This window comes from Prionailurus viverrinus, chromosome D1 (genome assembly GCF_022837055.1).
Source record: "Prionailurus viverrinus isolate Anna chromosome D1, UM_Priviv_1.0, whole genome shotgun sequence".
Taxonomy (NCBI): domain Eukaryota; kingdom Metazoa; phylum Chordata; class Mammalia; order Carnivora; family Felidae; genus Prionailurus; species Prionailurus viverrinus.
Genome location: NC_062570.1, coordinates 88,144,286 through 88,281,020, shown reverse-complemented (window position 1 = coordinate 88,281,020; position 136,735 = coordinate 88,144,286). Strand labels below are relative to the sequence as shown.

The window sequence follows — 136,735 nt, the reverse complement described above, 5'->3', positions numbered from 1 at the left end:
CTCTTGAGCCCCAGTCACTGGAGTGCAATCTCCCGCAGGAAGAGAGAAGGGATTCTTTGAGGATGGGCGGCGCAGCCCCAGGACAACACTCCCTAAGGAGACTCAGAGCCAGATCATCCTCGATTCTCATTGTGTTCCCCCATGGAGCTGCATCCACAAGAAGCCAGGCTACTCAGGGATAGTGAGGATGGGACTCAGCTTCTCAAGAACCTCGTGAGACGGTAGCAGCAGAACCGACACACTCTCCAATCCTTGCTTGAGATGCTGCAGAGGCGGGGCCTCAGCTCACCAACCCTGGTCCCCCCTGGCAGTTTTTCAAGGGAATGGGAGGCGTCTGGGTTACGTTCAGTTGAGACACCCTTGTTTTTCCCAATACAGCTGTACCTCCAGGGTTATCGTTCTTAAAATATACCAGCCTTGAGGGACAGGCAGAACCCATCATAGCACACACACTTAACAGACCTAGAATCCCCATCTATTACTCTCCTTTAGAGGTTTATTGCCAAGGCAGGTCATAAGTCCCACATCTCTTGACTCAGTTGGACCCATTGCCTTTCTGGATCCTTTTCTGAGTTGCCTGCATTCACCTTCATATACCACCTCCAGCTTGAGCTCTCAGAGGGAAGGTTTGGGGATATGGAAAGGAATCAGTCTGTTCTCTCCCAGAAGATCCCTGGGCTCACTCTTCAAACTGGTCCCTAACACTCCCCAGAATCTTGCATACAAGGAGGGGGCCTTCACTCAGTTACACAGGAGGCCCATTCAGAGTTTCCTTAGGTAGGGAAGGCTCTAAAGACTTCTTTTAAGGTAACCAGTGCCAAACTGCCGGCAATTTCTTTTGCTAAATAAGAAAGAAAAGATCTGCTTTTCATCTTTACAATAACCCTATAAGGCAGGCATTATTGGGATCCTCATTTTATAGGAAAGAACGCTAAGACCCAGCCACATGAAGTAACTTGCCCAGGTTTTCGGTGGTCAGTAACACAGCAGAGATTCAGAGCCAGCTCTGTTGGGCTTGAAAGCCCCCCATGCATGCTGCCCCCGCCTCCTGGCCAGGGAGGGGGTCCTCATCCTCAGTGCATAATATTCGCTGAAGAATGAAGGATACTTTGCAGTGAATGCTGAAATCAGGAATGGGTTGCATATGGACCCACTGACACATGTTACTTCTGCTTGGTTTTTCCTCTGTATCTGTTGTGGCCCAAAGTCTGTATACCAACCCTAACCTCCAGGACCTCAGAATGTGACCATAGTCGAGGGTAGAGACATGAAAGAGGTGATTAAGGTAAAATCAGGCCCTATGGGTGAGTCCTAATTCAATATGGCTGATGTCCTTATACGAAAAGGAAGTTGGGACACGGACATTCACAGAAGGAAAGACCATGTGAAGACTGTGAAGACAAAGGAAGATGGAGACCATCTATAAGCCAAGGGGAGAGGCCCAGAAGAAACCAACCCTGTGCACACCTTGATCTTGGACCTTTGGCTGCCAGAACTGTGAGAAAATAAATGTCTATTATTTAAGCCACCCAGTCCGTGGTACTTTATTATGGCAGTTCTAGCAAACTGATAGAGTATTTACAGTCTTGTGACCGATAGCATTTCCCAAGACCGATAGCAAGGTAGGTTTCCATAAAGAATAAGCAATGTTTATATAATATTTCCTTAACAAAATTGCTTCCCCCAAGAGTATTTGCCTGGATGCAAGGAAGAGAGACTGGAAAGTGGGAGGCGTCATTAATATGGAGAAAGAGACATCCTACAAGTTTTCTTTTCCATCGTGGTCTTACGCGTAGTTACTATTTACAGCATTCGGGCAGTTATCGCTATTGAACTCTGAATGTGAGATGTCTCATACACTTAATCTCCACAACTATCCTCTGAGGTGATTGCTCATCCTGCTGATGGGAAAACTAAAGCATAATGAGGATAAAGTAATTTGTGGAATCATACAGAGTAGGTGGCAGGAAAGACCCATGCTTTTAATGACTATGAATTTGACTTCTAGGATTTCACTGTCCCCCTTCTCCATGGCTTCTCGGACTTTCCCAGTTACGTATCACAAACTGTGGGATATAGTGAAAGGCTGGGTCTTGCCACTCAAAGTGTGGTCCTCGGACCAGCAGCAGGCATTACCTGGGAGTCTGTGAGAACTGCAGAACCTCAGCCCTACCCCAGACATGCCAAATAAAGATCTGCGTTTTAGCAAGATCCTCAGACAGTACCAGCTAGATAATTGGTAGGGCCCAATGCAAAACGAAAATGCGAAGCCCTCAGTTTAAAAATCAGTAAGCATTTCAAGATGGTGGCAGTAGAGCATTAAACCGAATGTGGGTGGGACTACCCAGGTCTCACACCCATGGAGCCAACCCTGCCCACGGGTGAGACACGGGGACCGTAAAGCGTGAGAAGCATAAACCTAGAAGATTCAGTGTTGCAGCCCTTCACTAGAGGGATGCTTTTAGTTGTATTTGATCTTTTTTTGCATTTTATCTTTAAAAAACTCCAAAATTTTGCATTATACTCCTTAATATACCCGTTGGCCTTACCATAAAATAACATTTCCCCCCAAAGAAACCTGGAAGGAAAACATAGCATCAACAACTTCTGGCACCCTGGCCATCTAGGAAGCAAGCACAAGCATCCCGGTGCAAAAATCCTGAGGTGAGCCTATCCTAGGTGCAGACGGAAGAGCCCTCGATTAAATATTTCCAACAGAGTCACACCATATACATTTCATGTGCCTTTCTTGCCAGACGCTGAGCATTCGTTAGTATTGCTCTGGACCAGTTATTTAAGCTCTGGGCCCGTCAGTCTTCTCGTCTATAACATGGGGAGAAGAATAGTACTACTTCAGGGGTTGTTGTGAGGATTCAACGAGATAATAAATAAAAATAAGACACAGAGAACGTTTCCTGGCTTATGTTAAACGTTCAATAAATGTTGACGTGTCGTTACATCGTGGAGATTAGGTTCTTGTTTCACTTTGAAGAAAGCAGAAAACGAGGCAGACAGGGTGTCACAAGGGGAACTGGCTCAGCCTCTAGACAGAGCTCCTTGGGATGGCACTTATTCTAATGAGTTCATCTTGACCTGGGACCTGGTCTTCATTCTACTGATGCAGAAACCTAACTTTGTCAGCACCCAGAGAGTGCAGCTGTAATTGGGGGGTGAACTTACAATACCGGACGCCGGTGGTGTGTGTGTGGGTGTGTGTGCATGAGCTCAGAGAAAAACAGGGAAAGGGGGTGGGGGAGGAGAAGAGAGAGAGGGAGAGGGATTGAGAGAGACAGCGCAAGTAGAAATTTTGAGTCTGGTGAGGATGACCTTTACATTTTTCAGCGAGAGAAACTCTTACTACGGAGGGCTTGAAGGTTGCTGGGAAGAACAACGTCAGCAGTGACAAGACAGTCTCAAGGGACTGTCTTGGTCTTAGCTGTGACACCAACTCCCTTTGTTGGGTGGCGTCTTCTGAAACAACCACAGCTGGGTCGCACTGGGTAGCACTGTGTAGTCTTCAAGCCTCAAGGGGGCGCTCTAAACTTCAGCTCCAAGAACTAGGCAAGGGCCATCTAGCCAGGTCTTGCCTTTTGGGTATAAACAAACACAGGAGATTTTTGGAGAGAACACGGAAGGTAGGTGGGTGGGCTGTGCTTAGGAGAGAGTGAGTGAGGCTGGGCACGTGGAGCTCCAGAGGTGCATTTGGGGCCATTGCTAGAGAAATGTTTTTCTCTCTCAGCTTCTACAATTGAATAGAATGATTAGTGTGTGTGTGTCCATATTTCCGCTTACAGAAGTTAAACATGCATGTTGTAAAATTTTTTAATATGAGGGAAGGTATGGCTTTGAAAGTGAAATGCATTCGTACCCCCAACCCGGCCCCCCAAAGCGTTGCGTTTCATATGTTTGCTATGACTGTATCCACTAACTAGCTAGCAAATAACTATACATATACAGGAACACATGTGTAGTTATGTCTACGTAAATAGGAATGCCGACAATTAAGTTCACAATGATAACCTGTAAAGCTGCCTGAAAAGCTTGTGTTTCATGGCCCACTGTGTTCCTTTCCCACGAGCAAGTAGCACAGAAAGGCAAATTATCAGAAATTTATGAGCTGAGCATAGAAAGAAAACAAGGGAAGTGAGTTAATCTTCTGAAATGTCTTTCAGCTAAAAGACACGTCCCCTCCCCATCAATGCATCGGGGAACTAGTATCTCACAGACCACATTTGGAAAATGGTGATCTCTGCTTATGTCATTTTGAAGTCTCCTTAAGGCAGAAATTATTACTGGGTTATATTGTTCCTTTTAGAATTCCCTGCATTGGGGTAAAAATTAACAACTTTCTTTAACCTACCTATGGGTTCTGTGAAAAGATATTTAATGACCTATTTAAGATGATTAAAACCATCCTATTAATTTTTTGCTCATGTTTCAAAGGAGACTGGGCAAAGTAACAGTTATTTAAGATAAAATAAACCAGCAGACCAAAAACTATTAATGCTAATAAATCTAAAAGTAAAGTCTGCCATTAGGAATGGCTTAAATATATGAAGTATTTCTTTTAAAATAATCACTATTCCTATACCCTTCACATAGGTCTAGAAGTGCACGTTATGATTACTTTTAGGCATATAACACACAAACGGTAACAAATGGTGCCTTTGGCCCCAAGCCATTCTTCGTCTCATCCACTAGAGGGTACCTGAGGGTTGTTCAACAAAAGCACTCAGGAAACCAGATTAAAAATGTGAACCAGAAACCACAGACCAAAAGTGCTGTATATATATTTTAATACTTCTGGCACATGACTAACCAAATTCAGTGTGCTAAAAGATAGCCACATATTTTTTCCCTTATAGAATTTTGACACTTCTGTTTTGTACACCAGTATTCAGTTTTGAAAACATTTTGAATCTTGCCTAACGAGGATAGTATTGGGTATTTTACAATATAATAAACACATCTGCTTTGCTTTTTTTTTTTTAATTTTTTTTTTCAACGTTTATTTATTTTTGGGACAGAGAGACACAGAGCATGAACGGGGGAGGGGCAGAGAGAGAGGGAGACACAGAATCGGAAACAGGCTCCAGGCTCTGAGCCATCAGCCCAGAGCCTGACGCGGGGCTCGAACCCACGGACCGCGAGATCGTGACCTGGCTGAAGTCGGACGCTTAACCGACTGCGCCACCCAGGCGCCCCTACACATCTGCTTTTCTAATGAAACTTGTGGTATTGAAGATTACTAGAAAAGCCTGGCAATTTTATTATCATAATCCCAGAATTATTTCTCTATTTTGTGTAATTAGTCTGTTACTTAATTGGATTCCCTCTGAATGGTCCCATGAAAGATGCAGGGTTATTTTTCCTTTATTATGTTCATCTTCTACTCCTCACTCCCTCCCACGCCATGTTCTAGTAAGAGCAAGTTACTGTATTGGACAGTAAAACTGAAAATTAGAAGTAGTCCAAATGACCAGTGGCAGGGAATAGGAAAGCCAACAGTGGAATGTTATGGCCATGCATGTTTATATGAATCTATTAATTATAGTATATATAAATTATAACACTAATGGAATAGTATCAGGATCGCATTTGCAAAATATGCTGACCATTCGCTAAGGGTCAGTCCCTGTGTTATGTGAATGATGAACAGGAAATAAATTCCAGCTCTTGAGGAGTATATAATTTTGTGTGTGTGTGTGTGTGTGTGTGTGTGTGAGAGAGAGAGAGAGAGAGAGAGAGAGAAGAGATCCATGATTGAATACGTAGAGGGTTGGGATTGTGAGCATGAACTTTGGAATCAGAAACTCAGGTTCTCCCACTCATTTGTTACATGACCTTGAGCAAATGACTTTACCTGTCTCCGAGCCTTGATTTTCTTATCTGTTAAATGGGGATAATCATCTACCTTAATTTTATTGTGAAAATTAAGTGGAAGCATGACCATAAAATATCTGACACCTAGTATGGATCATGGAGTTTAGATCATGGAGTTCGGTTGTGGCTTTCTGCGTGTAGCAGGGAATCATTGTGCGATATCATGTGTGATAGACTGTCTCATGATGGCCACCCCCAGAATGAGATGGAAGCATTGTTCCAGGGCCAGACAATTGGTCTGGGCAGACAAGCTTCAGTCACATCCTGACAGTCCTATTTTCTGGATAGCCCAGTGGTTTGGGCTGCCTGATACGAAGAAAGTCACTGAGAAGGGATCTTGCCTCCTTTGGAATAGCGTGTGTTTCTGTTTTTACTTTAACTGCTTCAAGGTCCAGTGGTCAAAGTGGGCCTCTTCGGGTGAAGACTTCTATAGTCCTGAGAGCCAGTGTAGATGGCTGCTCCCACATGAGCTAGCAGACGGAGCTCTTTCACTGAGAAATGGGCTTGGGGCCAGGCTAGGATGGCAGAAGTGTTTCTCAAGCAACATTCTGAATGATTCTGAAATCCAAGGAATCTGAAGGACCGGGAGTCAAATGGAGTCAAAAGAGTCAACTGGGCTGAGGTCAGAAAAAAAGACAATGAAATCCAAATGGGTTACCAAGCCAAGATGGGCAGAGCTGTGCTGAAATCCAGGGTATAGAGCAGGGATTGGAAACTGGCGGGGGAGGGAGGGGAATGGGTGCAGAGAACAGTGAGAACCTACTATTTACCAGCTACCATTCCCGATACTAGAGCTTATATTCCAATAAGCTAATTTCCCGTGCTGGTAAGTACTATGAAGACAGATGGCCTAGGACAGTGTAATAAGAGTTTCTGGGAAGGCTGTTTTAGCTAAGGTGGTGTTCTAGGAAGCAGGAACACCAAGGGCAAATGCCCTGAGGCAGGAATGATAGAAGAAGGCCATTGTAGCTGGAGTGTCACGAATGAAGTGACAGGTGGAAAGAAATGAGTTTAAAGAGGTAGTCAGGGGCAACTCTTGTAAGGATCTTGTAAGCCACGATAAAGGGTTTGGATTTTAACCATGCAGTGGGTAGCTGTTGGAAGTTTTAAATAGGGCAGGGCAGTTGGCAGGATCTGATTTACATTTTAGAAAGACCCTTCCGGCTGCTGTGTGAAGGTTAAATTATAGCAAGACAAGAGTCTTATACAGGAAAAGTCTTGGAAGAAGGAAGAAGTAGGGACTGCTGTGTCAAATCGGACAGAAATTCCCGTGAGCTGGGTCAGTGGACAATCTGTGTGGCACAGATCCATTTCCTCTCCGACCCTGAGGTTGTCCTTGTGCTCAAACCAGGCCAGGAGGTGGGCCTTACCTCTTGACTTCCTTTCCAGGAGCATCTTGGTCCTGGGGGGTTATTTATTCAGATTTATAAATATGTACAAGTCAATCTAAAATTTTGAGGGACGTAGCTTGAGGCTGAGATCGTGCTTCTGCTATACATCTCACTCTGTTTCAGTACAAACGAGGAGAAACGACTGAGAGTCTTTTAAAACGTGGAGGATGGGGTAGAGAAGGAGCTTGATTTAAGTAACATTTCAATCAGATAAATTGAGTTAGTTATTTAAAGATGTAACTTGAAAGTATATTTAAAAACAAGAATTCGAATAGCTACATACTTATTGCATGTGTACCATGGGCTAGAGGCTTTGTAAGTGAAACAAAACACAACAGCAGTTATTGTTGTAAGAGCTTTGTGTTCCTGCTGTGCAAAGGGATTCCGGTTCTGAGACTGAACCAGGTCTTTGGATGCAGTATGGTTACAAAAGTACTTCTTTACTCACAACCCTGAAAGCTAAGCATTAAGGTTCCTACCTTTTGCAGATGAAGAGACCAACGTTTAGAAAGGTTGGTTACGCGGTCCAACTGAGTAATAAAGCGAGAATGTGACTCTGGGGCTACCTAGCTCCCAAACTCCAAATTCATGCTGGAGCCACTCCACATGAGTTGTACAAGTAAGGTGCGGTGATTACGGGTGTGAACCATGGTGTCAGGGGGGCTTGGATTTGAATTCTGCTCCATCATTTACTAGCTGTATCTTCTTGGCTGGTTACTTAATATCTAAGAGCCTGTGTTTCCTCATCTGTAAAACAGGGGTAACAATAGCCCCTCCTTCAAAGGTTGCTCTGAAGATGATGTGAGATGTATGGCACAGACCTGGAAAATGGAAGGGGACCCAATAAATATTAGTGCATATATACATATATACACATATGTATACGTATATACATATATACATATATGCACTATCCTATGAGGGGTACTTTGACATCTGTCTGAACCAGTTTCACTTCCAGCATCAGAAACATATATCCTGCCTCGGAAATGTCTCACATAATAGATTGTGTCTGCTCAACTTGCTGTGCACAGTGCTTCGAACACCAGGCATCTAGGAAGTACTCTGGATGATGATATTACCCAACTGCATGAGTGGGTTTGATAGCTTTTCCAAAGGGCTGGTATTTCGGTTGTGCAACTGTAACTGCTTCATGGCAGTAGAAAAGATTTATTTTTGGGGACCCCAATCAACCCTTAGCCCCATTCCTCAAACTCCAGCTATATCACAAGATGTCAAAGCCGTGCGGTATTAATGTTTGGTCAAAGGTGCTAGTGGCATTTTGCAGACGTAATGAAGAACGCACGTTGTCCAAGATCGCTTCGTGATGCCTTCTGCCCTGAGCCTTGTTTGCCCTTTAAGGCCCAGCTGGCGGGGAAATTCAGTTGCTAGCTCACCTGGAAGTCAACGCGAAGACAAAAGAACTGGTTTATTCAACTTTGCAGGAGCCGGGGACCTCAGGCTGGGCTAAAAGATGCCACCCAGTGAGGGAAAGGATCTAGTAATCATCTCTGTCCAGAGCCAAGTCTCACAGAGGAAAAGATCTCCCATAATTAAAGAAAAAACAGAGTGATTTTCCAATGTGGATGGTGGCCTGAGAAGAAGGCAACAGGAGTGGGGATGGGGAACAGAGAAAAAGGAGGGGTTTTCTATCAGAGGGCTACTGTTGTCCTTGAGGTAAGCAGTTAAATCACATAAAACTGGTTTGCAGGACCAGATTTCTTACCTGAAGGTGAAGAATTGTGCACTTGCTTCAACCCGGTCTGTTCTAACCAGCTCGTTTTCACTTGCGCTAGAGAAACTGAGTCAACCTGACATATTTTCCATAGAGCAAGAGCCATATCTTCAGGGAAGTTTCTGTGTCTGGCAGCTCAAAGTGGGCCAGTTTTCCTCTGAATCTTGGTGACACGGGGAGCTGGACGGCCCTGGTTCAAATAGTGGTCAAATAGCGGTCCAGCATGTACTTGCACCGGTACCTTGGGCAAATTACCTGCCCTCAATTTCCTCTTCTGTAAAATGGAATTAATGAAAGAAACGACTTTGCCAATGCACCTGTGATGGACAAAAAAAAGAGAGTATTTTAACCCCCAATTGATGATAGACATTTCTGCCTTTTAAGGAAGGTAGGCATACTTCATACCAGTGAGGAAATAGAATTTTACTTTGGGCCTCTTCCCAGAGAGGGAAAAGAGAGAGAGAAGAGAGACAGAGACAGAGAGAGAGAAAGAGTACAGCATGCAGCTGGGTTGAAAGCCTGTTTAAAGGAGCATGTTAACTGCAGTAGAATTGGAGCCGAACATGGCTCTAGTGGCTGGAGAGGGCTGAATGGCCTCACCCAGTAGTTGTCAGGGCTTCTAGTGGCCAGTGAAAGAGAAAGAAGAGAGAGGTGGCCCAAGCAATGCTGCAGAAGGCAGATCTTAAAAGTCTGGAGAGCCCAGCTGCTATTCAGTTTACATGTTTATATATATCAAAGGACTCAGAATAATTCTTGGCACCAGTGAGCATTTAATAAATGGCAGCTAGTAGCCGTGTGGCACAGTGACAGCACACAGCATCATTGCCTTCAAAGAGTCCCTCTCCCCGGAGGAAAAGCATCATCTCTCTTTTTCATGGCGCGCGCGCGCGCGCGCGCGCGTGTGTGTGTGTGTGTGTGTGTGTGTCTTGGGGGAGCAGGATAGACAGAAAAGAGGAAAGTAATGGGTTCAAATTCTGGTTCCACAGGGCTTGTTTCTTTCTTTAATTTTCCGTTTTTAAATTGGGACAAAAAATAGCACCTCATCTCATACGATTCATGTGAAGTTTAAACAAGATAATCTAGATAATTCATATGCCAGGCACTTAGCCTTCAGAAAATGTTAGCTCTTGCTAGGATTCTATAATAATAGTCTTACAAATATGGTATACTATCCTAGAACATGTGCTTTGTTGTTTTTCTTTTAAAATTTATAAGTGGGGTGCCTGGGTGGCTCAGTCAGTTAAGCGTCCGACTCTTGATTTCTGCTCAGGTCATGATCTCATGGTTTGTGGATTCAAGCCCCACTGTCAGCAACAGAGCCTGCTTGGGATTCTCTCTCTTCCTCTCCCTCTCTCTGCCCTTCCCTCACGTGCTCTCTCTCTCTCTCTCTCTCTCAAAAATAAATAAACTTAAAAAAATAAAATACACATGCATATTCAATACAAAAAAAACCTTGAAAAACATGTAAAGAACACAGAAAAACAATGGGCACTCCAGCATAAAGATCACCGGGGTTAACATTTTGGTTTATGTCTTTTCAGTTTTTTTCCTCTCAAGTGTATGGACATCTTTGTTCTGTCTTTTCAAAATGGGATACTGTTCTTTAGTCTGCTTTTTTTTTTTAAACCTAGCAATAGACTGTGAACTTTTCCCCGTGGATGAGTTGCTTCTTAAAATAGATGTTCCAGTGGAAGCAGCCATACCCAGGGCCAGCAGACTCATTACTATTCTTTTTCTTTTCTTTTCTTTTCTTTTCTTTTCTTTTCTTTTTTACAGACTGGGGGGCTGGGGGTAAGTCTTATGGCCATCCAAATCTGGGAAACACTGCACACACATTTCCTTATTGGAAAATTAACAGTGCCTATTAGCATGTTAAAGGCTCTAGGAAACCCTTCCATGAGAGAACCTGCCTGACTTGGATTAGATCAGTGTTTCCAAAACTGATTGAGCCTCTATTCTCATAACTCCCGCTGATATCTCGGGAATCATTTGGGGGAACACTCCTGCAGGTGAAGATTCCTTAAAAGTAGAGAGCAGATCTTGTTTGTCTTGTCTCCACACGGCCTTACAGATGGATTTTTTTTTTTTTTTTAAGAAATTATGGAAAATGGGATTGGCCTGATGAATCCACTTTCTAACCAACACGCGTGTGAACCAGGGGCCAGGGTTAGAGACTGGGGCTGTGCTCTGAAGTGTCTCTCCGTGTAAAGCTAATTGGCCCCTTTGGGGATGAACCTGTGAACTTGGCCTCGTTAGCACCAGCACGGAACAGCGGAGTTAGGTTATCTGGCGCCATGAAATGGTATTCTTCCCCAGATTCTCATGCTGTCCTCCAGGTGGCGATGTGGGTTTGTCATCCTGAGAGCCTGACGCCTGGGCCAAGCAAAGCTTAAAATTGAGAGGGGTGCAGGTGTGGATGAGGAAGGAAGCTGGGAGGGAGTGATTATGGAAAACCAGAAGATACACTGTCACGCGTGCGGCTGGCATGACGCTGAGGCACAGCCTCATACTCTGGGAATAGGACTAAGGTTTTAAAGAATACTGATGAACCAGTGAGCCAATAAATATCACTAGTGTTTACTGAGCACCAACTGGGAGGGGTAATATGCCAGATAATTTCCCTCTTTTGATTTCTTCTGATCGTCCTCCCAACACACCTATGGGGTAGGTCCTTCAGCTGGCAATAGAAGACCTGGAAGTCCAACCCGGGTCCTGTATCTGAGGGCTCCGCTAGACCGAAACAACAAGATGTTGACCAAAGATGAATAAATGTGAAATGTTTGTCTATCTATCCTTCTATCCGGCTATCTATCTATTTATCGATCTGCCTTTCATTTCATTTGTACAGGGGGGGCCTAATAACACTGTGTGGTTGGAAAGAATATTCTGATAAGTCCTTCTGAGAAGGTTCTGGGAGAGAGGATTTTTCTGGTTTCGTTACATTTCCTATGATCTTTATTCTCTCTTGCAGACTGCTTCTCCATCTGGTGGCTCAGCTGGCCACCGCTTAATTCCACTGTGCCCACGGGGGCTGTGCAGAGGGCCACGAGAAATGTCCAAAGGGCACCTAGCCCTGATGTGGAGGGCAACGGAAGACCAAAGGATGTGTAGGAGTTAGCTATGCAACTGTCACAGATGGCTATTCCAGCCAGAACGACACGTGCTGAGGCTTGAGGTCAGCAAGAGCATGGTACATTAGGGGACTGAAAATAGTTCAGTGTGGCTGGCCCTGGGGTAAGGGTGTGTGATGCCAGGCGTGGGTAAGGGCGGAGAGTGAGGAAAGGCTGAAGAGGTACACGGAGTCAAGATAGTGAAGGGCCTTGTACGTTGGGTTGAGGTGCTTGAACTTGATCCTGAGCACCACCAGGATTCCCTGAAGGGTTTTAAGGCATGTGATGAAATGGACAGGTTTGCATTTTAGAAAGAGCCCCCCAGCAATGGAGAAGGGATGAGGAGGGAGGGGTGTGTGCGTGTGTCTGCACACACTCCAGCACCCATTTCTGGGGCAGGGGGACCACAGGACAAAGGTTGGGAGGGTGTTGCAATACCTCCTGCAAGAGGTGAGGGGGCACTGGCCCAAGAAAGCCGCAGCACTGTCCGTGGAGACGGCTGTCAGCAAATTTGAGAAGAATTAACAGCTTCCGACTACTGACTGGGAGCTGAGGGTGACATTTTGAGGTTCTCTGGTTATTAGTGACAGCATATACTAATATTTTCTATAAATATTAGTATAAACAGAAATATTTTTGTCAAAACCGGGTGGCAAAATGCTCCATACAGGGTGCCTGACCCATCTCTCTTCACCTCCTTCTAGCAGTGCCCCCCAATTTCTTTCTCTCCCTTTTTTTTTATCTTTTAAAAATCTCTCCTCATATAATGTGCAATAAAGATCATGGGCGTCTGAAAAACAAGTAAACCAGTGAAGAAATGGGCAGAAGACACGAAAAGACATTTTTCCAAAGAAGACATCCAGATGGCCAACCGACACATGAAAAGATGCTCAACATCGCTCATCATCAGGGAAATACAAATCAAAACCACATTGAGATATGACCTCACATCAGTCAGAGTGGCTAAAATTAACAACTCAGGAAACAACAGATGTTGGTGGGGATGGAGAGAAAGGGGAACCCTCTTGCACTGTTGGTGGAAATGCAAACTGCTGCAGCCACTCTGGAAAACAGCGTGGAGGCTCCTCAAAAAATTAAAAATAGAATTACCCTACAACCCAGCAATTATACTACTAGGAATTTATCCCAAGATACAGGAGAGCTGATTCAAAGGGGTACATGCACCCCAATGTTTATAGAAGTGCTATCAATAATGGCCAAATTATGGAAAGAGCCCAAATGTCCAACAACTGATGAATGGATAAAGATGTGGTATGTATACACACAATGGAATACTACTCAGTGATGAAAAAGAGTGAAATCTTGCCATTTGCAACAACGTGGATGGAACTGGAGGGTATTATGCTAAGTGAACTAGAGAAACCTAACATATGAGCATAGGGGAAGGGAAGGAAAAATGAGACACAAACAGAGAGGGAGGCCAACCATAAGAGACTCAAACTGGGTCTCAGAACAGAGGGTTGATGGGGGTGGGGGTTAGGGGGGTGGGAAAAATGGGTGATGGGCATTGAGGAGGACGCATGTTGGGATGAGCACTGGGTGTTGTATGTAAGTGATGAATCATGGGGATCTACTCCTGACGCCAAGACTACACTGTATGTTAGCTAACTTGACAATAATAAATAAATAAATAAATAAATACTGCCATGGAAAAACAAAAAACAAACAAAAAAAGAGCATGGGTGTCAGAGTCAGGCTGATGTGAGTCACAGCGCTAATGATTATTAAGGTATTTATTTGAACTTCATTGAGCCTCATTTATTCAATTATAAATGGGGATAACTGTACCTACTTCATAGGACTGGGATTATGATTTAGTGCAGGTTTTCCTTTTCGGACCCAAACCCAAATCTCTCTCGGATGGGTGGTAAATGGCCCCACCCTACGACCCATTCACCCAAACCAAAACTCGTGCTTCCTCCTTTCCTTTACTCCCCACCCAGGTGACTCACTGTCACCTCTTGCCTTGACGTCTCTAGTAGCTTTTTAACTGGTCACCTGGTTCCACATCACTTCTTGAAGGACCCTTCCTGTTTTCTCCATCAAGCAGCCAGGTTGATCTTTTTGGTCGATGTTGTTTGTTTGTTTTTTACAGCAACTTTATTGAGATATGTCACATGCCATAAAATTCACCCATCTAAAGTGTACAATTCAGTGGGTTTCCGTATATTCAAAACTTTGTGCAACCATCACCGCCATCCAGGTTGAGAGCATTTTAATCATCCTGAAAAGAAACTCTGTCTCCATCAGCAGTCTCTCTCTATTCCCTGACAACCACTAATCTACTTTTTGTCTCTATGGATTTGCCTATTCCGGACCTTTGGTATAAATGGGATCCAACAATATACAATCTTCTGTTTCTGGCCTCTTAGCATATTTTCAAGGTTCATCCGTGTTGTAGCACGCATCAGTGTTTTATTCCTTCTCATGGCAGAATACCATTATACTGAATGGGTCTATCACATTTTGCTTATCCATTCATCAGCGGATGGATATTTGAGTTGTTTCTACTCTTTGGCTATCATGCAAAGTGCTCCTGGGAACATTTGTGTACATTTTGTGTTTACTTGTGTTTCTAATTTTCTTGGGTGTGTACCTAGGGCTGGAATCACTCAGTCACATGGTAACTCTGTTTAACATTTTTTGAGAGGCTGCCAAACTGTTTTCCAAAGCGGTTGCAGCATTTTATAATCCGACCAGCGACATTCGGGGGTGCCAATTTCTCCACATTTTTGTCAACATTTGTCACTGTCTGCTTTTTTGAATGTCGTCAGCCCTGGTGGGTGTAAAACTGGTACCTCACTGTGGTTTTGATTTGCATTTCCCTACGGACCAGTGATGTTGAGCGTCTTTTCACGTATCTATGGGCCATGTGTATATCTTCTTTGGAAAAATGTGTATTCAAATCCTTTGCCCTTCCCTTTTAACTTTTCTTTATTGTGGTAAAACATGCATAACATACATCAAAGTTACTATTTTAACTCTTACAGTTCTGTCAGAATTAAGTACAATTCACGCTGTTGTGCAACCAGCACTGTGACCCATCCCTAGAACTTTTTCATTTTCCCCGAACTGAAACTCTACCCCGTTACTTTCTCCTTTCAGTCCCTGGCAACAACTATTCTCCTTTCTCTTTTGTTATTGCCATTCTTGTTCTTGTTTTTAGTTTTGTTTTTAAAATAGCCATCCTCCGGGGTGTGAAGTGATATGTCACTGTGATTTTGATTTGCATTTCCCTCGTGCTTAGTGATGTAGAGCATCTTTTCATGTGCTTATTGGCCACCTGTATATCTTCTTCAGAGAAATGTCTTTTGCCGTTTTTTTTTTTTATTGGATTTTTGGTCCTTTCAATATTGAGTTGTAAGAGGTTTTTTTTTTTTAACTTACACGATCTGCAAACAGTATCTTCCATTCTGTGAGCTGCATTTTCACTTTCATGATGGTGTGCTCTGAAATCGAAGTTTTTATATCTGAGAACTCCAATTTATCTGTTTACTTTGCTTCCTTATGCTTGGGTGTCATAGCTAAGAAACCATTGCCTAATCCAACGTCAGAAAGATTTACTCTCAGGTTTTCTTCTAAATGTTTTATAATTTTAGCTCTTACATTTAGGTCCATGACCCATTTTGAGTTAATTATTGTATATGGTGTGAGGCAGAGCCAGGGTGATGTTTCAAAAACAAACCAGACTCAGTGACTCCGCTTCTTAAAATTCTCTACCGGCTTCCGGCTGCTCTTAGAACACAATCCTAGTTCCTCGCCCCAAGGTTTTCAGCCTCATCTCAGCGCCCACGCACCCCCTCCCAACCCCCCCAGGCCTAGTTTGCTGGAGCCATGGCTGCCTTCTCACAGTTCCTAATCCGTAAACTCATTCTGACTGGTGTTTTTGCAATGCTGTTCCCTACGCCGGAAACAGAATTTCTAGTGGCTACTGCCCTTCTTTCGATCTCAGTGTAAAAGTGCCTTCTTCAGTTAGGACCTTGGCTGACCACTCTACATGAGGTAAGTTCTTCCCCCGACTCCCTATTCCTATTTTTGTTTCGTTCGCAGTAATTAACAAGGGCTTTGTTCGTTCGCAGTAATTAACAAGGGCTATATTCGCTTTAGTTGCTTACTTGCCATTGCCCCTCCCCATCACTGAAATCCCAGGGGGGCCACCACCACGTCAGTCTTATTCACCTCTGTCCCCAGCACCCAGTACAGTGCCTGACACATAACAGGTGCTCCGTAAATGTTTGCTTTAAGACATAAAGAAAAAGTAGGCGTTAGAAATGTGTCTTCCATTCCCAGCTTCCCTTCCACTTTCGCCAATTCTATTACTTCCCTCTTGTATCAGCTTTTGCCTGGATTTTCTTCTATTTCCTGTTTTCATGGAAGATGACTTTATGGAACAGAGCATCCGTTTTTTTTGCTTTTTTTTTCTTCTCTTACTGCTCTTCCTCTTCTTACTGTTTTTAGCATATAAGAACCAGTGCTGAGATACAGCTTTCTAGCTCACAACTTGTTGTTCTTCTTTTCTGAAACTGTCTCAACAGCAACTCAATATTGAGCTCTCCTGGCCTTATGTTTTCATATGAATCAGGCTTTCCCCCTCAGTGAAGATGTGGGATCTGTAAGAACAGGATTTCTTTTCTAGCTCAGAGAGTGGTTTGTTGAATCTGGGCAAGTAAATCTCAGTGAACACTAAGGAGTGGATCAGTGGCACTTTTAAAACCCAATAACACTCATGTATGCTGTGATTAAAATATCAAAAAACTCCAGGGGCGCCTGGGTGGCTCAGTCGGTTAAGCGTCCGACTTTGGCTCAGGTCATGATCTCATGGTTTGTGAGTTTGAGCCCTGCATCGGGCTCTGTGCTAACAGCTCAGAGCGTGGAGCCTGCTTCGGATTCTGTGTCTCCCTCTCTCTCTGCCCCTCCCCTGCTCATGCTCTGTCTCTGTCTCAAAAATAAATAAAAAACATTAAAAAAACTAAAATATAAAAAAACTCCAAATCATGGATGGAGCTAGAGCGTATTCTGCAAGGCGAAATAAATCAATCGGAGAAAGACCAATAGCATATGATTTCACTCCTATGTGGAATTAAAAAAAAAAAAAGCCAGATGAACATAGAAGAAGGGGAAAAGAGAGAGAGAGGAAAGCAAACCATAAGAGACTTAACTATAGAGAACAAACTGAGGGTTGATGGAGGGAGGTGGGTGGGGGATGGGCTCCATGGCTGATGGGCGTTAAGGAGGGCACTTGGGCAGAGCCCTGGGTGTTGATGAAAGTGGTGAATCACTAAATTCTACACCTGAAACCAACTTTGCCATGCATGTTAACTGGAATTCAAACAAAAACCTGAATTTTTTAAAAATGTCCAAATCAGTGGATTCTGAAACTGTTACAATCCTACCACATACAGAATTTAATTAACCAAACACCTTTTGTGTAGAAATTCTATGAGAAGTAATAACATCATATATGTTGTCAAAAATCCTGCAGAATAATTTCTTATAGATGACTCCCCGTTTAAATAGAGGAACTGAGATCCTTTGTTTGGTGACATATCTCTGCACACATTTCTGCTTCATATCAATTCAGCAGGATTATAATCATAAAAAAGGAACATACCTTCGTCTTAATGTTAAGCTCTGCTCCCCCTGCTGATAGAAATTCTTTTGATGAAGGCTGTAGCCAGAAACATGGTTAAAGACCATTTCACCTGAAAGCCTCACATTCTGGATTTTTTTTTTTTATTTGTTTGCCATCTTGTTTATCATTTACAGATATCCAAACACCTAAGAAGTGAGCCCAAGAGATGATTGAAACTTTTGATCCGGGAAATAACTCACACATTTGTTTTGCTTTGCTCTAATCTTCAGAGGTGTGTATCATGTTGCCAAGTCCCAGGTTTTTAAAAAAACAGATTTTCCTTTGGGCTTCCCCCCTCCCACCTTTCATCACGGTAATGTTTTCTCCTATCTCTCATCTTCTAAAAAAAAGTAGGTGTAACAGTCTAATCAGCCTTTACCAACTTTTCTGCAAGAACAAGGCAGAAAATACGAAGATATACATCAAGAATTGTTATTATTGTTTATGTAGTAGTGATATATGACTCCCCTGGGCTTTGTGTTTTACATGGCCACTTTGAAAACACAGGATGCTGTTCAGGCACAAGCGATTTGTTTCTGAGTCCTGTGCTTGGATATTTCTAATAAATATATTCTGCCTCTGATTTTATGATATCAACAAGATACCCATGCAATAAAATATTTTCAGATTCCTGGTATTGTCTATGTTGTCAAACAAAGATAGCGTCCCTAAACTTCAAGAACAATAGGTAGAGAAAACATTGCGAATAAAGTAAATAAATACGTGTAAATCATCATCATGACAATGATAGTTTTTTCCACAGGACACTGTCTGGAAGTGTGTGAATCAGCGCTTTCAGCCATGTTACTTCTGGATAGAGAAATCAGAGGTGATTTTCATTTTCTTTTCCTCTATTTGCCTTTATCTATATTACTTTTTTTCTAACGGCCATTGTAGATTATTTCTGAAATAAAAAGATCCCTTTCAAAGAACAGTATGTAAGAAGAATTGGTAAAACTAAGTATAAAAATAGAGCGAGTAACATTTTTGAATGGAAAATGGCTCAGAAACATGGCTTCTGAGAAGTGAAAATCTGATTTATCATCTATTAATTTTCGAGTTCAGATTGTGCACTTTTCCTTTAGCTTTGATGAAAACACTGGCTACCTTTTGTCTCCCCGCATCCCTGGATCAAGCAGGCCAGGAGAAGCAAACAGCAGACCCTTCTATTTCCCAGTGGGAAAATAGGCTTCTCACTTGATTCCCAACTGGCTCCCACTCCAGTCCTATTCCTACCTGACTCCTGATTCCTGCCTTTTTCTTCTATCTAAAGCCATGTGATAGGACACATGTGATAGGACACAGGACACCCTAAAGACTTGGCCTGAACTCAAACCTGCAGTTCTGAAGCCCACAAACCCATTTATTAGCCACGCCCTTCCCCCACCTATTTCCCCCACTCCCTTGGCTCAAGATGGTCAAGGAAGAGAAGATCGAAAGCTTTCTCTTTATTTTTTATTTGTTTGCTTTCTCTTTATTTTAATAACCCCACCATCTCATCTCTAAATGCCTCATCTTTCCATCTTATTTGGGGACAGAACTTAAGGTGAAATGGCAGAGAAGGCTGGACCAAAAGATACAACGGTGTGGTATTTAGAGCAGTGGCTGGAATGTCTCCAAGATCCATCCATTGTGTATGACGAGTCTCTGTCCTGACTAGTCAGTACTCAAGCATTATCAATTGTTAACTATTTTAGTACCATTCTCAGACTGAAGTTATAGTGTTGTAAATGAGTAGTAGTTACAAGAGACCTGAACTTGAGTATGCCTTAGGGCCAGCGATTTACCTTCTCCAAGCCTTGGTCTACACATTGGGAAAACGGGGATGCTGATAATTGCCTTGTCTGCTTCAGAGAGTTACTGTACGATCACAATATCATAGAGGATGCAGAAATTCTCTGTACATTGTGAGAGACTGTGCATGGGCGAGGAATGGTGATAAAAATGATCAGTTATAGTGTTAACAATGTTGGTGGTGAAGGTCAAGGTGACGGTGATAATAAAGAAGAAAAAGAAGAAAAACTTAGACACGCCAAGGACTATCCCTTTCTGGTTCAGTAGTCTACCAACATCGCTCCCTGGCTCACAATTCGTAGGAACTGTTAGACAGAAGCAGATAAACTGGCGACATCAACCTCCTCTGGTTTATGCCATTGTAGCTCCCAGATTGTTTCCTGGCCTGGTGCTGATATGCGCTTCCCTTTGTCTGTGGGCATTTGTTCCACAATTTCACATCCTGGCTGAGAAACTCTTCTGTCTTGTAATTCCCAACACCAGGGATAGCTCTTGATGTCCATTTAATGATCTGCTTAGGATCTGGAGCCAGAAAAATGGAAATGTGGGATTATCCCGGTGGGTTCCTATACTCCTACACGGCATAGCGCTTGCTGGATTCTCCCCATGCCCTCTTCTGATACATGCCCCACGATCCCACTCTGCAAGGGTCTTGGGTGAGCTGTTGGTTGTGGCCAGGTGGAATTAGTAATTCTGCCTCCTCTCTCTCTCCCCCGTTCTTTCTTGTTCTTGCCCACCACCCTGACCCACCTTTATGAAGACTCTGGGTCTGTGCTGAGTCATATAAGGTGCTCTTGGCCAACCTTGACAAGAACCCCCCAGCCCACCCCCTGCCACCCTCGGAGAAAGGCACCAAAGAGCTCTATGGAGTCTGTTCCAGCAAGGGCAGTGTGTGCTCACAGACTAAATGGCTCCTATCATTCATTCGGAGCAATGCCTGGGTGGCAGGGAGGTTTCAGTCCTGTGGCTTTGAGGGAAAAACATACTCTGGAAAGGTTTCTCCTTGCCTTTGTTAATTATGAAATAAAAATACTTCCTGCAGCGGAAACTTTGGGGGAGGGCGTGGCTGTCCCTTCACATTGTAAATTGGCCTCAGGGATCTTCTCTTCCTCTTTTCCCTTTGGGATCAGGTACTTAAAAGTTACACAGCGTAAGGCAATAGGGGGACGATATGAAGATCCCAGCTTTAAACACTACCACAACCCTTTCATATACAGAGAGAGAACAGGGCCTTGGGTGTAGGGTCATTTTGCAGTAGGAGGGGGTCATTTTGCCGTGGCCTTGCAGCCACAAAAGGCCTCAAAGTCCACTTTATACATCACCTCTAAATGAGATTTGGCATAAAGTCACAAAAACGTACTGGCAGAAGTCAACCATTAAAACATCACAATTTCCATTTGCCCCAGTTCTGGCATTTCTTAATATACGAGGAGCCTCTCTTGACCTCAGAGAGATCCTGGATACAACCACGAAGGAAGCAGACTGATTTTCAGGAGCCGCTAGTTTGGGCTTTCACTTACTGGAGGAATTATTCTACCGATTGTTTTGTTTGTCTCGACAGTTCTGTGAAGCTGGTACTGTCATCAGCCCCATTTCACAGATGGGGAAGCTGAGGCCTTGTTCAAGTCCACAGCCAGAAACTATTAGATCTGGGGTACAAATCCAAGCTGGTCTAACGTCCGAGCTATTATCAATGGTAACGCAGCCCATGATTTCATCGCTAACCCCGCACTTTTTCATCCGCCGTGTATGCCTGGGAGCATCTGCCTGGTGCTGCCTGCTTCACCCCGGACCCCTCCCAGGCATGGTCCTGCAGGATCTGTCAGGAGGGGCTTAGGTTTAGGCCTGGGTTAAAATCCTCTCAAGTTCCCTTCTGAGAGAGGGTTAGACAGCAGCAGATGCCTTGATTGCCCCAGGTGACATCATGTTTAAGTTAGTCTCACCTCCCTGAGCTCATTTCTTTGTCCTGGTCACCTCTGCTTCCATCAGAAATAACAGGTTGCTGATAAACTAGCTCTCAGCCCTCTGCTCAGACAGTGGACTCTGAATCTCTGCTCAGAGCAGGCCTCTCAAGTTCAAAAGAGCCCTCGTGCTCTGTATTTTGACAGGTTGAGAAATCCAATCCATTTATTTTGAAAACCCATTAAGCCCAGCCAATATGGGATATTTAGAAAGGCCAGAATTTTGCTTCTGGTCAGAAGGTCAGTGCTGTCATAAAGTAACAGCTAAAGGAAGTGAAACAAAACATATTTTATTGTGGAGCTCTAATTCCCAAACATTCTTTTAAAATGTACTTTCAGTTAAAATAAGACAAAACAAAAACACAGCACATTGAATTGCCGGAAATTGCCACCACTATAAACTCTCTTTGTCAGAGTACATATTCAATTAAAAAAAAACCACTTTAACATTTATTTATTTTTGAGAGACAGAAAGATAGAGTGTGAGTGGGGGAGGAGCAGAGAGAGAGGGAGACACAGAATCTGAAGCAAGCTCCAGGTTCTAAGCTGTCAGCACAGAGCCCAACGTGGGGCTCAACCTCACAGACCATGAGATCATGACTTGAGCTGAAGTTGGACGCTTAACTGAGCCACCCAGAGGCTCCCCGAGTACATATTCAATTTTGCACACCGAGTTCTCAGACCAGTGACAGGCATATAGTAAATGCTTATTAAGTTTTCAATGAATGAGCCCCAAAATGGTTTACTTGGCTATTTAACATTTTTTTCTAGGTATTAGTTTCTCTTGGTCACAATGGCTGTTAAATCACACTCAGGAAAAGAGTATCTGATGTTAGTTCTCTGGGGTTTTGGAAAGTGAGTTTCAGAATAGATAAGTTTGACTCTTCTTGGCATCTTGAATTATATTGTTTATGATACAGATAACAAAGTCTTATGTTCAGATTCTCCAGAGATGACCCATTTGATCCTTTCAAGCTTATGAAAGAGGAATGGGAGATATTATTTCCATGTTACCCCCTTGGAAGGGTGCATAAGCACAGACCGTTACCTGGAAGCAAATAACCTTACTATTAAGTGATCCTGAACACAAACGATGATTGGAAGATGGTGTAAAACATTCTTGTGGTTTCCTGCCGAGTCACCTTATAGTCTACATACTGTTCTCCCCTGCCGCGTATCTGGGGGGCCCTCTTTCTGGATCTCCCCTCCCTTTTCTGTTACTTCACACAATCTGTTCCATCCATCTTCTCTGCCCCATTTCTCCCAGTGCCATCCTGGAGGATCACCAGAAGACTCTCAACTTTCTAAGCCATCGATCCTGCCCTGGCCGCCGTGGGGTATGGCAGGCCCTAATCCTGCATCCAGAAATTTGGTTGGTAGTTAGAGAGAGCAAACCTATAACCTGGGACCAGAGCTGACTCTTAGAGTTGACCCAATAAATAGGGTTTCTCTTCTCTGCCTAAGCTGGTGAACCAACTGAGAAGTTAAGACCGAAGAGAGGCTGGTGGAGGTAATGTACCACCTTACTGAGAAAGTGGATGTTGGAGAAGACGGTTTACAGCAGTAGGAGGCCCGGAGTTGAAGACTCAGCCATGCTAGACCCAGGCAGGCTGCCCTTCATCAGGGAGGAACGCTGTGAGTTAGTAGTTCCCAAAAGAACGGGAGAGGAAGGTGCTGGGTTATGGACACCCAGCATCTTCCTCTAAACCCATCAGGTGACTTACTTTTTCCCTCCGGGGTGGGGGGTGGGAGGGAGGGAGTGGGGGGTAGGGAATGAGTGAAGAGTGGGAGAAGCCAGGTATTATTCCCAAAGACGTCTCTTCTCGTGAAGAATCATCAAGAGGGGAAGTATTTCCCCTCAACAAGGCATGTTTTATTGACCCACTCCGTTTTTAAAAAGTTGATGTAGTAGGCAATGCTTAAAAATAAGATTTGGCATAAAAAGCAGAAAGTGGAATGATTTCTCAGCACAGAGCCTGTGTTCCCGCATGGCAACAACAGCTCCGAGCTGGGTCACGTCTGCCCCTTTAGGCAGGTCCGTGTGCTGTATTCAGCTCCCTAAGCACCCCCCCAGGCCTTGCTGTGTACATATTGCTCTTCTCTGATTTTGCTCATTTGTATGACCAGGTCGGTCCTTCTGGGTATTTTCGTTTGTGGTTCTGTTTTGCCTGTGTAAGTTTAGGGTGGGGCATCCACAGGACTAACAATCCTGTCTCTTACTAAGGTTGCCGGCCGCTGTGATCATTGTCTCATTTTGATAAGTTATTAGCTCAAAGTCTCAACCTTTTTGTCTCACTAAAGACCTCTTCCATACTAGAGGCTTCGCACTGGAGAAGAGAAAGGAGGTGTATTGCAGAATGAAAACCCCCGTGTGGTCCTTTGATGTCCACACCACTGCACTGCACTTGTGGTTTCTGCTTTACTGGGCATGCCTGGTCCAGAGGAGCAACAGAAGGCAAGGTTCTGAAATATGCTTTGCCTCCTGAGGGCAGAAGCCCAGCCCGAACAGGTTCACAGCTGCTTTTCAGCACCAGCGATGGGTGAAGAGGTGCACTGATGACCCTGTTGTTAATAGCCTACCAGAAACTCTTCTGTCTCACCCAGAGGTGCAAAGGAGTTAATTCAGGGAACAGCAGGGCAGAGTTAAGCAAGCCAGACCTCATGCACACATTCTTCCTCCCACCCCACCTACCTGTCTGTAGGATGTACCCATCCTTTCCTTAAACACTTGGCATAAACCAGAGGGAAGGGTGGTTGCTATGACCAATGGATGGATGGATGGATGGATGGACCAATGAACTGATGATTTCATCTCAGGGAGTTTTGCAAGCCTCTTCCATGCGTTTGCAGCAGAAGACATTTTGAATTGTTTTTAGACTCCTACTTTTAACACCCGAGGGTCAAATATCAAGGCTGGAAAAGCAGAGATACTCTATCTCCAGTCAGAAGGAAGTATGGTAGAGATTAAAGAGCATAGGTGTTGGAGTCATTTATTTTGCTCCTTATAGACATCTCTGAGCCTCAATTTCTTCATGTATAACATGATAATAACAGTACCTTTCTCAAAGATGGTTGCTATTAGAATTAAGTGATTTTTGGAAAACACCAATAACTCAGTGCCTGGCAGATAGGAAGCACTTGGGATATAATAACTCTAATTTGAGAAAATTCTGGTGTTTTTTTTTTTTTTAATGTTTATTCACTTTTGAAAAAGAGAGGGAGACAGAGTGCAAGTGGGGGAGGGGCAGAGAGAGAAGGAAACACAGAATCTGAAGCAGGCTTCAGGCTCCGAGCTGTCGACACGGGGCTCGAACTCATAGACCATGAAATCACGACCTGAGCCAAAGTTGGACGCTTAGCCAACTGGGCCACCCAGGTGCCCCGAGAGAATTCTGTTTTATGTTGAGCGCTTACTCCAGGCTTAGCTCTACCTATCACAGGAATTAGGTGGGTACTAACAGAATTTGGGGGTGACAGGTGTCTGCAGAGTATGGTGGTGAGATAAAGTGCAAGGACATACTGATGTACCTGTAAGTGAGCACTCTCCCACTCTCCTCTACATTCTGGTGGGCGGTCAGAAGGGGAGAATATGCTCCTCTGGCTGGAACTGTTGAGAAGGAGTTGAGTGTAGGTGGAAGGAAAAAGAAGTTGGGTGGAATCCCAGGTGAGGGAAGCCACTCCCTAAGGGAACAAAGCGAGTGTAATTGTGCTGTTTGCTGGCCCCAGGAAGGAAGCACAGGGATAGAACTGGAGTTCTGGTCAATTTCCTTTCAACCCAGATTCAGGGAGTGTCTCTTAAGAAGCAGGAGTTGCCTTCAATTGAGTCTTGTTGCCTGCTGGTTATTTTACCTGGCCTTAGTCACTGACGCAAAACTGAGCCTCGGTTTTTCATCCATGAAACAAGATGCGTTCTGTTAGTCTCATTCGGTTTTGTGACGGTAACGAGATTGCCAACCAGGAAGGCCTTTGTAAATGGGAAACTATTGCACAAACATAAGGGCCGAGTGTTGATGGCCCTTTCACTTGACAGCCGCAGTTTAACACACTAAGCAAATCATTCCCTTCCTTAAAACTCCCCAGCGCTTCCCCTTTGCACTGAAAATCCAAGCCTCTCACCAAGGCCCAGTGGACTTTATATAGCCTAGCCCAAGGCATCCACTCTCCTTTGTTCCACCAAAGGCTAAGCCATTCCTACCTCAGTGCCTTTGCACTTTGGGTTATGTCTGCCTGGAACTCATGGGCGGCTCCCTGTTTTCATTCGGGTCTCATCTCACAGCCATCTTCTCAGAGGCCACCCTAGGTCACCCAGTCCAAGGTGCGTCCACCCCACCCTACCCCCAATCTCCAGCCACTCTCTCTCATCTGTTTGGTTGCCCTTGTGTCGTTTATCACTATCTAAACGTACCTTGATCATTTATCATTTACTTGTTTGTTGGCTGTTTGTTGGCTCCGAACCCTCTCTCCCTCCCCCATAAAATTCCTTCCAAAAGGATTTGGTGTGTGTTGTTTACAGCTCCCCCAGTGCCTTCAATAGTGCCTGACTTCAAGAGAGGCTCAAGAGAAATTTATTGGCAAAGTTTAACCACAGTGCCCCAAACACCCACCACTTTTCAGCAAAAGCCAAACAAGTTCCATTCGTGGGAGAAATATTTATAATTCACCACAGACTTCTAAACGAGGAGGATTCTGAAACGTAGTACATTCGGTTAACTCCTGCCACCTCCGTGATTTAAAAATCACAAATGCTGAGCATATTACCAAGAAGGCAGACAACAAGTTTGGTCTTCCACTGCGCTACAAGTCCAGGTAAAATACATCAAGCTCACAGTTGTGAGGTCTGACCAGGATGGAGCAAGGGACATTCCCGAGGAAACTGGTAGGTGGCAAGTGGGAGTCCTAAGGCAGCAAAGCCAAGGGGGGCCAGGGAGGCCTTTGCTGGAATCGGCAGGCAGTGGCTGGTTGTGGGGCAATTGGTGTCTGTCTGTCCCTGCCCACAGAGCTGTCTGTCCAAGGGAGGTGTTGGCAGCTCTGTGATGCCCCCTGGTGTTCTGCAAACTGCTGCTGCTGCTCAATGAACCAGTCAGCCATTGAGTGCCTCCTACACAAGGCAGCGTTTGCAAATTAAGCATCTGAAGGAAGGAACTCAAGGAGTTGTCTTGACCCAGGCTTTCACATCCTGCCCACTCAGCCCATCTCTTTAACCTTAACTCTCCCCTTGTTCACTTTGTTACAGCTGCACTGACCTTCTTGCCTTTCCTCCAACCCACCAAGCCAGTACCTACCTCAGGGCCTTTGTACTAGCTGTTCCTCTACCTGGAACACTCTCCTATCAGACCTTTGCCTGGCTGGCTACCCGACTTAATTCATTTTTCTGTTCTAATGTGGCCTCTTGAAAGGACTTCTCTAGCCACCCCATCTAAACAGAGCACCTGCCCTCAAGTGCTTTACCTTCACTTATCTTTCTTTAAATAGAGCTGATGGTTTATTGTATCTATTTGTTTATTTGCTTACTGGCTATCTCCAATCCACCAACCACTCCTTACCTCTGCTAGTCTAGTGTAAGTTTCTGGAGAGCAGCCTTGTTTGTTTTGCTTAATGCTGTATCCCCCTTAGAACCATGCTTAACTTAAAATATCAATGAGAGGGGTGCCTGGGTGGCTCAGTTAGTTGGGCGTCCAGCTCTTGGTTTTGGCTCAGGTCATGATCTCATAGTTCGTGGGTTTGAGCCCGAATCAGGCTGTGTGGTGACAGCACGGAGCCTGCTTGAGATTCTCCCTCTCCCTCTCTCTCTCCCTCTCCACTGCTCATGTACACTCATTCTCTCTCAACATAAATAAACTTAAAAAAATAGCAATGATAATAATCGATTCAATTGAATAAACATGGCTCAGTTGAATTTACTGAATAAACAAGTAGATGGATGAATGAATGAGTGAAAGAAATAAGGTTCGGGTTCAAGATGGACTGGGTTATAGAGAGCACTGAATACCAGAGGCGAGTACAAATGAGCAGGGGGCCCAGCATGGGGAGGGATAATGACTGTAGGAATCGAAGCAGGGAAGTCTTGAGATAAAGAGGAGCATTTTAAGAGCTTTGTAGGATCCAGGCATATCCATCCTACACTAAACATATATACTTTTGTGATAGAAGAAGCAGACGAGGTTTTGATAATTGTCACTTCTGAAGTTATTTGGTTACAAGTACAGTTGTTAAACTAAACAAGGAGGCTATTAGACCGACTTGTTCTAATGCTTTAGCCACTCATGTAAGCAAACCCAGAACCTAAGCCTGTAAATGCCTCAACATTACAAAGGTGAAATCCAAGGACAACCAATCAAAGCAGCCAACCAACTAGCCTTTCCCAATAAGGCACCCACTTAAGCTATGGTCAAATAATTTCCTTGCTTTCCCTCCCACCTGCCCTGTGAAAGTCTTATCCCAAGCTCCTATTGGAAGACCACTCCCAAGCACTTTGGGGGCTGCCTGCTGTGAATCAATTTTTGCTCAAACAAGCTAAAAATTTGTAATATGCCTCCGTTTCTCTTTCAACACCTTTCTTTTACAATTGGCTGTGATAATAATCACTATGCAAATTCAGAAATGTGTGCTAAGTTATAAAAAACTAACTTAAGAGTTATTTTCAATTGAGATGAAATTGTTACAGATACCAACATTTAACAAATTGACTTGATGAGCACTTATTAAGTGCAATTCTTTTTTTTCATATTTTGTTATACATTCTAACCTGGGACACTCTTCCCCCTCTTAAAAAGCTTACAGGCCCTGGGCCTCATGCCTAAAGCCACTGATGACTAAAAGGGCCTGGGCAGGGAGAAGAGCTGAGTTTTGGGGAAGATCTTGACTACATGCTGTCAGGAGAGTCGGCAGCCTTGGAAACCTCTCAGGCCCTATCACTCCTCCTCCCCCAGATGGAAGAAGTTGAGGATCTGGCAGCTGGGTATCAGCAGCAGGCGTGAGGAGAGGAGGGGGATCCAGAAAGAGTTCAAAGACAGGGACTCTTCAGATCCAGGAGATAAAGGAGATCTAGGAAAGACACAAGGATGTTTGGTTTCAGGTCCCAGGGGTGTGAGTTGGGGGGGGGCGGGATTTGATGGGCTGAGTTTGGGAAATAGTAAAGGGAAGGGTTAGGGTGTCATCTTCCTTATCCACAAGGGGATGTATTAGAGTTCTCCAGAGAAATAGAATCAATAGAATACATATATGTCCGTATGTATGTGTGTGTACGTATAAATGTATGTATGTTTGTATATGTGGCCTCCTGTATATAGATAGATAGATAGGTGATAGATACGTATAGATAAAGGAGATTTATTATAAGGAATTGGCTTGTGTGATCATGGAGGCTGACAAATCCCAAGACGTGCATTCAGCAAGCTGGAGACCCGAGAGAGCTTATGGCGTAGTTCCAGCCCAAAGGCTGGAAAAATATCAGTCTCCCAGCTTGAAGGAAATCAGGCACGAGGAGCTCTTAGCTGCTAGTGGCAAAGTCAATCTTTTTGTTCTAGTCAGGCCTTTGACTGATTAGGTGAGGCCCACCCACATTCAGGAGCACAATATGCTTTTACTCAGTCTACCAATTCAAATATTAATCTCATCCAAAACACCCTCACAGATAGACCCAGAATAATTTTTGACCAAATGTCTGGGCATCCTATGGCCCAATAAAGCTGACACATAAATTAACCATCACAGTGGGGATAAGGTAGTATTACTATCACACAAACTTGTGAGGATAATTACAAGTAAACTACTTACTGCATTGACTGGCACACACTCTAGAAGGTGGCTCCTCTTACTAAGATATGAGAGCATATTTATACCAGCGTAGTGCCTTTTTTTTTTTTTTTTTTAATGTTTACTTATTTTTGAGAGAGAGACAGAGCACAGTGAGGGGAGGGGCAGAGAGAGAGGAAGACACAGAATCTGAAGCAGGCTCCAGGCTCTGAGCTGTCAGCACAGAGCCCGATGCAGGCTCTGTGTCAAACCCACGAACCGTGAGATCATGACCTGAGCCGAAGATGGACGCTTAACTGACAGAGTCACCCAGGAGCCCCCCAGTGACTTTCATATCGACTTGTTGGATTGTTTAGAGACATTTTGCCAAAGGTGAAAACGTAACATCTTCTTGGGAAGCCGGCACTGATTCAGAATGTCTTCGTGTGGGCCACAAGCCCCTGTTCTCACAAGCCTCAAAGAAAGCCCCAAACAGTCATCGCTTTGGAGCCCTCCAGTGTGAACTTTAATTCAGGGGAGTGTCAGGCCTAGGGAAAAATATGGCAAAGGTGTTGTACCCTGTGTTTGCTCACAGTCCTCTCGCCACTGATAAGAGGTGGGGTTTATCCCAAGACAGCAGGACTCAAGAACACGTTTTTACCCACTGTACTTCCTCCCTGTGACATCAACTGAGTTTTGTCCATTCTTACCCGTCAAACACGAAGAATAATACCCATCTTTCCCACTACTCAAGGGTATTCGGAGACACAAAGTTATGCATGTGAAAGCATTACATAATCTCTAGTGAGCTACCCAGATATAAAACTCCATTCAGTCTATCACTTTAATCGAGAACAACATGGTTAGTTCATATATGCATCCCTGCATCCACAAACATTTATTAAGCACCTACTATAGGTTGAGGACTATGCTAGGCCCCTGGGAAGTATGGAGGGTGGAGAGTAAACCAGATATACAGTCTCTCCTTCGGGACTTTCTCAGGCCTTCTCTGATTCCTGCAGACCCAGATTAGATCCTTCATGAATAGCTTCTTCAGAACATTGCTTTTCATTATAATACTTCAAGTGGTTTGTTGTTCTGTGCACATGTTAATGATCATTTAATTAATCTCTCTCTCTGCCACTTGGATCTTAAGCTCTGTCAGGGAGGAATCTGTCTGGTCTTGCTCACCATTATAGTCCCATGTGCACCCCAGTGCCTTGGCACATGATTGGAACTCAGAAACAAGTTGTTGAATGGATGGATGGATGGATGGATGGATGGATGAACAAATGAATAAATGCTTTCTAAGTGCCTAGGATGCATGTGAAATAATAGAAAATATATGTATTGTTCTCTGACTCTGGTTCCTGATACCAAGCTCCTAAAACTGTTGTAGTTTCCTAAATGATAAGAGTATCAGAAGCTTCTTTTGTTCTAATATTTGTGTTTTTAAAATATTGAAAAAAAAATTTTTTAAGTTTATTTTGAGAGAGAGATAGTACAAGCAGGGGAGGGGCAGAGAGAGAGGGAGATAGAGAGAATCCCAAGCAGGGCCTATGCCACCAGCATGGAGCCTGATGCAGGGCTCAAATTCATGAACCATGAGATCATGACCTAAGCCAAAACCAAGAGTCAGACGCTTAACCCACTGAGCCACCCAGTGGCTAATATTTGCTTTTTGCTCCCTAATATTTGCTTTTTGATCCTAGTTCTTGACACAGAGCCCCAAAGTCCCTAGGAATTTCTGGGGTGATAGGAATGTCTTTTGTTCTAAAAGGTGACTCTTTTTTTTTTTTTTTAATTTATTTTGAGAGAGAGAGAGCATGAAAGGGGTAGGGGTAGAGAGAGAGGGAGAGAGAGAATCCTGAGCAGGATCCACTCTGTCAGTGCAGAGTGCAATGTGGGACCTGAACTCACAAACTGTGAGATCGTGACCTGAGCCGAAATAGTCAGATGCTTGACGACTGAGCCACCCAGGTGCCCTGCAATAAGGTGACTCTTGACGTGCTCCTGAACGGGGACTGGTCACCAGAAAGACCAAGCCATGATTAGAAGCTTAGAGCTTTCAGCCCCATCTCTCATTCTCCAGGGAGGGAGAGAGGCTGGAGATTGAGTTAATGATTGATCATGCCAATATGCTGAGGCCTCCATAAAAACCCCAAAAATACAGGGTTCAAAGAGCTTTTAGGAGGGTGAACACATCTATGTGCAGGAAGGGTGGCACCCCAACTCCACAATGACAAAAGCTCTGTGCTTGGGACCCTTCTGGACCTTGTCTTTCACTGGGCTATTCATCTGTATCCTTTATCATATTATTTATTAGATAATAAATGAATAAACATAAATATATATTTCCCTGAGCTCTGTGAGCTGGTCTTGCAAAGTATCAAACCCAAAGAGGGGGTCTGGGAACCCCATTTTATAAGTACCAGGGGCATAGGTACCAGGGGCAACCCAGGCAACTTGATGTCTGAAATGGGGACGGTCCTGCGGGACTGAGCCCTTAACCTGTGGCTTCGGATGCTAACTCCAGGGAGATAGCGTCAAGGTGAATTGGATTATAGGATACCTGGCTGGTGTGAACGAATTGGTTGGTGTGGGAATAAACCCACATACCAGGTGTCAGAAGTGTTGTGAGTGTGGTATTAGCGTAGAGTGAAGGACAGTGCCAAACGCTGGACAAAGTAACTTGAGGCTTAAATATGTGTGATAGTAATGATTGTTCAGTATGTCACTGGGCCAAGAGATTTGGATTAAAGTCCTCATTAGGTAGCAATTAAAAGTGAACATTAGCCATCCCCTTTGAACTCCATGTGACAGAGTCGAGACTGAATATTATCTTCTGAAGCAGCTAACTGCTGTATGCAGAAAAAGAAGTGGGAGGTTCAAAGACCGGAGCATCCCTTGCCCGGATTCCAGATGCTCACACAACATGGCGTGAGAGATTAGTGCTGGCCTTCCTGTGACTTCTTGATGCCATTATCTAGCTGTTATCTGGCCCAACCTGCTGCCTGGTCTTGGGGAGGCTGAGCCACAGCTCTACTTCTGAGGGGTCCTGTCATCTTTCCACTAAAGCTACCTCTGGTCCTTCTGGTGAAGGAAATGCTCTGCCAGCCACAGGACATTGCGGTGCACTTGGTGAGCTAGAGCCAGCTCCCATTAATCAGTCACCTCCAGCTGTTCTGGTGCCATAGACACGGGGATTCACCTCCATAACAAAAGATGTGAAACCTGCTGCGTGGTTCCAGCTAACTGAACTTGAGTCTTCTGGTTTCTTTGAACTCCCCTTCCACTAGAGAGAAAGTGATAAGTGGGAGACAGGTTCCAACGAGAGTCGCCAGCCTCATGAAAGACTCAAGCTTTCCAGGGGCGCCTGGTGGCTCAGTCAGTTGAGTGACCGACTCTGGCTCGGGTTGTGATCTCACGGTTTGTGAGTTCGAGCCCCGCGTTGGGCTCTGTGCTGACAGCTCAGAGCCTGGAGCCTGCTTCTGATTCTGTGTCTCCCTCTGTCTCTGTCCCTCCCCCACTCATGCTCTCTCTCTGTCTCAGAAATAAATAAACGTTAAAAAAATTAAAAAAAAAAAAAAAAAAAAAGAAAGACTCAAACTCAAGCTTTCCAGGTGGAGATGTCTCAGAAAGGGTGTGCCAACTCTGTTCAAATATTTGAAGCGTTTCCACATAGATCGGACTTAAATTTCCTACAGTTCTGGAGAGCACAGCAAGAACCAAATGATGTACCCAGAGAGACAAACTTTGACTCAACAAAAGGAAGAAATGTACCTCAACCAGAACTTTCTGAAAATGAAATGAGACACCTAGTCAGCCAGTGGGTCTTCTGTTTCTGGAGGTGTTTGAAACTGGCCTGGGTATGGTCATATAATCCATTCTAGCCTGTAATGAGGGATGTTTCATAGGCCTGCTGTTTGCGAGAAAGATCTGGATGCTGGGAGTAAGGGAGAGAGATGATCTAATATGACAAAACAATGAAAAGTCATTAATAGCTCAATGTGTGCGTGCTGAACACTTACATGCACCAAGGACTGAACTAACTACTTTGTAGGTGCGGTCATTTAATCCTCATGACAAATCTTGGGCATTGAGTCCTATAATTATCATCCTGTTAGAGATCAGGAGGTGGACACTGAGAGAAGTTAAATAATTTGCCCAAGGTTGCACAGCTAGGAAGTACAGAGCTGGGACTCAAATCCAAACTGCTAAAGGACTACCCATTCTGCTCTAGCACCCTGCTCACCTCTGCCTCCTCGCCGCCACCCCCCCTCCCCCAGTAGAGCGTAAAAACTATTAGACCACGAAAAGAAATTTCTCCCAAGAAAGTTCATCAGAATGGGCCTCCACACAGAACAGCAACTAACAACACAAAATGCCCAAATCGGGGGGAAATTACTACATTTGAGTACCAGTCACCTTGGGAGAGAGTCTTCCCGCAAAGTGAGAGCCAGTTTTAAAACACCCACATCCTCTGGCCTCACTCCCTCCTCCTCAAAGCTTTTTCTGGCCTTGCCCAGGCAAAAATCCCTCTGCCTTCATTTGCATTGTTCTCTGGAGGAGGAAAGTGACTGAGCTGTGCGGTCACTCCCCTGAGAAGAGAGTCTGAATCACACCTTCAAGTCGACCAGCCGAGACTTCTCAGGAATTTGGCTTAAGAGTTCCAAACAAGTCAAACTTATTAGTCAGCTGTTACCACCGAGAAGGAAAACCCTTGATCCTTTGCAAGAAAATGAGTGTGCCCTACCCACTGACAAGAAATGAGGGTACTGGTCACCAAAAGGAAAATAGGAAACTGGGAAGACCAGAAGAGTGCTGGTTTTTCTTTTAATCGAAACGTGATTGACAGTATACTAGTTAACATTCTATTGGTTAAGATCATATTATATTAGTTAGTATAATATTAGTTAACATTTGAAACTATAATAATGTTGTATTCGTTCCAGGCATACGACATAATAACTTGATATTTGTATATGTTGTGAAATGACCACAGTACCCTCACATATAATTACAGATTTTTTTCTCTTGTTATTATTTTCTATTTATTCATTTTTTAAATTAAGTAAGTTCTATGCCCAGCGCAGGGCTTGAACTCACTTCCCTAAGATCAAGAGTTGCATGTTCTACCAACTGAACCAGCCAAGTGTCCCACACATTTTTCTCTTGTGATGAGAACTTTTAAGATCTACTCTTAGCAGTTTTTAAATATACAATACGGTATCATTAGCTATAGTCGCCAGGCTATACATTTTACAGCTCCAAGACTTGTTTATTTTATAACTGAAAGTTTGTACCTTTTGACCACGTTCACCCTTTTAGCTTGCCCCCCACACGCTGCCTCTGGAAATCACCAATGTGTTTTCTGTATCTATGAGTTTTGTTTGTTTGTTTGAGTTTAGATTACACATAAGAGATCATACAGTATCTGTCTTTCTGTCCGACTTATTTAGCACAATGCATTCAAAGTCCACCCATGTTGTCACAAATGGCGATTTCCTTCTTTCTTATGGCCGAATAGTATTCCATTTTATATAGATATGTATATCTATCTAAATGATATCTATATAAATATCACACATATCACATCTTCTGTATCCACCCATGCATCGACGGGCACTTAGGTTGCCTTCGTATCTTGGCTATTGTAAATAACGCTGCAATGAACACGGGGGTGCGTATATATTTTCAACTTCCTGTTTTTGTTTCCTTTGGATAAATACCCAGAGTGGAATTGTATTTTTTAATTTTTGAACTCTGATACTGTTTTCCACAGTGGCTGCACCAGTTTACATTTTGGTGTTTTTTTTTTTTTTTTTAATTTTTTTTTCAACGTTTATTTATTTTTGGGACAGAGAGAGACAGAGCATGAACGGGGGAGGGGCAGAGAGAGAGGGAGACACAGAGTCGGAAACAGGCTCCAGGCTCTGAGCCATCAGCCCAGAGCCCGACGCGGGGCTCGAACTCACAGACCGCGAGATCATGACCTGGCTGAAGTCGGACGCTTAACCGACTGCGCCACCCAGGCGCCCCTACATTTTGGTGTTTTAACATGCTTCTGCCCTGTAGGACCTGGAGGTCTGGGCAGCAAAGTCAGGCCTGGAGCGTGGGCCACCGTTGTCTGTCAAAGCACTTTCACCCTGAGATTCAGGGAGGCCCTGGAACTATGAAGTGTTGCCTCCCAACTGTATCCCAAGAACTATGAAGAATTTGTGTGGGGCTCGGTCATTTTCTAAAGCCGTTCTCTATGCCCTGCGAAGCAGATTATTATAAAGACCCGAGGCTCTTAAAATCCTAGAGCCCTGGTATGATCTAGAGGTTACGCTGTATAAACTTTTTCTAATTCCTTCTTCTCTTGAGCCACCTCATGAAGTGCTTTCTTGTCTGTGGGTCCTTGCTCTAGCCAGCAGGGGTCCCGCTCAATCCTGAATCATCAGTCCCCCACTAGGGTCCTGGGGTGGCCTGAACAGTCATGACTTCTGTTTCGCAGGAGAATGAAAATCATTTTTTATCTCCATGAAGTGCCAAATCAAATAGCATGTGCGTGGCTCTCCTCGGCCTCGTGGGGGCCCCAGGCCGCTGTGGCCCCACGCTGCCAGGGAGGAGAGAGAATGACTTTGCAGCACGAGGGCTATTCGTCATTAGAACAACACGGCCGGCGGCAGCAACTGCTCTGGCCTTATCAGAGCGGGAGGCCTAGCTGGATTCTATTAATTGCCCGATGCTGTTGGGTTTGGCAGATACAGGAAGCAGTTTACATGGCTACACAGTGCCCCGGCTCACAGTCTCTCTGAAATGGTATTATTGTAGCGGGATAATTGTGATTAGGGACAGTTCCCCGAGGAAGACCAGGCCTTTGATGATTGAGTCACTTCCTCCCCACTCGGCAGTGCGATAGTGCAGCTCGCCCCACAGACGCACACCCTTTGCTGGCCAGAGCGGTCCCCCCTCCACAGCAGAGAGCCTCATCAGAGCCAGGATCACCTGAGAAACGGGAGCACCCAGAGACCACCCCTCCCCCATTTCCTTTGTAGGTAATGAGACCAGCAGCCTCCTCATGAGTGATCCCAGTTGGAAGTGGGTCCCTGACTTCTGTGATGGCCCGTGCTTTGGAACAAGGGAGAGCAGGCTCTACGTTTACTGGCTGTGTGACCTTGGGAAGTCCCCTTCTCGAGCCTCAGTTTCCCTATTTGTAAAGCGGTGATAATAAGAGACTCTACCCCAAGTGATTGTCAGGAGGGTTACAGGAGATTACTATAGTGTTTTTAAGCACTCAATAAATAGTAGCCGTTATACTTATTTTTGTGCTGTTGTTGCCGTCAGTGACACACACCCTCCCCCTCCCAAGCAACAGTCTGCCGAGGGCCAGCTCAAGTTGCCCTCACGTGGTGGAAACACGGCCACCTCAGAGGCCAAGGCCGGGGAGGGACGAGGCCGGCTAGACGTGGAGGCCTGGAGTGGGGTAGACCTGAGTGTCAGCTTCCTCAGGGGCCGTTTTTGGGCCCAGAGCTCCCTGAGAAACAGAACCCCTCGCTCACCCTGCACTTGGCACGCGGTCTCCGATGCCACACGGTGCGGCTCTGGTCCACTCACTCTGCCAAGGGTTTTTTTTTTTTTTTTATCCGCAACAGCCCCTCGTGAGCTGTCCTGAATCACTCTTATCTCAGCCTCCGCCAGGCCTCTGTCTGAAAAACACCCTTTTGTGCTCATGGGTAGGAACGGCGTTCGCCTCAACGGGGGACTCCACCCTCTTACTGGAACCTGTGAGTGGGCCCGGCAACTGCCTTCAGATGTGAACGAGGGTGGGGGCGGTGGAGGGCAGCCGGCCTCAAGGATGGAACAAAAGCTGGGGGGTCGACAGCAGAGATGGGTTTAGAGTCAGGTGTCTTACATTCACACCCGCTGCTTACTCGTTGCGTGCTCTTAGGAAAGTCACTTTTCCTCTCAGAGCCTCAGTTTCTTCGTCTGGTAAAGGGGGATAAAAATATCTCTCAGAGTGCTACGGTCAGGATGAAATTAGGTATATATGCAAAACACTTACTATAGTCCCAAACACTAGAAAATACTTAATATTTTCTATTAAAACCAAAGGAGGTAAGTTAAATAGGACAAGGAGAGCGCTGAGCACACCCGCAGGCCCCGGGCTCCAGCAGAGGCAGAGCTCCCACCGCCTAATGTGCTTTAGGAACTGCTGACCAAACCCGGGAGTCCGCAAACACTGGCAATATCCAGCAAGCTCTAAAGGGCAGAGACCATGTTTATTGTGTTTACGACTATATACTCAGTACTAGTGTGTTCATTTCCTGTGGCTCTGCTGTAACAAATGACCACAAACTTAATGGCTTAAAACACTACCAATTTATTATCTTCCCGTTCTGGAGCTCCGAAGCCTGAAATGGGTCTCAAGGGTCTAAAACCAACATGTTAGAGGGCTGCAATCCTTCTGGAGGCTCTGGGAGAGGACCCAGAGGCCCCCCTGAATCCCTTGGCTCCTGGGCCTCTCCTCCACCTTCAAGGCCAGCAGTTTGCCTCTTCAAACTTGACCCGGGCTCTCACTTGTGATCACATTGGGCCCAGCTGGATCATCCAGCATACTCTCCCCAATCTCAAGGTTGGTTGATTAGCAACCTTAATTTCATCTGTAAACTTAATCCCCACCCTGGCTATACCATAATATATCCACGGGTTCTGGGATTTGCCTGCTATGTCATTTAAAAAATGGGAATAATAATAGTAGCTGTTTCATAAGGTCCTTGGGAGACCTATGAACTGAACTTGGGAGACCTACACCAACTGAACACGAGTGTGCATAAGGCACTTAGGGCAGGGTCTGGTGCACTGCCTAGTGCTATGTGAGTGTTAACTCATGTTATAGCAATAGCAAGCAAGGGGTGAGGGATATTCCAGCCGATTCTGGAAAGACTGTCAGAACAACGAATGGTCTCTGGTAGGAGCGTTCATCGAGGGGTGGAGTCTTTGGTTTTCATATTCTCCTAAGATATGAAACAAGGCAGTTTTTACTGATGTCTGATGGGTAACAGTTTGTCTTCATGCAGATTTCCTCATGATCTGCTAATGGAAACGGACCAAGGGGCACCTCATTTGACCGGATCAACTTGGACTTGCCCTGAGTTGGCCAAATCTTAGCAGTGTTCTTCCTAGGCCCCCGGGCCCTTCTGGGGCATGGGGAGCAGGAAAGCCAGGAGCTCCAGGCCCAGGCTGGTGTTGGAGGGAGCAGATTCCCTGGGGGAAAGATTCCCCTTTCCTTTGGCTACTGGAATCTTTTACCAAACGGATCTAGAGACATTATTCTGGTCTCTGGGAGTCCTAAGTGCCCACTCTTCCTTAAACTCAGGGCTAATGGTGGATCAGTGAGCAAACATCTCCGTTATCATGGAGGGCTAAAACTGGATTTGTTTAAAGCGTTTTCTCTTTGGAGGTACAGTAATTGCTCTCCCATCAGACAGGAATTCCTATTGCTCGAAAGGAGCCAGTGTTATCAAGAGAAAACACATCAGCGCCTGTCCTCTCGGGAAGGGAATTGTGAGTAATCAACACAGTTCCTCTCCAGCTGGCCGCGGGGCCTTTGTTCAGATGGAGGACAGGTCAGGGAAAGTTTGAGCGGGCAGTGCTTTTAAGGGGCGTGTGCAATTCCAATCCTTTCTCTTCATATTTTCCTCTCCAGGGCATAGGTTTTTCCCCCAGGGAAGGGGGGCTAACCTGGGTAAATCGTTCTCAAGCCATCAGACAAATCTGATTACATGGCTCTCCTACTTGAAACCCATCAAGGGCACCGCCATCGCCCTCGGGATCAAGTCCAATTCCTTAATACAGTTTACAAGGCCCTTCATCACCTGGTCTTGCCAGCCCACCTCTTCCTCCTGCTTTGTCCGTCATCACCCCCAACCAGCACTCTTCTTTCCGGTTCTTTCAGTGACTGGTGTGTATACTCCACAGGCCAGGAGCACCATCTCTCCACATTATGGTGTGTTGGGTCTAAGACCTTGCCCGTAAACTCAGGAAACCAGATGCACAGACATGAGAGGGAAGTCCTGTAAAAGTCACGAAATGAAAGAGACGGCCCTGATTGTAACAAACTCCCTAAGCCAGCCCCACAGCCTAGCAGTTCATCTCCGTGTTGCTTTCAAACGAGTCCTTGCCCTTATCTGAATGCTTCTTGGGGAAAGGTCGTATTTCTGAGACCTTAGTGTCTCTCATCAGAGGATAATATTGAGGGCCATAATAATGATACTGACATTAGGTGTTTAGTAAGTGACGCCACTAGTAAGTGTCATTTATCGAGCAAGTACTATGTGCCACACTGTGCTAAAGACTTTATGTGCCTTGCCTTATTTAATTCTTTTCTTAAGGTTTTTATTTATTTATTTTGAGAGAGAGAGAGAGAGAGAGAGAGAGAGAGATCAGGAGAGGGGCAGAGAGAGAGGGAGAAGAGAATCCCAAGTAGGTTCTGCACTGCCGGCATGGAGCCCCATGTGGGGCTTGAACTCACAAACCGTGAGATCATGACCTGAGCTGAAATCAAGAGTCAGACGTTTACCCAACTAACTGAGCCACTCGGGCACCCCACTGCCTTATTTAACCATACCTAAGAGGTAGGTATGGTTTCCCTCCTTTTATAGATGAGAATGTTAGGGCTCACCAAGGTGGTCATTTGCCTAGGGTTATGCAGCCAGGATGAGGTAGGAACAGAAACTAAAATCTAGGTTTTTCTGAGCCGAGACCCATCCAGAACTCAAAGGCATACAGCTTCCCATGTATGGATGTGTGGACATATGCACGGAGGGCCCAAGCTTGGGGGGATCCAGGAAAGGCAGGACAGACGTAATCAGGGTAGAGCCTCCTTTGTTTGGCTTTACTTCAAACAAAGATGACAGCAGGGAAACTGGAGCCCCCACTTCCCTTCTCTGAAGACCAAAGCAAGGCCAAAAATAGGAGAGACAGGAAGCATTTGATCCCAATGTGTCATATGAACACAAACATCCTGCCAACTTTGCCATCAGGGAGTGCCCGAGAGCAGCTGCTATCCACAATGCCCAGCCAGACTCCCTCAGCATAACATGGGTCTGGGTCTGCTGGTATATCTCTAGGGTTCTTAGAACACTGCACAGCAGAACACACAGGGTGCTTTATTATGACCAAAAGAATGCACCCCACAGACCTCCAGCCACAGGAGGCCATAGCTGCTTGCTCTGAAATCCATCTCTGTGTTTCCTCCAAGGCCACATTTCTCACCAGCTGCTCCCAGAGAACAGCACAGATGCTGGGGCAGACCTGTCCCTGGGAGACACTGGACTCCTCTGACAGCCGTCTTTGGCTCGAGGACTCCCCGATGGCCTTGCCAAACTTTCTCTAGTCTGAGGTGCTTCCCCGTAAGTGTCCTTCTCTCTCTCCTTGACCCAGAATTGAACGAGCGTCCGAGTCTAAGGGCTCTCCCAGCCCTTCTCAACCCCTCTTGGCATCTGCTTATTGGAGCACCTGAACTAACTCAGAGGTCATCTAGTAATTGCCTCATTTTTATTTTTTTTTTTTAATTTTAGAGAGAAAGGTGCCTGGGTGGCTCAGTCGGTTCAGCATCCGACTTCGGCTCAGGTCATGATCTCACGGTTCGTGGGTTTGAGCCCTGCGTGGGGCTCTGTGCTGACAGCTCAGAGCCTGGAGCCTGCTTCAGATTCTGTGTCTCCTGTCCTCTGCTCCTCCCTGGCTCACACTCTTTCTCTGCCTCTCAAAAATAAAGAAACATAATAAAAAAAATTTAAAAATATTTTAGAGAGGGGGCACATAGGTGGCTCAGTTGATTAAGCATCCGACTCTTGGTTTCAGCTCGGGTCGTGATCTCAGAGTTTGTGGGTTCGAGCCCCGCATTGGGCTCTGTGCTGACAGGGTGGAGGCTGCTTGAGATTCTCTCTCTCTCCCTCTCTCTCTCTCTCTGCCCCTCCCACATCTCTCTCTCAAAATAAATAAACTTTAGAGAGAAAGAGAGTGTGAGTGGGGGATCAGGGCAGAGACAGAGGGAGACAGAGAATCTCAAGCAGGTTCCATGCTTAGCACAGAGCCCAACTTGGGGCTCAATCCCATGACGTTGGGATCATGCCCCATTCGTAGTTGAGAAAACTGAAGCTCAGAGAGGCAACATTCTGAGGCCACACACCAAACCCATGCAGAGCAGGAAATGGGTCTCCTTGCTTACAGGCCATATCTATTTCCCTTACTTCATGTGTTTTTGAGAGGGGAGAGCAGAAATGGTGACATGTGGGTGAGGATTTCTTCAAAAGAAGCCCCCTCACACACTCACTCCTGGCTCCCTCCAGCTCAAAAGCCCCAGAGCGAAAGATAGTGCCTGGCTTGTTCCTCCATTTGCCCCAGACACTCTGGTCTCCAAAGCTTGGGCCCTTGACTCTACCGCCTGCCTGGTATAATAAATGAGATAGCTCCATTCAAATGTGTGTGGCGGGGGGCGTTACTGCTTTTGTAATTGGGGCAGGTAGACTGGACAGACGTCTGCCAGCAAGAGTGTGTGCAGAGAGCAGATCAAAAGGCAACCAGGAGGGGCGGGGGTCTTCCCGGCCAGAGAAAAGGGAGCATCAGCATTTGCTCAGGGCCCTCTCCCTGCGGGAGCCTGAGCTGACCCGTCATTTAAGAGGCTTCCTTACTAATTTCTTCCGCACCTGGCCCAGAGCTGGGGCTGCCTCACGGCTTCCATCATGCTAATTGCCACCGTCTCCCCAGTGACACTGAGCTCAGTTCCTGATAAGGTGCGTCCTTAATAGTCTCCCATTTCCCTGCTGACACCGGAAAATAGGCCTGACTCGGCGGTGTATTACTGCACTGAGTGAGGTGCAGCCGTCACGCCCAGCCTCACAGCCTGAACCATTAGTGGGCCTACAATCAATAGTGTTCAGGCAACCCTTGTTTCTCTGAAAGCACTCATTTGGCACGTTTGCTGTTTGTCAGGCAGTTCCTTTCTCTAGCGTCCCACGGTCCATGGCCCTGGCGTCTGAGTCTATCCTCTTTCCACAGAGTGCTGAGCAGAATTCGTGAGTTCCGGACAGCACCAGCTTGTTGTCACTGGAACAAAGGAATGATAAGACTCTACCAGGCTGCAGTTAACGACAGCTTGGGTTATAGTTCTTTGGTTGCAAGCCACAGTAACCAACTGTGTGAATGTAATCAGAGTAGGGCCTACTGGGAAGTCACCTCACACCTCGGCACTGAGGCTCAACGAGCACCAGGGAAGCTTCTGAAGATTCAGGTTTAAGGGAGAGAATGTCTGTTGAGTCTGGTTTGAGGCACTAGGTTTTGGCCAAAGAAGGATGGGGCAACTGGATGGTCTGTACCTAAAAAAGGAGAGTGAGGACACCAGAAGAGGAGAGAAAGGATGTGGGGTAGGCAAAAATACTGGAAGTTCACCAGGTGAACAGACATCTGGGGGACATAGGCCCAAAGGAGGTACTAATGGCCTGGGGTATGGTAAAAAGCCCCCTTTGGCCTTCAGATCTTTCTACAAGGACTGTGAAAAGTGCCTGGGGCATTGGACACGTGGTCAATAAGTGATAGCTAGTACCATTAGTGCTTGAATTATTACTTTTGTAGCATCATTTTAAAACACTAGGCAAAGTTAAAGCACCTGCTAGAATGCTAGAAGCATGACCTAGTTATTATCTTGACATACATGAAGAATCCTGCTAAGTGTTGTGACCAGCTCTTTTTAAAGGATTGTAGCTAAGTTTAACAGGCAATGGGAAAAACCAGAGATTCTTGAAGACTTGGGTGTACCATAAAGGAATGACAGCTTCTGGAAAGGTCTGTAGAAGAGTACTACGGACCCTGCTCCTCAACAGATATTGTTCAACAGAACAGAATTTCTTCCATATGGGATCCTTAAACCTCTCCCATCATACAGGCTGTGTTCTGTCACTGCTTATCTACTCGCCTGGATCACCTTCCAGATCTCCAGCTCTTTGAAGAGGGAGAGCAGGGGCTGGGATCTGTTCGTTGCTTGGGATCCAGCACAGGGGATGGCATCCAGTATGCACTCAAGAAAATATTTATGGATTGAATGAATGAATAAATGAATGAGCGATAGGGGGCTGATGACCTTTCAAGGTCACTGGCTGGCTAACAGCAAAGGGTTGGCCACTGTACCACATGTGATCTCCAGGAGCTGCTCTCATCAAATGTTCTTATCTGACAGTCTTGTAATGCTTATTGAATGGAAGGGAGAGAGAGAATGGAAGGGCTAGCAGGGAAATTCAGAATTCAGAGGTGAGGCCTGGAGGAGAGGAAGTAGAAGGCAGAGGGCGGGGCTGTTGACAGGAAATTCCTGTGGGGATCCAGGGGCAGGTCCACTGCCAGGAACTTGGTTTAGTTCTGACCTGGAAACTGCTGACCAGAGGTCCTCTCCTGACTCCAATGCCCATAGGCTGGAGGGAGGGAGCCAACTCTAGGCTATACTTTCTATCCAAAGAGAAAACGTTCAGTAGAATACAGGACATGTGAAAGGCAATTTTTGGCCAGAGGCCATGTGCAGGCCAAGGGAATAAATGCCACAGGAGTTCAGATGCGTAGTAGACCATCGTGACCAGAAGTGGTCAGAGATGGCTTTACAGGCAAGAAGGGAGGTTCAAGTCAGCCTCATAGAATGGGAGAGATTTAAATACATGGAGAAAAAGGAGCACAGATGGGGACAGAGTCTGAATAAAGCATAGAAGTAGAAAAGTACAGCGTGTGGTTCAGAGGAAAGACGGTCTTGGCAAACTCAGGAAAATGACTAATCAGAGAAAGAGTGAGACAGGGAAGCTGGGACCAAGCCAAGGAGAGCTCTTAATATTAAGCTAAATTATTATTTTTTGTCCATGTAATTCTATAAATATGATCTACAAACAAATGAATGAATGTGAAGCGAACAGGAAGAGATAGCCCTTCTACTGTTTGAATACTTATGTCCAATCCAGTGATGGCAAAAGGCTTTACACAGTCAGCCTCCTAGGTGAATGGTGTTCACCTCGACGCCTCAGGGCTCAGAAGATTCAGAACTCTGGCAGAGGAGGTGGCCAGGCTAAGACTAACCAAGCTACAGCATCCAGAGCAATGCCTACAGCCAAGTGAAGGTCTCCAAAGACGTCTCTCTCGTCAGCCAATAGAGGCATTCAGCCAAGTGGGTTAACCTGGTAAGTTAAGTAAAATAGGCTGTTTCCCCTGGGTGAAATTTTAGGGAAGTCGAGAGGGCTCTCTGCCTCCAAATCCCTTAACTCTGCCCACCCCATCCCTTAATTCAATGCCTGAAATTCCATAATCAAAGTGTCATCTCTTAGCTACAAGCTGTGATGGCTTCTAAAGCTGTTATCAGTCCATTACACCTTATTGTAAGTGAAGGATCTGAAAGTAGGTTTTGACAAGGAGACTGGAGAGGGAAAGGAAGATGTAACCTGTGTACTTGAGGTGGAAGATCATCAGAGACACAGACAGAAAGTGCTGGAGAGAGAGAGAGAGAGAGAGCAGAGAGGAGGAGCTGGCATCGTGACAAACTTTGCCAAGGGCGATTTTGCCAAGTTCTAGCAACTAATCCTAACACCGGCCAGACTGTCCAGTTATTAACAAAAACGTTTCATACGCTCGGTCTGATTACGGCAACAGCCAGATGATTTAAATGACTGCATTAGGCAGCTAACTGGGTAGTCGCTGGCCTCTCTACCACATAGGGGAGCTTGGCTAATCTTAACATTAGCAGGTTGCAGAACTCATCAACAGCTGCCTGCTCCAGAGGGTGAGTGATGCCGTTCTCAAGATCCAAGGAGGCCCAGGGAGTTCAGGAGGATGGAAGTGTTCATTCTTATTATAAAATCCCCTGAGAATAGCAGGCTGTTTAAAGGATCAGTGTGTGGGCCATTTTTCTTCTGAGGAGCTTTGCCTTACAGTCTCATGCTGCATATTTCCCGGTCATAATAGTTTGGAGAAAAATATTGCTAAATGGCTGCATAAACAATTTTAATTGGCCTGGGCTCCCAAAATGTGCTATTTTTGTTCTGCTGCCAAGCTTGCTTTTTTACTAGCTAATTATGCCCAGCATTTAACTTTCGGCAAAAAAAAAAAAAAAAAAAAAAAAAAAAAAACCCAACAGGAAATAGGGCATTCATTACTCGAGTGACAACTTTTCAACAAGCCTACATTTCAACATCCATTGTGTAATTTCCTCTCTCCAGCTTACAGTTAGTAGTTCCATCAGCCTTTGGAAACAAACAGCTCCCGTCAGTGGGGCTTTGTTCTGTTTAAATGCTTGCCTATCTCCAAGGCAGGCAGAGGGAGGGGCTCCCATGAGCCACCCTGTGCCCTGTCCCTGCAGGGTGGGACTCCCAGCTTGTTTAGGCTCCTCAAAGAAATTCCTTGCCTGGGGTTGCTGTTAGGCTGAGCTTGTGGCCAGATTGGGCTCTCTCATCAGGAACTGGCCTGGGCCTGTCGTTTATGCATTACCCCCAAGGCTCCTGGGGGATTCAGGCCACTCTCAGAGGGACACTCTCTCGTCCCCCGAGGAATCATAAGGACAGACAATCTCAGTTTGTTAGACGATAACTCCTAGAAAGTTCTCTAAAGCCACGTCCTATTGTACGAGCCATTTTAAATTTATTTTATTTAAAAATGTTTATCGCAAAGTGTATCACATGCATAACAAGTACATAATTGATTAGCATACTGCTTAATGAGTTATCATAAAGCATAGAACATGCAACTACAATCCGGGTCAAGAATAGATCATTACCAGCACCCGAGGAACCCCTCTCACGCTCTTCCCCAACCACGACTCCCTCCATCCTTCCCAAAGTTGACCACTACCCTGACTTCTAAGACTACGGTTTTAGGCGCTTAAACTTTACGTAACTGGAGCTATTTCTATGTGTGTACATGTGCGGGACCATGTGATATATTCTTATCTCCGGCCTCGTCTGTTCCTACTTCACTTTATTGCATGTACCTCATCCATCTTCATTACTACAGAGGATTCTCCTGCGTGATGAGATCACAAGTTGTCAATTTGACTATAAACGGACATTTGGGTTGTTTCCAGTCTGGCTATTGTGAAAAGTGCTGCCATGAACACTCCCGTGTGTGTCTTTCAGTGCACAGGCACACACATTTCTGCTGAGCGTCAACTAGGAGTGAACTGCCGGGTCACGCACATAGCTGGTGTGCATATTTGGGTTTTATAACCGCAGCCAAACTTTGTTTTCCAAGTGGTGTTTGCGAGTTGCCACTGCACCACTTCCTCAGCAGCTTGGAATGGTCAGTCTTTTTTATTGTAGCCATGGCAAAATGTGTCGTGGTATCTCAGTATAGTTTTGGTTTGCTCGTTCTTGACTATTCACGCAGTTGAGCGCTTTTCCATGTATCTATTCTCGATTAGATTTAGAATAAGATGGAGGCTGAAGCACTAAATGATCGAAATCTGGAAAAGAAGATATTTTCATGGGAGAAGAGGCTGCCAAAATTTCCACCTCCTGAATCAGCAAGGAATCAAAAAGGAATGATCGAATCCCCAGTAATCTCAAAATGATGTACCTACAATTGCACTGGGAAAGGCAGGGGTGGGGGGGAGCCAAAAACAGCTCATCACCCTGTACACTCTGTTAGTGCCTTGCTTTTCTCTCTAAGCAATACATCGTCATCATCTTGTGTCATTAGCTATCTTACATGGCGATTTTTAATAGTTGCATTCTATTTCACTATTTAAAGGTATAATTTATTTTGTCAGCCTCCTGTGATTTCTGGTTTTCACTATTATCAGCAATAATGCACGAAAAATCCTTGGGACTAAATCTCTGGGCACATCTAAAACTATTTGCTAATGCCAGCACACTTTAAAATTATGGTATTTTAGGGATGCCTGGGTGGCTCCATCGGTTGAGTGTCCAACTCTTGATTTCAGCTCAGGTCACTATCTCATGATTCACGAGATCAGCCCCATGTCGGGCTCTATGCTGACAGCACAGAGCCTGCTTGGGATTTTCTCTCTCTGTGTCCCTCCCCTGCTTGAGCATTCTATCTCTCTCAAAATAAATAAATAAACTAAAAAAAAAAAACAAAACAAAACTGTGGTCTTTTAAAGGCAAACTGGAGATTACATAGGGACATGTAATGAATGAGTTAATATGAGCACTGCCTCCTTCATTTATTTTTTTTCTTTTTATGAGTCTGCCCTCAACCTTTAACAAAACTCTGTGGCTTTCCTGAGGGTGAGCTGAATGGAGTGATGGTGACAGCCATGTCAGAGTAAATCTATGCAATCCACCTCCTGCTTTGGCTCCTTATTAAGAAATTAATAATTATTATTTATTATTTATTGAACACTTATGGCAAGCATTTTATTAGGCAATTTTGTAATAGATGTTACCATTCAACCTTCATAAGTTTCTGATGTGGATGGTTATTATCGTGCCCATTTTTTAGGTGAGGAAACTGAGACTTAGAAAGGCTAAGAGCCATGCCCAAGCTTATTTAGTAAGTGGTAGAGTAGGAATTGGAATCCAGCTGTCTGACTCTATACTCCCAGTTCTCAACCATTATACCACTAATTCCCAACCTGTAAACTTTGGTGTTCTGGTATACTGCAAACCTATCCTAGACACATTGCTAAATTTTACATATAAAATTATTTTGCTGCTGAGTGGCAAACGTTATACGGTGAATTGATTTCAGAGATGGCTCTAATTCTTCCTAGTACATGCCCTTTGCAATTTGCCTTTCCAACACCCCCCGGCTAAGAAGTGAAGATATGTCTCCACCCCTTGGGCATGAGCTGATCTTATGACTTGCCTCAGCCAATACGATGTGGCAGATGTGCTGGTGTGCTTGTTTCAAGTTTAGGCCTCAAGGGACATTGTTTACTTTTGCTCTACCTCTTGCTCCTCTGTCACCATGGGAACAAGTCTGGGCTAGCTTGATGGGGAATGAGACCTGGGAAGCAAAGCCAGGTCGAAGCCCCAGATACGTGAGAGAGCCCAGCCCAGCCAAGATCAGCCAAGCCTCCTAAGCCAACCTACTGTTGAGTGTACATGGATGAATGATCCCTACTAAGCCCAGTGAAACCACCTAGCTGACCCAGAGATTTGTGAGCAGACTGTTGATCGCCACATGTCACTGAAGTGTTGTGGGTATTTGTTTTGTAGCAAGATTGCGGTGATAGATAATACATACTATGGTGTCTATATCTAATGGACAGAATACTAGCTAGTGGTAGGTCACGGTGGTGGACAAACTCAGGTATAACTTGGCCTCAGCACAGCGAACATCAAGCTGTCACCTAAGAAAGGTGTCTATTTACTGAATCATGTGAAAACAATGAGTATATATGAGAAGATGTTGAAACTTCATTTCAACAGCAGCCCTGCACTCCTGGACCACTAGGGATAGTGTGATGCCATCACCCTCTACTGAGTAAAATTTAAAGTTGCATTTTGAGGGGTGCCTGGGTGGCTCAGTGGGTTAAGCATCTGGCTCTTGACCTTGGCTCAGGTCATGATCTCACAGTTCGTGAGTTTGAGCCATGTGTCGGGACTAACAGTGCGGAGCTGGTGTGGGATTCTCTCTCCCCCTCTCTCTATGAAAATAAATAAACTTTAAAAGAAATAAAATTGCATTTTGATCGTAAGTTCCATGTTATATTCTTCGCATATTGGTTACACTGGTTGAATTGGATTTCTATCCCTTGCAACCTAAAGAGTTCAAGTTCCAGGGATGGGAGCATTTGAAAAATTACAATGCCTCCCCTCCCATCTGTGATGCTCATGGTCCTGAGCAGTGTGGCTGAGAAAGCAAGTTGGAATGTCTAAAGCCCATTCAAAGAGCAGGCTGGTTGTTCCCTGTGTCAGATTCCTCATCTTACAGAGAGAGCCTCCTCCCAGAGCTGGCCCAGGTGTAGACCAAAGGAGGCAATGTAACAAACTGCCTTGGCCACCCTCTGTCCCTGCCCCAGGGCTACCGGCCTCCTGTATCTTCAGATTAGTAACTGAAATTCCACGGTCCCCCTCTGTATACACCAGTTGAACCATTTTCCATACTCTTGGCCTTTTTCTTCTTCCTTTATGCACTTCTGTTTCAGTTACACATTGTTGTGTGTGTAACAAGCTATCCCAAACTTAATGGCATAGAACAACCACCATTTTTGTTCTTCTGTTCCTATGTGCCACAGGTCAGGAATTTAGAGAAGGCATGGTGGGATGGTTTGCCATCACTCCTGGATGTTTGAGCCTTCAACTGGGAGGACTTGAATGGCGGGGGCTGGTGTGTTCTAGAAGCTTCTTCCTCCACATATGCTAGTGCCTGGGCTGGGGACTGTTGACACCAACATGTAGCCTGTCCACAGGATGAGGGCTTCTTCATGGCAGTCAGGCTTTTTATGTGGTGGCTCAGTGCTCCCAGAATGAGGTGAAAGCTTCATGGCCTTTTATGGCTTATCTTCTGAACTTACATATACGTTCACGTCTCTCATATTCAATTGGTTAAGACTGTCACAAGTCTGCTCAGATTCAAGGGGAGGGTAGGTAGACTTCATTTCTTGATGGGACAATCGTCAAAAAATTTGCAGCCATGTTTCACAATTGCCATACCTTAAACGTATCTATCCATTGTGTCAACTATAAAGATCCTTTATTTTGTGTAAGAATCTTTTGGTTACAAGGAAAAAAAAATAACTCAGTCTAGGTTAGAAGAAAAAAAAGATATGAGTAATTTACTTTAAGGATGCAATGGTATCTCACAGAACACCCCAAGGATGTCACTGTAGTACTATCGTGTGCTCGGGGTCAGTAGGTGCTAAGGTGTTATGAGGCAAACTCATCCCTACTGATTTATCTCCATTCCCAGGCAGTGATACCCTAGCCATGAAAGAAGGGACCAGAGTCCTCAGGGAATGTCACTAAAGGGAAGGACTGAACACTGTGGCAAGTCTGTCACACACTCCAGAGAGGAGGCCAAAGTATGGGGCTGGGTGTGTCTCCTCAAGTGAGTGTTAGAACACTGAGCATCTGAGGAGGACTCCTTCCATCCCTAAACACATGAGTATTCATTCTAGAGGGTCATCTGAGATCTTTCTCCCCATCAGGCTGACTTGCTATCCCCAGCCTGAAAGATTCAGTCATTCATTCAACAAACGTTTATTGAGTCTCTTGGATGTTCGTGGCACTGTGGCAGGGAACAAGACATTCAGGAACCTAATGAGATGAAGACACCCTCTTACCTGGGACCCAGGAGCCCTGATTCTGCCAGTCACTCTCTAAGTAACTTTGAACATGTACTCTGCCTTCCATGGTTCTCAGTTTCCCTATCAGTAAAATCAGGGCCTTGACCTTGAAGATCACTGAAGTCCCTTCAGAACCCCTAGAAGAAAGATGATGTTGGCACTCCTAAAATTTCAGCCTTCAACCTCAAGTTTATTTTCTGTCTTTTGCCTTTACTGCTGGCTGGCTTACTCTTGCTGTAATTTATTTAACTGAGCCGTGCTGAGCAGTTTGGAACTGAGTTTGCATGAATCACTGTCCATAAAATCAAGTTAAGTGGATTTCATTCCACACAGTGCACCTGTGTATATACTCAGGGAGAAGAAGCTGGATTTTCTTGGCTCTTCCAGACCACTGTTAGAATTGCTTCTTTACAGATACAGCATTCACCCTGTATTTATAGTCCATTGTTATAACAGCCTCCTTCAGAGACCTGGAAGTAAAGTGTTGGATGCGATTTTTCCTTCAGATCATTTTATGTAGCTGTCCTGTTTCTCTATCTAGCTAGAAAACCTGACATTGATTTCCTTTATTTTATCGGAGTTGGCAAATATCAGATTCAACTACATTCAGTCATTCAACAAATATTTATTGAGTGTTACGTGAAGTTATACTGAGCTAGGTATGGGGGTGAGGGTTGAGGGGAAGTGTCCTGCTACTCAAAGACACTAAAAACTATGTGAAGTGTTAAGTAACATCAATGCAAGAGAATGTTGCCAGGCAGAAAATAGGAAATTTGATGTGTTGGTTGGAAGAAGAAACCGACAAAGCTGAGTGACCTAGGAAGGGTTATGGAGAGTTTGGGGAGGATATTGAGCTTGTGAGAGGGATTCCTGTTTGGACCACTCCCTCTGTTTCCCTCCTTCTGACCCCCTTGCCCCATGACATAACCAGCCTTAGACTCCTTTCAGTTCACCGTTTTGTAAAAGGATGTGATGGGCGGCGGGGAAGAGGTTTGAGCAGGGATGAGCATTTGTAGGAAGAAATGCCCAAAGGGTCTGCTCTGGTGCTTGTGAAAATACTTTTTTTGGAGCCAGTGTGAGGGATTATAAAGGGATTTATTTCATTTTGTAACACCGCCAAAAGCACAGGTCGACTGTGACTAAAATGGCGGTATGAGGGACTGCCTATTTGGATCTTTGTTCTTGTTTTCCATCTTGATAGAAAACGTGCCATTTTTACTCTGCCATTGAATAAACATTGCACAATTTTCCTGGCCAATTTAAAAAATGCTATTCCATTTGCCCTTTGGGACTCTGAGAGACATATTGAGATGTTGGGAAAGGGCATGGTGGGACCTCCCTTCTGCCCTGACACTATGCTTATGACCATTCTGTCCTTTTGAGAAAGTGGAGTTGCTTTAAAAGGACTTGAAGCTTTCACTGCACCTGTGTTTGTATCCAGGCCACAAGCAAAATTTGCTTTACTTAATGAGTTCTGTTTGTTATGCCGTCTTGGGATAAGACATGCCCACATTTCCCCAGCAGTTATTTGGGGAGCTTGAATGCCCAGATGGTGCTTTATGCTGGGCAGTCTCTGCCAAGAGACCCTGGACAGCGCCACTTCTGCCCTGGAGGAGTAGTACAATGGGCCACAGAGCAGTGCTGTCCACGCAAAATAGAGTGCCACGAAGATAATTTTTAAATTTCCATAGCCACATAAAAAAAGTTTTAAAAAGCAGGTGAGATTATAAAATTAATCTTATTTATAAAATAAAATTAATTATTAAAATATATTTATTTTATCCAATATACCTAAAATATGATCATTTTGCCATAGACTTAATATGAAAATTATTGACGAGATATTTACTTTTTTTTTTTTTTTTTAAAGAAATACGTCTTCCAAGCCTGGTGTGTATTTTATCCTACAGCACACCGCAATTCAGACTGGCCACATTTCAAGTGTTAATAGCTACATGTGACTAGTGACTACCTCACTGGACAGCATAGGTCTAGAATTCTCTACCGATCCTTCTGCAGACCCCTTAAATCCCTGGAGGGTCTTTTCTTTCAATCTTTATAAGCGATGAAGAGCCCAACCCTTTGGTTTTGAGTAGGAATAGCTTGCTACTTAACCCTCCAACTGCACAACTATTTCCATCACTCCCAGAGATAGGCTGACAAATTCAGGGACCTTCCATGACAGTACCCATCACCCCCCACCCTGCTTATGCTATATTCATACCTTGTTTGTGTTTCATACTCTGGCTCTTTCTGTACTTTATCCTTTTATTTATTTATTCTATTTATTTTTTAAGTAGGCTTCACACCCAGCACAGAGCCTAACATGAGACTTGAACTCATGACTCTGAGATCAAGACCTGAGCTGAGATCAAGAATTGGGTGCTTAACTGACTGAGGCATCCAGGTGCTCCCTATACTTTAACCTTTTAAAACTTACCTTTACTGGATGCTTTTTCCCCTCAGAGCCCACTTCAGGGCTTAGGGGATAATGGTGATAAGGGCTGCTGGGCAAAATAAACTGTGGTACTCTTTCTTGGGAACTAGCATGCACCAACCCACTTCAAGATTACAGATAACACGTGGCGATGGGGCAGGACAGCAAGAGCAGTGGAACTGGAAAGGATTTAGAGAACTTCTAGTCTGGTGTTTGTTTGTTTGCTTCTAAACTGAGGTATAATTTGCATAACATAAAATTAATCATTTTCAGTGTACAATTCAAAGACATTTAGTACATTCACAACATTTGCAACCATCACCTCCATCTAGGACTAGGACATTTTCATCACTCCAGAGGAAGCCCCATCCTCATGAAGCAGTCTCTCCCCATTACCCCCTTCCTGTAGCGCCTGGCGACCCCTGCTTTCTGCTTTCTGCTTTCTGGATTTGCCTGTTCTGGATATCCCATGTAAATGGATCGTACAATACACAACCTTTTGTGTCAGGCTGCTTTCACTTAGCATGATGTTTTTGAGGTTCACCATGCTGTTGCCTGTATCACTACTTTGTTCCTGTTTACTGATGAATAATATTCCGCTGCATGTATATACCACATTTTGTTTATCTATTCATCTGCTGATGGACATTCAGTTTGTTGCTGCCCTTTGACTATTGTGAATGGTGATGCTATGAACATTGGGATACAAGTTTTTGTTTGAATACTTGTTTTCAATCCTTTTATGCATATACGTAGGGGTACAATTGCTGGGCCACCTGGTAATTCTTTGTTTAGCTTTTTGAGGAATGGTTGATCTGTTTTCCAAAGTGGCTGAGCCATTTGACATTTCTACCAGCAAATCGGGGGGGGGGGGGTCCAGCCAATTTCCACATTCTTGCTAATCCTTGTTATTTTCCACCATTTGTTTCGTCTTTTTTTTTTTTTTAAATTATAGCCACCCAGTGGGTATGAAATGGTATCTCGCTGTGGTTTTTATTTTTTTACGAAAAACATTTTAAATTAATAAACTTAAATTTTGTAAATTTAATTTTTAATGTTTTAAAGCAGTTTCAGGTTCATAGCAAAATTGAGTGGAAAGTCCAGAGTGTTGCCATCTACCCCTGCCTCCACACACGCACAAGCTTCCCCACTACCGAAACCCTCCACCACAGTGGTGCATTCCAAAATTGATGACATCACACTGACACACCATCATCACTCAAAGTCCATAGCTTGCATCAGGGCTCACTCTTCATGTTGTATATCCTCTGGATTTTGACAACTGTGCAATGACACCTGTACCACCATTGTAGCATCATACAGAGTAGCTTTACTGCCCTAAAAATCCTCTGTGCTCTGTCTCACTGTGATTTTGATTTGCATTTCCCTAGTGTCTAATGATGTCCAGCCTCAGTCTAGTGGTTTTTAAAAACCATTTTTTAATATTTATTTATTTTTGAAGGAGAGAGGAACAGAGTGTGAGCAGGGGAGGGTCAGAAAAGAGGGAGACACAGAATCCGAAGCAGGCTCTATAGGCTCTGAGCTGTCAGCACAGAGCCCAATGCGGGGCTCAAACCCAGGAGCTGTGAGATCACGACCCGAGCCTAAGTCAGATGCTGAACTGACAGAGCCACCCAGGTGCCCCTCAGTCTAGTGGTTTTTAAGCAGCGCCTTGAGAAGCCTCCTGAGGGATCGCCACGGAAGAGAAGACTCAGCAAGTAGCAACAGTATTGAGCAATGTTCACCCCTACCACAATCACTCTGCTTGTGTCTATGGGGCATGTTTGACTTATTCAATATTCCATTTGAGCAGCAGGTTTTGAGGCTAACATAAATTTGACAGTCATCTACCTGGTCTTGTATACATTTTACATATGACACAACTGAAATCATAAGAAGCAAAGATACTTGGCTAGTGTCTTGAGATTGGCAACTTCCAAAAGCAGTAATGGAGCCCTACTTCTCTGACTCCTGGTCCCATTCTCTTTCAACACTATTGCCCTGTCATTAGCAATAACAATAATGACAACCACCACGTAGTAAATGCTTGCCATGGGGCAGGCAATGTGGTGATACCATCACATAACTCCCTTGGAATAATTCCAGAAGGTTCATGCCATCGTGAGGCACGTAGCACGCTTAGGATGGATATCTTCACCGTGGCCTGCCAGACTCCTCTCCAACCTCATAGGTATAGCTCCTTTTCTACTCCATAACTCTGCTCCAGCCACACCGTGTGTGAAGACCAGCATATGCCAGTCTCAAGGCTTCATGCTAAATGTAAACTTTTACAGTGGCTTAAATAAAAGAATTATTGGGGCACTCGGATGGCTCAGCTGGTTGAACGTCCGACTCTTGATTTCAGCTCATGTCCTGATCTCACGGTTTGTGAGATTAAGCCCTGCGGTGGGCTCTGGGCTGACAGTGCGGAGCCTGCTTGGGATTCTCTCTCTCCCCGTCGCTCTCTGCCCTTCCCGTCACCTCTCTCTCTCTCTCTCTCAAAAACAAATAAATAAAAATTAAAAAAAAAAATAAAGGAGTTTTTACTTTGTCACCTAAAGGAGGTCTGGAGGGAAACAGACCTCTGACTTGAGGGTCGTTAGAGATTCAAGCTGCTTTTTTTCCTGCTCTGTCACCTTAGAGTGTATCTTCCATTTTAATGGTTCAAGATGGTGTTGGACCACTAGGAACTCTACTTGTGTTCTAGGCAGCAGGAAGAAGGAGGGGGAGGAGGGCAAAAAAAAAAAAAGCACTTACCAGCCCAATCAATTTCCTCCCAGCAGCCTTCCCAGAGACCCCATGTAATGTCTATTTCTATCTCATTTGGCCTCAGCTAATTGCAAGAGGAGCTGGGAAATGAAAATTTTTTAGCTTATCTTTTGTCACACCAAGTAAATTTGGGGTTCTATCCTAAAGAATAAGGGGAATATGGATATTTTGAGACACCCAGGGTCTACCACAGATGTTAATCAGAGCCTTTTTTAATAGTGAAAATTTGGAAATAACATAAATATCTGAAATCATGATTGGCTCAATAAATTAACTGATTCATTAATATCATGCATGCTTAAATCATACATTTTATTTTGTTTTTTAAATTTATTTGTTTATTATGGGGGGGGGCAGGAAGAAGCAGGGAGAGAGGGAAAGAGAATCTCAAGCAGGGTCTGAACTGCCAGCACAGAGCCTGATGTGGGGCTTGAACTTATGAACTGTGAGTTCATGACCTGAGCCAAAATCAAGAGTCAGACGTTTAACCAACTGAGCCACCCAGGTGCCCCTAAATATTACATTTTAGAAGAATATTTTACAGCATGGTAAAATGCTTATGGTACTATGTTGAGGAAAAAAGAAATTACTACTTTCCTAAGAAAACTATTAAGATATTCTATAAGAACCATAAATGAGGAACAGCCACTTGATGATATAAAAGAATTATGGTACTCTGGTTACCTTTTAAAAAGAATCCTTACCATTTAGTAATGTATTTATGGATGAAATGATACGGTGTCTGGAATTTGCTTGATAGTGGAGGAGGGAAAATGGTGGGGAGGTAGGCTCAGAGAGGGTAAACCACTTACTTGAGGCCACAGAGCCAGTAAGTAGTAGAGCTGGGTTTTAAACTCAGGCAGGATGACTCCAGAGTTTAATACACAGGAAAAAGCAGCAGACTGCATGGCATTTACGTGCAGCTCTGTTAAGAAGGCAGCATCCATCATACAGTTGGCACACTAAATTTTCAAGTCACTGACAAAGCCATGGGTCTGTGAAAACTCAGGAAAGACGACCCCGGTACTTCTCCCAGGGAATGAGGAGCTGTTATGGGCATCTATTGTAGAGATCAGAAGGACAGGCTTTCAACATCCCACTTAGGTTAAGGAGACGCTGGACAGACGGTCGGTTGGCATGGATCAGTTTGGTCTTATGGGTTGTTTACTGCTCTTACAGTTTTGGTTAGCTCACTCCCATGGTATACTGGTTGTCGAGTATTTAATATCTCCCTGGAAGAGAGAACTGGTCTTGTTTGTAAGGATTTAAAAGTTAGACAATCTTCTCAGAGGAGTCTGGGAAGATTCTCAGAAAATGATAGACAGCTCTCTGGCTTGGGTAGATAACCAAGCCACGCGCTTGATGGCCCTTCAAAGTCCTGCGCAGGCCCCACAATCTCGTAAAACACTGTTAGATTGGCCACTCTTGTTTGGAGAAAACAATCAGTCAAACCACAAAGTCAAAAATAAAGTTCTATAGTAGAAATATGTATTTGCCGTCCCCTTCTGTAGTTACTCTACCTCTGTATTCCTTTGGAGAACTAGCTCTCCTCTCCATTTCCCTTCTCAGTGGAACCGTCCATCATGGTGCCCCATCCTTCCAGGTCAAGAGAGGGCCATGTGACCCAGTCAGGCTGCTCAGATGCTCTCTTGGAATATGAATCTTGGGTCAAAATACACAAAGACAGAAAATCACACAGGTGCATCCCTAAATAACACCTTCAAGAGAGAAAACCCCGGTTTCTAATATTTCTGAGAACCAGATATTTAGCCTTTTTTTTCATCAATTACACCTCATAGCCTGACAGTAATTTTTATTTCTGAAGTTACCCAGAGTCTGTTTCTGTTGTCTGTAACAATGAAAACCCCTTACTCACCTGGGGGTCAATATCAGATGTCAGTGCTTAAAAACAGACCCTTCCTTCCTGGTCCAAACACCCCCCCTAACCCCAGAACCTAAGTCCTTTCTCCTCCATTTTCTTCCAGAGCATCCTGGGCCAGAGTGGAAAAGGGCTCTTGTCAATGTGCTAAGCTTTACCTTGAGGGATAAGTGAGGACACCCTTTAAATTACCTATAAAACCCTTTGATTCACTCAGCAGAGGTTGCCATGGGCAATTTGCTAAGCTTATTGATTATTTTCTGTTTAAATTAAAGTTTGATGTCCTGGAACAGGCTGTGCAGTGCATGGAGTTAATGGAAAAGGTTGAGATCCAGGGGAGAGACACTCACTGGGGAAATGGAGGGTATTCAAGGGGAAAACAGGGAGTCTATGAAGAGGAGATTGTCAGCACCAAGTTGTAGTAAATATGATGGCGATAAAAAAGGTAGAGAATGGAATTCTTTTATGGAAAAGGGCAGCCTCCTGGACATTTAAAGCCTCAGGAAGACAGTGGAAAAAAATGTATTCATGCCACACATATTTGTCACGTATCTGTTATATGCCAGGCATTGTGCTGGGCGCTAGGGGAAAATAGCATGGAAGGCACAATCCCTGACTCTATGTGTTGCATCAGTGGTTCTCAAAGTATGATCCCTGGCACAGCAACATCCCCATTGCCTGGAAATGTTGGGCCATGCAGATTCTCAGGGCCCACCCCAGACCTACTAAATCAGAAACTCTGGAAGTGGAGGCCATCCTTTCCAGATAAATCCGATGCATGCGATCCATCTGATGACGCGGTCTCAGCAGTCTGAGAACCACTGCTCTAGGAGCAAGGCCTGGAGTTCTGCCAGCCTGGAGCTCAGTTTGTGTTGGTGTTATCACTGACAACATCTGGTGAGTATTTATCATTACCAGATGTTGTGCTCAGTGGGACACGTGAGTTGTGTCACTTCATCCTCAGAACCACCTTGTTATTAGAAGACGAAATGGAGGCACGCTGAAAGTAAGTGGGTAGGTAGAATTCAAATGCCAGAGACTAACCACACTGCTCTACAGTCTCCCAAACCCCAAACTCCCACAAGCTCTGTGACGCATCCTACCCTGGTCAAAGCTGACCTTCAGATAGAGACAGAACCATGGTTTCCCCCAGATGAGATACATTATACAGCTGGGTTTCAGATGCTTGAGGAAGAAGAGGAAGGAAATGAAGGGCAAGAAGCATGGAGTGGACTGGGAAGGAGGCAGGGGGCATGTTGGCCTTCAGGGGGAAGCCAGGCCCACAGACCCACAGGCATCGTTTGTCCTCATCTTACGGGAGGCGAGCATTCAAAATCACCGCATATTGATCACGTATGGGGAAATCTTGTCACTGCAGTCAGAAAGGGATTTCATGTCACGATGCCTAAATTCAAGCCCTTTAATTCTTCCACTTATGGTGTGTGTTCATTTCCTGTTGCTGCTGTAACAAAATCAGTAGTCGCTCCATATTTCTGCTGTAACAAATTACCACAAACTTCGTGACTTAACCCACCATGAGTTTATTATCTTACGGTTCTGGAGGTCAGATGTCTAGAGTCAGGGTGTTGGCAGGGTTGTGTTGCTTCCGGAGGCTTCATGGGAGAATCCACGTCCTTCCCTTTTCCAGCTTCTGGATGCTGCTTGCAATCTTTGGCTTGTGGCCCCCTCTTTGTCTTCAAAGTCAGCAGTGTAGCATTTTCTCTCCTGTCTGACCTCTGCTGTTCTCACATCTTCTGTCTCTGATTCATAGCCCCCTGTGTCCCTCTTACAAGAAACTTCGTGATTATACTCGGCCCAACTAGATAATCCAGGATAATCTCATCTCCAAATCCTAACTTGATCCATTAGCAAAGTCATTTTGCCCTGTAAGGAACATATTCACAGGTTCTGGGAATTAGGATATGCACGTCTTGGCAAGTGGTGTTGGGGGGGGGGGGATTATTCTGTCCACCATACTTGGTGATCTCTTAGGAAAGTTACTTTTCTTTCTCAAAGTTTCTAAACTCTACCCAAAATGGGGATTATAACAATTCTTGGTCCTAATCTTACAGGGCTATGATTGAAATGAGCATGTGTGCCATTTCAATCACATTTGTAAATACTATTACTGCCTCAGTTTCCTCATCTGACAAATGGGGACGAGTGATGTTTCTTCCTCATTTGGTGAAGAGTATGTATTGCTTACTTACCCTGAGCCGCGTCGTGTTCACGTTGCATTGGAAAGGACGTGCCACGGCATCTGCTGCACCCAAGACACTCAGGAAAGTGTAGTTGCAGTAATTGTGTGAGTTAGTTAGGTTTTAGAGTCTTAAATCTGTGTCAGCAACAGACAGCGATGAGGTCAATCCTCTTGAGGAACCAACCATCTGATGACTCATATCGCCGTGCAATGTTTGGAAGAGAGGCAATAGGCTCAGGTCCCAAGATGCACCAGTGATCGTGAACTTGGGAGGACGTCCACTGAGCCGACTGAGGGTCCGAATGACCCTCTGCCCCTACTCTGTGGTAGGGGACGGGGTCAAGGCTGCGTGTGCCCACCGGAGGCCGTTATTACCACTCCCCTGGATCTGCGTTTGTTGGTGATCAGGGGAACAAAAAGCGGCAGCCGGGTCCACCAGAAGAGAGACATTAAAGTTGATTAAGTGAGTGGGCCAATTAGCGTCTGGCTTCATGCAGTGTGGAGTTAATTAGCCTCTACAAAACAACAACAGCTGCTTTAATGGTTGGGCAAGAGGCCCAGCAGAGAGGAGCCATGGGAAGAGAAGTGATAGGGCTAGTGCTTAATAACTTGGCTGCAGTGGGCCCTGCCCCACTAAAAATGTAGAACAAAGCCCTGGGCAAACTTCTTTGCATGCTTCTAGACAGTACATGGGGCGGAGAACCAGACCCTTCTAGTGTCCTCCCCCTAGGGAGAGGCCAACCTCAGACCTCAGACTCGAGTTTCTTTTTAAGACTGTTTAGCACAACTTAGTTTGCAATCTCACTGAAATCACTACCCTACACATTTCGTCTTGATCCTGAACCTCATAACGCACATTGTTTCCTCATGTTGGTATTTTTTCCTCATTACAAAAGGAATCCATATTATGCGGGTAGCATTTGGAAAGCATATAGAAATACAGGGGGACAAAAATAGTCCCTCCACCTTGAAATAAAACCTTTCACTCCTTCACCGTTTATTTGTCTCTTGCTAAATGCTGTTCAAAGTGTTCAGACTAATTATACATCAGTTTTGGTTTTTCTCTATGCAAATACATATGTTTTACAAATTAGACTCACCGTGTATGACCTTTATTAACTTACTGTTTAGCAATATGCCATGAACATTTTCCTTATCTCATTATAATTTTTTTATTAATTTTATTTTTTTTAATTTATGTCCAAATTAGTTAGCGTATAGTGCAGCAATGACTTCAGGAGTAGATTCCTTAATGCCCCTTACCCGTTTAGCCCATCCCCCTTCCCGCAACCCCTCCAGTAACCTTCTGTTTGTTTCATTATACTATTTTTTAAACTACTCGGTCTCTGTGGTTCCACTCATTAAGCTATATTTTAGTTGTCCATTTATTTATGCCTTTTGCTTCCTCTTCCAACAAAGTTTTTGAGGGCAGAGACATTTTTTTAACCACTATATCCCCAGTGCTTGAAACCACGCCAAGCATGGGGTAGACACTCATTTCAAATGTGATGAATGAGTAAGCAAATGAGGGAACAAATGTAACCAATGCCTTCTTAAGGGCCACTGAGGTTGCTTCCACTTCTTTACCATTATAAAAAATGCTGTTATAGGAGTTAAGATTAGATTCTTACTACAAGTGACAGAAAATCTCCCGAAACAATGGCTTAAGCAAGATTTAAAAGTTTCTCTTTTGCAAGAGTCCAGGAAGAAGGTCAAAGGCTGGAATAGTGCTGTGCCACCCGTTGGCGTGGACTCCATTTCCAAAGTCACCTCATTGTTCAAAATGGCTGCTAAATCTCCAGCCACGTTCCAGCCGAAAGCAAGAAAAGGAAGGGAAAAGAAGGATGCATATGGCTCTTCATGGAAGCTTCGTACATCCCCTCTGCTTGCTTTCTAATTAGTTATAATTTGCTCACATGACCATATCTAACTGCAAGGGAGTCTGGGAAATGTAGTCTTAATTATGCAGCTAATATTCAGGGAAGAAAGGGAAGAAAATTGGGGGACCATTAGCTGGGACGGCTCCTGAACTTATGGATCGACCCCAGCCCCTCAAGCTGGCCCTTCCCTAACGTGACCCTTAGTTTTTCCATACAGGGATCTGGTCAAGTCAGCCTGACTTCTTCAACTGAGACCTGGGACCAGTGCCCTGGAGGGTTTCAGAGCCTTCACTTCCTTGCTGTATACTTCATCTCACCAGTTGACATAGTCATCGCCAAAGATTGACTCAATAAAGATGCCCCATTTCCCGGAGGATGTTTTTCCAATTAGTGCAAAGAGGAAGTTCCAGCTGTGAGGACAGGAATCTGGGTTTCTGAAATGCAATGATTATTAGTAACAATCAATCAAACAGCCTCATAGGACAAGGGAGAGAAAGCCAGCTCTCAAGGATGCTATGTGGGACAAGGATGACGGGTTGCCTGTAACAAGAGGCGGTATGGCTCAACCGCAATGTGGCCAAGCCCCTGAGACAGTGAGGGACTTTGTAACAAGGTTTTACTGCCTGCAGTAAAAATCCTGCCAAAACGCATTCAGGAACGTGTGGGGAGACGTGTATTCATTATTATGCCCCTAGCAGCTATCACAGGAAACCATCTGGGCTCAGTTGGCCTATAAATTTGCAACTTGCAGTTGGGTGGGCTACAGGGAATCGGCCAAGCGGGAAGTCAAGGTGTGAAGTGGGTCTGGCAGGTTCCATACACAGGGCTAGCTCAGAAAGTCACCATTCCTGGCAGGATTTTTCTTTTTAATTTTTTTTTTTATGGTGAAATGCATCACACATACAGAAAAGTGCATGAAACATAAATGCACACTTAAACAAATTATCAGAAAGTGAGCACGTGTGTGTAGCAATCACCCAGGTCAAGAAATTGGGCATTGCCAACCCCCAGAAGCCTCTCATGTGTCCTTTCCTAAACATACTGCCTTCTTTCCCCACAAAGATTACGACCCTGACTTTAATGAGTATAACTGCTTTGCCTCACTTTACTGTTTTGTCATTTGGGTATTCACCCCAAAATGGTATAATTTAGTTTGCCTATTTAAAAACAAATGTTTATTTATTTATTTTGAGAGAGAGAGAGAGACAGAGAGAGACAGAGAGAGACAGAGAGAGAGGGCAGAGAGGGAGAGAGAGAATCCCAAGCTTAGGCTCCACGCTGTCAGCACAGAGCCCAACACAGGACTCAAACTCACAAACCGTGAGATCACGATCTGAGCCGAAACCAAGAGTCTGGCACTTAACCAACTGAGCCAACCAGGTGCCCCTAGTTTGCTTATTTTTTAACTTTATATTGTTGTATAGAATCATAGAGTCCATATTCTTTTGTGTCTGGATCTGTTTCCGTGTGTGTTCCATGTCATCATTTTAGTATTTATCCATACGGCACAAGACTCTAGTTTGTCCGTTTTCATTCCTGAATATTATTCCACTTATCTCTTTTACTGCTTTTAGACATTTTTACAGTTCCTGGACGTTTGGGTTCTTTTCAGGTTGAAGTTATTACAGATAATGTGGCTATGAATATTCTTGTATGTAAATCCTTGCGCACATGTGTATGAGTTCATCCACAGCTGTGATTCTCAAACTCCAGTGTTTGTGAAAATAGCCAAGAGCTTGTTAAAATGCAGATTCCTGCTCCTTCTCCCTAAAGATTCAGATTCAGCAAGTCTAGGGTGGCGCCCATGCAGTTTCATTTTCAACAAAGTTTTAGGTGTTAATGAGGCTGCTGATCCCTGGACTGCCCTTGAGTAGCACTGGAGAGCTGGCATTGGCAAACCTTAGCCCATGAACTCAACCAGGGCCACCACCTGCTTTTGTATGGTCCAGGAGCTGAGAAAGCCTTTACATTTTTAAATGGTTGAAAAAAAATTTCAGAGAATAATGTGTCCTGACCCATGAAAGTCAGGTGAATTCTAATTTCAGTGTCCACGAATAAAGTTTTATTGGCACACAGCCATGCCAATCCCTTTATGTGCTATATGTGGCTGCTTCCGTGCTTAGTAGAGTTGAGTAAATGTGGCAGAGAGCACTTTACCTGTTGGTCTTTTACAGAAAAGTTGTGCTGATACATGATCTAGAATGCATGCTTTTGAGTGGAATTACTTGTAACACCTTTACTGGACAACATCAGTTCTCTAAGGTTTTTAGGTTATCGCCTCCTCATGACTAGAGGAGGAAAAGGAGACAGAGAGGTGAAGAAACTTCCCCAAGGTCACACAGTGAAAGGCGGGGCGGACATATGGATATGAATCTGCCACAGTCTGTGGTCTTTGCCACAGCACCAGCCTGCTTCCAGTTGCCACAGAACAGTGGGATCTTTCAGACAGAACCGGTTTTCCAGATGGTTAAAGTGTGGTTCTGCTTAGAAGAAAGTTAGGAGCCTCTAGACCCCTCCAGCCCAATGATTCTGATTCTCAGCCCCACGTCACCGTAACTAGCAGGGTGATCTTAGCTAGCAACCCAAACCTGCTGAGCCCCAGTTTATTCTTCTGACAAATGCAATACGCAGAATGCACCTCGTAGGCTGTTGCGTTGATTAATGAGATAATATATATCCCATGTCCTACAAAAGGGAGGCACTTGCTAATTTATTTCCCTCCACCCAAGGACACAGGAAACTTTAAAAAGACAGACCCCAGCCTTTTCCTGTCACTTGGCCTCTGGTTATTGTCCTGGGTGTAATGGAGTGGAAAACTCTATACATGGCTCCCTCTGACAGTGAATTTCTAATCTCAGAAAACTTAATGGTTTTTGTCAACCTGATTGTCCAGTGAGAGTGGATTAGGGGAATGACTTCCTTGTCACTGGAAAGTTGACTTGCTTCACAACGTTTTTCCTGGTGCCAGTGGGAGGCATGATCGATACTACACAGACCTAAATACTTACCTGTGGTTTCAGGGCTGAGGACAAAGGTTGGGCATTCCATTTAAGTGCCTTCAGCCATTTCCAAGTAGACCCAGGCATAATGTGCATTAAGCGGTTTAGGCTGGTGACCCGGAGCTCTGCAGTCTGAGGGGCAAATCCGAAATCAAGCAGTTGCTTTCTCCTGACCCGCGAAGCAGAGGGCCCTCTGGCTCATGCTGGATTTGTCTTCTCAGCTCCAGTTTTCCCATCTGGGAGAGGAAGGTCCATTAGTTACTGTCAGCCCTACGAGGGAAGGATGGCCTTGCTTTTTTCTGTATCAGGACTTCGTGGACACAATGTGCTGAAGCACAAATGGACAGTGACTACTAATCAAAATCTCATTTCAAATCCCTCCCCACTGGCATCTTGGGGGGGGGGGGAGGGTGTGAATTTCTTGCACCAGGCACCTCCACGGCAGACGAACCGAGAGTCAGACCTCAACACAGAGCACCTGCCAGAACTTAGTCACCTAAGGAAACTCCTGCCCTGTCTGGCAGAGCTCTCTCAGTCCAGGAGGGCAAAACAAAGCCCTATTTTATTGGAGACCCTTGAAACTATCTCACTTCCTCAGGGACGTCATCTCTGGTCTTTCCGATGAGGCAGGCCCTCTGTACTTTTCCTTCATGACACTCATGCTAATTAGAAATGAAGCAATATGTAAATCAATTAGAATATAAGCTCCAGGAAGTCAAGGACATTTGCCTGCTTCGTTCCCTGCCGATTCATAGTGCTTAGAAACATCTTGGCACATAGTAGATGTTCAATGACTACTTGTGAATACATTAATTAATAAATTTATGTAATTACCTGTTTCTGACGTGCCTCCCCTCTTTGACTAGAACTCCCATGAGAGTAAGAGCTGTATCTGTCTTATTCTCCCTGTTCTGGTTCTTGTTCTCCCCAGGACAAACCCTGGCACATAATAGGCACTCAATAAATAGTGAAAAGTAGAATACTTAAAACTTTTTATATTGAATTAATGATATTAATTTTATTTAGGTAATAAAAACCCTGGGGCGCCTGGGTGGCTGGGTTGGTTGAGCACCCAGATGACTTCGGCTCAGGTCATGATCTCTAGGTTTGCAAGTTGAGTTCGAGCCCTTCATGGGCTCGCTGCTGTCAGCATAGAGCCCTTTTCAGATCCTCTGTCTTCCTCTCTCTCTCTGCCCTTCCCCTACTCTCTCTTTCTCTCTCTCTGTCTGTCTCAAAAATAAATACAACATTAAAAAAAAAAAAGAAAGAAAAGAAAAGTAAGGTGAAAGGGCGCCTGGGTGGCTCAGTCAGTTAAGCATTCGACTTCAGCTCAGGCCATGATCTCGTGGTTCCTGAGTTTGAGCCCCTCATCAGGCTCTGTGCTGACATCTCAGAGCCTGGGGACTGCTTCGGATTCTGTGTCTCCCTCGCTCTCTGCCCCTTCCCTGCTCATGCTCTGTCTGTCTCTCTCTTTTTTTTTTTCTTTTGAAAATAATAAATAAATATTAAAAAAAAGAAGAGTAATAAAACTGCAATATAGTTATTTTAGAAAAAGAGAATAAAGTAAAAGACCCCTGTCCCATTAATATCACCATTCATATAGCTACTTTAAGTATTTGATATTTTTCTTCCAGAGTTTTCCACTGTGTATTTTACACATAATTGTAATCAGGTTATTTTAAGCCACACATATATGTGTGTGTGCGCACACACACACACACACACACACACATCAACTGTCCAGGTGGCAGGGAGTTTTATGAATTTAAGAGCAGGAAGGGAGGCCTGGATGAATAATGTCTTTCTTATTGTTATAATTAATTGTTGGTCCTACAATGGGATTGATAACATCATGGGAACTGCTAGTGAAAAGCATTTCTCTCTAAAGTTTCACCTCTGGGGTCAAGGCAAATCTGGCTATGGAAAAAATTTGCAGGTTAGAAATAACCCACAGGAAAATGCTTTATTTTTATGCTCGCAAATCAGGGAAACGCTGTGGCCGCTTCTGAACATAAACCTGTTTTGTACACTGCAGCGGGCTTAGTGGCTCAGGGCTCATTTCTCAGCCTTTTTTATTTGGATCATTATGTGGAAATCAACCCGGCTTCTTTCTTTAAGCCCCTAGTGATACATTGCCAACAAGTGACTTCAACTGTAATTACGGGAGTGAGGAAATTACTACATACCTTAAAAAACAAAACCAACCAAAACCCTGCTGTATTATATTCAAAATATGTTTCTAAGCGTTTAGAGGGGAAAGGTTCTACTCCTTGTAGAGACAGCCTATGCTAATGGAAAGCCTCTTAGTTTACCATGGGAAAAATTCATGCAAATTTCTTATTGACAAATAAGGTGGGCAGGAAGTTGAATGAACAAACAATGTACTCATCTATTGTTGGGGGACCGCTTTAGGGGTCGGATACAGACTCTGTTGACTGGAGGAAAAGAGATATATCTTAATCTTAATGTTGATCTTGACCTTCCCCCCCCCCCCCCCCCGTTTCTTATCTGGAATAGAAAACAGGAGGAAGGAGTGGGGAGGGGGGGTTTATGGGAAATGAATAAAACAGCACTTCTTCAGGAGATGGGTTAGTGGAAAAACAGAGGAACTGGGGTCTAGTCTAGCTCTGCTCCCACCTTAGGATGTGCATCAGTCACCTTATGGGGCTAGGGATGATGATGACCTTGTACCACCTTCACAGAGTTGTTGGAAGAATCTAGGAAAACCCTAGCTATTGGAAATACTTTAGAAAGCGTGTAGTCAGGGGTGCCTGGCTGGCTCAGTTGGTTAAGCGACCGGCTCTTGATTTCGGCTCAAGTTATGATCTCACAGTTCGTGAGTTCAAGCCCTGCATTGGGCTCTGTGCTGCTGGTGCACAGCCTGCTTGGGACTCTGTCTCCCTCTCTCTGCTCTTCTCATTCTCTCTCTCTCTCAAAACAAATAAATAAACGTTTTTTAAAAAGCATATAGTCAAATGTTTTTATTTTATTTTATTTTAAACAAGAAACTTATTATTTTTTTTTCAACGTTTTTTATTTATTTTTGAGACAGAGAGAGACAGAGCATGAACGGGGGAGGGGCAGAGAGAGAGGGAGACACAGAATCGGAAACAGGCTCCAGGCTCTGAGCCATCAGCCCAGAGCCTGACGCGGGGCTCGAACTCCCGGACCGCGAGATCGTGACCTGGCTGAAGTCGGACGCTTAACCAACTGCGCCACCCAGGCGCCCCAAAAACTTATTATTTTTTAATTTAATTTATTTATTAAAAATTTTTTAATGTTTATTTATTTTTGAGAGAGAAAGAGAGAGAGAGAGACAGAGTGTGAGTAGGGGAGGGGCAGAGAGAGAGAGAGGGAGACAGGCTCTGAGCTGTCAACACAGATCCCAACGTGGGACTTGAACTCACAAACCATGAGATCCTGACCTGAGCCGAAGTCAGACCCTTAACCGACTGAGCCATCCAGGCACCCCTTATTTATTTATTTTTTTAAAGTAATCTCTATACCCAGTGTGGGGCTTGAACTCACAACCCCGACTACTGACTACCGACTGAGCTAGCCAGGCACCCCTCAAATGGTTTCAAAAGGAGCGCTAAGTCTCAGTATTGCAGGGGGGAAGCTATACTATTGCAAAGCCTGGTGAGGAGTTTCAACATCCAAGCTCCAGCAGCTGTGAAGGAGACAAGCAGAGAATGAGCTGAGAACCCAGGACTTTTTGCATATTGGAGGCACTGAAAAAGAGAATGCAGTTTTCTTAAGCATGCAGAGGATTGCCAAAGTTAAGAGGTACTCGATAATAGTCGAGTTTAGTGGGAAAGAGCATCGCTATCTGTTTCTACTTCTTTAAATTTTTTCTTTCTATGATGTTGACATATTATTAAAACTAAGATGGTAAAATAAGACAACTTATGCAAAAATTCTAAGAAAATTAGATTTCTAGAGCTAAATAGCAAATTTCATCTCATTTCCCCCAGTTGTTAACAACTGAAACTTCTGGGTCTGATAAACAATATATTCCCCTTAACAGACTCCATTTCTTTTTATCTTCTTGAATTCACATATTCATTCAACAAATATGCATTGAATATCCAGCTGAATGTACAAAGAGGAAATAATTAGCTTCTCTAGGGCTGGTCTTCTAGTCCCAAATCTATTGTGCCTTGCAAAGATCCACAAAAAGAAACCAAAAAAGAAACCGCGAGATCAAAGCGCCATTCAGAATTCAGAAAAGAAACATCAAACGCACTAGCAGTGACTGATGGCTACATGTTTTCCTCTCTTTCCTGGGCACACAGACTCCATTTCAGTCTCCCTTGCATTTCGCTGTGGCCACAAAACGGAATTCTAGTCCACGGAATGAGATGTTACCTGCATCACTTTCAAGCCCGGCCCATAACAGCCTCCCACACAGCAGCTCCTTGGCTCATCCAGCCGGCTGAGATTGAGAGGAACTCAAGTGTTGAAGACGACAGAGCCTCCATCAGCCTGGACCCCTGAGTGACGACTGCCCAGAAGAAGCCCACCCTGTGAACTGTGCCCCAATCTGATGCTATTATGAGAACATGAAATAAATTTAAGTTACGGTGAGTCATTATACATTTGGAGGTGTCTTGTTTCAGCAGCTGCCCTACTTTGATACACATGGCAACTAAGTCCTCAAATTTGGGACCTGTGTGAAGGAACAGTAGAGAGAGATTTAACAGCAATGGATGCTTTTGCTATTTGTCATAAAAAGTTTCAAAGGGGGTTTGGGGTTCTCATTCCGATTAGCTCAGGGACGTGCCTTAGAGTAAGATCATCTTTATACTTTTCTCTACCTTGGTTCTTCCATGCAAGAAAGAGGTTTTTTTGTTTTGTGTTAAGTGCTTATTTTATTTATTTTTGAGAGAGAGCATGAGCATGGAGGGACGGAGAGAGAGGGGGAGACACGGAATTTGAAGCAGACTCCAGGCTCTGAGCTGTCAGCACAGAGTCCAACTGGGAGCTCAAACTCACTGTGAGATCATGACCTGAGCCAAAGTCGGATGCTTAACAGACTGAGCCACCCAGGTGTTCCAAGAAAGAGTTTTTATGTATGTATAGATAGATAGATAGATAGATAGATAGATAGATAGATAGATACAGATATACATATAGATTTTTTTTAAGGTGAAGTGCAACCATTATGGTCCAAAATTGTGGCAACCTGGGGCACCTGGGTGGCTCAGTCAGTTAAGCATCCGACTTCGGCTCAAGTCATGATCTCATGGTTCATGAGTTCTAGCCCCGAATCGGGCTCTGTGCTGACAGCTCGGAGCCTGAAACCTGCGTCAGATCCTGTGTCTCCCTCTCTTTCTCTCTTACCCTCCCCTGCTCACTCTCTGTCTCTCTCTGTCTCTCAAAAATGAATAAACGTTAAAAAAATTTTTTAAACTATAGTGGCAGCCTACTAAACTCCTTCAGTGGCAGATGGAGATATGAAACCAGAATATAAGACATCAGGAAGAACCTAGTTTTCTGTGTCTCTGCTCATTGGGTTGTTCTGCCAACCCAAGCCTGCTAGGGTGCTCATAGTAAGGTCAGTCACCTATAGCCTGAGCTTTACCCAGGTCCTGGGCCAATGGGAGCATGGCCTCATAATATACCAGGACCCGGCAATCTATCAATGGGCAAGGGGGGTCTGGAAAAAGGCTCTCTTCACTCTTTCAGCCTTTAGTTGGGATGCCTTGGTTGAAAGTGACAGAAAAGCCAAACCAAACTGACTTAGCCTAACAGGGAAGCTATTGATAAATGCAACTGAAAAACCCAGGGGCAGGGGCTAGCTCTGGGCATGACTGGATTCAAGGGCTCCAACAAAGCCATTAGGATCTGGTCTCCTTCTGCCCCTCCTCTTTGCTCTGCTCTTTCCCATCCTTCAGTCTCTGCTCCACGTGGTGACAAGATGGCTGCACAACACCAGCTACCTAAGGTGACTTCTCTGAACCAATCTCAGTGGCCAGGGAGGTACAGTGCTGTGACTGGCCAGATGTGGTCACATGGTGTACTCTGAAAGTTGGAAGTGGGGACTCTACACAAAGCATGGCGATTGAGAATAGAGACAAGATGGCCAGAGACTATCAAGGGCCATTATGAAAAATGAGGGGATGGGTGCCAGGAAGGCAAACCACACTGGGTACCAAGAGGTAAGAGGGCACTAAGCTCAGGTCAAAGCACTGTGCTGTATCTTTGTACTTCTATGCTCCCTGTGGCGCTAACCCACTTCCCTGACCTTCTAGAACCTGGGAGGGAAGACTAGAGCCCTAGCTCTGAACCCCAGCAGCAGGCTACAAATTCTGTCCCACTTGCCTAAGCCCTCACTTAGGGCTGGTTTCTAGGCTTTCCTGAAGTTGGCTCCATATCACACAGGAGTATGGGGCATGGGGTATCAGCTTTGAACTCTTTAGTAGAATTCCTGCCTGTGCATCTTGCTGTTAGCTTCTCGCACTACTCTGCTGTCTGATCTCTGTTGCCATCTATTTCCCATACACTGTCTGCCTGCTCTATGCTCTATCAAGTTGGGCTCCTTGGTTTTTAGCATCTGCCTAAATTCCACTTAGGTTTTGGCTCATACGCCTTTGAACTTCATTGTCAAGTTCTCAAGAGAGGAGTTTCCATCTGTTGTGGTGTTTCCGGTTCCTGCTTTCCCTCTTCTCCCAGCCTCAGTCCCTCTTGCTCACACAACCAGCCCTGCTCTGCAATTGAGTCATCTCTAGACGCTATTGGCCCTGTAGGCTCAAAGGATGTGAGGGTTGGGGATTAGCAGCCAAGAGAGAGAGACCTCTGGATCTCCCTGGGTCAGGGGGACAGTCTCCAGAATTGTGCTAGAGCTCTGACCTTATGACCCTTCCCTGGCCTTGTAAAGGGAGATAACTGGTGCTGTTTGTAGATCTGAAAATAAAATCACTCTTAATGCAGATGCGTCTGTACCGAATCAGTGTACAGGCATGAAGATAGCTCACGGACAGAAAACATGCTGAGTTCTGAGCTAGTTGAAAAAAAAAAAAAAAACAGAAGTATTGTGGATTTCCCAGAGGTCCATGATTAGAGCCATCCCATGTGGCTCCTATCGTGGACCTCTGGGAAATCCAGGATCCCTTCAATGGTTGGTCTTTCATGAAAAATTTCTTGAAGACATTTTCAGATCTTAGGAAAAAGGGAAGTTTTTTTCCTATTTGGAAATGAATGAAAATAAAAATAAGGATAATGGCTGATATTTATCGAGCCATGTCTATCTCCCAGACACTATTAGAAGTCCTTTCAATATCTCATTGCACTGAATCTTTACAACACCTGCGTGAGATGGGTATTACAATCCCTACCTCTTATAGAGAAGAGAATGGAAGCCTGGAAAGGCAAAATAATATGTCCACGGTTACACAACTAGGAAGTGACCAGAGGTAGGGTTCAAACACAGCTAGTCTGACAGTAGGGGCTGTGCTCTTGACCTCTACATTACCACGCTTAGTTTTAGAAGAAGTTCAGGTCATATAAAGGGCTTAAACAGAGCTGGGGACAGTCCCTGGTGGAAAATGCCAAACCAGGGCAGAAGCATCACCGAGAACAGGCAACAGGTTGTCAGGCTTGTTCTAAACTAAAGATGAAGTGTGATCAATGTCCCATACAGGGAGAAAGTTGGATCAGGAGCAACAACAGTAAAACCAAGTTGCCATGGTCAAAATAGCACAGGAGGCCTGAGGCTGAGTGGTCAGGGCGGGAGAGAAAGGTGATCTGTGAGTGAGCAATTGACCTGGCTCCTTTGGCACAGGTGTTTCCTCCTCCTAAGTGGATGTTGGCTCACACTTCAGACCCGTTGTACTCACAGACTCAGGAGCTCAAAGCATCAAGCAGAGAACTTACAGTGGGTTCAAGAGGGAGGCAGAGGTGGTCAGCTGGGGCTCAGACAGGACACATCAAAGTATTTTCTGCACTGAATGCACCCCCATGGGGCCACACAATACCTGGGGGACTCACTGGGAGACTGAAGGTGTGTGCAGAAGAGAGAAACGGGAAGCTTTCAAGAAAGTGAGAATGAAAAGAGGAAGGAGGGCAAGGGCAGAAAAACAGAAATGGAGGTGATTGTGGCCAGAACTCGCGCTTTGACAATGGCTTTTGTTGCCCCTCAGAGCTGCCCCCCAGAGGCCTGTACGGGGAGGGGCGATGTGGGGGGGGGGGGACAGACTGTGCCTGACAACCTTGGTTTCCTTCCCCTGTTTTGTCTACTCTTTTTAGTGACTTTTGCATATAAAATGTCTCTCCTTAGGCAGGAAGAGCCTCAGTGATAAGATGCCCAGTTAGTTATGACACTCAAGCTTCTTGCAGGAAAGAAATATTTTTTTTATGTCATCATGAAACTGCCCAGCTCACCTAGGTCTGCCGTGGAAATGGTGGCTCTGAGGACAGAAGGGAGATTAGAGCATCTGACCTGAAGCTCAGGCAAAAGGGAAGGCCTGGGATACCTTCCCTCTTCCAGCCTGAGTCAGACTGGCCTTTCTGCTGTGCCTGAGTTAGCCAGAAGCAACACATGGCAGTTAGGGAGGAAAAGGAGAGGTCAAGTGTGGGTTCCTGGCCTGACCCGGCACCATCCAGAGGAATGAAGCCTGAGAAAGTGTCTCAACAAGTCGTCACTCTGGGGAAGGAGGTGTGGGTGGGAAGGGGCATGCATCCGTGTGTGGCTGCCCTGAACCTCCTGCCTCATTGGAACAACTTGTCCTGGGTCCAGTCCTAGCTCCATTAAGCAAATGGAGATCTGCCAGGCTGCCTCCACAGACCACGCCCTCAAACAAGACGCAGGATGACCTCTGGCCAAATGTTGCTCTGCCATCTCTAGCTGAGTCTTCTTGGATGACGGCCCATCTCTGAGCCTCTGTTCCCCCATCTGAGAGTTGGGGGAAATAGTGCCCATCGACCTGTGCGTTGAGGCTCAGAGAAGGTGAATGCAATGTATCACCTGCAAAGCTCAAGGCATTTTATGTGCAAATATTATTACACAACTGTCCCACTCAGAGCCTTAATGATAGTGTTCGAGAAACTTTTCCTTCCAGAGATGTAGCCCTGGAGACACAGAGATGAATCAGGCAGGTGTCTGCCCTCAAGGGCACACAGTGAGCAGGGGAGACAAGACAGGCAAACATCCGATTAGAATCACTGTTTGTAGTCCTGTGAGATGAACGTGCAGCTTTGGAAGCTCTCAAGAGAAAACAGTGTCTACCTAGAAGACATAGGGAGTCAGCATATGACCTAGGCCTTGAAGAGAGAGCAGGATTTTATTGGAATAGGCAGTTATTGGTAGAGGATGGACATTTTAGGAAGAGGGGACCACATGAACAAAAAGTATGGTGATTGAACATGACCCAGAATATTGGGAACACAATGAACCGTCTGAAGGACTGGAGAATAAAGCCCATGATGGGGAGTGGCAAGAGGGAGGTGAGAAAGAAAAGCTGGTCCAGACTCAGAAGCTCCTGATAGAACTGAAAGGGATCTCACAGAACAACACGATGAGAACTTTCTGTGATGGAAATGTCCTATGTCTGTACTGCCCAATACGGTAGTCAGTGGCCACGTGCAGCTATTGAACACTTAACGTGTAGCTCGTATGATGGAGGGATAAAATTTTTTGTTTTATTTCATTTTAATTTAAGTTTAGACAGTTACATATGGCTGGTGGCTACCATATTGGAGAGCTTAGCCATCGAACTCTGACAATAACTTCAAGTGTCTAGAGAGAGCCCTTGACGCCCTTCCCTTGGACAGTTCTGTCCTCAGCCCATGCATCGGGAGCTCCCACACAGGTCATTCTTGTGGTGGTACGGTTGCGTGAACGAGCTGGGCTGAAATACGACTTGTTTCCTGCTTGCCAAGCTGAGCCTGGCAATATGGCCGCATCTGCTTAGGGGCAGGGGCAGCTTTTTCTAATTCTTACAAAGGCATTGCGTGGGCTGGCAGTTCTGCTTCCTCCGGAGTCGCTGTCCTCAGTGGTATGTTTGCAGGTAGAGTCAGGTTTCCTCACTGCTCCTGCTTCCCAGAGCTGCTGGGCCAGGTGAGCACACCTGGGGCATGGCTCAGGTGTTGTCTGTTACCGGTGGCCATTGGTCAAAGTTGGCCCGATTTTTTTTAAGGTATACGGTGTTGGCCCATATTTTTGAATTATTTGCCTATATTTAAAAACCAGCTGAATTCTCTTTGAAATCCAGATTATTTATCTTTTCTGGGGCTATAAATTCACAGGGCAGCAAGGACCTGAAGGAAAGTAACACCTGATCTGGCCTCAAAGAACGATACGGGGGACGGATGACAGATGCGGGACATTTCAGAAGGCATTCTGAATGTTATAGAAGTTGCTTTTAAAACACCTGGTTCATAATTTATTATTGCTTATTATAAGGACGCAGAGTTTCTAGTTGTAGAGGTTTAAACAAAATATAGATCTTTGAGATTATTCGGTTGAGCCAATTCATGTTACAGATGCACATGGTGGTCCTAAACCACACAAGCCTACAGACAAAAGCAGGGTAGCAGAGGTAGGAACCAAGCAGGATTTGACTGGCTTCTCTGGTCCCTGCTTTGTGAGGACCCCAGACCTGTCAAATCCCCTCACCCCAATAGTGTAAGGAACAAATCTCCAGGAATGTTTCTTATGGACTCACATGATGAGGCTACCAAACGCACGAATATCCAACTCAGTACATAGCAAGCAGTCCTTGAATGCGTTGAATGAATGAATGTGTGAGAGACTCAGTGAATGACCTTAAAATTGGGTCCACCTTCCTTCTACATGTTCTCATGTTCAGTGTATAATCTAATCAAATGTATATGACCGACTCTCGACAAAATACAATATGTCATTTATAATCTGTTCTCTTTTTACTGTTTATCTATTTACTTTGAGTGAGAGCAAGGGAGAGCAAGAGAGCACAAGGGGGGAGGGGCAGAGAGAGAGGAGAGAGAGAATCCCATGCAGACTCTGCTGTCAGTGCAGGGCCCAACGCAGGGCTCAAGATCATGACCTGAGCCAAAATCAAGTCAGACATCCAACCAGCTGAGCTACCCAGGCGCCCCTATAATCTGTTCTCTTAAAAAATAGATGCAAAATGGCTCTGACTTGGAGAAGCAGTGAATCAGAGCATCAGTGTTCTATTTTTCTGGATGTATTTTGTAGTCTCATAAAATACTAATATTTTTATTGCCCCCAAATAAAAATTAAGCACATTTTAACTATACCACATAGGAAATCTGGAAAAAAGCAATTGGGTGTTACTGCCCAACGTCAAGGCAACTGAAACTGGCCCTTCAGGCACCATTTTCTAAAGCCATCAGTGCCATCTTTGATCACAGCCAAGCAGCTGGCCCCAAGACCTTGTATCTTGCTAGCTCACAGATGTTTCAGTGAAAAGCCTTTGAGTCAATTTTCATTCCCTTTTACTACAGCTCTCTTGTTCTAGGACTCCATTGGGGGCACCGTAATTGTCCTCAGAAACACCTCTGCCCTCCCTCCATCCACTGTTATCCGTTGCCCTTGAATGAGATCAATGACTCTCAACTTTGCGTCTCCTTGGGACAAGGATCTTGGTCCTGCAAGTAATTGGGTCCTGGGGTGGAGAGGGAGCCCTTCTGGTCCTCCAGACTGGTTTGGACATGCCTGCACCAGCAGAAACTACTTTGTCTGTTACGGAAAGATGGTAACACATGGGGAAGAAAACTTGACAGGTGTTTTGCTCTTTACCGCTGTCTGGTAGAGTAGTGTGGGCTTCTTGCCTAGCATTTGCTGGGCTTCGCTTAACAGGAAGGACATCACTGGTCTTGATCACTGTCCCAAAATGGGCTCTGCCCCTTTGACAGCCTTTGCCAGTTGGAAGTTCTTCTCTCCATAAACATCAATAGGGCTGGAGAGAAAGCTCCACAGTGAAAACTTGTCTTTCAATATTTAAAAAATAAGTCTCAGGGTGCACTTTAGGACAGAGGGGCAATAAATTACAACTTACTATGTGCCAGAAGTTATGCCAATTGTATATCTTATTAAATCCTCCCAACAGCCTGAAGAGGGTCTTAAGCTCCCCATTTAAAGATGAAAAGGACAGGTAAAGAGAGTAATTGAATTACCCAAATAAGGGGCTGAGGCAGAATTCAAATCCAGGTTTTTCTAACTGCAAACCTAGTGTCCTTTTCTTAGTGTTGCCCTCCAGAAAGATCGTTTTTTTTTTCTTGAAAACACCCCAAGTCACACAATATAGTTGGCCTTCTCTGTGTGTTACCACGGGGATCTCATAAAGCACCGTATTCCCACCATAGTCAGCAGGTGCATAATGCACATGCAGTTAACCCAGAAAACATACTGTCTGAACTACCCTGGCAGAAAACCCTCAGAACCCCAAAGCAATTGTCACCCCGTGGCAAATGCCATCTGATCGCCAGCCCAAGGCTCAGCCTAAAACCTTCTGCAGGGTATCACTCTAAAGATAACCCAAAGGTCTCATAGCTTCCTGGTTGTGAAAACAGCAACTCCAGTAGCAGGAATTGAGACCTACAGATCGGTGGGGTAGAAATGAGGAAGGAAATGGCATGTTAAATGACTATTTCCTCCCCAGCTTGCCCTGTTCTTTCTAGATATAGCCCAGAACTTGCATAGCTACAGTGGGATAATTTGATCAAATGCTGAATGTTTTCTATCAATTTCAAGGCTGTTCAACTCTCTATCTACTTTCAAGTGTGGGTGCAGTAGAATTCCTGGGACATCTATGCTTCTAACTCTGCTGGGCTGATTGGACACAGATTCCCCCTCAGGAGGCCTTTCCCAAGCCACTGTGTGAACTGTCCTTGGCCAGCAGTGAAGCCAGGGTACCATTACCCTTCTCTGCTCCTCCGAAGATCTTACTGTACCTTCCACTTCTTATTGTCCCTTTCATCAAATGTGCTGCCACTTTGGTTCTTTCTCCCTCTCTCCCCGCATCTTTCTACTTCAGATCAAATGATTTGCCCACTTCCCCACTTTTGGATTTGCTCCATGAAGGGCAAAGCAAGGCTAAGTCCTTCCTCTGTCCTTTCCCTGTCACTTAGGCTCTCCTTAGCTTTGGGCAGGGGTGGGGTGGGGGGAGATCTCCACCCCGCTGTGAGCTCTCGAGATTTCAGGCACCTGAGCTGGGGCAGGAGAAAAGGTCTAGTTGGATGTGGTCCCGTCAGCCATCACTGTGTCCTCATACTGTCTGCCCCAAACCTCTCTCCTATCCACCACCGTCACCTTCCAGTTCTCTGGGTTAGAGCTTTCCTCTGTTTACCACTCCTGGGAGGCTAAAGCAGGGGCCAGAGGGGAGATGCATTTCCTTTCCTGGCTGAACTACTGACTGCTGTGGCTAAGCCATTCCTGGTCCTGCACATTACAGGGAACAAGAGAAAGAGAAAGCAAGAGTGAGCGGGGGCTCCAAAGACTGTTGTTGCATGGTTTCCCTTAAGCCCCAGAAATAGAAAGCCAGACTTCCGACATGCAGGGCCGCCGTGCAAACCACCAGACCACACTGCCAGATAAGAAAAATGTTAGATTGTGTCATACTTCCAGCTCCAGTTTCTGAAAATGGCCCTGAATGTCAGAGAGCTTCACCACGATTCTAAAATCAGAGAAGATGGAAGAGGGTGGGGAGTGGGGCAAAGGGATCAGGCACCTCTCTATCCTGGTATTAATTTCAGCCACAAAAAATAAAGGAAAAAATATTATGAAATATTAGTCGTGAGCTTTCCTTTTTATATAAAAATTGTTAATGTTTGTATTCATTTTTGAGAGATAGAGACAGGATGTGAGGGGGGGAGGGGCAGTGAGAGAGGGAGACACAGAATCTGAAGCAGGCTCCAGGCCCTGAGCTGTCAGCACAGAGCCCTACGTGGGGCCCGAACCCATGAACCGTGAGATCACGACCTGAACGGAAGTCAGCCGTTTGACTGACTGAGCCACCCAGGCACCCCATGAGCTAACTTTCTTAATCGCATGTACAAGAGGAGGAAATGAACTGGATATGAACAAGCATTGAGAGTGGGAATCCAACTAAAAAAATGTCTCCTTGGCCTTTTCAATTTGTGCGTGTTCATTTATTGAGTACCGACTGTATGCCAACCACTGTGCTTGGTGCTGTGGATTTGAAGAGGACCATACATTGCAGACTGAGGCCGGACTATATTCAGATTCACCCAGATTCCAACTTTTGTGCTCAGCACTACCTCGGCCATGGAAATCATTTTGCCTCGTTCTCCCAGAGCAGTCTCCGCGGGCGCCTGTGTTGTCAGCCGCTGTAGGAAGAGTGATGGCCGGGGTGTTGACAAGCTCCTAATTGGAAGGTAGGAGGTGCCGCCACAGATCAGCTGTAAAAGATATCTTTGGGCCAGGGTGGGCTGCTAATGCTGGAAGAGACTCGGGGTGAGGCCTGGTGAGCTGTCACCCTGGGAGGGGGCCCAGCCCGGCAGACAGACGATGCTGGCGGCAGGAGGCAGCTGACAGACAGGGCCCACGCGGGGAGGCAGGCATTTCAGGGCATGGCAACGATCACGTGCAAACCAGGACTTCAAGAGCCAGAGAGCTCACTGGGGGATGGAGTACCGGGAGAGGAGAGACTGGGGTGGCCCCGAAGCCCAGGATCAAAGAGGCAGGGCAGGAGATAAGAGCCTAGTGGTAAAAACAAGGGAGAGGAGCCACAGGAGTCTGCTTTATTCAGCACGCTCAACTACTTATGAGTAGCTTCTTATGTCTATAATTGCTCAGGGCCCTCAGGGGTTCGAAAGAAGAACTGACTTAGAATTTAATGTCTAATTAGGAGGTGGTCACATCCAGGCACTAAAAGTATTGCTAGGCGAACCAATACTGCTTGTGTTGCACAATATTGGCGGTTGTTCGAGCTCTTTCCCTGCATTATCTCATTTAATCGACCCAACAACCATGCAGAGTGGGTACAGTTGTCCCTGTTTTAGAGACGAGGGTGTTGAGGTTCAGAAAGACTGCACGCCTTCTCTAAGTTTGTCTGGCTGGTAAGTGGCTGAGCCAAGATTCAAATCCAGGTCTGCGTGAGGCTCCAAACTTTCTGGTTTGGACGGCCTGCAGCGTCCCTTTACTGAAATAATACGTCCGGGGCTGCACTGAGCAAGAAGGAAAAGCAAATACTGGTTGATGGTGCAGGGGAGGGAGAGAGAGCTATGCATGAGCAAGGTCAAAGATGGCTTCTTAGAATTGGAGGGTCTGTTGGAGTCATTCAAACCGCGGTCCGTGAATATTCTCTACTTTCTGAAGCAGAGGATGAGGGTCTGAGTCAAGATTTGGGCCATCCAGCACTTGCCGTTTGACATGGCAGAGAAGACCACCCCTGCAGACCTAGGGATTCCGCACAGAACACATCCGGCATGGGAACGCACTGCAAGAGCGAAAGCTCCCCTCTATCAGATAGATGAGGAGGCCACCGACAGGCCCAGTGCTCCGAACCATGGCTTTGCAACGTGCTCAAAGAACAGCGACTGGCCTTGAGCAGAAGTAAGAAGAAAATACCCCCTCAGCCCTAGGCCAAGAAGCAGGATTTGTTGTGCACGAGGGCCTGCAGGTGTCCCGGCAGAAAGATGAGGCGGCACAGGCATCGGGCACTAGGGTGACAGGGCCTCCTGAGAAGGAACAGGTGCGAAGCAGGGCAATTAGTTGAGGAGGGGTGTCGGGGCCGGCTGCCTAGATCTGATCCAGGAAGCCACCAGGATTGCATCATCTGCTGGTGAGTAGGCTTGATGAACTCTCTGATGAATGCAGTATGGCAAGGGAGCTTTTTCTCCTTCTTCAGAGAGGCAGAAGTGGTCATTAAATTTGTCTTTTAAAATAAAACTATTCTGAAAGGGGCATGAGGTTTCAAGCTTCCCCCGGGGTGTTCTGGGCAGTCTGGTTTCTGTCTGAGGGAGGAAGAGCGTCTATTCATAGGCCGTGATGTGGAGAGGTTCCCGCCGTGAGTCAGACACTTGCTGGGTGAGCGGGGTGGTTGCTAATGTCTTCGGGAACTACTAATTTACCATCTAATTTGTTCCTCTGCACCAGCCACAAAGGGAGACCACTCAGTTATTGCGATCCAAAAGAGAGGCTGCTGTTTACCATGAGTTCCCCAGCAACTGTGTGTGTGTGTGTGTGTGTGTGTGTGTGTGTGTGTGCACAACGACCTTACGCAACGAAGAGGTGGGGCCGCTGCCCTTGCTAGCATTTTCAAACACATTTGAATTCTGTAACGAGTGCCTCAGAGAGATCTTGGCCTCCCAGAAGGTTACAATTTGAAGCGTATCTTTAAAAAACCAAGGTGCACGGGGAAAGTGGCACACATTCCTACCACCATGGGGACCAGCAGAGGCGAGCAAACATTTGAGAGCATCTTGGTGCCAGTCATGGTGCTAGGGCTTCACATGTCTTCTCTTTTTTAAAATTTTATTTATTTATTTATTTATTTATTTATTTATTTATTTATTTATGAGAGACAGAGAGAGAGAGAGAGAGAGAGAGAGAGAGAGAGAGAATCCCAAGCAGGCTCTGCACTGTCAACATGGAGCCCCATACTGGGCTCGAACCTCACGATCATGACTTGAGCCGAAACCAAGAGTCAGGCGCTTAACTGACTGAGCCGTCCAGAAGCCCCTTCATGCGTCTTTTCTTGCTGACATCTCACAACTACCCTGTGAAGCATGTACTGGGCTTTCGTCGTTCCAGGCTCTTTGCCCCAGTGTCTCTGCTTAGTGAAAACCCGTATTTCTTTAGGTCCCACCTGAAAACTTCAATCTCCTGTAAGGCCTTTCCTGACCTTGTCAGTATAATTAGTTATGCCAATTGTGCTTTGTGCTCCCAGAAAATCATAGACTTTAGGAAGATGGCAGCCTCGGTTTCGTCATCCGTAATAGGGGTAACCATAGGGTCATTGTGAGGAATAAATGAAATAAATCCTGTAAGTGCTTTGTCAGTAGCTGACACTTAGCCTTTGTTAGTAACCCTTGTTGTTATTAATAACAGTAATAATAATACCACTTAATTACTTGCTGCTAGTTGTAAGCTCTTTGGGTGTGGGGTTAGTGCCTACTGTGTTCATTGTTGTGAACCCAGAGTCCAGGAATGTTTGGTATACAGTAGGCACTCGTTTCCTAGCTGGTGAATGAGTGAATAAGAAGGAGGTATTTGCCTTCTCGCCTCTGTGAACTCCTGAGGACAGGCCCTTATCTGACCTGTTTTTGGATTTTTCTTTCCTTCCCTTCCCTTCCCTTCCCTTCCCTTCCCTTCCCTTCCCTTCCCTTCCCTTCCCTTCCCTTCTCTTCTCTTCTCTTCTCTTCTCTCTCTTCTCTTCTCTTTTTGAGAGAGACCATGAGTTGGAGAGAGGAGCAGAGGGGGAGAGAGAGAGATAGAGAGAGAGAGAGGGAGAGAGAGAATCTCAGGCAGGCTCCACACTAAGTTTGGAGCCCAAAACAGGGCTTGATCCATGACCCTGGGATCATGACCTGAGCCGAAATCAAGAGTGACCACTCAACTGACTGAACCACCCAGGCATCCCCCCGTTTCTGTATTTCTAATGTCACCCCTTCCTCTGGCACAACCCAAGTGCTCAGTGACTCTGCTGAACAAATGAACAGGATCGTGAGATGCTGCCACTCGTCAGTGCCTGGTGCAGAGAGTCTGGCTGATGTCCGTGTCAGTGCTCTGGTTGGCTGCTGGTTAGTTCCTGCTCCGTGACTTCAGTGACCGGGCCCTTGACACTTCACCCCAGGGTGGTGAACTCAAGGTGAGGACTGTGTCTCATTTCTTTTTAAACCTTACGTGTCTAGCACAGCACCTGGAACCCAATAAATGCTCAAATGGCTACCCATGGACTCTGATGCCCAACTGGACTTGAAGGAAAGCAAAGTCCAGAATGAATGGGTCATTGTTTACCCAAAGTTCTTCCCCAGAAGTGCACCTTTCTCGTGACACCTGGCTGGCTCAGTGGGTAGAACACGTAGCTTTTGATCTTGGGGTTGTAAATTTGAGCCCCACATTGGGTGTAGATATTACTTAAAAATCAAATCTTAAAAAAAAAAAAAAAAGAAGAAGAAGACCTGGTTTCTTGGTTACAAAGATCTGAAATTCCTTGGGAGTGTTGTACCCTAATGGAGAAGAGCAGTGTTTGTGGTCAGACTTTTCTGGGCTTGAATCCTGGCTTTGGCAACTACCGGCTGTCCTGCCTGGACAAACTGCTTACCTCTTCTGGTCCTCAGTTTCCCCTTTCATCAAACCGGGATAATAATACACACTATCCATCCCTTCAGTAAGTATTTACTGGGCACCTAATACGTGGCAGGGACCATTCTAGGCCCTGGAAATACATACATGTAAACCAAACAAACATTGCTCATGCCTGAACAGCAAACTCAACCTAGAGAGGGAGAGAGCGATGCTAAACAAATAAGCCAGTAAACATATAGTGTGTCAGATAGTGATATGCTCCATGGAGAAAAGTAACAGGTGAGGGGAAAGGCAGTGGAGTGGTCAGGGCTGGCAGGTAGTGAAGAAAGGCCTTTCTAATAAGGAGACCCAATACCTGGGAAAGAATGTTCCAGGGAGACGGAAGGAGCAAAGGCCCTAAACTAGAGAAAGAAGAATGACAAAGGGGTCTGTGTGGCTGAAGCAGAGGGCTGGGGAGTGGGGAGAAGACATACAGATGGGTGGGACCGGGCAGGGAGGGCCTGATAGGACTTCAGCTCTCCCTCTGGGTAAGCAGGAAAGTTTTGAAGGGCCTCAGGCACAGGAATGAGGTGATGTGATGTAGGTTATAAAAGGATCCCTCCAGCAGCGTCACGGAAAATGGCTTGTATGGATGGGGCAAGAGCAGGAGACCAGTCATGTGTACCCCACAGGCTTACTGGAGAATAAATAAGATCATTTATTAGCACCTCCACAGGTCTGGCAGGGAGTAAGTGCTCAATCCAAGGGGGCTGCTATAGATGATTCTGGAGCTGCCTGGGCTCCTCCTCCCTTGTCTCCTGCAGACAAGTCTTGCCCAGTCACGCAGTGTCCCTCCAGCCCTTGCCTCCCTGGTCATTCCCTCTGCCCCATACCTCCTTCCTTCAACCCTTCTTGATGTTGAATGTCCTCAAATAGCAGCCCCACCCCTGCCTCTCCCACCCCAATCCAACCCAAATGCAACTCTAGTCACATCCTTCCTCTGCTCAAAAGTCTTCAAAGGACTACATTAAATCCACATTCTTAGAGGCTCACAATCCAGGCATCTCCCAATATGGGAGATCTTTCCCACCATACTCTACTTCTCTCCCAGAAAAATTGAATACTTGTGGAGAAAGAGTTGGGTGCAGTATGTCACTCCCAGCAGAATGACCAAGGAGACTAACAACACTCCCAGTGGCAAATTGATTATAACAGGCCCTCACCCCGGGTTCCCTGGGCCATCCAGGATGTTCTAGCCATGGCAGGCATGAACCCCTCCCAGCTCATCCCTCCCACCATGATACCATGGGCTCCACAATAATGGGTCTTCTCTTACATTTTTTTTAATGTTTGGTTTTGAGAGAGAGACAGCACAAGGAGGGGAAGGACAGAGAGAGACAGAGACACAGAATCGGAAGCAGGCCGATGAGCTGTCATCCCAGAGCCCGATGCAGGGCTGAAACGCACAAACCACGATATCATGACCTGAGCCCAAGTCGTACACTTAACCAACTAAGCCACCCAGCTGCCCTGGGGTCTTCTCCTAAAGCTACAAAATGGCATGTGGTTTCCCAAATCAGTTTCCTTTCACTGCTCTTATCCCCCTTTACTGATCTTACTGCCCCTAGGGACCCCTCACCCATAACAAAATGTTCTCATTTTGCCTTTACTGGTTCAGACGGGAGACCCAGGCCCCAGATCATGACTTCTCACCTTCACCTGCCTGCCACAGCTCCCGGGTCTTTCATTCCTGTATCTTTTTCTGTCTGAGCTCAATTCCACCACTGGGAATTGGTGTCCAGAGTGAGGGCTGAGAATAACCTGGGACCTACCGGCCGTAGACAGAATGGCAAAATCCCTGATACTATGTTTGTACCAGCCCAGAGAGCAGGTACCACCAGGCACCATTCCCTAAAACATCTTCCACAATGGGACTTACGAGAGCTTTAACGACTGGCTAATTTCAGGCCCTTCTCACAGGGAACTATTAGCAGCACCTGGACTGACATCTGTCACCACGTGGGTCTCCGAGAAAGGCAAAGCACCAACACCAATATTCTAAAATAGCATACCTGAGGTTATCTACCTCCATGATAGCGTGCTGGAGCGAGGCCACCACCCACAGCTGTGGGGCGCAGATGCCCTACCCCTCCCCCCCAGCCCCCTGCAGCATTATAAACGGAAGCCCTGAATGTGGAGGCTCCACACTGGAAAATGCTCTCGTGGAACATTTAGGTTATCACTAGCTGGCTGTGGCCTCGGTCTGGGATACGGTTTTCCGACTCCATGCCAGGACACCTGGGCAGTATGGCACCCACAGCATAATCTCTGTTTGTCTATAGTGCACGACTCTTCTTCCATAACACCATAGGCCAGGCATATTATATTACCCTGAGCAGCCAGCCACCAGGAGAAACAAAAAGGAGCGTGGTCCTGCACTCTTAGTGCCCCCCACCCCAGCTATCTTTACCGTGGCCACCATGCCCAGCACATGATAAATGTCCCCTCAAGCGCTCCTGCTTTGTGCATCTTTGTGACAGCCTTCCCAAGATCAACACATGCTTCCCTGACCCGGACATGGCTCAAAACTTGTTCTGGCCAGGGAATCAAAGGCCACATTGCAGGTGATGACCACAGCCCAGCCAACCCCTGCATCTCAGAGGATAACTACCCAACTACCCACATCATGTACCAATGTGCCTCCTGTCAGAGCATAGGCATCTTCCCCTCAGGGGGTCCCCCACTCAGCATGTACCACACACGGGAAAGAAGGGAAGACCAGACAGACCCCCAAAGTTATAACTCTCTTCTCCACCATCCTCCCCATAGGGCACAATGAACCCCATTTCCACTGTGGCTAAGACTTCCCCTGCCGGGCCTCCCAAAGCAAGCCTACTGCTTAAGGCTATCCCCAGGTTGATCTGTATGGTCATGTGGTCAAAGTCACATCCCAGTGGCTGGACCTCACACAAAGTCAGTTATGCTGTGACCCCGTAAGCAAGCCAGCTTCTTATTTCCACCATGCTGAATGACCTTTTAAGCTGATAGAAAAGGCTCACAAAGTCACCAGTAGTGAGGCTATTGGTCTAGGCCCCTACGTCTTACCCTGTGCCATCCGGGACCACATGGGCAGGACATTCATTGATTGATTTACGAAGTCTGGTCTCTGGCCCATGAGTCCAGATCATGCAATTATCCAAATGCATATGGGTGTGTTTGTGTCTTCCTAGGTTGCATAGCATGTCAGAACTCATGGCCCTATGCTGGCCCAGATACTAAAGAAACATGAGCGATTAGGAGCCCCAAAGGGAACCTGGTTCACCTGTGTCACTTCCCTAGATAACTTGTTCCTGGTGGCCAAACTCACCTGCACACTCTAACTCTGACAACCCCCTCAACGTTTACTGACTGCCCCATGATGGGACCCTGCTGGTCACAGTCCCCAGTCGGAGGTGATGCGCCATTTTCCTACCCACCATGCTACATACAATAGTGACATTTGGGACTAGAGAATTGGGACTCAGGGCTCACAACACGATTATACCAGGGAAACAGCAGATGCAGCAGAGGAAATGTCCAAGGTTCTATCAGCTCGTGTGACATAAACAGCGGCGGCACTTGAGGTTTTCACCGAAGGGCAAAAATCCCTAACTGCCAGGGTGGCGGGCAACAGACTAGCTCCAGGTGATTTGCCAGCTGCCCAGGGGCATGTGCCTTTAGGGGAACTGCCTGCTGTATATGGATAAATAATGCAAAGTAATCTAAATAGCCCAACAAATGCAACCCCAAACCACAACCAAATTTTACACAAGATACCCCGAACTCCCTAGGAACTGGATGTCCCCTGCAGACTGGGGTGACTTTGCTCCAGGGGGCTCTTCTGCCAGTAAGGGGACTTGACAGAGTGAACTGGCTATGTAAAATCGGTACAGCCCACAGCCCAGTAGATTAAGCAAAGACTGCCCAAAATTAACCTTCCCCTTCCACCACCTCCCGGTGTTTTCCAACAGACGAGTTCCTACCCTGTTTCTGTGTCCCCAGGATCAGGCTTTCTTTCCTCTGAAAGAGTCCTCTTGTCACTGGACCCCTTGTCCAGGGACTCCCCCCGATTTACCAATGCCAGAGTCAGTAACAAACGTCTGAATTGCTTGTGATCGTGGCTCAGGTGTGATACATTTGGCCAACAGGTTGCCACGTTGAATCGTAACACTATTCCATTGAAAGGAAACCTGAACCTGTCATTATTCCATCACTGCCTAGAACTGCCTCTCTATCCCCTGGCCCCACACTGAGCCCTTTACTCAGGCTGGTTTTCTGCCAGGCACACCTGCTCTCCTCACAGGGTTGGTGAGGGGAACCAGCCTTGACTGGCTGTTAATCCCTACTCAGGCCTTAGTAGCTCTGTGACCTGGAACAAATTTCTTAGCCTTTCCGTGACTCAGTTTTCTCATCCATAAAGTTGTGATCACACTACTTACTTCATTAGGGTGCTCTAAGGGGAAAACAAAACCCACCCCCGCCTACGTAAAACTCATAGTGTAAACCTGACACAAAAGTATTCACTCAAGGGGCGACTAAATTTCCACTTTCCCCGAAAGGCCTTCCATACCTGTTCCCACTCTAATTTCTCTTTAATCCAATCTGATTGCATTTCTGGTCAACCCCTTGCTGTTAATCATGTATTGGTTCTCCATCATATAGGTATTATTCATTTTGATTTCCCAAGTAAAAGATAAAGGTCCATGAAGGAAGGGGCTACATTACACCTTACTTTCCTACTGACTTGCTGGGTCATCTTGCACTTAATTATTTTGGGATTTTTTTTTTTAATTTTCTTTTTTTGTTTTTTAAAATTTACATCCAAATTAGTTAGCCTATAGTGCAACAATGATTTCAGGAGTAGATTCCTTAATGCCACTTACCCGTTTAGCCCATCCCCCCGCCCGCAACCCGTCCAACAACCCTCAGTTGTTCTCCATATTTATAAGTCTCTTCTGTTTTGTCCCCTCTCTGTTTTTATATTATTTTTGTTTCCCTTCCCTTGAGTTTCTTTCTCTGGGATGGCAAATACATGGCATGCATGTCAACCTTTCCATATCCCATAGCCTTGGGAGACACTAGGAGGCAATAATGATTCTCTTCCCCGGGAACCTGGCTCCAGACTTGGAATCCTTCTTAATATAATTCACTATTTAGGGGCGCCTGGGTGGCGCAGTCGGTTAAGCGTCCGACTTCAGCCAGGTCACGATCTCGCGGTCCGTGAGTTCGAGCCCCGCGTCAGGCTCTGGGCTGATGGCTCAGAGCCTGGAGCCTGTTTCCGATTCTGTGTCTCCCTCTCTCTCTGCCCCTCCCCCATTCATGCTCTGTCTCTCTCTGTCCCAAAAATAAATAAACGTTGAAAAAAAATTTTTAATATAATTCACTATTTATTATTATGTTATGTTAGTAGACATATTTATTTTGTCTACTAACTTATTCAATAAATATGGATTGGGTACTACCTCTCTTTAGTAGTTTGGAGATTAAACTTTAAGCACCTTGTCCCTGAACTTAAGGAACTTGTCACTCAGTGGAGAAAAAAGACAAGAAGCAAATACATACATAAGAAAATGTCAGGTAGTGATAAGGACAATGATGAAAGAAAAAAAAAATAGTGGTGTGTTAGTGCCTGGGGAGCAGTCTACTTTCGATTGGTGTCCAGAGAGTTACTCTCTGAGGACCCTGGAGATTTTGATCTGGTAGGTGTGGTGTGGGCCTAAGGACAGGTGTGGTTAACAAGCAAATGCAGGAAATTTGGGAAACACTGACATGACGAGTAAGAGCGAGGGTATGGAGTCAGAAGACGTAGGTTCAAATCCCATTTCCTACACTTATGTAGTTGTGTGACCCTGAGCGAGTTATCAAACTTCTCTGACCTTCTGTTTCCTTATCTATAAAATGGGATAATACTATTGACCTCAGAAGGTTGTTAATAGGGTTAAATAAGATAAAATGTATGAAGTGCCTGACGCACAATACGTGCTCAAGGAGAGGTAGCTATCGTTTGCAACAATAGACCCATCTATCCCTAACTGTAATCTTTTGTCTGAATTACTCAAAAGACAAATCCCAGAAAGGCCACTTACTATGTACTTAATATGGCCACTGAGTAGATTTTTTTGCCTAATGAAACACTTCCTCTTGAAAAATGAATTCTCAAAAGACCTTCTCATGAGCAAGAATGCCAGAGTTCAATGAATAAGTGTCCTAGGGCTCTCTAGTTTAAGCAGGATTAAGATTTGGAAAGGCTTGGCCTCATTTCCTCCCCTATCAAATGGGAGCCTGGCTACTTGCCCTTTCTAAGTCGGGGGTGGGGGGAGGATTTCTGTGACCGAAAGTGATGTGAGATTTTCAAAGTGTGAGACACAAGGGGAACAGTTGCCATGTCAGACTTGAAAGGCCATGACAGGACAGCCTCGGCAAGGACAGCTCCTGATGCACCAGCCTCCCCCCACCCCCACCTCACCCCACACATTGGGAGAAGCTGGCCACTCCTTCCCATTTATAGGCTGAGCTGGTACATAACGGAGAAAAACAAAGTTGGGCAGGAAGCAGCCTTTTCAACCAGTGAAGAAACCGTTAAAATCCATCCCTTTGCCCCGATGCCAAAGTTCCGCCTGCCCCACCCAGCCACACTATCAAGGACACACAGCCATCAGAGGGCCCTGGGGGCATTTGTCCCTACTTTATCAAGGACCCATGGAAACATTTCTCTAACTGAAGATAAAGACCTCTCCCCCCCTCCCTCCCTCCATTCTGTTTCTAGCTACCTACCAGAGGGTTCCTGTCATTTTCTCTCAGTAACAACAGTTCTGAAAAGGAGGTATTTTTTCAACCAGGACTTGAAGTAACTGGCAGAGAGGCAGGTAAGATGAGTTTCATTCATTCATTTGCTCATGCATTCATTTTTTCAATAAATATTTATTGGATACTTACTACCTTCTAGATTCTAAGCTAGGCTCTTGGATTCGATTCTGAGCAAAAGGCACTTGCAGTCTCTGGGGGAGCCAGACACGCTTTAACCATCACAAAACGTAGGACTACAAATTGTGATCCAGACTGGGAGTGACATTAGACAATGGTGGGTCCTGATCTAGTCACGGAGGGTGGGAGTGGGGATTCCTCGAAGAAGTAACACTTGAGCTGAGAGAGAGTGTGTATAATAATTTTCTAGATTTTGCTCTTGCCCTCCAAGTGGGTGTTTTCAGAGTTAAAAAGATACCTCTGGGCCCAAAAGACTTGCTGCCATTCTCTGCCAGTCCTGTTTCTGATACCAAGTCACGATTACTCGGCCCTTGTGAAGGTTAGGATGGAAATGACTTATTGGAATAATAGAGAAGCCAGCATAAACCTGCCAGGACCTCCTTCAAGATTCAGTTCACTTTGCAAAAGTTGCCAGATAAAAGATATTTCCAGATGGAGGGCCATGCAGGAAATACAAATGGAATATTTTTTAATAGCTCTTCCTTTGCAAGATATGACCCAAGGCGGCCTTCTGCAATATGATGGGAAGCACTGTAGCCTGAAAGTTTGAGAGGAGCTGAGCCGGCCCACAAGCAGCCCCCAGGGCCTTTGGAAAGGGGCTGTGGCCTGAAGGAACATTAAAGATGCTCTACTTACAGGAGACCCCCGTTCCTGCCACTGTCCCCCAAAGTGGAGCCTGTGACTGGTGCCTTCTAACTGACAGATTCTCAGAGGAGAGGGCAGATAGATATCTATGCAAGCGTTGAGTTCCTTTAAGGATGTGGCTTTACAAAATAACACACTGCACCCTTTTCTCCTTTCCTTGGAGCCGAGTGGCCTCTTGCAAAGAAAGTCATCTGGAAATCAGGGCCCACCACCACGGACAGAGACCTAAGTGGGTAGGGATTGCCACAGGGGCACCTGAAGAATGTCTCAGGACGTACAGGACTAGCTTCCCCATAACTTTGGGGTTAAATGGGTCCACAGATGAATCTGAGAAGGTTGTGAGCTTCCTGAAACAGTAGGCAAAACCTTGCATGTTGGCCCAGATGTGCACCTAGATGGCCTTTAACTTTGACCAATGTTTCTGGTGGTCAGATATGCATAACAAAATTTACCATTGTAACCATTCCCGAGAGCACACTTCAGTGGCATTAAGTACATCTACATTGCTGTACAGCCAGCACCACCATCCGTCTCCAGAACTATTTTTATCTCTCCAAACTGAAGCAATGTACCCATTGAAAAATAATTCTTTCTTCCCCTCAGTCCCTGGCAACCACTATTCTACCTTCTGTCTCTATGAATCTGACTACTCTAGGTACCTCATATGCGTGAGATCATGTAGTCTTTGACCTTTTGTGGCTGGCTTCCTTTATTTAGCATAGTGCCTTCAAGGTTCATCGATGTTGTGCATCGGTCAGAATTTTCTTTTTTGAGGTAGACTAATATTTCATTGCATGCACACACCGTTTTTTAAAAACCCATTCATCTGTTGATGGACACGTGGCTTTCTTCCATCTTTTGTCTATTGTGAAAAATGCTGCTATGAACACAGACATATAAATATCTGCTTGAGTTCCTGATTTCAATGGGGGGGGTGGTGTATATGCCCAAAAGTGGAATTGCTGAGTCATTTGGTAAGTCTATTTTTAATTTTTGAGGAACCTACATATTGTATCCTATGGGAGCTGCACCGGTACCTATAGGAGCCTTCCCGCCAGCAGTGCCCAAGGGTTCCAGTTTCTCCACATCCTTACCAACACTTGTTATTTTCTGGGTTTTGGTGAGAGCTATCCCAATGGATGTGAAGTGGTATCTCATTGCGGTTTCGATCTGTATTTCTCCAATGATTGGCGAGGTTGAACAGCTTTCCATGTGCTTACTGGCCATTTGTAGATCTTCTTTGAAGAAACGTCTATTCAAGTCCTTTGCCTATTTTTTAATTGGTTATTTGGGTAATTTTTTTTGTTGAACTATAGGAAATCTTTTTATATACTGAATATTAACCTCCCATCAGCTATATGGTTTGCAAATATTTTCTCCCATTCCATGGATTGCCTTTTTACTCTGTTGATAGTGTCTTTGAGGTACAAGTCTTTAGCTTTCACATAGCCCAATGTATCTGTTTTTAATTTAACAGTTAAATTAAATATAATTTAACAATTAAACTAAATATAAATAAAATATGACACCTGTGCTTTTGGTTAAAAACTCACTGGCATATTCAATGTCATGTGGATTTCCCCCTAGGTTTTCTTCTAAGTTTTACAACTTTAGTTCCCAGAGGGGTTAACCCCCCCCTTTTTTAAGCTTACTTTATTTATTTTGATAGAGATATAGAGCAAGCAAGGGAGGGGTGGAGAGAGAGGGAGACAGAATCCCAAGCAGGCTCCGCACTGTCAGCACAGGGCCCAATGCGGGGCTTGAACTCACCAATGTGAGATCATGACCTGAGTCAAAATCAAGTCAGACGCTTAACCGACTGATCCACCCAGGTGCCCCAGTCCCCAGGTTTTTAAGAGGTCTGTGACGGATAATGCATGGGCCATCCTCAATATTGATTCTAGGGACACCTTTGTTTCCAATGTAAAGACCCTCAGGCCTTCCTGAATGTCGATGTGAATCTAGGAATTTGGGATATTGATAACATGCATGTGGTATTTAAAGCCTTTAATTCAAAGGGAATTATTGAGTATCTCCAAATTTATATCAGTACCCTGGAAGCTGGTGAAAATGAAAATCATGGCCTCTCTTCTCCCAGAACATAAGGCACTTCTGAGGTGGCAAGATTGGGCACACACATGAAATCACTGTACTGCCGGGCAGAGTCTAATGAGCACTTCACCAGGCCCTAGAGCTAAGAGCCGTCAGAACTCAGGGAGGGATCAGCTACCTTGAGCTTCCAGGGACAGAGAAAACTCCAGGGTGAAGATGTGACTTGAGCTGGGTCCAGGCTGATGGACAAAACTGGAGGAGGCAGAGAGGACTGGGGACTTAGTAATGATGCACTAATGATTGCCCTTTACTGAACACTTACTCTGTGCCATGCACAGGGTTCTGTCTGCTGCACACATTATCTCAGTTACTTCTTCGAACCCTATATTTAGCATTGTCTCTGTTTTATCATTGCAAGCACTGAAGCTCAGAGATTTGCCTAAGATTAATTACCCAGATAGTAAGTTATGAAGCAGAGGCTGGAAACGAGGTTTATTTATCTCCAAAGCCTTTATTCTTAACCACTCTACTATTCAAGCACCAAAGTTTTGAAACACAGACAAAGCAGACATCCCAGACAGAGAGAACAGGATAAGACAGTACATAAAAATGGGCACAAACAGGGTGTTTGAGATCAAAGAGGAGAAGCCTGGCTGAGTAGGAAAGTTTAGGCACTAGGGTGTGGAATATAAAATTGAACCCATGGAGTGGGGAGGATCACAGAGCCTTAATGGAAGCATGGAAGGCTTGGTCCTGACCTGCTAGAGGGACAGAATTGCAGCTCAACCTTCTTCCTTCTATAAAAACAAGAGCACTGGGGTCCCCAAAGTTTAGGCCTTTTGCCAATGGTTACAGGCTATATAGGGAGCCATTGCAAATTCTTGAGCAGGGTGGTGGCAGTGAAGAAAACAGGATTCCAGATGGGTCAGCCTGAGCTTCCGGGGTTAGTCTGATGCATGCGGGACAGCTAAAGGGAGGCAGAGAAAACTGGCAGAAAAGAGCAAGCAGCTCTTTTCATACCTCCTTCAGCAATGGGTATTTCTAGAGAGCATTATCGACAAGACTCCTTTCAACTGAGGTCTGAAGCTTAGGAAAGCAAACATCATCAGGAAGTAGAATCGCCTCCCCCTGCCAGACTCAGTGTCCTCGGCTAGACTTGAGCACCAGAAAACACAGCTGCCCCAGAAGCAGCCTAGCTCCTCCATCCAATGGAAATCCTGTCTAGATGCAGTGCCTCAAACCAGAGACCTCCAACTCTGAAGAGCCAGTGGCCAAGGCAGGTTCCTCATGCCATCTCTGTATGCTGTTTTCCTGAACATGAGGTTGAGCCAGGCGTCTGTAAGTCCAGCCCATCTGTCCCACGGGGGTTACCAGAGCAGGTAAGGAGGTAAGGCAAGAGTTCCCCAGGCAAGGAGGCTGCCTCCACCCTCCTGGAGCTAAGCCCTTATTGTAGCAGGATCCCGCCTGTGTTCAGCCATGAAAACCCTGCCCTGGTTGACTATCCTCCTCTGAGGTTCTCTCTGCTTAATTAATTCTAAGACTAGCTCCCATCCATTGAGCGCTATGCTAAGCATTTGACATGTGTGATCTCATTTTATCCCTACAACCCCGTGATGAAGATATAATTATCCCCATTTTATACGTGACAGAACTGAGGCTCGGTGCTGTCAAATAATTTGCCTAAAACCATGTAGCTAAAAAAGCCAGGACTAAAAGGCAAGCCAGTCTATCTCCAAAGTCTGTATCTTTGATCGTATCATTGGCTGCATTCTACCCTGGTTTGCTGTAGCCACATCTCCTTGTGGGCAGCTGGGGGGGTGAGGGGGCTGCAGTAGAGAATCCAGCTTCAAAGCATTGGCCTTGCTTCTTGACACCACCCATATCTGAGTGTTCCCAGAAGCCAGGAGCCTGATCTCTTTCACAAACCAATTTTTGGGCCTGAATCTGAATGGCATCCGAGACCTTATCTTCTCCTAAAAGTGATGCTCAAGGAAGACAAGATTTTCAAGTTCCTTCTCAACATTTACCCAGAGACCACAGCGCACGCTTTGGCCAAGGGAAGCAGGGCTTCTATTTGTACTTTCATTCATTCGATGAATATTTATCGAGGGCCGCAGGAAAGAGTTTGGATTTCAAATGTGCTGAGTCCCAGGCACTGCGATGTGTCATTCAGGCGAGGCTGTCTCTTTGCAGTTAAAGAGAGGGGACAGCTTGTATGGACAAAGAACACAAGGATAGCTCAGTAAGTCAGCTCACCCAGCAATCTAACTCCCCACTTGAACTCGGAGCAGCAAACAAGTTCAGGGTCCAGCACCCAAGGTGGGGAAGAGTTTGTTGATGGCTGTGGTGAAAGAAAGAGCTGTCGATTCCATGTCTCATTTGCCTTGCCCTTCAAAGGGTCTGAATTATCAATGGGTGTTCAAAGATTTTTTTTTAAAAGAGAAATATTTCTGTATTTTTTTTTAATGTTTACTTATTTTTGAGACAGAGAGAGACAGAGCATGAACGGGGGAGGGGCAGAGAGAGGGAGACACAGAATTGGAAGCAGGCTCCAGGCTCTGAGCCATCAGCCCAGAGCCCGACGTGGGGCTTGAACCCATGGACGGTGAGATCGTGACCTGAGCCGAAGTCGGACGCTTAACCGACTGAGCCACCCAGGCGCCCTGTAAGATTTTAAAGCTGGAATGTCTGTGTAAGGAGAATCTTCCTCGGAAACTTACTAGGTCCTTTCCAAGCACCTTATGTGATTCATTTCACAGGGTTACTGTAATGGCCCCTTGAGACAGAAACTCTGACTATGCCCACTTCACAGATGCCAAAACCAAAGTCCAGAGAGGTCAGGCAGTATGTCAAAGGTCAACAAGTACAGCGCTGCTGCGGTTGGAACAGACTCAGGTGAAGCCCCCTAGGGAGGTGCCTCAGAACCCCTTCTGCTCCAAAGAACAAGCCAGGAAGTCACATTTTTGAGGTTCCTTCCACTAGGACATGCTAGGAGCTTAATTCTGCTAAGACCCTGCTGTGGAATTGTGATATCTGGGAGCAATGATTGACCACCCGATCCCGCCTCTTGTCTTAGTTGTAAAAGTGGGTCTGGAAGTTGTTGGAAAGGGGAAAATCAGACAGCTAAAGTCAAGGATGTAGCTGAAGCAGACAACATAGTAGAGAAGCAATGAAGTGTCAGCAGCTTGCCCAGAACGTAAATGGGTACAATCCTGCATTTCTGGCTGACAAATGTGGGCCCCCCAAGCCTGGGGCTGGTTGATGTCTTACATACACTTCAGCTCTTCCTGTAGCTTTGACTAGCTGGGAGACTAGCTAGTTGTTTCCTGATACAGTGGTGATAACTTCTGAAAGATGAGGTAATAACATCAACTATCATTTCTTTTATTTTTTATTTTTTTTAATGTTTATTTATTTTTGAGATAATGCGAGAGATAGAGTACAGGCAGCGGAGGGGCAGACAGAGGGAGACACAGAATCCAAAGCAGGCTCCAGGCTCTGAGCTGTCAGCCCAGAGCCTGACGCGGGGTTCAAACCCACGAACCTCGAAATCATGACCTGAGCCGAAGTCGAACGCTTAACCAACTGAGCCACTCAGGTGCCCCAACAACTCTCATTTCTATGTATTTACTATGCACCATTAGTGTGCAAAGCATTTTCACACACATCATGCTAAAACTCTTAGCACATCCTCTTAAAACTCCTGTGAGGTGATCGCAGTGGCCTCACCCTAGTCCCAACCCTGCTAAGCATTACAACTGCCTCCATTTACAGATATAGAAACTGAAGTTCAGAGAGGTGAAGTAACTTCCTTCAAATCACACAGCTAGTAACCAGCCGAGCTGTGTCTGTCTAACATCTATGCTCATTCTCCTGAGCCTCAGTTGAAATGGATTTTTAAAGACTTTTTGGGGGTCTATTCAACTGTACAGGAAACCTGATTTATTTATTACTAAGATTACTAATAGGTGTAACATTCTGTGAAAACATATCCACCAACTGAAATGTCCTGGGATGAGTTTGGGAGCCAGATGCCTATGACAATTGAGTAGTTTAAAGAATTTTGCACGGGAACTGGAGCCATATTAAGACAAATCTTTATTTTTGTTTCTATACGTGAATGTCACAGCTCACAGGCATGTGATACAACTTAGCTTCTAACGATTGGGAAAAAAAAATAAAAGAAGTAAATTTTCACTCTTGGCATTTTCCCAATGACATTTGCATTTTCATTTCTATTAGAAGTCCATTTTAGCAAAGAAATGCAGCCTTAGTCACTTGAAACCGCTCTTCCCTAGAAAACAATTGTAAATGTAATAAGCAAAAAGAATAGAAAATGCCAACAGGAAGAAAGCAATCTACCTGAGGTCAGATTCATCATGCCGACTGATTCGGTCTTCCTCTGACATTCACATTCAATTTTAATTTAGAAGTTAAAATTTCTAAATTTTAAGGTGTTCAAGATTAGCAAGGAGAAGGGGCTGGGGTGGGGAAGAAGAATTAAATTGCAATCCCACTGGGTAGGTATAAGTACAGATTTCCCCAACTCTCAAGAACTGTTTTGCATGTTTGAATTGCCTCATAGTTACTGAGTCCCTCTTCTGCATAAGGTATAAGGTTTGCTATAGAAAGATACAGTAAGGTCACAATTGCTTTAAAATTATTCATAATAAAAACACATTTTGAGAGTTGATTCTAAATGTTAAGCTTAAATTTGAGCAATTTAATTGCCCGTTGAATAGAAATGAAATCCCACTGGTAGGCAGTTATTTCTTACAACCACTGTGTGTGAAATTGAAATCTTAAGATACCATTTCAAATATTCACTTTCTCTAAGGAAGTTCTCCCCAAAGAGTTGTGAAAGATAAGAAACTGACCCAAAGTCATAGGCAGTAATCTCTCTTTCTTCACACACTGGGGTCAAAACAGAAGCCTATTATTAAGAGGGAACTTGATGCTCAAAAGTTGGTGGTTCAGAGGTTGCCTTGAGGATATATTTATTTTAACAGCTAACTCGAGCCCCCATACAAACCTGTAACAAGGAAGGTAGCAACTTAACTAATTTAATAGAAGCAAGCAGATGCAAACATATCATCTAGTCACCCAGACAGTGAACACTGAAATGGAAAATGCTCGTATGTTCAGGCAATAGGAAGCGAAGTGATGGGACTCTGCTCCGTTTGCTTTTTAAAACCAGGGAATCGTTTATAAATATGGTGAGAAATTCTTATTTTAAGCCCCCATTTCACCTTTAAATTTAATTCCAAGCTCTCCCTATTGATTTTTGAATTTTTAATTTATCTTTTATTGAGGTATAATTGACACACAACATTATATTAGTTTCAGGTGTGCAATATAATGATCCAGTATTTGCATATATTGCAAAAGATCACCACAATAAGTCTAGTTAACATCCATCACCACGGTTACATAGGTTTTTTTCTTGTGATGAGAACTTTTAAGACTTGCTCTCTCAGCAACTTTCAAACATGCCACACAGTATTATTATTAATTAGAGTCACCATGCTGTACATTATATCCCCAGGAGCTATTTATTTTATAGCTGAAAGTTTGTACTTTTTGACCACCTATACCCATTTCACCTGCCCCTTTCCCTCGCCTCTGGCAACCACCAATCTGTTCTGTATCTAAGAGCTTGTTTTCTTGTTTTTTAGATTCCGCCTATAAGTGAGTTCCTATGGAATTTGTCATTCTCTGATTTACTTCTCACTTGGTATAATGCCCTCAGGGCTCATCCATGTTGTTGCAAATGACAAGACTTCATTCTTTTTAATGGCTAGGTAATATTCCATTGTGTGTATATGTATACACACACACACACATTTTCTTTATCCATTCATCTGTACAAGGACAGGTTGCTTCCATATCTTGGCTATTGTAAGACATAAGACTGCAATGAACGTGCAGATGCATATATCTTTTCAAGTTAGTTTTTTCATTTTCTTTGGATAAATACCCAGAGGAATTGCTGAATTCAAGCTCTTTTTAAACTCTCCCAATGATGTGTTTTGCTATAACACAGCAGCTGCCTTTTATGTGCACTTAATGTACATTGAGTGCTTTCCATGCATTTAATCTCCTATCTGTCATCACCCCCACCCCATTATAAGCTCATGTGCCACATTTTGCATGCATTTACTCTTTTAATCGTCACAACAACTGATGCAATGGGTTCCAGCATCCCCATTTTACAGATGAGGGTATTGGGAGTTTAAATTCTTGCTTTTAGCCCAGGTTCACACAGGTGGGAAACTGGGTTAGAATGTTGACAGTCTGACTCCAGAGCCACTACCCAATTCTTTCTCTTCAGATGAAGTAACTTTCCTAGGCCATGCTAGCTGATAAGGGCCTAAGTGAAACCCAGGTAGCTCTGGCATTTAAACACCACACTGCCTGGCTATAAGTAGGTAAACTGCTAACCACGAACTATAGGTTTATTTTCATTTCTGATTGTAGAGTGGTAAGTTACATATTTATCACATAATTTGGACTTGCCTAAAATGTCTAGGGAGTTTCTTTTCTTTTCTTTCTTTTTTTTTTTTTTTTTTTTTTTTTGTTAAAAGCAAGGGTCTGATCAGGACAATATGTTTTTATATACTGAAGGCCTTGACTGGGACCCAAAGCTGCTCTTCGGGCTTCTTTCATCTCACACACACACACACACACACACACACACACACACACACACGCACACGCACACACACAGCACACAGTGTTAATTATACCCATTAGGGACCCCCACCTTGCACATGGAGACAAGAACATGACAAAACCATGCACACAATGGTAAATTCTGGTTTATACTCCTGCAAAGTCAGTGAGGATCGGCTCTGAACAGGGAAAATGAAGTAATCAGGAACTCAGTTCTGACTTCAACCACCAACCTTTCAAGGTAATCTCATCCAAGTCCTTCAACATCATCTTTAAAATGGGAATAAAATGGCTATGACCATGATCCAGACTGTTTATATAAAACTATGAGTTCTGAAAGTATTTGGTAATTTCCTCTTTACAAGACTGGTGACTGGGATCATGCACAAATAGACCTTTAATAATCATTTCTGAAAAATAATAATTTCTGAGTATAATAATTTGCAAAGAGCTCTGATAAGGCCCAAAGTTTTTCCGTACAGAAGGACAAACTATTAGCCTCCTCCTCTTCCTAGACTTTGTTTGCCTTTGTGGTTGGAAGGGAAACCAGAACTCCAAAAGTCTGGCTTCTTTCTCTTTCCCTGATCCACGGCAAAATAGTACTGCTCCCAAATACTGTTCCTGATCATTGGAAAGGCACTTGTCTCTGTGCAGAGTATTACTGGCACTTTCCATGGGGGCACTTTCACCGCAGGAGTCAGATTTTTGAAAGATGCTGAGGGATGGAATTCTGCCGCCAGCAGATGGAGAGGAGACTCAGACCAGCGTGGTCCCTCCCAACCACCCCCCCACCTCCGGGATTAGCTGCCCCTGGCACTGCTCAGGCGTACCCAGCCCGTTCGGTCCCTGCTCGCACAGCACCAGGCTCCTCTCTGGAGCGCGGACGCAGTCACAAACCCGCAGCCAGCAAGCAGAGCCGCGCTGTCCGGGGCAGCCCCGCGCACGGTGTCTGAGGACCTGGGACCTCGAACCCCGGACGGGCGCGAAAGCCACTCGGGACGCTGGCATTTCTGTATGTGCTTATCTCATGTTCTTGTCTTTTCTTTCTTCCTTGAGCGGCCTGCTGGTTACTTTCAGTCTTAGTTAACCAAAAGGGAAACGCCGAAGGGGGGCAGCCCTGAAGAACGATTTAGAGGCAACCCAGCCGCCTCTGTAAGGAGAGGTGTTCACTGAGCGACTCTGCCTGTCCCCGACGCTGGCCCCTTTAAGAAGCAAGTCAGTCCTGATGCTGCTGCTGTTTGTATTGCTAATCCCCAGGAGCCCCGTTAAAAAAAAGGGGGGGGGGGACCGGGCAGCTGTCTCTTTAAATGTGATTTCCTTCTATTGTATTTGAATCGTGATCAGGAAAAAGGAAATGAAACCAGAGACAGAGGGAAGCTGAGCGAAAATAGACCTTCCCGAGAGAGGAGGGAGCCTGGGGAGAGAGGCACGGTCCCCTCCCCGCCCCAGGCCGCCGCCCCCTCCCTGCCCTCGGCGGCGAGCCGCGCGCCGCGACCCGGACCATAGGTGCGAAGGACTCGGGGCGGCCGGGCGGGCGCGCACGATCCCCGCGGGCGGCGCGGAGCCGGCGACAGCGCGCAAGCCGAGCCGGACCTGGCGGTGGCGGTGGCGGCGGCGGCGGCGGCGGTGGCGGCGGCGGGACCGGGATGGAAGGTTAAGTCCTGAGCAGCAGCAGCAGCAGCAGCTGCAGCCGCTGGGGCCAGGCTGCGCGCCCCGGTCCCCGCCTCGGCCGCGGCGCGCCGGCAGCTCGGTGATTCGCTCTCTCTCTTTGGCGTTTGAAGGGAGCGCGGTGACTGTCCTTGAGCGCGGAGGGGCGAGCTCGCCGCCGGAGCGCCGGAGCAAGAGGAGGTGCAGGAGCGGCGGCGGCGGCGGCGCCCGAGCACCCGAGGGGGTCCGAGCCCCGGCAGCCGGCCAGCCCCGCGCCACAAAGGGAGCGCCCCCGCCGCTTGGCACGCCACCTCCCTCCCCAATGTCCTCAGCCATCGAGAGGAAGAGCCTGGACCCGTCTGAGTAAGTGTGGCTTCCCTGCCCCTGCCACCCACGGTGACCACGGCCTCGCGCCCCAGGGCTGCAGGGTGGCGCGGGCGGCGGGCGAGGTTTCAGGTGCGCGCCCGCAGCGTGCCCTTGGCTCCCTTCGCCTGGAGCAGGGCTCCCCCTTCCTCGCGGGTGGCTCGGGGGGCACTGGGAGAGGGGCTGGGCCACCAGCGGCAGGGAGAGGGGGTCGGCCTGGCACCTCTGCGGGCCCTTCTCGGCTACCCGGGACGCACCTCAAAGCCACCGCGGGCCAGAAAGTTTACACCGGAGCAGGCACAAGGGGAGATTGGAGGTGCGCAGGTGCAGTCCCGAGAGCGTGCCGGGCTTGGTTCTACTTCCTTCTCCCCCCTCGCTTTCTCGGTCCCCATTCTCTTTGTCCATTTGATCCTGGAAAGGGGGACATTCCAAGCGGAGGCCTCCCGAGTCCCCGACGGCCCCCTTTGCGGTGCGCAGGTGGGGCGGCTGCCAGTAGCGCCAGGGACCCGCGGGCGAGGAGGTCCGAGCGTCCACCTAGCAGCTCTCTCCGGCCACCAGAGACTTTCGAGCCCCTAAATCCGGAGTTAATTGGAGTACATGTATTTCCCTCTCCCTTGGGGTCCACTGATGGGGAGGCCTGTGAACCTCAAAAGTTAGTGCACCATTTTGTGTATAGGTGAACTCTGGGGAGCGGTGTCTCATAGCATTTTTCACGGGCTCCAAAGGGTTTGGGGTCAGGGAGCCAGAGCTCCAATGAGCATTTGCCACATTTGTTTTCAGAGCCTCGTCCTGGTTTGGAACGTTCCCCTATTCCCAGCCTATACCTCCAAACCATTCTTTAGCGTTAACAAGGGGAGAAAGGGTTGTTTGAGATATCATTTTCCCGTCAGCGCAAATGCCCTTTTAAGATTCATTAGCTGTCTGGTATTGAGAATTTTTATTCCTTTGAAGTCCCCATCTAATCCTTTGAAGGGATTTGTTACACAGACCAAAGGAGCTGGTTAATGACTTGTCCATTTGTGCTTTTAAGACGCATTTGTCTTCTCTTTTCTTTTCTTTTCCTGCTTTAAAGGAACTGTGCTTTCCTGATTGAAGTCTCCCCCTCCCCCAGTTTCAGCTGGCTATGGTGTTTATGTACGTGGGTTTTATCCTCGTTACCAGCATAAACACTCAGCATGCTCTTATAAAATACAGGAAGTACCATGATCCAGTGAGAATATAAACATCACTGTTGAGTCTTGAAGGCTCTCACACCAGTTCTACAAGGGGCTAGGTTGGTTCTAAGGAAAACACAGCTTCCATAAATAAGTTCTCCGGAGAAAAATAACATTCATTTTTAAAAGAACCTATCTATGCAGATGCAGGGTTTACAGGGTGGTCTGTACCACCCCCCCCCCTTTTTTTTTTAATCAATCTGGAATGACAACTTAGCCCTGAGTTTTCAGAGTCTGAGCAAGACCACAGTAATACAATAAGAGTGAATGGGATGAATTGGTGCCTAATACCTTTTCGATCAACAGAATTTAGCCACTAATCCTTTTATTGGAAGATAAATCTGGAAGTTTCAGTTCCCTGAAGGTTTGCCCTTTTCAAAGTTTGTGCTTTTTCACTGTGATTACTTACTCAAAGCCAACGTGGGCCTTGACTATCAGCATCTCCAATTTACAGATAGAAGCTTGCCTAGGCATTTGCAAATGAAACATTTAGACAGAAAGCCAGCCAGGATTCACCAATGGATAGATTTCCTCTACCAGGCATTGGGTGGCCCCTACCACTTACCTGTGAGTAACAAGAGCAGATCATTTTAATTCCAGGCAACTTTGCACCAGAAAGGTGAAAGTTCTCCTCTTTCACAGTTGGTTGGCAGCATCAGCATCAGGGCATCCAGCATGGTCGAGGTTCCACGAGTGTTTCTGGAAGCCCGAGTAAGACCATGGGCGGTGGGAAGAGAGGACATGTGCTTCTGAGCTGACACATGTGAAATGCTGGGGATATTATCTTTCAGAAGGGAGAATGGCAGTCCTTATGTATAACCTGTGGAAACAAAGAAAAGCAAGTCAAGCTTCAGTGAATTTTTACAACTCTTTAAAGTCTTCAGTTTAAGAAAAAAACTGACTTGGGTTTCACATTTTCTTATTCTAAGAAGGAATCATCTTATGAAGGACCCTTACACTTGGTCTATAAGGCATTGACTTGGTTTCAGTATTCCTAAATATTCACAGGGAGGTGACCACTTTAAAGAGGCACCTGGAGTTGTCAGCGTGCGTGCGTTACAACACTGATCACCTGAGTCTCATCGTCCCTAAGTATAACTGGTGCTGAGCTCTATGGGCACAGACCAATCAGGGCACAAGGTTACCTGGCAAATTAGTGTCAGCTAGAAATAGGAGAAAGATTTATACCCTCAAGGTATGGAGGAGGAAACTCCCTTTGGGAATTGCACAATCGGAAGCCAGTCCATTTTTTAAAGCATAATAGATTAAAAAAAAAAAAAAAGATTTGCATTTGAGTAAGGTTCAAAAGAGTGCTTGTTAATTGTTACAGATCAACAGGTATTAGGTTTTTCCTGTATCCCATTCGGTGCTGGAAATATTTCTTTCCACTCTTATTTTCTTTTGGCAAATACAATTATTTATTTTAAAATGTAAAACTAGAATATTCAGATTCCAGGGAAGCAAAGTGAACTGGAGGCACTGTCTCACCTTTTAAGGAGGGAACACGTATCACAGGCTCACTGTTAGCAAGCCTGGATGGAGATTTCAGAATCTGTTTAATTGCCGTATACTCTTGAAAATAATCACTGCCCCTTCCTCATTTTCTTTCCTAAATCAGCTTTATCCAAATCAGTTTTGCTGTTGTAAAAATTTTCACATGCAGAAAGGTCTATTTAATGGCCTTTATAAGTCTAACAATGGCCTTAATACCTGGGATTTTTCTCCAAGGGTTCATTCAGTAATAAAGATGAGATGTGGAATTTCTGTATAATATATATATACATATATGTATATATATATATTTTAATGATAATGAGAATTCCTATTATATCCTGATGGCATTTTTATTTGGGAAACAAAACAACCTAAGATAATTTTTTTATCACTTTCTTTTTTCTTCCTCACTTCTGCTCTTTGTGTGGTTGGGAAGGGCTTGGGTTAGGATGGCAGGTCCATTCAACAGGGAATTTGTAGAGCTTTAGCCCTCTGGGTAGTGGGCTGTCCCTGAAGCAAGTAACTCTTTTAGCCTGGAGTGCCTCCCCTGAGGTTTGGCAGTGCCCTTGAGTCTAGGCATGGGAGGAGGAAAAGAAGGAGAAATGCCAAGATACAGGGGAGAGTAGGAGGGGAGAGTGGAAAAAAGAAAAAGACAGCAGAGAGGCCCAGAAAGTGCTGGGCGGCAGGCAGGGGGCACAACCCCGCCCCCCCTTCCCCGTGGGGTGTACCTCTTGGTGCCTTGCATTTGCTTCTATAGCATGGAGGGGGAGAGACGTAGCTCCCTCCAGGCCTGACTCAGGCTAACGGGGCCTCTCGGCAGTTCAGCCTCAGGATGTGGAACCCCGTCCTTTCTCCTGATGTCACCAACAGGCACCTAACTGTCCAGTTCGGCCCAGAGCGGTTCCTGACCCCCGGTGCTTGTCATGTGGTTGTCCCTAATGCTTGGTCTTCTCTCCAGGGAGCCAGTGGATGAAGTGCTGCAGATCCCCCCGTCCCTGCTGACATGTGGCGGCTGCCAGCAGAACATTGGGGACCGCTACTTCCTGAAGGCCATCGACCAGTACTGGCACGAGGACTGTCTGAGCTGCGACCTCTGCGGGTGCCGGCTGGGCGAGGTGGGGCGGCGCCTCTACTACAAGCTGGGCCGGAAGCTCTGCCGGAGGGACTATCTCAGGTACGTTATGTCCACGCCTGGGGCCCTGAGCAGGGAGGGGACAGTCCACAGACCATCTGAGTGTAGGTCCACCTCTTTCGCTCAGGCTAGAGGCTGAGCCTAGCTGCCCTGTGCAGAGAAGTAGTTGGCATCTCCTCCTGCTGGAGGAGCATATTCTGAGGGACGCATTCCTCTGTGCTAAAATACTAGTTTTTGAAAGGTGAGAGAATGATAAACATGAAATGCTGAATAGAAGTCCCCTGGGGGGGGGGCATGGTGGGGCACAAGGACTGGGGAGGGGTATGCATGTTGGTCCGGAGGATCCAGGAGTGCTGGAGTTGACCAGTTTGAGGGTAGGTTCTTAGGAGCTCATTGAATGCTTCAAAACATATATCCAGGTTGTAAATAATTTTTTGTAGGACCCCAATATTATATGATGAGACATTTCAAAGCTCCAAGCTTTTTTTTTTTTTAAGTTTATTTATTTTGAGAGAAAGAGGGAGACAGAGAATCCCAAGCAGGCTCTACACTGTCAGCACAGAGTCCCACGCGGGGATCCAACCCACCAACCGTGAGATCATGACCTGAGCTGAAATTAAAGAGACGGACGCTTAACTGAGCTACCCAGGCACCCGGGAAAGCTCCAAGCTTTTGACTGTGACAGGGCAAAGGCTCTGAAGTCAGCTGTAGGTGTGAGTCCCAACAACACAGCATTCTAGCTGTGTGACCTCGGGCAAGCTACTTACCCTTCCCCAGCCTTGATCTCCTCATCTATAGAAATGGGGATAATAGCCGCACCTACTTCCAAGGACGCGGCGAGGATTAGATGGGGTCATACGCATAAAGTTCTTGGCCTGGTGCATGAACGTCAAACAGATGTTAGCTGCTCTTGCAACCAACCCTCATGACAGGATCATCGAGTCTTTTCCTACCTAATGAACAAAAGATGGGAGAACGGAAGGAAAAATAGGAACTCTAGGACACCCACTGAGACAGGAGCTAAGGACATCTCTGATGCTCCGGGTCATGCTGTTGGCCATGTGAGTTTCCCAGCACTCAAAGAGTGCCTTGGTTCGGAATGTTCTAGCATTTCCAGTTTCATATTAGCTGCCGTGCAGGTAACTCTGTGCCCTCTACTGTCAGATCTGTTCAACTGTATAGCTGTCAGTTTTTTGCCATCTTCCTGGGGCACAGGGTCTGTGGAGCATGCAGCCGTAATACATTAGGACCACCCAACCCAGGGAAGCTTGTTTAGACTCCAGTGCCCTTGGCGGCCAGGCTACCTCTGCCTCCCAAACCTGCCCTCAGAGCATTTTTACATTAAAAAAAAAAAATGCAGGCAATTCCACGGTGAAGGAAGCTTATCTGTTTACCCAGACTGATAGAATAAGTGCCTTTTATTCCCCCCTAAATTCTCCAATAAAGTCCTTGCAAACTTGGTGGTTCAGAGAAAATAAGTAGAGTTTTCAATGATCATGATTATAATTGTGGTCCATTTTTTATTAAGTTACAAGAAAATGGAACTGGGATAAACAGAGACCTGATTTTGCCGGCTACCAGTTTGCCAAAAGTCAGTGCAGAAAGTAGACGGGTAAATGATCCCCATTGGGCCCCCTGACTACATCCCTGTCAAATCATTTGAATCTTATTAAATAGTGCAGATAGAGTAAGGTCAAAAGAGCCCCAGCTTCTCCCTATCTCTGTGGTTTTATATAACATTCAAGAATAAACCCAGTGCTGCCTGGGCTTGTTAATCTTTTGCATTTTTAAAAAGAAGAGGGAAAAAAAAAATTGTCTGGGAGAACCCAATGTTAATTAACTTGTGTCTTGGTGACACGAAATAATTCTTCTCCCTGCTACATTCCTAGGCAACATGTTAATTAACTCTGTGTTAGTGCAGGCGGTTCCAGCCATCCTTTAATATTTATATTATTGTTATTAAAATGGGCAGGAGAAAGCTTAAGACATTGACACCTCTTGACAGAGGAGAAAAACCGTCTTTGGCTCCAGGAATGGTCCTTTAGCCATGGACTTGCTTACTTGCATTCTTCACCTATCTGGCAGTCTTTTAAAGAGGCAAGTTGGGGTGGGGTGACTCTCTGGGGGTTCTGTGATGGGGTTCAGTCTTCCTCCCGCCCCCCCACCCCGCCCCCGGAGAACTGCTCCTCTTGAGGATTTCCCACAGCTGACTCGCCTGTTACAGTCCTTTTCAGACATTTAGCTTCAAATATTTATGAGATCTCCAGTGCCGACCTAAACCCTGATGCTGCTGTGTTATGTTGCTGGGAGGGAACCTAATCGTAGCTGTTAATGTCAGTGCTGGGCCCAGATTCCCTCGGATCCCTTTCTACCAACTTTTGTGTGCAGTGCACCCCACTCCACAGTGGTTTCACTTGCAACAGCCAACGGTACCTCTGTTAGAGCCAGAAGTGTGCCCACTGCCCCCCAGACCCCCAGCGGACCTTGACGTTAACCAATGACTGGCACTGCAGGAGCACCAAAGCCTTGCAGCCTTGCCTGGAGCCGGCAGACCTGGAGACATACCCCAGAGTCCCCGTGCCATTGGCCCAGAGCCCCCCCCTCCCCCACCCCGGGGTCTTTGCTGGAGATTACAACTTTGCTTGTCTGCCTCCCCTTCTATCTGGCTTCCCTTGCTGCCTTACCAGTTTCCCTGAGAATACAGCCTTAATAATTCCCCTCCTCGGGGTCTGCTTCAGGGATATCCAGCCTAAGGCACCAGTTCTTGAGGTGAATGCTCAAATTAGATGTCAAGTCCTGGTTTATTTTTCCTATTAGTGGAATCTCAGAATACCGGAGCTGGAAGGGGCTGCAGAAACCTTTTCTCCCAGTTCCCTTGCTTTTACAGCTTGAGACACAGAAGCCAGAAGAGAGGATGTCATTTGCTCCAGGGCACCTGGCTAGTTAGACCTGAGCTTGCCTCCCAAATATTAGTCCTTTGTCCTTCCCCTCATTAACTGCCTGATGTGTATTGTAATTTACCCCCAACTTCCCTTTAATAAATGCTCTCCTTCCTTAAGGGTCACACACCCCAGGCGTTGGCTTCATTCCACGCACACTGTTTTGTGAGTCGTCTATCCCTGCTCAGTCCCAAACTCAACTTACTGAATAGTCAGAAAACCAGAACTGTCTTTCCACTCTGTGACCTCCAAGGTGGCAGTTTCCTACAGCTCCGCCATCTGCTACGTTGGGATAAAATGTTCTTCCCCCTATAATGAGTTTGCTCCCACGTGGTGCCTTGAAAACACTTAGAGAGCTTCAAATGCAAAGCAGGATTCAGGGGGAAACTAGCCGGGCCCTGGCTCTAACTCTCAGCCTTTTACCCACAGACCCGCGTCTTCTTGATTCCATTAATTCTGTCCAAATGTTTCAAAATTTGTCAATTGCTCCTGTCTCCCCCATAGCCTCTCAGAATGCACCAATTGATTCTCTGCTATTCTGAAGTTAATAAGAACTTCCAGTAAGAAGCATTTGCCTAAAACTGTCCAAAATGTTTTATGTGGAAAGGACCTGCTAACATGCCATGTTAGCAGGCACACGTGAAAATGACCTCCTGTAGCAGGACTGCGCCATTGGGAATACACCTGACGTGTTATAACCAATGTTGGCTTAGCCTTTGATCGTTGGTGCTTTGACAGTGCTCAGTTTGATCCTTCTCATAATGGGGTAGATGCTGTGGTCACTGCCATTTCAGAAGCTCAGGGAGTCTGAGGTCCCACTGAGGCCACTCAGTGCTCTGCGCTGTAGTCTTGGACTGAATCTGGGTCTTCTGATTCCAGTACTTGCGCTATTCCACTCTCACAGGCTGATTGCAAAACCTCAGCCTGCATCAGAATCACCTGGAAGCGCTCCGTAACCAGACTGCTAGGCCTCATCCCCAGAGTGTCTCAATCAGGAGGCTTGAGAATGTGCATTTGTAGCAAGTTCCCATTTCTAGCAAATGCTGCTGGCCCCAGGACCACAGACAGCTTAAGAACCACTGCACTGAGCTCCACCATGTTGCCTCTCCCACCTTGACATTGAATATTGCTCGAAATAAGTGACTGATTGAGACTTAGGGGAGTCTTGATTTCAGCGTCAGAAGAAAAGTTTCTCCAGAGATTCATACCAATGGAGCAGCAAGGACCTTGAAGTAAGCTCTGCCATTCAATGTGGAAAGATGCCGCTTATCTCCCAGATTGTTGAGGCACAGTTAACTGTGCTGAGTGTCTTCTATCCAGCTCTCACTGTCTCCCAGAAGCCGGGGCCCCAACGAACAGTCATGCAGAGGTGGCCATTTTAGCGTATGGAGGAGTTTGAGACCAGCCCTCCCCGTGGGTGGAATCAGTGGCTGTTGACATGAGAGAATCTGAGAGCCTCAGAAAGATGCCCATTTCATTGCATTCCTGGTCAGTTCCCTCTCAAAAGGTCCCCAGGGGTTTACTCCAGCTCTTCTTCTAAAATGAAAGTTCCCCTGGGAAGGGACACACAGTACTGCCTAACATCTTAACTTAAATCACTTCAGCTAGGCACTTCTCCACAGAAGAGGGGCCTGGGGCAGCCTGGACCGGTGGCCACAGAGAGGGAGAGCTCAGAAAAGGGGCAGGTTATGCCAAACACAAATGCCATGGGTTGCAGCCTCATGCCACAGTCCCTCCTTCCCTCTAGGAAAGGCTCTGTGAGCCTCCCTGGACCCACCTTGTCCTTTCTTCCTGACCTGTTGGAAATTGAGCCTCCTGTATGGAACCCATCCTCAAACCCTTTCTTCCAATATTGTCTCTGCCACCGTCTTCTTAGCTTTTCTTTCTGTTTTTTCCCCTAGGCTTTTTGGCCAAGATGGTCTCTGTGCATCCTGTGACAAGCGGATCCGTGCCTATGAGATGACGATGCGAGTGAAAGACAAAGTGTATCACCTGGAATGTTTCAAATGCGCCGCCTGTCAGAAGCACTTCTGTGTGGGCGACAGATACCTCCTCATCAACTCCGACATAGTGTGTGAACAGGACATCTACGAATGGACTAAGATCAATGGAATGATCTAGGCCTGAGTCCCCCAGCATTTCTGAGGGCTGTTTCACTGAAGTCACTGTCTCCGTAGGGTCTTCACTCTTGGGCACTCTGGGGATTGGAGGGTGGGATGAGGCATTTCTTAGGGGATGGTGGACCCTCTCTGGGCACCAAGCCACAGCATCCAAGTGACATAATACAAGGGACAAGACTTAACTATGACAGGATGATCAGCCTTTAGGGAGAGCTTATGGACAGTGGCCACCGCCTATGCATAGTCACTGATAAGATTAGTAAAGGAAAGGAGTGTTGGGCAGGCAGGCGCGTGCCATCATCCTAGAACTTCACACTTACGGAGAGGGACGTGTGCAAAGGACCTTGACCCTTGACAATTAGAGATGTGCAATTGATTTCTTTTCTTCCTGGCTTTTATGACAGCCCTGCTCCAATCACTGTCCTCCACACAAGGGAAGGACAGAGACGAGAGTGGCCATCCTTTCTTCTTGGCCACCTTCCCAAGGCCTTAAGCTTTGGACCCAAGGGAAACTGTGTGGAGACACATTTCAGTTGAGAATGGAAACTGCAACTTTTAACCAAACAATTATTTAAAGCAATGCTAATGAATCACCGTTTTTAGACACCCTGGTTTTGAGGTGAGGAGTTCCACAGATTGTTTCTATACGAATGTAAATCTAAAAACAAAAGTTGTTCAACTATTTTATTATCTTAGATTATATCAAAGTATTTGCTGTGTGTAGTTAAAAAAAAAAACAAACTCTGCAGACAATAAAAATGACAGACTAAAATGAAGTGTTGTTTGCTTGATTATGACTTAGAATTTGGGTTGGCAGGAAAACGACTTTTTATACTGTAAAGGAGAAGTAAATAAGCAATTTACTTTTAGGTCAGATAAAAACTTCCCATTTATTGCTAGGGTTTATATGAGGCAGGCACGTTTCTGTATTACTAGCAATTATATAACAGGTCATCATGTAGCTCAGAGGGATGTAGAATAATTAAATTGTTATTGTAAAATGAGCATTTCACTTCAGCATTGTATAGAATGAACGGAAGGCAAGATCATTGCCTTTGGGAAACCTGTAACCTAGAAAGGACACAAATACATAAAACAGATTCCCTTTGGGAGAGAAGGTAATTACCTAGCTTGAAATGTGGCAAAGATGCTGAGCTTGACACTTCGATTTTCCAAGACGTGTGTCTCAGGGTATTTTATGACAAGTGGTTAAGAGGACCCTTACTTTGAGGATTTAAAGCAGGCCATCTTGCCTTCTGCCTTTGCCTTCCACCCTCCGCAGGCCGCCACGAACTGACTCAGAGCGCCACCTGCTGGCCATCACCTCTCTGCTCGCTAGTTCAAATCCATCCTAGTGAGAGACAAACCTAGGTGGATATACTTCTCCGTTGTTTCATAAAAATATTGGCAAGCACCAAGAAGTCTTAATGTGTTTAATTATCAAGACATCAGAAATCTGCATCTAATGCTACAGTTAATTAACTGTGGCATTCCTGTTAAGGTTTGTTTGTTTTTTCTTCTAGAGGAGAAATAAGTAATGGCTCTTGGTATATAAAATGCTAAAGCAGTTAGGAAATTTGACTGCTTTAAGGTGGCCTATTTAAAGGAAGTCTAATTAGGGGCATCTGGGTGGCCCAGTCGGTTAAGTAGCCAACTTTGGCTCAGGTCATGATCTCACAGTTTTGGGTTCGAGTCCCATATCAGGCTCTGTGCTGATAGCTCAGAGGCTGGAGCCTGCTTCTGTTTCCTGTGTCTCCCTCCCTCTCCGCCCCTTCCCTGCTCACACACTCTCTTTTTCTCTCAAAAATAAACATTAAAAAAATTTTTTTTAATAAAAAAAGGAAGTCTGATTATATTGCATTGCAACTCAGGTGGGGATAACTTGCTGCCAGTGAAGGGAATGTTTGTTCTAAATCGACAGAAGGAATGTGGTTCTTGAGTTGTGGTCCCTGAACCAGCAGTATCAGCATCGCTTGAAATGAAGTGATTTACTAAAAAAATTTTTAATTAAAAGATTAAACTTCACTAAAAGTTATTTATTAAAAATGGAGGTTCATGGGTTCTACCCCAGACAGAGTGAATCAGAAACTCGAAATGGGGTTAAGCAATCTGTGCTTTAACAAACCCTGAAGATGATTTTGACTCACGCTCAGGTTTGAAAATGACTGTTCTCAAACATTCCAGAGTTAGGCAGATCATGTGCTCTTAGGTTGTTAATAGTTAATATTTGACATAAAGGTTAAACAGTAGCTTTCCCACATGTAGACAAGCACTGTCTACTCATGGCCCCTAACCTGAAAAGTTATGCATAATTTTGTCACTCGGCTAACAGTTGTGATCTACCAGATCAATCACAATGCAATCTACCATTTTTAACCATATCAACATTAATTATAATGATTATATATATCTATATACTATATATATTAGCTATGTAACTATCTTGTGGGTGGCATTAGGGCAAAGTAAAAATGATTCTTGCTTTGTAGTATGAGCTTTATTCTTAATCCCCATTGTAGGACAACACAAGTTTCAAAAACTCAGCCAATAGCTTTGCCATCCTCAATAAAGCAATCATGAATATTTTCCATGTGTCAATGGTTCCATCTTGCACAATGGTGAATGCACAGGTAGAGTCTTTGTGGCAAGTTACCCCAAGGGCCCAAATGTCTAACCCACAATGGACTTAAGAGAAAAAAAAAAACACATAAAGGGACTTCATGAGGGACCAGCTTCTACCTGTGGCCCTTGCCTGAGTGTGTCACCTGTGTGCCCTAGACCCAGACTTAGGAGAAACAGACACCTGCTCCCTTCCCTGGTCTATGACTTAATTCGGCAGTTTGCTGGAACATTTTGCTTCCTTTTATCTCATTAATGTCTTGTGTCCTGAACCAGCTTCATTTTATTGTTGTCTCTAATAGAACCACTGCTTCTCAGGAGTATTGGATTCCTGCAAAGTTAAAATAGAGCCATGGCTAGGAACTCTAGCATAGGAAGACTTGGATTTGAATTGCAGTGACATGACTTTATTTACTTAACAAACACTTACATACCACTTACCATGTGCCAGGCACTATTCTAGGTGCTTTACAAATATTAACTCTTAGTCCACATAACAGCCCTATGTGGCAGTTTCTATTTATTATCATCCACATTTTACTGCCAGGGAAACTGAAGCACAGACAAGTGTAGTAACTTGCCTACGGTCCTACCGGTAAAAATGACATAAGTAAGCTGTCACTGAGGACTTTCGCCCTGTGTTCCGCTGCCTCTTTCTCAGGCTCACCTCTCTGAACCTCAAGTTTCTCATCTGCAAAATAAGGAAAATTAATACCTTTCTCCCCAGGCTATTCAAAAATATTTGAATTTGGTCTGGCCAGAAATGTAACCAAAGCATAATAGCACAAGATTAGCACCATAATAAAGATATGTAAAAAGTGCTATGGAAACATAGATAAGGAAACAATTAAATTGGCCCAGAGGTGGCTACCTGGAATAAAGAGGAAATCACATTTGAAATGACCTTGGACCAGGAAGGGGGTGACAAGGCAAGAGCAAAGACTCAGAAACCTTAACCTTGCAGAGCAAGTAGTCAGATAAGCCCAGAGTTTTCATGGTGGTGGTGGGGTTTGGGCTGGAGAGGAGCTGAAGCTGGTGAGGAAATAAATAGAACAGATAAGTTTTCTGCAATTTGGGGACCAAATGGCAAATCAAAATCAAAACCAAGGAATCTGAGGGTAGGGGTGGGAGGGAGGGAGCAAGATGGGCTTGGAATATCTCATTAGGCCAGTAAGGAAGGAAGTACTAAAAGGGGGGGGGGGTAGAGGGGGATATAGGAATGTCACAAGAACAAAGAAGCCAGCTTGAAAGGGCTATCAATGGCCAAATCTGGGACAATTTGACTAATAAAATAATTAAGTACAGTAATGAGTTGTAAACCATTGGGGGGGGAGGGATAAGAGTCTGTGAGTTCACAGGACTAGTAAGTAAATGGAGAAAAGGGGAGACTCTTGCTCACAGCAGAATCTTGAGTATCAGCTGGCAAATGTGAAGACAACAGGGGAGTTGGAAGACCAATTGCAACTATCACAGTAAGATGACTGAATCAAACGAGAATCATCAATAGTTGCTAAATTTCAACAGAAAAGAGCAGGATATTTGGATGGTCTTAAAGTGCCTTCCCATATATTGCTTATTAGTTGCAAGGAGACAAACCAGTAATTACATCGTGGAGAAATTGGATAACCCCTTGACCAGGTGATCAATGAAGGGAGGACGGACGCTGTGTGCCTCCAGATGTGATACTCTGTAAGGGACACAACACCATTCGTTTTAGTATTCTGGCCAAGAAGGTATAACCTCAATTTAGTTATGAGACAAATTTTCAGACAAACTCAAAATGACGAACATTGTATTTTTTAAAAAGACAGGGAAGATGGACTCTATCCTCAAAAGTGCCAATGTCATACGAGAAAGGGTGTGGAAATATCCCAGGTGAAAGAAGTCTAAGGAAACTTGACAACTAAATCCAATACATGGCCCTTCACTGAATCCAATCCTGGAGGAGAAAAAAATACTATGAAGGACATCATTCATTAGGTCAATTGATAAAACCGGAATATGAAAGAGTAGATTAGTTCAAAGTATTACACAAATACTAAATTTACTGAGGTGACAACTATACTACGGTTATATAAAAGAATATCCCTATTATTAGGAAATACACACTGAAATGTTTGGGAGTAGAGGGTCATGATATATGTAACTTAATCTCAAATGATTGATTGAGAAAAATAGGTGTGTGTGTATGGGGGGGGTGTGAATAAATGGTAAAGCAAAGGGGGTAAAATGTTAACAGGCAAATCTAGATAAAAGATATATAAGTATAGTATTTTTATTCTTGCAACTTTTATATAAGTTTGATACTATTTACAAATAGTGTTTCTAAAACTCAGGAATTTAACCTTTATTTGTTTTGGACTTTGGGTTCAACTAGGAGACAAATAGGAGAGAGAAAAAATATAGGTTAAAAGTCAGTGATACACTACTATCCATTTGTCACAATTTTAATGTACTTTTGATCTTAGAAACAAAGGTCATGTGTCTCAAGCAAGCAATTCCCACCCCCCCCCTCCCTCACACACACACACATAATGTGAATGATGTGCTTAGGAGGATTCACTTAGTGCCACTTTTTGAAGCAGGTTATTTCTTAACCTTATAAAATGAGCTGACTGCAAATTCTGCATTTCCTTTGTAATTAGGATCAAGATTTAATCATCTGGCTCTGAAATGTGTGTATTATAGGACTAGGAATCTGAGCTATAATGTTTTGTACATAGATCTAAGCAAGGAGTTAAAACAAGTTTCAAAGCAGTAAGGTCACTTCCGTTCTCTACCAGTGGCTACGCATTAATTCTCCCATAAAATCATCATTTCTCTGAGTTAATAGAATCTTTGAAGCTAAATCAAGTCAATTTCCATTGTCACATTGTGAAGCTTTTGAACTGCACTCACTGAATTATCCTATTTGATGGCTACCTTGAAGATGGCTTTGTGGTGATCCTAAGAAAACCCCCAGCAGCAGCTTCTGTGTGCCCAGCCTTTCCGCCCCACCCCATTTATTCTCATTACTTAATGGCAACTTAAGGCAAATGCCCACCTCCTTAGATATACGGTAGGTAAAATAGATACCGAGGCAACGTAATGTGATAGAAAGCACACTGGAATGGAAATTAAGAGTCTGATTTTGCCTCAAAGTAAGGGTACATCTTTAAGTAGACCTCAGTTTCCTCATCTGCACAAGGAGGAACTTATTGTAGACCATCTCCAGGAAGTTGCTCCTCTAAATGTGATTTACAGACTGTTAAGGATGGACATTGGGATTAAGGATTTATAATAGCCAGTCTCCAAAATGCCCCCCAATGATTCTTGCGTTTGTAATCTCTTTCCATATCAAGTAGGGCTAAACTGCCTAGCCAATAGGATATTGCAGAAGTGACAGTGTGACTTCTGAGGTTAGGTCACAAAACACTTTGTGGCTTCCACCATGCAGTCTCTTGGATCGCTTGCTGTGGAGAAAATCAGCTGCCATGACATGAAGATGTTCCCACAGCTGCACAGGAAGGTCCATGTGGTAAAAGACTGAATATTTTCAATTTACATTTGGGAACAAGTCAAGGATGTCCTACTATCAAACTTCTATTCAACACTGTACTCGAGCTTTTAACTAATGATATAAGGTTAAGAGAAAAGAAATAGAAGGGATATGCATCAGAAAAGAAGCAAAACTGTCTTTCATACACAAAATGGTTATGTAGGAAATCTGAAGGAGTCTCCAGAAAAAAAGAAAAAGAAGAAAAGGAAGAAGGAGAAGGAGAAGAGGAAGAAAAAACCAACTAGAACTAGTAAGTTTAGCAAGGTACATAATATAAAATTTAGTTGTATTTACATATACTAGCAAAGAGCAATGAGAAATTGAAAAAAATTTTTAAATGCCATTTAAAATAGTGTAATAATATTAAATACTTAGGGATTGATTTAACAAAATGACGAAAACCTATACTCTGAAAACTGCAAAACACTGCTGAGAATAAGTAAGGGAGACATTAGAAAAATGTAGAGCAGGGGCGCCTGGGTGGCTCAGTCAGTTAAGTGGCTGACTTTAGCTCAGGTCATGATCTCACAGTTTGTGAGTTCGAGCCCTGCGTCAGGCTCTGTGCTGACAGCTCAGAACCTAGAGCCTGCTTCGGATTTGGTGTCTCCTTCTCTCTCTGTCCCTCCCTGCTCACACTCTGTCTCTCTCTCTCTCTCTCTTAAAAATAAATAAACATTAAAAAAAAATGAAGAGCAAAACCATGTTCATGGATCTGAAGATTTAATACTGTTAAAATGTCAATTCTCCCCAAATTGATCTATACATTCAACACAATCTACAGGAAGCTTTTTAGAGGATAGAAATTCCAAAGTAATTCTAAAATTTGCATAAAATGCAAAGAATCTAAATGGAAAAACAATTCTAAAAAAAAAAAAAAAAAAACTTGGGGACTCACCTACTACCTAATCAAGACAGTGTGATATTGGTGTAAGGATAGACAATGGAATAAAGTAGATAGTCCAGAAATAAACACACATATATGGTCAATTGATTTTTGACAAAATGCTAAGGTGATTCAATAGGGTAATTTTGACGGTGTTGTAATAATTGGAAATCTATACAGAGAGAGAGAGAGAGATGTCTTGATCCTTCATGCTATACAAACTCAAAATCAATCATAGTCCAAATGTAACCCATAAAAACATACAACTTCTAAAGACAATATAAGAGAAAATGTTGCAATCTTGGGGTAGGCAACAATTTCTTAGGTACAAAATAAACAGCATAAATTGTAAAATAAAAAATTGATAAGGGGCACCTGGATGGTTCAGTCGATTAAGCGTCTGACTCTTCATTTCAGTCCAGGTCATGATCTCACAGTTTGTGGGTTCAAGACCTGCAGTGTAAGGCTCTGTGCTGACAGCACAGAGCCTTCTTGGGATCCTCTGTCTCCCTCTCTCTCTGCTCCTCGCCCACGAGCTCTCTCCATCTCTCTGTCTCTCAAAAATAATTTTTTTTTTAGATTTTTTTTTTGTTTATTTATTTTTGACAGAGAGAGAGAGAGAGACAGAGCATGAGAGGGGGGAGGGGCAGAGAGAGAGGGAGACACAGAATCCAAAGCAGGATCCAGGCTCTGAGCTGTCAGCACAGAGCCCCATGCGGGGCTCGAACTCACAGACTGCAAGATCATGACCTGAGCAGGAGTCCCACACTCAACTGACTGAGCCACCCAGGCGCCCCTCAAAAATATTTTTTTAATTGATAAAATGAACTTTGTAAACATTTTAGCATTTTGCTCTTCAAAAATACCATTAAGAGAATGAAAAGGTGGGGCGCCTGGGTAGCTCATTTAGTTAAGCATCTGACTTTGGCTGAGGTCATGATCTCCCAGATGGTTCAAGCCCCACATCAGGCTCTATGCTGACAGCTCAGAGCCTGGAACTAGCTTCATATTCTATGTCTCCCTCTCTCTCTCTCTGCCCATTCCTGGTTCGTGCTCACTCTCTCTCTCTCTTTCTCTCTCTCTCTCAAAAATAAATAAACATTAAAAAATAAAACGAAGGGGCGCCTGAGTGCCTCAGTCGGTTGAGCGTCCGACTTCGGCTCAGGTCATGATCTCACAGTTCGTGGGTTCGAGCCCCGTGTCGGGATCCGTGCTGACAGCTCAGAGCCTGGAGCCTGTTTCAGATTCTGTGTCTCCCTCTCTCTCTGCCCCTCTCCCATTCGTGCTCTGTCTCTCTCGCTCTCTCTGTCAATAATAAATAAACACTAAAAAAATTTTTTTTTAATAAATAAATAAATAAAATGAAAAGGCAAGGTACAAACTGGGAGAAAATACTTACAAAACATGTATCTGATAAAGGACTTGTATCCTGAATATATAAAGAATTCTTACCACTCAAAAATACAGGACAACTCAACTAAAATGGGAAAAAGATTTGAATAGACACTAGCTAAAAAAGATATATAATGGGAGACAACTCAGCAATAAGTAGTTACTGATATATGCAGTGTAAATGGATCTCAAAAGCATTGCTTTATTTATTTTTTCAAAAACATTGCTTTAAGTGAGAGAAGCCAAACACAACATATTGATAAATTTTTATCCATTCATTATTCCTTTCTGACTGTCTGATGTACTTCTATAGCAGAAACAAGATATACTTAAAATTATTTCTTACAATTATAAAATTGGAATAATTCCCACGTACCTACATCACAGGATTTGTTGTAAAAATAAAACAGAACAGTACCTGTCACATAGTAAATGCTATGTAAATGGTCACAATTATTATTTACATGTTCATATTCTAAGAACTAATTATTGGATTAACAAAAAGTCAAAATGTTCAATTTGCCAAATTTACCTTAAAGGAGTGTGATTTTTGTTTGTTTAAAAAAAAATTTTTTTTAATGTTTATTTTTGAGAGAGAGAGAAAGAGCACAAGCAAAGGAGGGGCAGAGAGAGAGGAAGACACAGAATCCAAAGCAGGCTGTTAGCACAGAGTCCAGTGCAGGGCTCTAACTCACAAGCCATGAGATCATGAGCCGAGCGGAAGTCAGAGGCTCAACCGACGGAGCCACCCAGGCACCCCTTAAAGGAGTGTGATTTTTGTAGCAAATGTGGAGTCAAGATATCTGGGAACTATCAATCCTACTATTAGTAATAAGTAGTCAAATGAGATAGCAGAATCAGGGAACTGGGGACATGGAAGGAAAGACTTTTCTAGATGGATGAAAGGAAATCCAGAGAAAGAAAGCCACAATGGCAAACCAGAAATCATGACCCATAGCTCACAGTCCCTGTCCGGGGTTCTTTTCCAGAATGCTATGCCACGGATAAAAAGGCTTTTTTTTTTTTTTAAGTGCTTCAGAAAAGCCAAACACTTTACACACAAGAGGTAGTGTGAGCACTATATTTGGGCAAATAAAGTCCAAAACTGCTTATCATTTCCCCTGATGGAAATGACAACTGGCAAAAGCCAGATGCCTTGTGATCTGAAAGGTAATGGGACCCGGCTCACTAGATCTCCTGTTATTTCTGATGGAATCCTCCCAGCTATTATACCTTGGAAAAATATTAACGTGTTCAGCCAACAAAGACAAATTCAGAAGAAGCAGCAGCAAGTTCTGCTATACGTTGTACTGCCACCTGATATTCAAATGCGCTCTTCTGAGCTGTGTCTAATGTCAGCATCATTTTTTTAAAGAGACATATCAGTTTCAGTGAAGGTTTTTATTTCACGTTCCCCATTCTTCACTGCCTGGACTAGGGAAAGGGAAAAAAAAAAAGGATTACCAGCTACATTACTTTTTAATTTAATGCCCTTGAGTCAGGGCAATAGCAACAGCAACGAGGCATGATAGAGATTTCAGGGAGGATGGCAAATGGAGAACAGTTGTTAGTACAGCATCTTCCATGAATATTGGTCGCAGCGGCTGTCTCGGCCATCATTCTCTCAAGGTAATGCCTTGCTTCCCGTTGTCATTGTATCTCAGAATCAAATTATTTGAATTCCAGACACATCGACAGCACACTGAAGGGCCCCTGCCAATTTTTGCAGCTCGCTTGGAAAAGAGCATCATGAAGCATTACTCATTTATACGACTCCCAGGCTCCTGTTGTAAATTCCGTGCGCAGGACTGCCTCCAGGTGCGGCCCTTCAGCTTAGCTCTCTAATCCTGTAACCCTTTACCACCAACTCCCTCCCATAAACGTGTGCGAAAAAATCCCCAGGCCAGGTCTTCTCCCTCTTTGAGCTTCTGTTCCTGCAGATGGGAGTCCGGGCTGCCAGGGCTGGCCTGGACACAGAAGCCAGCTCTGTCACCTCAGTCAGGCCTGGGGGTGAGAGCCCCGAATCACAGCACACTGAACTGTCCTCCACAGCCGCCTTGCCTACATTTTCATACAGAGAAAGTCTGGCTAAAATTAACAACTGTCCTACAATGGTGAAGCGGCCGATGACGGCTCATCTCTTGTTGGAAGATGAGGAAGCCATTAGCAAGGGTGTTTTTGAAGATCTTCTTGTGTGTGTGACTTAGGAAAAATCTTACACCATAAATTTAAAGGAATATAATGTGTATCATTCTAAATCTTGTACATGTTTCATATATGCAGGTAGGTATGCATATATACATACATATTTAACTCAAAGAAAATACACCAAAATTAAATAATCATTTTAATTTTTTTCCTCTCCACATTTTCCTAAATTTTCTAAAACAAACAGGTATTGCTTTTATGTTCAGGAAAACAAACGGTGTTTATAGAGGAAATTTTGATCAAGGATGTTTTTTTAAACAAAAGGACGATTTCCAAAAGGTTCACTACCCAGTCTGCCCATAAGCCTCCTACATAGGAGAGCGGCCACAAGGGGGCTCTCTAAGCACAAATCTGGGGTTCTAGTTAAGCTGTGCCGCAGGACCAACAGTGGCCATTCTTAGTCCAGTCAGATTCTCTCCCTGAATTGACCCATACAGGAAAAAATAGCAAAAGCAGAAGAGAAAGAGGAAGGAGAGAGGGAAAGGATGAGTTACTTGCCTAGCGGAAGTGAGGTCTGCTGAAAAGGCAATCAAGAACTTGGTAGGTGGAGCTGCCTTAGGCCCTGGACTAGTTTTGCATTCCAGCGTTCTGCCATGGAGACTCACAATTTCTGTTTTCCCATGAGATCTTGGTCGTCAGTCTTCCTGGGTATCTGGGAAACAGGCTCATGGTCAAGAATCCTGTTTTCCTAAGTACCTTGGGTTATCCTTATAACAATCTACGTGGGAGCCAGATTATATTTTGATTCTTTTAATCTCACAAAACAGGAATCTCAGGCTACCAAAACCGTGACACCACGCAAATGTGTTTCACAGGTCATTTTATTCCTTATTAAGTAGACTCTCCAAAGCAGGGCCACCACCAGCTCATACAGCATTTTACACAAATTTGAAAAAGCTACCCCTTCTTCAAGTTAAGAAAGTTATATTAAGGGGCGCCTGATCAGCTTAGTCGATAGAGCATGCGACTCTTGCAACTCTTTTTTTTTTTTATTTACTTATTTTTGTGAGAGAGAGTGAGAGAGAGAATCCGAGCAGGCTCCACACTGTCATCGAGGAGCCTGATGCAAGGCTCTATCTCAAGAATAGTGAGATCATGACCTGAGCTAAAACAAAGAGTTGGCCGTTGAGGTGGCCAACTGAGCCACCTGGGCACCCCAAGCAAGTGACTCTTGATCTCAGGGTTGTGAGTTCGAGTCCCATGTTGGGGGTAGAGTTAACGTTTTCTTTTTTAAAAAAAATTTTTTTAATGTTTATTTTATTTTTGACAGAGAGAGACAGAGCATGAGCAGGGGAGGGGCAGAGAGAGAGGGGGACACAGAATCTGAAGCAGGCTCCAGGCTCTGAGCTATCGGCACAGAGCCCGACGCGGGGCTCGAACTCACGGACCGCAAGATCATGACCTGAGCCAAAGTAGGACACAACCGACTGAGCCACCCAGGCGCCCCTAGAGTTTACTTTTTCTAAAAAAGTTATATATTAATTGCTTCTCAACAATAACAATTACTAAAGAAAAAGTTATTCTATATAAATTATACAAGTAAATGATTCATCTTAAAATAATAGAAAATTCAAATGTTTATAATATTAGAAGCGTAAAGTCATTTGGGTCCAATAATTTGTCATAAAATAGACATCTCTCCTTGGTAGAAATAATTGTTCTTGACAGTTTCAATGATTACTTTTTGTATAGCTCATATTTTATAGAAATGATCGTCAGATTGGTAGTTTTTCTTACTGCATTGTGAACTTTACGTTGGTTCTAACATACTTAATTTTGAGATGCCACATTATTCACCGATATTGATATTTGGCAAAATTAATTGTACCTTGAAAATTTCACTTATTTGGAAATGGATCAAGTAAGTTATTGCCACAAAACATTGCAATAGTTTACTGGGAGATAGTAGTTTTTTTTTAATGTGTATTTATTTATTTTGAGAGAGAGAGCATGAGCGGGCAGGGGCAGAGAGAGAAGAGAGAGAGAATCCTAGGCAGATTCCATGCTCAGTACAGAGCCTATAGCAGGGCTTGATCTCATGACCCTGAGATCATGGCCTGAGCCAAAATAAAGAGTCGGACACTCAACTGACTGAGCCACCCAGAAGCCCCAAAGAGACTCTGTTAAAAGCACAATTTTATTTTATTTATTTTCTTTTTTCTTTTTTTTATTAAAAATTTTTAATTTAAATCCAAGTTTAGTTAACATACAGTGTAATAATGTTTTCAGGAATAGAATCTAGTGATTCATCTCTTACATATAACACCCAGTGCTCATCCCAACAAGTGTCCTCCTTAATGCCCATCACCCATTTAGCCCATCCCCCCACCAAACCCCCTGCCAGCAACCCTCAGTTTGTTTTCTGTATTTAAGAGTCTCTTATGGTTTGTCTCCCTCTCTGTTTTTATCTTATTTTTGCTTCCCTTCCCCTGTGTTGATCTGTTTTGTTTCTTATGAGTAAAATCATATGATATTTGTCTTTCTCTGACTTATTTCATTTAGCATAATACACTCTAGTTCCATCCACGTTGTTGCAAATGGCAAGATGTCATTCTTTTTGATCGCCGAGTAATACTCCATTGTGTATATATACCACATCTTCTTTATCCATTCATCAGTCAATGGACATTTGGGCTCTTTCCATACTTTGGCTATTGTCAGTAGTGGTGCTTCTATAAACGTTGGAGTGCATGTGCCCCTTTGAATCAGCATTTTTGTATCCTTTGGATAAATACCTAGTAGTACAACTGCTGAGTCATAGGGCAGTTCTATTTTTAATTTTTTGAGGAACCTCCACACTGTTTTCTAGAGTGACTGCACCAGTTTGCATTCTAGAAGGACAGTTTTAGATTGCCAGTTCTTCATATGTTGATGAGGAATGTCTAAAATTCCTTAATATGTTCATCAGTCAATTTCAGTTGTACATGTTCACCCAGCTTTGGTACTTCATATTGATAGTAATTCTTCAAATCATATACAATATATAGAACCTTGCTGCTCTAAACACCCAAGATCAGGGCATCAGGAGCTTGTCGGAAATGCAGAATCTCAGGTCTTACCCCAAAATTACTGAACCAGAATTTGTATGTTCATAAGATCCCCGGGTGCTCTGTATGCACATAAAAATTTGAGAAGTACTAATCTAGCATCCTGAAAAAAAATGACATTCTTCAGCAGTATACGCCTTTCTTTTTAATGTTATTGTTACCAATATAGGAAACAAAAGAGGGGCACCTGGGTGGCTCAGTCAGTTAAGCGTCCAACTTTGGGTCAGGTCATTATCTCACGGTTTGTGGGTTCGAGCCCCGTGTCAGGCTCTGTGCTGACAGCTCAGAGCCTGGAGCCTGCTTCGGATTCAGTGTCTCCTTCTCTCTCTGCCCCTCCCCCGCTCACGTTCTGTCTCTCCCTCTCTCTCAAAAATAAGTAAACATAAAAAAACTAAAAAGAAAAAAAAAAGAAACAGATTTTGGACTATAGGTGGATTGATTATGGAAATAACATTTGAAATGAATCTTCCTCCCTTCTCTGATATTTTTACATTGGAGAAGTTGGGGTCATTGTGAAGAAATTGCCATCTATTTAACATGAATATCTTTCTGTAATTATCATAAATTAACTTTTCTTGAATGTCCTCTTAGCTTATTATCTGCTTTCAAGGGATTGATATTCATTGACTTTGGGTTCCTGGCTAATTTTGCTTATGTAATAAGTAGTTCCCATTATCCCCAGGGGGATGTGTTCCAAGACCTTCCAGTGGATGCCTAAAGCCACGACAATACTGAACCCTGTATACACTATGTTTTTTCCTTACATACATACTTAAAATAAAGTTTAATTTATTAATTAGGCACAATTAAGAGATTAATAACAATAACTAACAATAAAATAGAATGATTGTAACGATATTCTATACTAAAAGTTATGCGACTGGTCTCTCTCTCTCTCAATATCTTACTGAATTAACTGTACTTACCCTTCCTTTTGTGATAATATGAGGTGATAAATGCCTAGTGATGAGATGAAGTGAGGTGAATGACGTAGGCGTTGTGATGCAGCGTGAAGCTACTGTTGACCTCATGATGAGTTGGAAGGAGGGTCATATGCTTCCAGGTCACAGCTGACTGTAGGGAACTGAAACACAGAAAGTAAAACCAAGGATAAGGAGGGATTACTGTAACATTAATTTGATCTTCACTCTAAATTAGTCCTGAGTAAAGCATCTTAAAGAGGATATTTTCAAAAGTACATTTCTGATTTGTATTTTTAGAATCTACGCTTTTATGCATATCATCAATACGCACTGCATATTCCCCCTAATTAAGTTTTAGTAGCAAGATGGTGTCTACTCAATTTCCCCATCTCCTTTTCAACAATGATTTTAAGTTTTATGTTCCATAAATGCATTTTCAATATACTCCAACATTTGGTTGAAGCAGAAAGAGTAATTATATGATATCTTGGATGATATAAAAAATCCAGTGCTGTCAAAATAAATTTTTGCTGCATCATTCAATACCAAATGTAACGAAGATGCAGAACAAACAATATACAATGCCCTAGAAAATACTGAGGATCTTCTGTGGGAGCCATTATGTTCTCTCTGCATACTTGCGGCATTGCTATATCCAATTTCTCTTTGGAATTGGGCTTTATAAATAGTCTTTGGAAAATACGTATATGCTTTCTTTTGTTTTGTCATCTGCTGGATAACCCCTTTGTCCAAATATTCGTATATTTACTTTTTGGAAATCCACAAATCTAGCAATATTATCTGTTCTACACGGCTTTTACCAGTTGTACCTAAAATAATCAAGTAATATTTGCATTTCATACCTTTTTCAAAAGTAACATATTCATTGCATCTACAATAATTTTAATAGTTTGGTTTTATGTTTCCTGCCCTAAAAAACGTGTAACATTATTTGCTTTTTAAAAAATGTTTATTTATTTTTGAGAGAGAGCGCAAGCAGGGGAAGGGCAGAGAGAGGGGGGGGAGGCAGAGAATCCCAAGCAGGCTCCGCACGGACAAGGCAGAGCCTGACCTGGGGCTCACACTCATGAACCATGTGATCATGACCTGAGCTGAAATCAAGAATCAGACCCTTAACCAACTGAGCCACACAGGTGCCCCACGTTATTTGTTAATCAATGTGCCATTGTGTTACGAAATTTTGTATCATTTCTGCCAAAGAAAGACAATTCTCATCAAAGTTCTTGTAGTTTCCTGGATGATCTCTCTAGATGTTGCCTTACCAAAAGTATGTGCTCCCAGTATGGCTTCTCATTTGAATAGTATCTTTGCCTGCATCTCTCTCAATATAATATCCCCCAAACCATATTTCAACTTTGAATTCTTAGCACTATTGTTGAAATGCATTTTATCTTCCGTTTATTAGTTATATGGGATATGTACCTACCAATCCTTGTGCACACTTTCATTACTCAGTTGATATTTTTTTCCATCTCTGAAGAATTTGTAATATAAATAAAACACGGAAATCACTGAGGTAGAATAATATGGAGTTTTTGATCATTAGTTAGAATTTATAAGTACATAATTTCCGAAAACTTCCTACCAGTGCTAATTTGTTAAATTTGACAAAATCTGATGAAAACTTGATGAAATTTAATGAAAATAAATTTAATGAAAAATTAAATTCCTTATGTAGATAGACAAATTGTAACTACATTATTGTTAATATTCAAAGTTTTAAAATACTCAAATTACATAGCCATGTACCTGGATAGGCAATATCCAGTTTAATGTTTTCTTTTTCTCTTCCATTTTTCTTCAAAACTAACCAGTTAAGCTTGGCATAAATACCGATAGTAAATTCACATCCTAATCCATCAGTCTTTGTCCCCCCTCCCCCCAGTCCATCTTTTCCAAAAATGTATTCAGTGATCTAAACTATTCTTTGTGATTTTCTTCTGTTTTCTGATTCTGAAATTAATTTTTAAAACTCTTTCATAGTATCTGAGCAAAAAATCAATAATGAGTTTTATTTTAGCACTTACATGTATATAACATACAAAATACACGGCTATCAAGCTGCTAAATACTATCAAGTGAATATTCTTACTAACAGGATATCCATAACAATAAGCAATTGCTATTATGTAATTACCAGATCGTTAAATAGTAATCTCTATCTTACGTGTATATCATTTATTTTGTAGATTATTTGAGCATGTGTAGCTTGATGGTGATTCATATAGTTGTGAAAGTCCTCGTAGGTTTACGTTGGGAACTCAGCAATGCCTCTTGAGTACAGCAAATAAAACAGCAGATGATGTGATACAAGGTGAAACGTTAAATTAGCTGGTGCACTAATATCAATGGGATTTGTCTTTAAATACTCACCTATCAGCCTATCAATTAGAAAAGCAGTTTCTTGTTTAGAAGCAGAAATATTTTTAGATGACATTAGATCTGTTGTTGGTTTTGATTACTGACTCATTTTTCCTTTGTGCATGGAAGCTGAACAAAATACATTAACCCTCTTCAAACAAGACACTTGACTGCCATCTGCCGGCAAATTGTAATAAACATACAAGTCACCCATCTTTGCGATAAGCAATATTAATAAACGCACTAAATTTTGCAGAATAATAAAGACATCTGATGTGAATGGAGCCTTCTGGACGAGGAGTGTGGTGCCCAACCGTAATAATCCTGGGTGGCTACTCCGAACCCAACTCTACCTAGATTTTGTTCTCTTTGCTTTCAAACTTCTGCCAAAGGAGGAAAATTCCAATTGTAAAAACATTCTTGGGGCCCAATCTGGTGTTGCTCATTCATATTGCTGGTGGAAAAACGCAGGAGGGGGATACAACCTACAATTCAACTTCTATAGAAAGGCCCCTCACTCCAGCAAGTCAGACAAGGAGTTCAGGATTTCCATCACTAGTCCCAGGACAGAGGGCAGAGTTGTACTTGGTCTCCTCCCAACTAAGACCACTGGCGCTACAGGGGGGTGAAGGGTGGGGGTGGGAGTGAGGGAGGGGCTGGGCCCAGGCAAAACATCAAAGGGGAAAGCTTCTCCCTAAAATTAGGGATGGGCCAGCAGATTCCGTGAGCAAAAGAACTTTAAGCGGGGGTTGAGGATGGTGAGGGAGCTTTACGAGTCTTCAGTGCAGTTAAAAGCATCTTGCTAGAAAAGGGTAACAGGACCTCTGGTGTGCTTTGCTTAGAAACAATGGTCATAAATCCATTAATATTTTCTATTCACAGAAGACAAATTGTTAAATGACAAGGTGGAAAGAAACTCCCATTACACAATCCTATGTTCCTAAAGTAAAATACTGAGTGAGTCTATGTTCTTTGCTGCTGAAACAGAAAAACTAAATATTACCAATAACAAATATAGGGCAGAAAGTAGCCCCAGTACTTGGCTCATAATGAGCATTTATTTGTTGAATGAGAAAAGTTCTACTCCAAAGTTACTCCCAAACAAGTCAGGTAAGTGCAAAGCATGCAGAATTGGGGAAAGTGGGGAAGGATTTCAGCAGGAGGTGTTAACTGAGTTAGGTCTTAACAAGGAGGCAGAACGTTAGCTTAGCGGGGCAGAACAGGAAAGAAAGGACATTCCAGGTAGAGATAAGAGTCACAGCAAGACCCAAAAGCAGAGGAGAAGCAGGAACATCCAGGAGGGAATGTCAGGAGAGCACGGTGACAGTGTCTAGTGAAGAAGCAGGGTCTGACAGGGACCACTGGACCTGGTGACCTTTGGGGGTGGGCATGAAAGCCAGATTGCAAGGAAGGATAATGAGTGAATAGGAGAGGAGGGAGGGGAGGGAATAGAGGAGGAAGTTAATTAGGCTACCTCTCTCTCTTTTGTTAACTTTTTATTGTACAAATATATATATATATATATTTATATACGTATATATTTTATATACATATATATATTTGTACTATATATATATATATATATATATATATATATATATATGTATAATCCCCCCAGCATTTAGGGGGACCTCAGCCTCCAGGGCTTCCCTGCAGTTTTGCACTCACTAGTGGGTGCCACTGGAGGGAGAAGACTGCAGAACTCAGTTGGTCCAAAGATAGAACCTACCATCCACTTTGAGATAACAAAAGCAGAACATGGCCAGCCGACATATGTTGCCAAACCTCCTTTCCAAGACCCACACTGACTTCTTCCAGGGGTCCATGTTTCCCCACAGAGATAGGATTCGGTAAGGATATATTTGACTTCATTAAATAGTCCCTGAACTCTGACCTCCTGTTGGCCCTCATCTGGCCTGAGAACCTCTCTCCTGGGTGTTCTATGGCTAGGACCGACTCATAGATAAGGCTGGGCACACCTGGGGCTCCAATCCACAAAGAGAGAGAAACCACTGGATAGAAAGTGAATATAAGGAGCCATCTGCAACAAAATCAAAGCCAGGCTCTCGACTGTGGGAACTGCAGGACAAACCTGGAGAGGGAAGGCCAGATTGGGAGCGGACCCTGGTGGCCACAGATTCGCCTTTTCTTTGGGTCCCAACCACTCACTGGTTTTCCTGCCACTGACATTCTGACTGCACAAGGGCACTGCCCAGCCTTCCTATTCTCTTAATTCCTTGGAAAGCATCTGAGACAAGACTGGAAAGTTCAAATAGGGGCTTCACAAATGCTAGAGTAAAATAAAAACTTGGGTTTTAACATGAGCAACATGGGTTAGAAATAACACCGCGAAGTTACAGAGACCACAGAATCCAGAGGGGAAGTGAAACTCACTTCAAGATCACTAGAATCCACATGAAGTTTCTGATGCCTTAGATCCAAAAGTGAAAAAAGAAACCCAGCAGAGAAACAGCAGGATGCCGTGGTTAAGGGACCAGACCCAGGAGCCAGGTGGCCTGGGTTCATGCTCCAGCTCCAACAGTTGTGTGGCCTTTGGCAAAGATCTAATCCCTGGCAGCCTCAGTTTCCCCGTCTTAAAAACAAAAGTGATACTAGTGCTTACAGCATAGAGTTTGTATGGGGATTAATTAATCTACGTAAAGCATTTATGACAGTCGTTGTCTCACAGCAGGTGTTAAGTAAGCTTGGAATTTTGTTAGGGTGATTTTGGACATGCTCAATGTGACTAAGGGAAGAGAAGAAATGGAGCCCACCAGGGAGATAGGCAAGGAGGCAGGCATGAGATGGGGAGGCAGAAATGAGACACAGGAGACGGCAGCTACCAGGAAGGATGGAGGAATGAGAGAAAAAGGAAATATAGGGTGGGACGGGGGTGGGGCAGAGGAAACATTCAGGTAAGAAAGACTTGAGATGGGAAACCCAGCAAGAGACCCACACTTTCCAGAGCCTGGCTGTCCACTAGACTCCCCATCGCTCCCACTGGGTAAGAAATCCTGGGACTAAGGGATGTGCTCCCCCACCCTGTGTCTCCCCACCCCACCCCACTTTAGCCGCTTAAGACCCTGGAATTCCCTGTCCAAACTGCAGGAACCCCACTGCCAGGCTCTGGGCTCTTCTAGCCACATCGACCCCGGCTCTCCATACAGACTGCCCCCAGGTAAGCACACCCCTAGGCTCACAGGTGGCCAAGGGGCAGCTATTTACAAGAGGGTGTGGACAGAGAGCTCTAACGCTGGGGCTGAGGTGACCGTAGGTGTGCTTGGGGGGGCCCTCACGGTGCCCGATGGGACTGGGGGCGGGGCGTCCCTGAGGAAGGGAGGGGTCTCCCATTACCGGGAGAATGTCCCTTCCCCTTCCTTTGAGGTCTGATAACCTTCGCGCTGACGAAGAGATGATGCTCCTTCCCCGTCAGTGTTCAAGTCAGACCCGTCCTGAATCTCCCCAGTTAACACAGTGGCGCCCCAAAACAGGGCCGGGGTCTATGGTAGACTCGGGAAACTAAGGGGAACGACAGCGGGGAAACCAGAATCCAGGTAACCTGCTTTCCAGGGCGCAGTTTCCCGCTGGGGCTCGGGTTTGCGCGCAGGTGTCCGCGGGCCCGGGCGTCAAGGCCGCCCCCGGTGGAGGCGCCGGGCCCCCGCTGCGGCACCCACCCCACCCCCGGCGCACAAGGCCAGGCTGCCCACCTCATAAAACTCCTAGCTTCGGCCTTTCAGGCGGTGAGCCGAGCTTTTCTGCGAGGACGCCGCGGAGGTAACGCAGCCCGGCTGTTACACCGATGGGCGACTTTAAGCGCCCGGCTCTTGGGGGGTCGGGGTGGGGGGAGCTCCTGGCCGCGGCCCTGGCGCTGCAGGCTCCCGCCAGCATGGCGCCGCAGGGGTCCGGGAGGCGCCGGCGCCCGGCGTCCAGGACCGCGGTTCCCCGGGCGGCACTGGGCGGACCGCAGCGCCGGGACAAGCCGAGACGGCGCTGGGTCTCCGAGCGCCGCCAGCGCCACCTGCTGGCCGGCGCCAATCCCTTGGTCCGGGACAAGTTGGGGAAACAGACCGGGACCGGAGGGCGCAGGGCTTTCAGCGACGCGGGAGCCTAGCTTGACATCTGAAAGGGCCCCGGCAGAGGGGTGATGATATCAAACAGTGCCTGGGAGCGGGGACTCGAGCCCGGGGAGAAGCTCATCCAATTTCCCTCTCTTTGCCGCCCGGGGGTTGGTGGGCGGGCGGCTCTCGTACTGCTTTTTAGGCACCTCTCCGGGACCTGGCGGGATCCCAGGGGCGGGGTTGGCCTGGCGGCTGTTTGGGGATCCTCCAACCACAGGGGAGCGCGCCAGACCCAGCGAGCCCCGCTGCGCAGCAGGGTAATTGCGCTTCCAGATCGAGCTCGGAGAGGGAGTAATTCTCTGCAACAGGCAGCGTTGGGGACCCGCTAAACCCCACCCCCTGCTCCAACCTGTGCCGGAGAACCTAGAAAGAGGCTTTCGGAGCTCTAGGTGCTGCAGGGTGCCCAGGAGCAGGTATCCACTGAGAGGGGGCGGGGGGCCTCACTCCCTCTTTCTGCCAGAGAGGGGCCTCAGTGTTGAGGTTGTAGCTGGTCTCTGAGCAATAGTTATTAATACTGTTATATAGCAGCTCCACTTTACTGAGCAGTTACTGTTAGCAAAGCTCAGTGTTAAGCCCTTACCAAACACGGACACTAATTTTCTCACTGAACCCTTGAAATATCCCTGTAAGATTTATTCTGGGACGTTGAGGGTTTTTTATTATATATGTAATATTTATATATAATATTACTTATTATAATATACGTATATATAATATATATAATATATATGTGTATATATACTATATATATACCATATATATGTATATTTCATTGGTATTTCATAATGTGTGTGGAAACCCCCTGCTTAGAGCTCAGCTTCCCGTTGTCCCACTCAGGGAGGCAGCAGGCAGCAGGGTAGAGCCGAGAGAACTTTGGAGCAAAGAGACCTAGTTAGTCCCTCTGAGACCAAGTTTCAACACCTATCAAATGTGGTTGGTGAGTGTGGCTCCAATCTGAATTGGGGAGCTATTTTTATTTTCATTTTATTTCTTTATTTTGAGGGAGAGAGAGAGAGAACGCACAAGCAGGGGAGGGGCAAAGAGAGAGGGGGGAAGAGAGAGAGAATCTCAACCAGGCTCCTCACTGTCAACACAGAGCCTGATGCGGTGCTGGAACTCAATAACTGTGAGATCATGAACTGAAATCAAGAGTCCCTTGCTGAACTGACTGAGCCACCCAGGCTCCCCGGGGAGGTTTTTTTTTGTTTGTTTTTTGTTTTTGTTTTGTTTTGTTTTGTTTTTGTTTTGTTTTTAATTTCCTTAAGAGTTTGGGTCCTGGTGCCAAGAACGCTCTGGTTAGTGTTTCCTGTCCTTCATCCTCTGGGCCGGACATGGGTACAGCCTCTGTCATCTTGCACGTCCTACTTACTAAACATAGGGCTAACCTACATCCCCTTCTTCCTTTGGCCTTTCCCCCAGATGAAATTATATCAGTTTGGGACCAATCAGGAGAAAGAAGCCACACGGTAATCTGAACAGAGGATGTTTAATGTAAAGAATCACTGACTATTACAGGGGATTAGAGTAACAAAAGATTGGCTAGTAAGAAGTAAAGGGAACTCTGAAATGAAAAAATGCAGAGCAGATAGAGGGAGGAGCCACCACCTCTGGGGTTGAGATAGAATGCCCAAGGGCGTCCCCTCTCCCCCACTCCGCCACTGCCCAGGCATGGCGGTGGCTCACTGGATGGCAGAGAAATTGCTGGGGTGCCAGGAGAAGCTGTTCATGGGGAGGTGTCTCGCTGGAGGCACTCTTCTATCGAACTGCGTTAAGCGGGTGCCAAGGGAAGCTGCAGGCCATTCCGCACTTCAGGAGCTTGGAATTAGAGATCCTCCGAGTGCCAGCGTGGGAGGCTCCTGCTGGAGAAACCATGCACACCCCAGGAGCCAGGCACCAGAAGAATATATATATATATTCTGTGGCAGGCTAATAGAGCTGGAATATTTGGAGTCGGCTGGGGAAGCAGAAGTCGTCTCAGGAGAAAAGTGACTGGGAAACAGGATGCTGCTGCAGAAGCTGCCTCCCTTTTGGGAGCGGAAGCCCCGGAGCTGCCTACTGGCCTTAGTTACAGACTGGTCTCTTGGCTTAGTCCCAGATGAGACATACCCAAGGACCGGTGGTGTTTGAAGCGTTGAGGAAGATTGGAAGCTGGGAGGAAGAAGATGCTTATATTTATCTTATCTTTTTTTACCTGTGCCTGCAAACCTCTAAGTGTGTGAGCAGCAGCCTCAGGTGACCATCCCCAAATGAGGGGCTATTGCAAGCTATTTTCATGATTTTTTTTTCTCCTGCAAGCATCAGAATAAACCTAGGAGGGACGCGGTGTTATACAGCGGGGGAACCAAAGCATTAGTTGGAAGTACCTTGCCCAAGGTCGCCCAGCCTTCTGAGGTACAGCTGGCAATTGATCCTGGCCTCCGGCTCCCACTCTGGCTGTGCACGGGGACCGGCTGGCTCTGAGTTCCAGCTGCGCCCAGCCCAGCTGCACCCCTTCTCCTGCACAGGGTACACGCTGCCTCACTTCCCCTGCCCTGACAAGGACAGTGATGAGGGGAAACATTAGCTGGCCATGGCAGAGACTGCAACAAATTATCATTTCTCTCCCCCCCCCCCTTTTTTTTAATGCTTATTTATTTTTGAGTGAGAGAGAGAGAGAGGGAGAGAGGGCGCACACCAGCAGATGCACGTGAGCAGGGGAGGGGCAGAGAGAGAGGGAGACTGAGGATGTGAAGCCAGCTCCGCACTGACAGCAGAGAGCCCGTGTGGGGCTCGAACTCAGGAACCATGAGATCAAAGTCAGACCTGAGCTAAAGTCGGAGGCTTAACGGACTGAGCTACCCAGGCACCCTGGTAGGTAACTTCTCTATGGTAGTTGTTTAAAAATAGTTTTCTTTAAATGATGACTTATATCAAATAGAGAACAAACAAATAAAAGGTTGGATTTAACGAATGTTGACATTTTGAAATACTGGTGTCAGAATTCTTTCTCTCATAAATAAAGCATTACAGATACAGCTACAGCTAGGTCTATTCTTAAGAACTCTATCTGCTCTTAAGAGGAAACCACTTTAATGGAGTTGGTGACTGACTCCCATGTACTTTTCTATAGACATGTGAAGCCAAGAGAAATATATCACATGGCATTCTGTGTTTTAATTTTCACAAGGGACATCATACTGTACATATCCCCTTCAGAGGTTGTTCTTTTAAGTTTATTTATTGAAAGAGAGAAAATGAGCAGGGGAGGGGCACAGAGAGAGAGAGGGAGGGAGAGAGATTCCCAGGAAGGCTCCGCACTATTAGTGCAGAGCCCAAAGGCGGGTCTCGAACTCATGAACCACAAAATCATGATCTGAGCCAAAATCAAGAGTTGGACACGTAACCAACTGAACCACCCAGATGCCCCTTCATGTTTCTTCTCAATGAGCCCCAGAGTCCTTTACTTGTCTGGATACCTATTCCCAAAGTTTTGCAAAGACGGGCATGAGGGAAGGGTATGCTAAATGACAGAGTTGGTGACTTAATGCAGCAAAAAAAAAAAAAAAATCTTTTTCCATGATTTTTGCCCCCAAGTGCATTTTTTTGGTGTGTATGAAATTGTTCTTTTTAAAATAAATTTTATTTAAATCCAAGTGAGTTAGCATATAGTATAATAGTGGTTTCAGGAGTAGAATTTAGTGTTGCATCACTTGCTTGTAACACCCAGTGCTCATCCCAACAAGAGCCTCCTTAATGCCCATCACCCATTTAGCCCATCCCCCACTCAACACCTCTCCAGCAGCCCTCAGTTTGTGCTCTGTATTTAAGAGTCTCTTATGGTTTGCCTCCCCAGCTGCATTTTGAATGGCAGACACCTAGGATCAAACTCTCATTGTCCGTGTCTTTTGTCCACAGTCCAGGTGGATTTTGTGGGCTATGCTGTGCAACTGAGAACAGCCTAGAAGGAACAATCTCATTCTTTTATCAAGAAGGAACACACCCCAAGAAGAGCAGTTTCTTGCTCAAAGTCACAGATCAGTCAATGGAAAAAGAGGAACCCTCATCCAATCACTTATTAATTAATTTAACAAATATTTAGAGTGTCAACTGTGTGCCAGGAACACAGCTACCTGGAAAACCCCAGGGAATCAAAAGAAGGACATTCCTATCTTTTTGCACCTCTATTCTAGTGGACAGAAACATATAATAGACTAAAAGTGTAAATCACTTAATATTAGAAGGGGTAAGTGTGAAGGAAAAAAGAAAAAGCAGGCCTGGACGTGGAGGGGACAGGTTGCAGAATTCAATAATATGCTCAAGGTAGGCCTTGCTGAGGTGATGAGATCTGAACAAAGACTAAAAGAAGTGAGGGAGAGAGTAGAATATTCCAGGCAGAAGGGGCTCCAGAGCAAAGGCCCTAAGACAGGAGTTTGCTGGCAAGTTGTAGGGACAGCAAAGAGACCATTGTGGCTGGAGTGGAATACCTGAGGGACTGAGGGACTAGGAGGAGAAGGGGCCAAAATGTCAACGAGGGGCCAGAGTGTGTAGACCCTTGTAGGCCATGATGAAGACTTCAGGTTTTTTTTATTTTGTCTTGTCTTGTAGGCTCCATACCCAGCATTGTAGCCCAATGTGGGGCTTGAACCCATTACCCTGAGATCAAGACCTGAGCTAAGATCAAGAGTTGGATGCTTAATCAACAAAGCCACCCAGGTACCTTGTAGATTTCAGTTTTTTTTCTGAATGAAATGAAGAATCCTTATAGAGTTTAAATAGAGCAGTGACTTCTTCTCACTTAGGCTTTAGTATGATCACTTTGGCAGGTTTGTTGAGAAGAGACCACAGTAGGGTAAAGCACAAGCTGGAGGTACTTGGGAGGCTGATGTAGCAATTTAGGCCAGACATGAGGTACTCATCCTGAGGATGAGTAAAGGAATGGTAAGAAGTGAGTGGGTACTGAGCCATCATATCTACTGTTCCCTTTGACTTGTGTGCTCTTCCTTGTATATCTGTTTTCTCATCTTCTTAAGGTCTTTGCTCAGAGAGCACTTGTTTAGAGAGGACTCCCTTGACCAACCTGTATAAAATATCAATATCCTGCCTATATATACCCTTCATTCCATCCTTACACTGGTTTTTGTCCATAGTGTTTATCACATTGGGCATATCTCTCTTCCCCCTTGCTATCTCCCTCCCCTGACCAGAGTAAAAGCTCTGTGATAGTAAAGACTTTGTCTACTTTGTTCACTGTTGTATTCCCAGTACTCAGAATAGTACCTGACCTGTAGTAGCAGCTCAAAAGTAATATGTTAAATGATGAAGTGAATGAATGGATCTCATTTCCTGTATTAGTTATCTACTGCTGTGTAACAAATGGCCCCCAGACCCAGGAGCTTACAATAACATTGATTATCTCACACAGTTTCTGAGAGCCAAAAGCTGAGAGCAGCCTAGGGAGTCATTCTGGC

General features: G+C 44.9%; 1 protein-coding gene and 1 long non-coding RNA gene across 4 annotated transcripts; one reads left to right on the top strand and one right to left on the bottom strand.

Annotated features, from left to right (window-relative positions):
• The first annotated feature begins 89,604 nt into the window (after positions 1–89,604).
• LMO2 (LIM domain only 2) lies at positions 89,605–110,950 on the top strand. 3 transcript variants are annotated; one of them, XM_047879244.1, is made up of 4 exons: positions 89,605–89,782; positions 101,051–101,279; positions 104,946–105,161; positions 109,960–110,950. In XM_047879244.1, exons 2-4 carry the CDS (start codon positions 101,239–101,241, stop codon positions 110,177–110,179), a joined length of 477 nt encoding a protein of 158 aa, XP_047735200.1. In that variant the 5' UTR covers positions 89,605–89,782; positions 101,051–101,238; the 3' UTR covers positions 110,180–110,950. The 3 variants fall into 3 exon arrangements, with proteins under 3 accessions (XP_047735200.1, XP_047735201.1, XP_047735199.1); XM_047879245.1 differs by lacking the exon at positions 89,605–89,782 and adding an exon at positions 100,620–100,775; XM_047879243.1 differs by lacking the exon at positions 89,605–89,782 and adding an exon at positions 100,901–100,922.
• Positions 103,138–131,096, bottom strand: LOC125177157 (uncharacterized). The gene is made up of 3 exons (XR_007156522.1): positions 130,878–131,096; positions 124,792–124,949; positions 103,138–103,313 (listed from the first exon to the last, which is right to left on the bottom strand). It is a non-coding gene; the product is annotated as an uncharacterized LOC125177157 (long non-coding RNA).
• Positions 131,097–136,735: the final 5,639 nt, after the last annotated feature.

What these genes read in the sequence shown, in the direction of transcription:
- LMO2 (XM_047879243.1), top strand. An exon ending in AAGAGCCTGGACCCGTCTGA is followed by an intron (nt 101,280 to 104,945) that starts GTAAGTGTGGCT and finishes TCTTCTCTCCAG; the next exon opens with GGAGCCAGTGGATGAAGTGC. An exon ending in TGCCGGAGGGACTATCTCAG is followed by an intron (nt 105,162 to 109,959) that starts GTACGTTATGTC and finishes TTTTTCCCCTAG; the next exon opens with GCTTTTTGGCCAAGATGGTC.